The 144,179-nt window shown below is 36.7% G+C and overlaps 3 protein-coding genes and 1 long non-coding RNA gene across 10 annotated transcripts in view; 1 reads left to right on the plus strand and 3 right to left on the minus strand.

Moving 5' to 3' along the window:
• The first annotated feature begins 14,997 nt into the window (after positions 1-14,997).
• Positions 14,998-26,406, plus strand: LOC138320544 (photoreceptor-specific nuclear receptor-like). 2 transcript variants are annotated; one of them, XM_069263576.1, is made up of 7 exons: positions 14,998-15,213; positions 21,250-21,492; positions 23,337-23,451; positions 23,623-23,981; positions 24,111-24,503; positions 24,647-24,817; positions 25,033-26,406. In XM_069263576.1, the coding sequence occupies exons 1-7, from the start codon at positions 15,180-15,182 to the stop codon at positions 25,272-25,274; spliced, it is 1,557 nt and encodes a 518-aa protein (XP_069119677.1). In that variant the 5' UTR covers positions 14,998-15,179; the 3' UTR covers positions 25,275-26,406. The 2 variants fall into 2 exon arrangements, with proteins under 2 accessions (XP_069119677.1, XP_069119678.1); XM_069263577.1 differs by lacking the exon at positions 14,998-15,213 and adding an exon at positions 20,768-21,021.
• A 1,086-nt stretch (positions 26,407-27,492) lies between these two features.
• Positions 27,493-29,870, minus strand: LOC138320545 (uncharacterized). Its single transcript, XR_011208210.1, has 2 exons — positions 29,259-29,870; positions 27,493-29,023 (listed from the first exon to the last, which is right to left on the minus strand). It is a non-coding gene; the product is annotated as an uncharacterized lncRNA (long non-coding RNA).
• A 2,107-nt stretch (positions 29,871-31,977) lies between these two features.
• Positions 31,978-71,914, minus strand: LOC138320546 (sulfhydryl oxidase 2-like). Its single transcript, XM_069263578.1, has 10 exons — positions 71,572-71,914; positions 70,171-70,271; positions 67,506-67,654; positions 65,853-65,943; positions 61,154-61,290; positions 60,657-60,812; positions 39,870-39,999; positions 38,794-38,910; positions 38,368-38,506; positions 31,978-38,032 (listed from the first exon to the last, which is right to left on the minus strand). Exons 1-10 carry the CDS (start codon positions 71,798-71,800, stop codon positions 37,308-37,310), a joined length of 1,974 nt encoding a protein of 657 aa, XP_069119679.1. The 5' UTR covers positions 71,801-71,914; the 3' UTR covers positions 31,978-37,307.
• Positions 71,915-84,514: 12,600 nt separating this feature from the next.
• The window catches only part of LOC138320547 (uncharacterized), a 263,661-nt gene continuing 203,996 nt past the window's right edge, over positions 84,515-144,179 (minus strand). Inside the window, exons 2-7 of one of the 6 annotated variants that reach the window (XM_069263579.1) lie at positions 93,067-93,774; positions 90,051-90,256; positions 89,494-89,645; positions 87,519-87,682; positions 85,241-86,681; positions 84,515-85,174 (exon numbers count right to left, since the gene is read on the minus strand). In XM_069263579.1, coding sequence (XP_069119680.1) covers positions 86,499-86,681; positions 87,519-87,682; positions 89,494-89,645; positions 90,051-90,256; positions 93,067-93,774 — 1,413 coding nt within the window. In that variant the 3' untranslated portion in view covers positions 84,515-85,174; positions 85,241-86,498. Of the gene's footprint in view, positions 85,175-85,196; positions 86,682-87,518; positions 87,683-89,493; positions 89,646-90,050; positions 90,257-93,066; positions 93,775-95,166; positions 95,342-96,645; positions 96,846-105,901; positions 106,071-113,615; positions 115,058-137,818; positions 138,616-144,179 lie in introns of those variants that run through there. The other 5 variants (XM_069263582.1, XM_069263584.1, XM_069263580.1 and 2 more) reach the window with 5 other exon arrangements.

A 144,179-nucleotide genomic window follows, 5' to 3' on the forward strand; every position in this document is an offset into this window, starting at 1 on the left:
ATCGTTCAGAAGGTGATGATAAATATAGTATTAACGGTAAGTTAATAATTCTTAAGACTCTACAAAATTATCGATCTTGTTTTACATTCCCATTTTAAAAATTTAAAGCCGTTTCGGAACGGTAGTGGGCCTTTAAAGGTTTGAACATTACATGCTTGAACATTTTAGGAAACGCGCCGCGCAGCGGAAAATTTTCTAAAATGAAGTACAAAAATGTGCAGGAGGACCCTTTTTCTTTCATAAGTGCATTTTTAGAACATAACACTCGGCAAAAATGGGGGGGGGAGGCAAAAAGACATGTTTGCCCCCCGTACTGAGGAACGGGGGGGGGGCAATTCCCCCCTCCCCGCTTCCTACGCCCCTGCATGGGTTACTATCACTGTCGTTATATCCACCCTGGACTACGTCATAACAAAACTGAAGACTAAGTGTACAGCTACAGAAGACACAGGTAGTTTATTCCTTTGATGAAATAACGGTACACTTTGGTTGACTGTGATGTTGGACGTCTGCAAATTAATTTTAGGTTGACTTATATGATGTACGAAAACTACATGATTAACAAACGATAACGTGGCTTTGGATAGCGACCGGCCGATATGGTTATTTGTCTATCTTCTAAAATGCTGATCCTTCCTTCTACTAGCCGTGGCATAACTTACGGCATTTGCTCCAGGTGTGCTTGTTCGATATCTTCGATAAGTTGCTTTAGTGAGATAGCATAAGATCAATTGTTCCACTATCATAAGGACACGCTACCAATCTACTGCTGTTAATTGGACATTGAACTAATTAACCAATCCACACCGATTCTAGGGAAGACTTTGGGTCTGTATCCTGACCAAGACGTTTCTTCTCCTTGATTAGAACGCGGCATTCCTGCAATTAGACCACTGGAGTGTCGTTATTGGTCTACGTGACCAACAGTATAAAAAAATACAGAAAACAGAAACAAGAGCCTTCCTCACCTAGGCAACATTTGACCGCATACACAAGAAAGAAAGTAATTCAGGACGAACAAAAAGGAAAAGATACTAAATATAGTCTCCTTCTACGATCATGCAATGCGCGCGCGGTAGCAGGCTTTATTGCTGCAGCCTATGAAATAGACACACCCGGAACTCCTGGGATGCAACTGTCGTACATTGACCTCGGATGTGACACAAGGGCACCCATTTTGAAACCAAGGGACTATTTCCATAACAACTGGTTGCTACCACGGGTACAACCCCTCAAAAAGTGTCAGTTCATCAATAATGTGTGTTGTTTGTCTCGAAGGAGATACGACTATAGGAGTTCTTATGCGCAGTTAGGGCGTAATTAGGTTTTCCAGCGACGAAAATGTTTGATTTTCTTACATATTCTTACACCTATCACAGCCGAGGTTTTGTTTTATATCAAGAGAAGTTCCGATTGGAAATAGGCATACATCGTCTCCCAAAATCAAACGCGACGACAGCATGAATTCATTGCCCGCGCTGTTTTGTCCGTTTATACATAAGCCTGCCCGCGCTGTTTTGTCCGTTTATAAGTAAGTCTGCCCGCGCTGTTTTGTCCGTTTATAAGTAAGTCTGCCCGCGCTGTTTTGTCCGTTTATAAGTAAGTCTGCCCGCGCTGTTTTGTCCGTTTATACATAAGCCTGCCCGCGCTGTTTTGTCCGTTTATACATAAGCCTGCCCGCGCTGTTTTGTCCGTTTATAAGTAAGTCTGCCCGCGCTGTTTTGTCCGTTTATACATAAGCCTGCCCGCGCTGTTTTGTCCGTTTATAAGTAAGCCTGCCCGCGCTGTTTTGTCCGTTTATAAGTAAGCCTGCCCGCGCTGTTTTGTCCGTTTATAAGTAAGCCTGCCCGCGCTGTTTTGTCCGTTTATAAGTAAGCCTGCCCGCGCTGTTTTGTCCGTTTATAAGTAAGCCTGCCCGCGCTGTTTTGTCCGTTTATACGTAAGCCTGCCCGCGCTGTTTTGTCCGTTTATAAGTAAGCCTGCCCGCGCTGTTTTGTCCGTTTATAAGTAAGCCTGCCCGCGCTGTTTTGTCCGTTTATAAGTAAGCCTGCCCGCGCTGTTTTGTCGTTTTATCATAATATATAGTGTGCCTAGATTCATTACTGTACAATCATTTACTATATAGCCATATACACAAAATTATCACAGATTATGTTGTACAATGTTTTTCATAAAGACCACCTTAAACAGGATGAAGATTATGTCATATGGCGGTGTGTGCTAAATACCAAGGATTGAGACGGGGGAGAAGTGAATTTAAATGGTAGTTTTGTGAGGGCTGTTTTGTCCGTTTATAAGCAAGTCCGTCCGCGCTGTTTTGTCCGTTTATAAGTAAGTCTGCCCGCGCTGTTTTGTCCGTTTATACATAAGCCTGCCCGCGCTGTTTTGTCCGTTTATAAGTAAGCCTGCCCGCGCTGTTTTGTCCGTTTATAAGTAAGCCTGCCCGCGCTGTTTTGTCCGTTTATACATAAGCCTGCCCGCGCTGTTTTGTCCGTTTATAAGTAAGTCTGCCCGCGCTGTTTTGTCCGTTTATACGTAAGCCTGCCCGCGCTGTTTTGTCCGTTTATAAGTAAGCCTGCCCGCGCTGTTTTGTCCGTTTATAAGTAAGTCTGCCCGCGCTGTTTTGTCCGTTTATACATAAGCCTGCCCGCGCTGTTTTGTCCGTTTATAAGTAAGTCTGCCCGCGCTGTTTTGTCCGTTTATACATAAGCCTGCCCGCGCTGTTTTGTCCGTTTATAAGTAAGTCTGCCCGCGCTGTTTTGTCCGTTTATACATAAGCCTGCCCGCGCTGTTTTGTCCGTTTATAAGTAAGCCTGCCCGCGCTGTTTTGTCCGTTTATAAGTAAGCCTGCCCGCGCTGTTTTGTCCGTTTATAAGTAAGCCTGCCCGCGCTGTTTTGTCCGTTTATAAGTAAGCCTGCCCGCGCTGTTTTGTCCGTTTATAAGTAAGCCTGCCCGCGCTGTTTTGTCCGTTTATAAGTAAGCCTGCCCGCGCTGTTTTGTCCGTTTATAAGTAAGCCTGCCCGCGCTGTTTTGTCGTTTTATCATAATATATAGTGTGCCTAGATTCATTACTGTACAATCATTTACTATATAGCCATATACACAAAATTATCACAGATTATGTTGTACAATGATTTCATAAAGACCACCTTAAACAGGATGAAGATTATGTCATATGGCGGTGTGTGCTAAATACCAAGGATTGAGACGGGGGAGAAGTGAATTTAAATGGTAGTTTTGTGAGGGCTGTTTTGAAAGCTTAGACTCTGATGATTTTACAAATATCTTGAGGTATACTGTTCCAATATGATATGGCTCGTGGGAAAAATGATTGTTTTCTGACTTAGGTTTTACATGAAGAGACCTGGAAGGTGTTATCGTTGGAGTGTCTGGTGAGACGAGTAGGAGCTAAAAGTGCGTCCGTGGATATGGCGATTTGATCATGGACTATCTACAAGAAAGTCCCCGTGTCGCTTCTCAAAGGCTGGCCAACCCAGACTGCTCAGCATTGAGCTGACACAGGACATGTTCCTGTGTCTGCTGGTAACGAAACGAGCTGTCCTATGTTGGACCATCTCTATCCGGTGTATGTCAGTCTTTGTGTATGGGTCCCAAGCACTACAGACATATTCTAAAGATGGTCTCACTAGAGCCTTGTAGGCATTTTCTTTCAAAGATGTTGAGCCAATTTTTAAATTTCTTCTAAGGAAGCCCAGAGTGGAATTGGCTTTATTACAGATTTCTCGAATGTGAGCGTCCCATTTTAGATTTGCTTGGATATTTAGGCCCAGATATTTGGCCTCATCCACATGTTGGAGTGGTTGTCCATGTAGAGTATAGATGTTCTTAATGGGAGATTTATTTTTAGTATGACATTACACGTATTTGGATGAAAGGACATTTTCCAGTTTGATTCCACTTAGCTAAACAGACAAGATCTTTCTGTAGTTTAGCAGTGTTACTATGAGATGTCACTGCTAGATAGGCGAGTATGTCATCCGCAAATAGACGAACTGTGCATCGAAGCCTATTGGTATGTCATTTATATAGAATAAGAACAGGGCGGGCCGATGACCGAGCCCTGGTGAACCCCAGACACTACATTCACATAGTCCGACTTCTCCCCTTCCACAAGAAGTCTTCGATCCAGGTCTTCTGCCGATTCGTTCAGGATCTTAGGTATAAGGTTGTCTCGACCAGCTGCTTTAGCAGGGTTGAGGTTTTTAGGAGTTTGAAGATGCCTTCTTCCGTTACAGTGAAATCAGTCATAACAGGATATTGAGGTTTAGAGGAGATCTTACATCTTTTTCAAACTCTGCCGGACTCTCTTGGAGTTGGAGAATACTGACTGGATTTGGCTATTTAAAGCCTGGGCTTTTAGGAATGGGTCATGTATGAGTTTCCAATTATGTTTGTTTACCCCTTACAGGTGTTGATGAGTGGAGAGGCTTATGCTGTAGGTTGCCTTGGCTGTCAGTAGTTGTTTCACTATCAATGGTGTTAGCTATGTTATGTTATGCTGTAGGTTGCCTTGGCTGTCAGTAGTTGTTACACTATCAATGGTGTTAGCTATGTTATGTTATGCTGTAGGTTGCCTTGGCTGTCAGTAGTTGTTACACTATCAATGGTGTTAGCTATGTTATGTTATGTTATGCTGTAGGTTGCCTTGGCTGTCAGTAGTTGTTACACTATCAATGGTGTTAGCTATGTTATGTTATGCTGTAGGTTGCCTTGGCTGTCGGTAGTTGTTACACTATCAATGGTGTTAGCTATGTTATGTTATGCTGTAGGTTGCCTTGGCTGTCAGTAGTTGTTACACTATCAATGGTGTTAGCTATGTTATGTTATGCTGTAGGTTGCCTTGGCTGTCAGTAGTTGTTACACTATCAATGATGTTAGCTATGTTATGTTATGCTGTAGGTTGCCTTGGCTGTCAGTAGTTGTTACACTATCAATGGTGTTAGCTATGTCGGAGTTAAGACTACAAATGCTGTAGGTTGCCTTGGCTGTCAGTAGTTGTTACACTATCAATGGTGTTAGCTATGTTATGTTATGTTATGCTGTAGGTTGCCTTGGCTGTTAGTAGTTGTTACACTATCAATGGTGTTAGCTATGTTATGTTATGCTGTAGGTTGCCTTGGCTGTCAGTAGTTGTTACACTATCAATGATGTTAGCTATGTTATGTAATGCTGTAGGTTGCCTTGGCTGTCAGTAGTTGTTACACTATCAATAGTGTTAGCTATGTTATGTTATACTGTAGGTTGCCTTGGCTGTCAGTAGTTGTTATACTATCAATGATGTTAGCTATGTTATGTTATGCTGTAGGTTGCCTTGGCTGTTAGTAGTTGTTACACTATCAATGGTGTTAGCTATGTTATGTTATGCTGTAGGTTGCCTTGGCTGTTAGTAGTTGTTACACTATCAATGATGTTAGCTATGTTATGTTATGCTGTAGGTTGCCTTGGCTGTCAGTAGTTGTTACACTATCAATGATGTTAGCTATGTTATGATGTAGTTATGCTGTAGGTTGCCTTGGCTGTCAGTAGTTGTTACACTATCAATGATGTTAGCTATGTTATGTTATGCTGTAGGTTGCCTTGGCTGTCAGTAGTTGTTACACTATCAATGATGTTAGCTATGTTATGTTATGCTGTAGGTTGCCTTGGCTGTCAGTAGTTGTTACACTATCAATGGTGTTAGCTATGTTATGTTATGCTGTAGGTTGCCTTGGCTGTCAGTAGTTGTTACACTATCAATGGTGTTAGCTATGTTATGTTATGCTGTAGGTTGCCTTGGCTGTCAGTAGTTGTTACACTATCAATGATGTTAGCTATGTTATGTTATGCTGTAGGTTGCCTTGGCTGTCAGTAGTTGTTACACTATCAATGGTGTTAGCTATGTTATGCTGTAGGTTGCCTTGGCTGTCAGTAGTTGTTACACTATCAATGATGTTAGCTATGTTATGTTATGCTGTAGGTTGCCTTGGCTGTCAGTAGTTGTTACACTATCAATGATGTTAGCTATGTTATGTAATGCTGTAGGTTGCCTTGGCTGTTAGTAGTTGTTACACTATCAATGGTGTTAGCTATGTTATGTTATGCCTGGCTGTCAGTAGTTGATTGCCTTGGCTGTCAGTAGTTGTTACACTATCAATGATGTTAGCTATGTTATGTAATGCTGTAGGATTGCCTTGGCTGTCAGTAGTTGTTACACTATCAATGATGTTAGCTATGTTATGTAATGCTGTAGGTTGCCTTGGCTGTCAGTAGTTGTTACACTATCAATGATGTTAGCTATGTTATGTAATGCTGTAGGTTGCCTTGGCTGTCAGTAGTTGTTACACTATCAATGATGTCAGCTATGTTATGTTATGCTGTAGGTTGCCTTGGCTGTCAGTAGTTGTTACACTATCAATGGTGTTAGCTATATTATGTTATACTGTAGGTTTGCCTTGGCTGTCAGTAGTTGTTACACTATCAATGGTGTTAGCTATATTATGTTATACTGTAGGTTTCCTTGGCTGTCAGTAGTTGTTACACTATCAATGGTGTTAGCTATATTATGTTATGCTGTAGGTTGCCTTGGCTGTCAGTAGTTGTTACACTATCAATGGTGTTAGCTATGTTATGTAATGCTGTAGGTTGCCTTGGCTGTTAGTAGTTGTTACACTATCAATGATGTTAGCTATGTTATGTTATGCTGTAGGTTGCCTTGGCTGTCAGTAGTTGTTACACTATCAATGATGTAGCTATGTTATGTTATGCTGTAGGTTGCCTTGGCTGTCAGTAGTTGTTACACTATCAATGGTGTTAGCTATGTTATGCTGTAGGTTGCCTTGGCTGTCAGTAGTTGTTACACTATCAATGGTGTTAGCTATGTTATGTTATGCTGTAGGTTGCCTTGGCTGTCAGTAGTTGTTACACTATCAATGGTGTTAGCTATGTTATGCTGTAGGTTGCCTTGGCTGTCAGTAGTTGTTACACTATCAATGATGTTAGCTATGTTATGCTGTAGGTTGCCTTGGCTGTCAGTAGTTGTTACACTATCAATGGTGTTAGCTATGTTATGTTATGCTGTAGGTTGCCTTGGCTGTCAGTAGTTGTTACACTATCAATGGATGTTAGCTATGTTATTGTTATGCTGTAGGTTGCCTTGGCTGTCAGTAGTTGTTACACTATCAATGATGTTAGCTATGTTATGTAATGCTGTAGGTTGCCTTGGCTGTTAGTAGTTGTTACACTATCAATGATGTTAGCTATGTTATGTTATGCTGTAGGTTGCCTTGGCTGTCAGTAGTTGTTACACTATCAATGATGTTAGCTATGTTTATGTTATGCTGTAGGTTGCCTTGGCTGTCAGTAGTTGTTACACTATCAATGGTGTTAGCTATGTTGTGTTATGCTGTAGGTTGCCTTGGCTGTCGGTAGTTGTTACACTATCAATGGTGTTAGCTATGTCGGAGTTAAGACTACAAACTCACACCATGCAAGTCAAAAAGGATGTCGCTGTAGTACATGGTTGGTTTACAAATCAAACAGTTTTAACCTGACCATGGTATCATTTAGGTCTAAAGAGGTTTGACTGTTTGATATTTTACACAATTAATGTGAAACAGGTCACAATCCGTGACTGTCTTGTGACATGACATAAACTTTTGGAGTATTTTAGATACTTCATTTGGTTGTAGTGGACAGGAATAGGGACGGTGACAAGTACATTGTTTAGATAGGGGTTCCTTTGGTGATTGTTACAGGAATAGATGATAACATTGTTGTGCAAAGACAATGCAACCTTTGATACTTTGTTAGTAGGATAGACCTTCATTGTTTAGACTAGGCGGTGTAGTGACAGTGAATAGACCGGTGACATACATTGTTTTAGATACTTCCTTCGGTGTAGTGACAGGAATAGTCCGGTGACATACATTGTTTAGGACTTCCTCGTGTAGTGACAGAATAGAACCGGTGACATTATTGTTTAGATACTTCCTTTGGTGTAGTGACAGGAATAGACGGTGACATACATTGTTTAGGATACACGCCGGTGACATACATTGTTTAGATACTTCCTTGGTGTAGTGACAGGAATAGACCGGTGACATACATTGTTTAGATACTTCCTTTGTTAGTGTAGTGACAGGAATAGACCGGTGACATACATGTATTCAGATACTTCCTTTGGTGTAGTGACAGGAATAGGCCGGTGACATACATTGTTTAGATACTTCCTTTGGTGTAGTGACAGGAATAGACCGGTGACATACATTGTTTAGATACTTCCTTCGGTGTAGTGACAGGAATAGACCGGTGACATACATTGTTTAGATACTTCCTTTGGTGTAGTGACAGGAATAGACCGGTGACATACATTGTTTAGATACTTCCTTCGGTGTAGTGACAGGAATAGACCGGTGACATACATTGTTTAGATACACCGGTGACAAACATTGTTTAGATACTTCCTTTGGTGTAGTGACAGGAATAGACCGGTGACATACATTGTTTAGATACTTCCTTTGGTGTAGTGACAGGAATAGACCGGTGACATACATTGTTTAGATACTTCCTTTGGTGTAGTGACAGGAATAGACCGGTGACATACATTGTTTAGATACTTCCTTTGGTGTAGTGACAGGAATAGACCGGTGACATACATTGTTTAGATACTTCCTTCGGTGTAGTGACAGGAATAGACCGGTAACATACATTGTTTAGATCATTCCTTCGATGTAGTGACAGGAATAGACCGGTGACATACATTGTTTAGATACTTCCTTTGGTGTACAGGAATAGACCGGTGACATACATTGTTTAGATACTTCCTTTGGTGTAGTGACAGGAATAGACCGGTGACATACATCGTTTAGATCATTCCTTTGGTGTAGTGACAGGAATAGACCGGTGACATACATTGTTTAGATACTTCCTTTGGGTGAAGTGACAGGAATAGACCGGTGATATACATTGTTTAGATCATTCCTTTGGTGTAGTGACAGGAATAGACCGGTGACATACATTGTTTAGATACTTCTTTGGTGTAGTGACAGGAATAGACCGGTGACATACATTGTTTAGATACTTTCTTTGGTGTAGTGACAGGAATAGACCGGTGACATACATTGTTTAGATACTTCCTTTGGTGTAGTGACAGGAATAGACCGGTGACATACATTGTTTAGATACTTTCTTTGGTGTAGTGACAGGAATAGACCGGTGACATACATTGTTTAGATACTTCCTTTGGTTAGGTGAATAGAGTGACAGGATATAGACAGGTGACATACATTGTTTAGATACTTCCTTCGGTGTAGTGACAGGAATAGACCGGTGACATACATACTTCTTTGGTGAAGTGACAGGGATAGATCGGCGACATACATTGTTTAGATACCTCCTTCGGTATACAGTAATAGACCGGCGACATACATTGCTTAGATATTTCCTTCGGTGTAGTGACAGGAATAGACCGGTAGAATAGACCGGTGACATACATTGTTTAGATACTTCCTTCGGTGTAGTGACAGGAATAGACCGGTGATATACATTGTTTAGATACTTCCTTCGGTGCAGTGACAGGAATAGACCAGTGACATACATTGTTTAGATACTTCCTTTGGTGAAGTGACAGGAGTAGGCCGGTGACATACATTGTTTCGATACTTTCTTTGGTGTAGTGACAGGAATAGACCGGTGATATACATTGTTTAGATACTTCCTTTGGTGTAGTGACAGGAATAGACCGGTGACATACATTGTTTAGATACTTCCTTTGGTGTAGTGACAGGAATAGACCGGTGACATACATTGTTTAGATACTTCCGTCGGTGTACAGTAATAGACTGGTGACATATATCGTTTAGATACTTCCTTTGGTGTAGTGACAGGAATAGACCAGTGACACACATTGTTCAGATACTTCCGTCGGTGTACAGCAATAGACCGGTGACATACATTGTTTAGATACTTCCTTCGGTGAAGTGACAGGAATAGACCGGCGACATACATTGTTTAGATACTTCCTTCGGCGTAGTGACAGGAATAGACCGGCGACATAACATTGTGATTAGATACTCTCTCTTTGGTGTAGTGACAGGAAATAGACCGTCGACATACAATGTTTATAGATACTTCCGTCGGTGTACAGTAATAGACTGTGTGACATATATCGTTTAGATACTTCCTTTGGGTGTAGAGACAGTAATAAGACCCAGTGACACACATAGTTTTCAGATACTTCCGTCGGTGTACAGTAATATTACCGGTGACAAACAATTGTTTAGATACTTCCTTCGGTGAATTGGACATAGGAATAGACCAGTTGACATAAATCGTTTAGATACTTTCCTTCAGTCGGTAGTGACAGGAATAGACCGGTGGACAAACATTGATTTTAGATACTTCCTTCGGTGAATGTGACAGGAATAGACTGTGTTTTGACATACATCGTTTAGATACTTCCTTCAGTGAGTGACAGAATAGACCGGTGACATACATTGTTTAGTACTTCCTCGGTGAAGTGACAGGAATAGACTGTGACATACATTGTTTTGATACTTCCTTCAGTGTAGTGACAGTAATAGACGGTGACATACATTTTTGATACTTCCTTCGGTGTAGTGACAGGAATAGATCGGTGGCATACATTGTTTAGAAACTTCCTTCGGTGTAGTGACAGGAATAGATCGGTGACATACATTGTTTAGATACTTCCTTCGGTGTAGTGACAGGAATAGACCGGTGACATACATTGTTTAGATACTTCCTTCGGTGTAGTGACAGGAATAGACCGGTGATATACATTGTTTAGATACTTCCTTCGGTGCAGTGACAGAAATAGACCAGTGACATACATTGTTTAGAAACTTCCTTTGGTGTAGTGACAGGAATAGACCGGCGACATACATTGTTTTGATACACCGGTGACAAACATTGTTTATATACTTCCTTCGGTGTAGTGACAGGAATAGAACACAGGACATTCGGTGTTACTTACTGATAAACGGTTATTATCTTCGTCCTTAGTGCGACCCTAAGGCATTAGATGGTACACACACAAATGAAGCAAGGGTTGGTAGATGAATACAATGGCCAGAAAAGTAAGGGTTGCGATTTGTTTACACCGGAAGTAGCACTGACCGCACGAGAAACATATGGCATTTTGGCGGGAGATATAATACCTATCTCTGTTCAGGGTAGAAAGACAGTATATTGGTATTTACATGTGTAAGTGATATATTTACAGTTGATGTTTATCACAAGGGTGGAAAGAAAATATCTATGAAAATGTTAACACACGGCTTTACAGATAACAAATGATGAAACAAATTGCCGAGCTCATGCGGAAGGCGTCCTCCTTTATCGACATGCGCACACAATATTGTTAATACGGATGTAATCTAATATCATGTGGAAGAACGCGCGTGACGTAAAATGCCAACACGTCGACCAGGCCGTCTCTCTTCAAGTCTAAATTCCTGCAAATTAGTATTTACCCAAAGGCGAATACATCGGCACTATAGAATGAAACTCCCACTTATCCATGAACAGAAACTTATTATTTCCCTTTTAGATTATTTAAGTTTTTTGTCGAATCGTGTATGTCGTCTCAGAAGCATGATCTTGTGTATCGTGAGCTTGACTCGAAAGGTCTGCGCCATCAAGGGTCGACAGAACTACCTAGAGGCCAGTCATCGATAAAAAGAGCCCGAGGTCACCACCGGAACAGGAACACAGAACGTGACTGGTAAATGCTGTTTTGGTAGCCACATCACAAGTAACCGCCACTCCAGTTCTGTATTGCTGTGTCGGGACAACGCTTCTATCGCTACCTCGGGGTGTTTTAGACGCTTGTTAAATATAATGAGCACTGATATGTGGCAATTACATTTAATAAATAAAACATGGAATGTGCTTTCTAAACAGTAAATAATTTAAGTAACACACCGAAAAAAGGGGGAAATGCCTGTTATCGTGCCATTATCGTTTCGGTTCGGCATAAATTCTTCGACCTTTCATGATATCGCCTACAAACAAAATACGGCACCAAAAGCCAAGAAATTTGGCTTACAATTAGTCCTGACTTTTGAATGCCCGTGTACAGTCGAGAGAGCGGTTGAGAGTATTGCTGGGTCATTATAGCTCCACCATTGTATCCGCGTCCATCAGAACACATAACTTACACAAACTAAGGCCACTTCAATCGCCGCTTCATTTCCTCCATCAAACGGCAATGTATTGGTCCACCACTTGTCCGCAGATGAACGTACTTCAACCAATCACAAACCAGCACTCGTAATTGAACAAATATTCTGTCGTCACTGGAAGCGTGTCGTCAATGTGTGGAGCGGTTTGTGGGGTTGTTTGGAAACGTTTACAACATAAACAGCTTGTTGTCGCCTGGTTTATGCCCGCTCTCCCCAAACCACTCCGTCACAATAGTGGCCAAGAGGAACCTACTCGTGTTTTATTTGTCATTATTTTCCATTTTTGACAAAAACAGAAGTTCCTGGTCCTTCAATTGATACAGTCTGTTTCCACACGTGCGAAGTCGAAAGAACAAACAGGAACTCAAGAGATGAGCGCCCTCTATGATGGTGGGACTAGATTCGTAAGTGTCCAGATAATCTTTATGTTCAAAGCCCAATTATAAGTTACTTAAAGAGTCAACAGATTAATACAAATTAAAATGTTTCACCAGATTCTTGTTACATGTTTTGTTCTCCAGTCCATAGGCTTGGTAACCGGTATTTTTTCTAGTGGTGACTGCTTTGGTCATTGGCGGGTTTTTTTCAAACTATTTCACTCCATTTTGATAAACGAATGACTTCGCTATACATGTATATTCATATTGATAAACATGCATTGTCCAGTCATTGTCTCACTTTAAGAAGCCCATTGAAAACAATTGATTCTCAAAGATATCATTGTTCAATTCATTGCCATCGGTAAATTAAGGAGTACATAAACTTATTACACAAGTATCCAAGTATATGTCAATATGTATATGTTTCTACATCACAATTCTGGACAATAATTGTTTCGTTGATAATTTTACATTGGTATATAAAAGCAGTGTTCCCAAACTAGTCTACTGAAATGTAAGCCGTTGGTGGGATACATGCATATATAATCAAAGTTCCAGAGGATATAAAAAAAACAGAGCTGTACAATGATATTCATTCGAATTGCAAAACAAATTGATACCGATAAAATCTGAAAGATCTACAGAGTATGTCGCAGATTCACAGAACTGTTTGACCACGGGGTTTTTTTTTTTTACCTGGGTCATCCTTGCAGAGTTGTCTCTCAAATTACATCGTTTGATGAATTTAATCTTGGCGATTAAGAAGTTAATCAATTAAATTTTTTGATGACTTAATTATATCCCAGTGCCCGAAAAGATTATTTTGCGTTTTGGTATCAATTACCTATGAAACTCTGATTCTTTCCGTATTCTTGATAGTGCGCCATCCTCGAAACTCCATGGATTACTATAATTGTCGTTATATCCACAGTGATAGTAACCCCCGGAATATCGAGGATGATAAGTTCTCGTGCTGGTTATTTTAAATATCGTTACATCAACTTAAGTTGGTATGAGGCACGGAATTGTAGCCTCGGCAAAACGATCGGAAGTAAACGCTATTTGACTATTTTACATTCATGTTTGAAAGTATTAAATTTTCAGTGGTGTAAACCAAAGTGGTGACTTATATCCCGCACTTAATACGTTAGATTAGAGAAACATGTATACGTTTTAAATAACCAAAAACACACAATGTGGCTAAATGATCTGACATCTTTTGTTTACATTACATATTTTCAACATTCACATTTACATTATATTGGTTTTTAGGCATTAAAAGAAGTTCAATCATTTCATCATTTTATGTTAGACTGCATAGATATGTATTTTTATATGTATCTTTATCTACAAATCCAAAGATGATTCTTATTTTAGAAAATTTACCTATTGTTGAGAGACCGTAACCTTGTCAGAGAAAACCCTCTTTCATTGTGTAGAATGTTATCGTTTGTTTTGTTCCCATGATTCCGTTCTGTCTATCTTTGTTATGTATGCATATGGTACTTATTATTTCTACTTATTGATTTGGGGCAGTGAGTAGATAATCAATATATAGATCTATACATATGTAAAAGGAGCGGGTCGGTGTGACTTGTACATAGTGTTAAATACGGTCTCTGTCACTCAGCTGACGGAGCATGCTTCTTTGGCTCAGTCGGTAGAGCCGTAGATTTCCACGCCGGAGACCCGGGTTCGATTCCTGGTCGGGGCACTCGACAGGAATGTGTATTTTCCCTGTTCTTCTACACATATATTAAATAACACATTGTTTCTTATATTGATTTTTGAGCATGATTGTTTGTTAAATAATCATTTAAACTAATTGAAATCTTGGTCTGGTTTAAACTTTTCTTTATCGAAAATTCTTGATGACGCGATATAAAACACAATTTATATAATTAAATATAATAAAGGGAATAGAAACACGTGTCTACGGCACTTCTGTAAATTTTTCACCATAATGTTACATTTCGTGTATAGATATAAAAGTCATAAGATCGTAGTCGACTTTATTTTGCTTTCAAAAACCCTAAATTGGAAATCTACAAAATTTTGCTTGTGTTTAATATCGAATTTACAATATAGCCGTAATAATTATCTTAAGCAGATTTGGTTAAATGAAATTTTGAAAATAATGAGACTTTCACAAAAGGCTTGTAGCAAAAATACGGCTATTAATTGACCAGAGTGACCAGCGATCTAAAGTGTTTGTGGTCAATTGACCGTTGGTAGGGTTCCCGGCGTGATGCCCAAATTACACAATACAGATGTATTGTGAATAATATTAACGATAATCCCCGCCCATCTAACGACGCTCATTCAATAATCACAAATTATTAAAATGCTTGCAAAGAGGGTCAGGGGTTAAACTCCGCCCAATGGATTTGTGTTGTAATTCCACCCAGCCAAGTGGTCTGACCAATCAGGGGCGAGCTTTTATCATTGTCATTAGTTGCTCAATACGCACGCGATATCGAAGGTGAGAGTATTTTGACAGGCGTTGACTTTCGGAGTCTAACATCTACAAGGGAGGTCTTATCACGACGGTCAAGGAAATCATCATTATTATCATCCACGTCAACGAAACAAGCGATGAGCGCGACTATCGCACCTCAGATACTCCACGGTAAGTCAACTAATTAATTTTCTTTTAACAATTACAACATTTAATTATTTTCTGTTATACTGTTCAGTGTGCTTTTGTTATTAATGATTATTCAGTTGTTCGTATTTTGTGAAATACCATAAAACGCACTGATTTTTTTCTTAATTTCGTCCGATTTCATTAAAACTTGCACAGATATATCGGATGAAAATAATTCATAAAACTTAAGTTATGGAATAAAAATATGATATAGAGCCTAATGTACGTTAAATATTTTTAACATAAATATTGTATACTTTCCTATTTAAACATAGTCGATAAAAATCAAAGTATGATAAATTTACCAGAAGAATAAAGACAAACCTGACTATTTTACAGCTCTATAATCGGTTATTTATGACAAATCCCAAATTCACTTACTGTGTGTTCATAGAGATCTATAACCCGGGCGTATACTTGTGATGAAATACATATTTGGAACGTGCGCGTGCATTTCAGGGGTATGTGAAAAATGTCATTGAAAATAATGTTTTACGGCGTATATCGCACCCCCCCCCCCCCCCAAAAAAAAAAAAATAATAAAAAAAAATCCCATAATGTCATAGAATTTTAATGTGTTACAAGTCATTAGATGCGTTTGTTCGGTATTTATCTGTTAAAAAGATAGTTCAGTTCATGACAAGTGACTTATGTTATAAGTACCGTCATTTTGTGAAGTTTCCGTGACCCTGTAATGCTATGGGCAACTGGGTCGAGAACTCCCTTACTGACCCGATCTCACTGTGACCATGGGATTAGCAAACAGCACGTGCAAAGATCGAAGATCGCGCTTGTATCAAAACTGCATGTACAGGTATTATATAAGCAGTGAACGCACGTGAATGTCCATATTTGAGTCCACGTGAAGTGACGTGAACTACGAGCCTTGTTTTGAGAAGTGGTCAGATGTTTTGTGTATTTATACCCAACATATACATGATATACAAATTATTGATGATTTTATATTATTCTTCTTTGATAGATAAAGGCCATGGTTTATATATACACAGCGTAGAAATTATAAAACGTGTATAGATATGCCTATATGTAAAATTTATCGCCAGAGAAACGTCTCGAAAATATGACACAGTTTTCATTGTTTATCTCCGAAAGTTCTATAGAATAAGTTGATACATCAATGGCGTCTCTCCTTTAGTTTACTTTAAAACAGAATTTAATTCAGCTTTCTTTCTGCTTTAGGTAGGACTCGATATTACGTCATAATAGGACAAGTACAAATGAGCGATTGGTTTTGTTTATTTTCCATCTCTTTAAGTCTCTCTTTAGGTCATCTTTTTAGTGTTATTTGAAACCTTACGCTTATTAAGAATCAAAACCATTAGTTTCGTTACTTCGGAAAAGAAACCCATTGAAATAGCGATCTAGATGTGCTTGACCGCACTGTTTATTTTACATGTGAAATACAAATGAAATAAAATGTATGCTAAATCAAATAGATTTTTAGCGTTTAAAGCAGTTTTAGGATGCCGAAATTGAAGTCAACTGGGACACCTTAGTATGTATATTTCCTGAATTCTGAGAGGCGTAAATAATAGGTAAATAGTTAATACATACATCTGGTTAACTGAAGAAAAAAAAGTCTGTAGTCCAAAAATCATCAATTTTACCCGGAGTGTCACTTGTTACGTAAACAAATAACACGAAAAACACAAACTAACAAATACAGCGAAATCAGAATTATTTGGTTATGCTACATCTGTTTCCCATTTCCCGCATCTTTCGATAACGATTTAATCACTGAGAGCCATTGTATCATATATAATTTACTTATTTAGATTCAATTCATTTTTGAAATTCTGAATACTTTTCTGATGTCAGAACAACGAACGTCCTTTGTTTTAGATGAATTGATCGGCGCAAGAAATATTGTAATAAACCGATGTATATACTTGTCTAGATAAGCTAGCCTTTTCATTTTATGCATAATAATTAATTGACAAACTTTTTAATATCGTTTTTTCATAAGTTTATATACAGTTAGTATAATGACTGGTATATGGATTACATAGTGGGCAGGTGTACCAACTGGCATCTGGCGACATTTGCTCTACCGCTACTTCAGGTAGCCACAGGTAACCAATTGTTTGTCCCCGCTACCTGGCCCGGATTATCTCCCTTAGGTATGTTCAAAAGGGGCGTGTAGTTGTAGTGATATTTGGCCCCTAAAACGGGATTAGCCGTTGATGAGGATCAGAGAGCTATGACACCTGTATATTACCTGTTAATGCCACAGCTGATTACTAAGATAACACTCGACTCACCTGTGTGACGCTCCACCTACAGAGGGACATGTTTTTACGTTTATGTCATTGTACAAACAATTGTGTGGTGTGACATTTTTTATTGTTGTATCTAACGTAGAGAATGTGACCTGACAGATCTGAAAGTTTTCTCCCAAACTTTTGTTTTCACTTTTTTTTTTATAAGGACACGTTTTATTTTCGCAACGACCTATGTAAAAAAACTTTTTTTTTCTTACAAGTTAACTTTACTACTAATTAGGATAATTAGGAACTTTAAACACAATATGGATTTAATATCGGGGTTATTTGATCATAATATGCATCAGAGACATTTTGAAAAGGGAGCAGTTAAGATGATCGGGTCTTTTTCATTAAACATATTGCGGGTCATTTATGGTTAGAATAACGATTCCATTTGTGAAAAATAAACTAATACGTATATGAATGAAATAAATTTATATATATATATATATATCATGACAAAATATTAGTTTTATATTTTAAAATCTTTATCAATTTGAAGTCATTTTTTTACCAAGGCACAAAATAACTAATATTATACAGTAGTGTTATGTCACTGTATTACGTAAAACTTTTGGAGAGAGAAAACATCTCCAGTAATGAATATACAGGTAAGTCGTGTGGACGTTGCTCTGACTGACGTGATCGTTATCTTGTGGTTATACTCTGTACTAACATGCTGGCTCACATATACACCAAGTAGTAATTCCGTGACATCATAAACTTAGTTTAATCATAAGTATGTGAGAAGTTGATTAAATGCATTTAGACGTGTATTAACCCCCGAAATTTCACTCAACATGTCGATGTAACCTGCCGTAACTTTACACTACTGGATTATCACTGGTAATCCACTTGTAATAATACTATAACAATACTGTCTATTGTTTACATGTTGACCAAACACGGACACGCGGCGTGGACTTATTTGTTTACAAAATCGAATGAATATCAATACGCTTCATTAGTGTAGTAAGTCCAGATCAGAAGAATTATCTCCCCTTTAACCCACTGGCGTCCTTAAGTTAAAATCCGTTGACCTCTCGATGCGGCCACTGTTCTGGTGTGGTCATCTGAGCTTATTGATTCGATGACGTATAGTTATGGTCAAGTTTCTTTGCAATATTACATATTATGGGTAGAATTAGTCCGAGCACCAGTGGACACTTGTACAAACATGTATACTAACTATAAGTCTATAGAGATTATATATGTAACATTAGAACTGAAGACACGTTTTCTTTTATTTATCTGACAATATTATTAGAAACCCATTGTAAGATGGTTTTGGTATGATTGTAAAAATATATTTGAAAAAGACCCGTGAAAGTATTACGCATTGTCTTGATTTCAGTTCAAGTTTTTAAAGTCAGTCATTGTTTCCACAATCATCATCATCATTTCTTTTATTCCTCAAAACTGAGATACAAAGATTAAATAGAAGGTAGATATATGCATTTGAAACTATAGTAATTAATACATGTTCAATTGTATATCTATATTATAATGATTCTGGTATTAAATATCAAGTTTTATCAAGATAATATTATAAATTACTAGTAATATACATATATACTTTGTACTATATACTATAAATCCTACAATTCGGTATTAAAGTAATACGTATATGCAAAAGTACAGATACTGTTCAAAACTATGGCAACCATTTGCATTCTTAACTTTAATATGAATTCAATAATCGCAAGTGCAAGTGAAGTCCATTAAGCTTTTTAGGACGTGATCACGTGTGTGTACCTGTAAGTCGGTTATCCTGTATCAGAGGTTGATAATTCCTCAGACTGACCTCTAACCTTGTCTGGTTCCGTATCAGGTTGATCGCTGATCGCACGTGATAAAATACAGTCCAAAGATCACAATACGTCTAACACCTGTAATATATATAATATAAATAGTTTCGTTATTTTAAAATTGAAACTTTAAATAAAAAAAAAAAAGTAAAATAAGACTTATAATGTTTGATTTTTTTCCCAAGTTTCTGACGAATACATTTTAGAGAGTATTTTAATCATGTGTGTCATAGAAAGTATTTGAATATAGAAACCTACATTTTTTTATAATTTTAATTCATAATATTCTCTACAAACGACAGAGAAAATTATATATATGGCAGTCAAATTACAAGATTAAAAAATATTACCTTGATAAAGTGTCACTGATGTCTGAAGTTTTTATCATTTGCATTATTGAAAAGTTTAGAAAACATAACTACAGTATTTGAACACATACATAAAGCTTATCTCATTAGTAAAAAATAATTAGAACAATGTACTACTTTTCATGAAAGGCTGCAAGGCGTAGTAAATTAATTGTGTAATTTGAAATCTATTTAAAACGTGTCTGGACATACTGTACATGTACCATTTGCTGATATTTATTGTAAATCGCTGGTCACTCAATGGGAAAAACTAATTAATTAAACTTTAATTCTATCAAATCGATTAAATAAAATAAAAAGTATTTTCTTTTGATATCTTTATAACAATAACAATATTATATTATTTTCGCAAATAGCAAGATTTACAGAATTCAAGAAAAACCCTTAAAAGATATCCATAAATTAAAAATATTGAAATATATTGAAGATATACAAAGGACATATTCTTTGTGAAACTGGTTGCAAAGAATGAAAATTACATCTGTCATATTTATTGTATAAACAACAGATGATAAGCGGCACAAGTTCTTGTATCACAGGAAACGACAATATCGATTGTCAGAAACATGAAAAAAAAATCGTATCTAAAATCACATAATATTTACCGCGACTGTTTACATCTATATCGTTTTGTTGATGGATGTATCAAGTATGAAAAATATATTATCATATAATGGTAATGTAATGTGTAAACACACTAGGATTATATAATTATTTTGTTTTCTAAAGATTCTAGCGAGCTTATCTTAATAGGGTCAGCTTAATATTGTTTAAAAACATGATCGCCGTACATTTTAATTCCCCCTGCCACTATTCTTGTTGGCTTAGAAACTCGTCCTAATAATCGTGTTCCAATACTCCAATATAAAACGTTTTCTATCCACCATGTTTAATACATTGCCTGCTAATAGGACGATCAACTAATGAAACCCAAACCCTCTCTGTTGTTGATTGGCGCGAAGAAATACAAATGTATCGGCTTACATATTTGTTTAAGATATTTTTAGGTAAATAACAGATCTTGGAATTACTGACAAATTAGCTTTTTAAATATTGATTTTAAGCATACTGCCCATCCCACATACGAACAAAACATCAACAAATAAACAACAACAATGACACTTGTTATCGGCCGAGATGTGCCCGACTGTCTGGTCACGGTTATCTGTGCGATCAAGGCCAACACAAGTCTGTTCAGTATGCCTCATTGGTCACAAACATGACCTCTATAATCCTAAACATTCACGTGGAGTACAGCAGAATGACAACAAGCCTCTCGTCAAAGGAATCGTAAAATCGTAATCATGATCGACATTATTGTAGAACGATGTGAGTTAGTTCATTCTACCAGATATGATTATTTTAATCATCTGGCCATTTTATTGAAATAATTTGCATTTGGCAGTGAACATAGCCTCACTGAGTCCAATTTGGCGCTGTTTCTTATATTGCAGGATAGTGATCCTTTGCCATGGAAATGCGCTTCTTTGCTTAGAAACTAAAACAAGTCAAGTTTCGCAACGAGTTAAATAACTCCAAATTTTGTACTTTCCACAGACCACAGTCCTCCAAGTCGTAAACCGGAAGTGATATGTTTGGTATGTGGTGACAAAGCTTCCGGTAAGCATTATGGCGTCCAGAGTTGTGATGGCTGTCGGGGGTTCTTCAAGCGGAGTATCCGCCGGAATCTGGAGTACGTATGTAAGGAGAATGGTAACTGTGTGGTGGACGTCGCCAGGCGGAACCAGTGCCAGGCATGCCGCTTTAAAAAATGTTTGGACGTCAAGATGAATAAAGATGGTGAGTGTTCTTGATTGATACCTTGAGGATTCAAAGACAGTTCAAACAAATTGAAAACAAGTTCATAACAAAAAGCAAAAAAAAATCAAAGAAGAGTTACAATGTAAGAAGATTCAGTAAGTTTTTAACGATTTTCTGGGACCTTGAGTGTATAGAATTTCTTGGGTTTTGTTTTCAAAGGTTTCATTTTTCAGTGACAATTAAAGCACAACATCAGAAATAACTGCAAATATCGGACATTGAATAGTTAATGTAATATAACACACCTTCAGCCCTTCCAGGTCGGTCTCTCGTATGACTGTTGACTTCTAGCACAGAAAAATAATGTTTTAATTGAATTCGGAAACAGAGAACAATGACATCTGTGACTGTACGTGCAAAAATCGTCGGAGACCAAATCTGATGCTGATTTCTCAAGTCCAAAGCTAACAATTAACACATACAAATTAACAATAGTTGCACTCGAAGTTAGCGGTATACCTGTATTTAGCACCTGGGACTTCCCAGTCGGCCCGGGGACTAGTACTGTAAAAAGGCCAGTCAGGGAGTCGGTTTACTGTATAAACATATCGTCCCGTACCAGCCTCTAATGAGGAACCAGTGAACAAATTTACAGACTTCTCGAAAATAGTTACGGACGTGGCGCGTGCTGGGTCATCTTACATCGGGTCAATAAAGCGCTCAGGGGATCAGGTATTTTAGAGTCAAAGTCGTATCAGATTTGGCGACATGTTATACTTCTAACATATACGGTAATATTTTGCCAAATTCTGTAGTATATTTATCATCTGAGCCGTTATAGTCCGTATTTGTCACGTGAAGTTGACGACCTACTTTTATGATAACTAGGCGGATTAATTTGGAGGAGCCGGACCACGTGACACCTCCTCCAAACGACGGATAAGTGGTCGCGTTCGATCCCTACCCCTCCGCCCACCGTTTTAGTGGTAAGCGGACCCTAATGAGCTAATCCATCAATCACCCCGGGTACTTCATACCTAGGACGAGTATCGACCGCAGCTCCACCTGCTATTCTACCATATCAATTGTCGTTGTCGCGTGCCTGTCGCGAGCTGTGGCATCCAGTCGATGACGAGAGTACACAGATTAGGATGTGAAGGATGACGGAGATGTTTACACGTTATGGAGTGATCGTGGTCTTAATAACATCATTAATCTTTACGGTCTATATACAACAATACAGTGTCCATCATTGACTTTGTGACTTGACGTTGGCAGGACCAGTTGGTGTTTACTCTGAACTAACTCTCCCCGATATGTAACGGTGCTTAGGTACACACACAATCTGTTTCTACATTTGTTTGTTTTTTCTTTATAAAATTGCTCCGCTAATAAGATTCATTTCGGACAGACTATTGTCTTTTTGCCTCGCGTAAGATGCGAATATTTGAAACCTGTTCATGGTTTGTACGTTGCCTGCAAAATTCGGGCGGCAAATGGTTGACAAAGCCACAAACAGACGATTTTCAGACGATTAGCCTTTTCCGTGGCATAGAAAATTACCTCAGAGATTATGAAATACTTGCACAAAGACTGCAATTTATCCGACCTAACTAGACATTTCATGTCAGACTTCAAGTCTGCATGCATGACAACAATTAAAAAGGTATTTAAGGGTGTTGCCGAAGGTCCTTGACCCCTGCGCAATAAACTGTACGATTAAGTTCCCAACTTGCATTCCTTTTGTACAAGAACATATTTGGTTTGAATCCATACACAATTTAACCACATGGAACATCGTTAAGAGCTTTTTCCTGTAGTTGAGCATTCATTTACGTAATTTCTAGTGTTGGCTAACGCTGTACCTTTATTTTCTACTTCAGCTGTTCAGCACGAGAGGGCACCTCGCTGTTACCAGTACAAAAGGGACACGGACGACGCGGAGGATAACAAACCGCACATGTTCCATCGTCTTGGAGAGTTCTTTGAAAGACCAAAGTACGTACATTAATAGAAATACATTGAACGGAAGGTTTGATAGGGATAAGTTATACGTTAACATTGCACAGTATCATCAGTCGCGCGTCCTTTAAATGAGCGTGATATCTTCATTGTTTATTAGATGCCTGATAGTTCCATTGGTTTACATAATATTGATATCTTTTTCAGACAATTTACACCATTCCATCAGTATTCACACACTCCAGTTACCATGACAGCTGATTATGGTCACCCACACACCCCTAACCACGGTTTTACCCCTGTTCCGCTACACATCACTGACCACAGATTACCAGGAATGTTCATCCCCAGCATGATCCCTAACGCCAATCTAACAGTCCGCTACAGCGGTGGAACCAGTGACGGCGGAAGTAGTGCTTCATCCAGCAATTCACCTCTTTCAAACGAAGACTTCAACCGGAACTGCAGTCGTTCACCGTCCCCATTACATAACGGAAATGACCGAATATCACCGGAAAGTAACGGACGTATAACGCCCCAGAACGACATTATCAAAGGCGAAAAAGGTAAATGACTGAACATTTATTAGAAACCTTATTGTCAATTTGTGCATCCATATCCAATGTGCATGTAGTATTTCCGACAAAAGTTTTATAGTTCCGAGTTATAAATGTTCTCCTCTCTGAATATTGCAGAAGAATCATTGACCAACAAGAGCTGCGATAGTCCCAGAGTTTCCTCGACTGTTATGACGTCACCGCCGCAAACGACTAAAGTACATCCCATTGTTATACCTGGCGTCTACGGAACAAGTTTAGGCTCAGATGGATCCAGATTTCCTGTTACGAACCAATCTCCATTCTTCCCTCGTTTTCCTGATTCAAATGTTTCAACCAACAACATCAACTCCAACACAGAAAATCTGTTCGAGACGGCGGCTAGATTACTGTTTATGTCAGTAAAATGGGCTAGGAACATCCCGTCATTCCTCCAACTTCCTTTTCGAGACCAGGCCATATTATTGGAGGAATCCTGGAGCGAATTATTCGTCCTTAGTGCTGCTCAATGGTCTCTTCCAATTGACGTTGGTAAGCAAACAAATTCTTTCAACGATGAATTTTCAACTCTTCTGGAGAGATTCTGCATAATAATTAGCCCATAATGTCGCTTTAAAGTAGTGATTGTACAGTACATAAACAGTTGTCCTAATTTTGGTAATGTTTATTTGTAGCCACTCTTCTGGCACCCGGCTCACTGCACCTCGACCCACAGATTGGAGAGAAGCATGCTATAATGGCCGCCAACCTTCGGATACTTAATGACGTCATTGCTCGTCTGAATTCACTGAGAGTCGATTCCACAGAGTACGCATGCCTAAAGGCACTTGTTCTCTTCAAATCAGGTACATGTTCAACAAAGTAACTATTCCAATTGTTAAAATTGTTACTGTTTTTGGTGTTCTTCTTTCATTGCCGTTTCCGTTTTTGTCGTTCTTGCTCCTCTTGTCCTTTATTTCAAATGTTTTAGATGACATATTAATACTTTGCACCAAAACCTTTGCTCACTTGAATGTAAGTAATTAAACATTCTATCATCTATACGATTGGTTGTTTTCAGAGTCACGTGGATTGCGAGACTACATGCACGTGGACACTTTGCAGGACCAGGCTCAACTCATGCTTCACGAGTACACCGCTACACACCAACCAAACAACAAAGTTCGATTCGGAAAACTTCTTCTCATGCTTCCGGCCCTGCGCACAGTCAATGCTCGCGCACTCGAAGACGTATTCTTCCGCAGGACAATAGGAAACGTACCAATTGAGAGACTGCTATGCGACATGTTCAAATCAAGTTAATCTAGTATTGGAAAGTATTAATCGGCATCACATGAAATGTGAACTGAGCGTCGGTATGAAATGTCGGCAAAGCTAACGATATATTATCCTATATTTAACTGTGTTTCAGAAACAACTCATTTTCATGTTAGTTTTAAACATAAACATGAATTGAACTGATGATCTCGAATTATTTAAAGATTAATATATTTAGTGGATTTGTTACATAATGTACAGATGTATATATGGACAAGTGTACAGGAAAAGCGTGTGTTGACATTTGTATATACGATTTATTGTGCATTTTAGTAGATTGCTCGAATTTGCTGCGATAATTGTTAAACATAATCGCGTGTGCATGATTTTGAAGAATAGAATCTCGCACGATTGCAGTTTACAGCTCTTTCAGTGGACATAACGTTTTCCGTTCGTTTGTTTTGTAGCTGTAAAAGATTCTTGTTTTTTTTTGGGGGGGGGGGGGAGGCAAAACTGAAGAGTCGGAGTTTGTTTTATGATTGGAATCAAATCGCACAAATGCGGTTTTTTTTTTGGCCAACATATAATTGTAACAACGTTTTCATGCCCAGTCTATCGTTAAACGGAACATATTCTCATAAAGTAGTTCCTTTTTATAAAAAATGCCGATTTCTTCCATGTCATATTTTACGTTCAACATGTACACGTACTTGAGATTATGCTACCAACACCCGTCATTATTCTGTCAGCTGACTTCCAGAGACTGTACGGTATCTGGCTAATCAAAATCGTGTTTTATTTCATCGCCATGTAAATAAATACATGTACAATTTGTTCATCATATTTTTGTAAGTTGATATTTAGTTGATGTTACATCCTATCCAATGTTTTTTTTATGAAATCCTCGATGTCTTTCCTTTATTTCCAATATCTTACTCTTCCTCCCTGTCTTTTATCATAACATGACGTCATTTAATTATTGACCAATCATGTCTGTCCTTACATGACGTCATTTACCTATTGACCAATCATGTCTGGTTTTTTCTTTTCCCTCTCATTTCAGTATGTCAGTGCCAAACAAAATTTACTATATTTAGTATTTTTTATAATTTGTTGAACTATGAATGATTTTTTGTTCAATACGATATACACACGATTCTAGTGCAATAAAAAACATTTACGCTAATATTGCTTTTTTGTTTTGTTTTAAGATGAATGGAAAATAAGGCATTGCATTTAATGTCTTGCTAGTTGAACTGGGAAAATAAACTCGTGTTCCCAACGTTTCAAAAAAGAAATTATTTTCCCCTTTTCCTCGTTCGGACAAAAACCATTGAAACTTTTGTATTTATTTTACCATGTGAAACGATGATAATAGCAGAAAAGCATCGCATACCGTTCAAGGTGATGTAACTACACAATAGTTTAGCCAAGATATCCTGAACAGTTTACAAATAATAACGACATAGAGTTGTAATAGACCTTATATACATGCTTTATTTGAACTGAAGATATTTTTAGAATATTGTCCTTGAGACAGGATATGACCAACAACAATTTACAACCAACCGTATACAACTAAAGTGTTTATTGTTGTTCTTTCTAACCATTTTGCTGTAGTGTGAATTTCCAGTCTTAGGACTAGTTAGCTGCAATATTGTAGCTCAAAAGACTTATAGACAGAAAATGGTGTCGTCTTTAGAGCTATAATTGGTGCCTATTACCGCTAATGGAGCAAATTAGTGATATGCAAACCATTATTAATCATTTGTTTGTGTTTTATCGTACTTGTTTGGTATCGCTTACCTACTAGGCAATAAAACTTAACCACATAAAATATCAAATTCTCATCGAGGCATCGTTTTTTTTACATATTACATATGAAGATCTTTCTGAAGGGAATTTATACGGCGTGTCTTTGACGTCTTGTGAGCTGTACGGTAGATATTAAGAATGGTAGTTATGTTTGTTTTGGACAAAAATAATATGTAAATGCATGTATACGCATAAAATAGTCGGAAACCTACAAAAAAGTATGACAAACTATGCCCGAGTGATTTTCGGAGGCAGTGCTCCACTACGACACATAGGGACCAATTCGTACCCGGCCGAAAGGTATAGTAGGCCGGGTACGTATATTCGGTTTAAGGAATAGTAAGAAATAATGTGAACATTCAAATGCAAAACGTTTTTTCTATAAAAGAAGATTGATATCTACGTCTATCTAAGTCTCGGTCAATAATATAAACAAGAAAGACGTGTATGTAGCTTAGATCAACTTTATTGCTTTTGTTTGAGCTTAAATCCAGAGCCAATAAATAATAGGAATAAAAACGTATTTCTGTCATCAGAAATCTACAAATCATAATTCTTTTGTCAATATAACTCCTAAAGCTACAGCAGTATTTTTATATGTCGTTTTATAACCATCATCTGACCAAGGAGGGTACATTCCCTTGTTCTAACTACCACTGGCATGTCACCACGTGGCAATAGAAGAATTAACACGACAGGTTTGGATTGGTTTGGTGATCGCGTCAAACCAATCACAGGAACCTCTAGCTCTGTGTAGAGTTTGGTAGGTCATAGTTTTACCACTATAATGGTCAGTACACAGCACAGGGATAGAAGTATATAAAACAAAGTCCAGACTTTGACCTATTATATAAACATTTTCGTCCTCCCATCTTGTACTCGAGTAGGACATGTCTGAAAATAAACTTCATGAAATCCACATACACCGGTATCATATTACAGTATGTAGCCGTAAAGGTTTTATGCCCGAACTTTTTTTTCGTGTAAAATCTTTGGTATTCCATTCAATTAATGTCTTTTTAGGGTAATGGTTGATTAGCCTTAGAATAAAGATTAAATATAGGAAACTTAAAGCTTCTAAAATTACAAGTTGTACCGTGGTATTTGCACGAAAGGCATTTTTAAAAGGTTTGTATTGTTTTGGAATTATATTAATATATAATTTTACTTCATCAGAAGTTTGATATTAAACAAACATTTCATAACCAGCAATTTCATTCAAATGATATATAGCCGCTTCTCTGAAACGTACGAAAGCATAGAGGACAATTATTTACGCATTTACCATATTACGGCGGAAAATAATTTTTAAAATGTAAACATGATATACATAAATAACATTGTACATCTGTTTATAACAGGTAATTAAAGGTGAAACTGATGTCACTTGCTCTACAAATAGAATGACATCAATTTGGTGATCATGATTAACAACTATGTATGGAGGACATCAAAAGGTAGTATAATAGCCGGTACCATGAACGTGTAATTTACAATAAATTCAGACAGAACATGTCAATGTGAAGGAATCTAGGCCACATCACAAAGTAAGGATATATAGCCTAGCTCTCTACTATATCAAATATAGATCTTTAGATTACTGGGGTCAGACGTCCAAACCCTACACTGTAAGGATAGAGTAACGATCTGTATAATAATCTGACAGGAGTCAGACCTCCAAAACCTACACTGTAAGGATGGAGTTACGATGTAATAATGTGACTGGAGTCAGACGTCCAAAACCTACACTGTAAGGATGGAGTTACGATGTAATAATCTGACTGGAGTCAGACGTCCAAAACCTACACTATAAGGATGGAGTTACGATGTAATAATCTGACAGGAGACAGACGTCCAAAACCTACACTGTAAGGATGGAGTTACGATGTAATAATCTGACTGGAGTCAGACGTCCAAAACCTACACTATAAGGATGGAGTTACGATGTAATAATCTGACAGGAGACAGACGTCCAAAACCTACACTGTAAGGATGGAGTTACGATGTAATAATCTGAGTCAGACGTCCAAAACCTACACTGTAAGGATGGTGTTACGATGTAATAATCTGACAGGAGTCAGACGTCCAAACCCTACACTGTAAGGATGGTGTTACGATCTGTATAATAATCGGACTGGAGTCAGACCTCCAAAACCTACACTGTAAGGATGGAGTTACGATGTAATAATGTGACTGGAGTCAGACGTCCAAAACCTACACTGTAAGGATGGAGTTACGATGTAATAATCTGACTGGAGTCAGACGTCCAAAACCTACACTATAAGGATGGAGTTACGATGTAATAATCTGACAGGAGTCAGACGTCCAAAACCTACACTGTAAGGATGGAGTTACGATGTAATAATCTGACAGGAGTCAGACGTCCAAAACCTACACTGTAAGGATGGTGTTACGATGTAATAATCTGACAGGAGTCAGACGTCCAAACCCTACACTGTAAGGATGGTGTTACGATCTGTATAATAATCGGACTGGGGCCAGACCTCCAAAACCTACACTGTAAGGATGGTGTTACGATGTAATAATCTGACTGGAGTCAGACGTCCAAAACCTACACTGTAAGGATGGAGTTACGATGTAATAATCTGACAGGAGTCAGACGTCCAAAACCTACACTGTAAGGATGGAGTTACGATGTAATAATCTGACAGGAGTCAGACGTCCAAAACCTACACTGTAAGGATGGTGTTACGATGTAATAATCTGACTGGAGTCAGACGTCCAAAACCTACACTGTAAGGATGGAGTTACGATGTAATAATCTGACAGGAGTCAGACGTCCAAAACCTACACTATAAGGATGGAGTTACGATGTAATAATCTGACGGACAGACGTCCAAAACCTACACTGTAAGGATGGAGTTACGATGTAATAATCTGACTGGAGTCAGACGTCCAAAACCTACACTTAAGGATGGAGTTACGATGTAATAATCTGACAGGAGCAGACGTCCAAAACCTACACTGTAAGGATGGAGTTACGATGTAATAATCTGACAGGAGTCAGACGTCCAAAACCTACACTGTAAGGATGGAGTTACGATGTAATAATCTGACAGGAGTCAGACGTCCAAACCCTACACTGTAAGGATGGTGTTACGATCTGTATAATAATCGGACTGGAGTCAGACCTCCAAAACCTACACTGTAAGGATAGAGTTACGATGTAATAATGTGACTGGAGTCAGACGTCCAAAACCTACACTGTAAGGATGGTGTTACGATGTAATAATCTGACTGGAGTCAGACGTCCAAAACCTACACTATAAGGATGGAGTTACGATGTAATAATCTGACAGGAGACAGACGTCCAAAACCTACACTGTAAGGATGGAGTTACGATGTAATAATCTGACAGGAGTCAGACGTCCAAAACCTACACTGTAAGGATGGTGTTACGATGTAATAATCTGACAGGAGTCAGACGTCCAAACCCTACACTGTAAGGATGGTGTTACGATCTGTATAATAATCGGACTGGAGTCAGACCTCCAAAACCTACACTGTAAGGATGGAGTTACGATGTAATAATGTGACTGGAGTCAGACGTCCAAAACCTACACTGTAAGGATGGAGTTACGATGTAATAATGTGACTGGAGTCGGACCTCCAAAACCTACACTGTAAGAATGGAGTTACGATGTAATAATTCTGATCAGGAGTCAGACGTCCAAAACCTACACTGTAAGGATGGTGTTACGATGTAATAAATCTGACTGGAGTCAGACGTCCAAAACCTACACTATAAGGATGGAGTTACGATGTAATAATCTGACAGGAGACAGACGTCCAAAACCTACACTGTAAGGATGGAGTTACGATGTAATAATCTGACAGGAGTCAGACGTCCAAAACCTACACTGTAAGGATGGTGTTACGATGTAATAATCTGACAGGAGTCAGACGTCCAAACCCTACACTGTAAGGATGGTGTTACGATCTGTATAATAATCGGACTGGAGTCAGACCTCCAAAACCTACACTGTAAGGATGGAGTTACGATGTAATAATGTGACTGGAGTCAGACGTCCAAAACCTACACTGTAAGGATGGAGTTACGATGTAATAATCTGACTGGAGTCAGACGTCCAAAACCTACACTATAAGGATGGAGTTACGATGTAATAATCTGACAGGAGTCAGACGTCCAAAACCTACACTGTAAGGATGGAGTTACGATGTAATAATCTGACAGGAGTCAGACGTCCAAAACCTACACTGTAAGGATGGTGTTACGATGTAATAATCTGACAGGAGTCAGACGTCCAAACCCTACACTGTAAGGATGGTGTTACGATCTGTATAATAATCGGACTGGGGCCAGACCTCCAAAACCTACACTGTAAGGATGGTGTTACGATGTAATAATCTGACTGGAGTCAGACGTCCAAAACCTACACTGTAAGGATGGAGTTACGATGTAATAATCTGACAGGAGTCAGACGTCCAAAACCTACACTGTAAGGATGGAGTTACGATGTAATAATCTGACAGGAGTCAGACGTCCAAAACCTACACTGTAAGGATGGTGTTACGATGTAATAATCTGACAGGAGTCAGACGTCCAAAACCTACACTGTAAGGATGGTGTTACGATCTGTATAATAATCTGACTGGAGTCAGACGTCCAAAACCTACACTGTAAGGATGGTGTTACGATGTAATAATCTGACTGGAGTCAGACGTCCAAAACCTACACTGTAAGGATGGTGTTACGATGTAATAATCTGACTGGAGTCAGACGTCCAAAACCTACACTGTAAGGATGGAGTTACGATGTAATAATCTGACTGGAGTCAGACGTCCAAAACCTACACTGTAAGGATGGAGTTACGATGTAATAATCTGACGGGCAGACTCCAAAACCTACCTGTAAGGATGGAGTTACGATGTAATAATCTGACAGGAGTCAGACGTCCAAAACCTACACTGTAAGGATGGAGTTACGATTTAATAATGTGACTGGAGTCGGACTTCCAAAACCTACACTGTAAGAATGGAGTTACGATGTAATAATCTGACAGGAGTCAGACGTCCAAAACCTACACTGTAAGGATGGTGTTACGATGTAATAATCTGACTGGAGTCAGACGTCCAAAACCTACACTATAAGGATGGAGTTACGATGTAATAATCTGACAGGAGACAGACGTCCAAAACCTACACTGTAAGGATGGAGTTACGATGTAATAATCTGACAGGAGTCAGACGTCCAAAACCTACACTGTAAGGATGGTGTTACGATGTAATAATCTGACAGGAGTCAGACGTCCAAACCCTACACTGTAAGGATGGTGTTACGATCTGTATAATAATCGGACTGGAGTCAGACCTCCAAAACCTACACTGTAAGGATGGAGTTACGATGTAATAATGTGACTGGAGTCAGACGTCCAAAACCTACACTGTAAGGATGGAGTTACGATGTAATAATCTGACTGGAGTCAGACGTCCAAAACCTACACTATAAGGATGGAGTTACGATGTAATAATCTGACAGGAGTCAGACGTCCAAAACCTACACTGTAAGGATGGAGTTACGATGTAATAATCTGACAGGAGTCAGACGTCCAAAACCTACACTGTAAGGATGGTGTTACGATGTAATAATCTGACAGGAGTCAGACGTCCAAACCCTACACTGTAAGGATGGTGTTACGATCTGTATAATAATCGGACTGGGGCCAGACCTCCAAAACCTACACTGTAAGGATGGTGTTACGATGTAATAATCTGACTGGAGTCAGACGTCCAAAACCTACACTGTAAGGATGGAGTTACGATGTAATAATCTGACAGGAGTCAGACGTCCAAAACCTACACTGTAAGGATGGAGTTACGATGTAATAATCTGACAGGAGTCAGACGTCCAAAACCTACACTATAAGGATGGTGTTACGATGTAATAATTTGACAGGAGTCAGACGTCCAAAACCTACACTGTAAGGATGGTGTTACGATGTAATAATCTGACAGGAGTCAGACGTCCAAAACCTACACTGTAAGGATGGTGTTACGATCTGTATAATAATCTGACTGGAGTCAGACGTCCAAAACCTACACTGTAAGGATGGTGTTACGATGTAATAATCTGACAGGAGTCAGACGTCCAAAACCTACACTGTAAGGATGGTGTTACGATGTAATAATCTGACTGGAGTCAGACGTCCAAAACCTACACTGTAAGGATGGAGTTACGATGTAATAATCTGACTGGGGCCAGACCTCCAAAACCTACACTGTAAGGATGGAGTTACGATGTAATAATCTGACAGGAGTCAGACGTCCAAAACCTACACTGTAAGGATGGAGTTACGATGTAATAATCTGACTGGGGCCAGACCTCCAAAACCTACACTGTAAGGATGGAGTTACGATGTAATAATCTGACTGGGGCCAGACCTCCAAAACCTACACTGTAAGGATGGAGTTACGATGTAATAATCTGACTGGGGCCAGACCTCCAAAACCTACACTGTAAGGATGGAGTTACGATGTAATAATCTGACTGGAGTCAGACGTCCAAAACCTACACTGTAAGGATGGAGTTACGATGTAATAATCTGACTGGAGTCAGACGTCCAAAACCTACACTGTAAGGATGGAGTTACGATTTGTATAATAATCGACTGGGGTCATACTTCAAAACCTACACTGTAAGGATGGAGTAACGATTTGTATAATAATCCGACTGGGGTCATACTTCAAAACCTACACTGTAAGGATGGAGTTACGATACAAAAATCTGACAAAGAATGGAAGTAGCATATCATGGACATATATATAAGTACTCCTGGTACAAAATGAAGGCGCCCATAACAAAAATCAGGGTATATTCGGTAATAATACCACCCCCCTCCCCCCCATTAAAATCTTCTATATCTAGGGTAAGTGGGGTTATTGCCAATAGAATATGGAAGATTCTGCTATACATCCTTGATCAAGTATTTGTGGTCCCATGCGTGGTGAAAATATTTCAATATGTTACATATAACAAAAACAATCTAAACATAAGATTTGGAACAACACAGTGACAAACAAATCAAAATCGTTGATATGTCTGAATAGTAACTGATAGACAGCAGTAATAGATGAAGTGAACAAGGTGGGCAGAAGATAAAGTTAAACAACTTGACGACAACTTAATATCACGTTTTCATGCCAGATGATATTTTCATGGAGTGTTAATTTGAAATGATTTTACTATTGACAGATCAAAGGCTCTGTTATAGAATAGAAGAATCTTTTTCAGACAAGTTATTTTTACACTTCTCACTAATTTAACTGCTCTCAATAAATATGCGATATTTAACTGCACACCAAAATAGGCGGGTTTTTAGTAATACACAGTATATAAACCACTTAAAAATTTATAAATCATTGGAACTTTTTTCTAAGTACATGTAATCCCAGTAAAACATCAAACCTGATTCTCTCAGGTTACATTGGGCATAAACAAATGAAATAATGATAATCATATTCAGACAAAAATAGACTTGTTTGTCTTATCACAGACTTGTGGCACTATAGATATACAGACACCTCTATGTATATATGTATAATGCTGACACAGTATTACACATATAGAGGTACTGTATATCAATAGAGCCAAAAGCCTGTGATCTGATCAAAATGATTAAAACATAGTAGGATTTTGATCAAAGCCATTTGTGACCACACAATTAATTAGGACTAGTAACAGCATTCCAGCAAAGTTTGATTTTGATGATGAAATTAAAAATTGTAACATATTTACACAATGCAACAACAGCAGAACAAAGCCTTACATACTATTTTATATCCACAGGAATTTGATATAAACAGGCATGTTCACCTAGTATCATAAAGCATGTGCTTTTTTTGCGTATATTATTTTCTTAATATTGACAGAATATCAGATTCCTGTGGTATATCTTGTGTTTTTCTAAAGATAATGTACAAGCATTTAAATGTAACAAGTGTTCAGACCAAGTGACTTTTCAATCATTGGCAAATCATAAAAAGACAGATTTGGCAGTTGTTTATTTCTATGCAGAAGTGTATGTGTCCTACTAAACATTGACAGCTAGGATAATGAAACAATCTATAGACTTAAGTTTTGGCTCAGCCAATCAAAAATTATGTACCATGGAGGTAAGTGTTTGCATATGTCATCTGTGATTGGCTAAATGTTCAAGTCCTAAGTTAAGAATGTTTTAGTAAAATTGTTTTGTGACCTTGGAGCCACATATTTGGAATGCTATTTATAATTAGTTGTTAAATTTCACGACTTATTGTTTGAAACTTTATTCACAGTGGTTTGTTTCCTCGAATTATCCCTGTAGCTGTTAAAAGCGTCATTCACTTTTTCTGTGAAACTGATGTTAAAACATCATTGAACTTGAATGAATCTAGCTATATATAGACAGTAATGAAGCATCATTGAAATAGTGACCCTTTACCATATGTAACTCGATTTAAGCACATAAATGTATTCACAAACTATCCCTTCTGATATATCAGAGTTACTTCCCTTTGTTTGACAAATAAAGGGAAGTAACTCTGATTGATCTGAGTAGAATGGTGATTCATTATAACGATACATTCACACAACCATAACATCATTATTACAGACATTCACATTAGTAATCATTGTAAAATACACCATTTAAACAGGATACTTTTACTCCTTGATCAGTCAGAGGGCTGTGAAAGAATGGTATATTTATCAGGTATTGTCATATTACGAATTAAACAATTTAAAATAGACTAGTTTATTTTGAAAGCTGAGAAAGTAAGGTGGAGTAAAAATATCACAATTCTCTGAGAATATATCACATACTTAATTAATGGCACAAATAAAAGCAAAGTAACACAACCCCAGAATAGAGGTGCATGTACACAAAATCTCAAACACAGAGTTAAGCAATGAGAATTGGAATGTAACAAAATGTGGTAAATGAAATTGATATTATTTTTAACGAGATTCATCTGCCTTCATTGTGTAGATGTTAGATGACTTGTTAACAGCGACCTCATATTGTCACACCATACGCAGTGTTTGGGGTACAATAAAACAGTTGATGATGGAATGGTCAAACAAAAGGCCCACCTGGTTACCATATGATTGTACTGCAGACTAGTTAGTGGCAAGTTTTATCTAAAAAAATCTTGCAAACAATTAATCCTGAACTTTGACTATGTGATATTTAACTTTAGTAAGATCACTTTTACATATTAGTGATAAAATGCTATCCAGTAAGATATATATTACATATTTAGAAAACAAGGATTCTTTTTAAAACAGCAGCTACATACCTTTGGTTAATGCACTCCTAACATTTAAAATCTAAAACGCCAACATCACCTATTCATCTTTTCTTGACATGTAAACTAGGACTGTAGCCTAAGCAACAGCCATCATACCTTCTTTTACCAATAAAATATCTAAAAATTAAAAGTATGTCATGTAAAGCAAACTTCACTGAAATTGTGCATTTTTTAAAAGTTGATCGTGTGCAGAAAAACACAGAAAAGACATAAAATAAAATAAGTATAAAGCCAACACTTATTAAAGCTTTCAAATAGCACTAAATTTTGTTTCATCAACAATAAATCTTTAAAGCTTCTGGAGCAATCAAATTAATATCTGTATCACTAAGTATGGCACAAAGTATTTTGTTATGAAGCTCAAATCACTGTAAAAACCTATCCCGAGTTTCCCTGTATGTTTAGGTCTGGTGGTCGGAAATAGGAAGCAAAGATAACTATATCTAGCTACTACGTACTGTCAACAAACTCGTTTTTGTGGTGATTTAATTCACATTTTGATGCGTAAAAAGTTTTCGATGACAATTTAATTTTGTGATCTGGATTTTCAATGTTCCATTTCACCTTGTTTTAAATAGCCATGAACTACCCAACTTTAAAAGCACACAGAAACTGGCCTGAGTTGGTTAACAGTATAAATGTATTCTCCTTTCCCAACATGTATTTGCACTGAAAAACATGAAATTTTCATGGGTACGTTCTCTAGTGGTTTGTAACTTCATAATTATTTGGTGGTTAGAAATATTCGTGATACAAATTTGTAACGATGATTCTACTAATGTAATTAATACATTTCACAGCTTTTATACTTGTGGTTCCATAGCTTTTTGTTTTTTAGATTAATAGCCCATCAACTGCCATATCAATTAAATATATAGGGCCAAAATAACGAAATCTCTACACAACGAAGCTTTTATGTTATACAGTGTATTGTTAACGTGGAAGTTTAAATCGGCACTTCTTGACAGCGAAGTGATAGTAGAGTATAAGGACTATCAGTGTACACATAACATAAAACACTACACACATTCCTAAGTCTATGTGACTGAATCCAAACGAAGATTTTATACTTTTCTCATTAACTATGGACTCGTTTATATCATACTTTTTGTTAAGTTTAACTTTCTGTCTATTATCTTGTAAAAAGGCTGATTCTTTATTTTGCTGTTTTGCTTTCTTTTTTGACTCTCGTAAACTCCATATTTTTTCGATATCTTTTTTCCTTTGTTGTCTCTCCCACCAATCCATGTAGTTTCTATTTTTATCAGACGCAGAATCCTCTATATTCTCATTTTCATTATCGTCTTCAATGCTAATAATATTATTCTTTGAATAAAATTCAGTTAAAAATTTTAAAACTTCAGGTCTATTCCAGCTATGTCGAGCAGACGAGCCTTTGTGACATTGCTGACAAGTCTCCTCCGAGGGAAACTGGACCTTCGGATGACGAGGGTCGGTAGAAAAGTCTGATTTTAGTCTCTCGTTCGCACTATTGTGTTTCTCCCACAGCCAAAGCACAGAGTCGCTCGAGTTCTTCACCTCGCTGTCCACGCTCTGGGCCATTTTAAGAAAATGTTTTGTACAATCTGAGCAGCCAAAGAAATGTTCAATGTATCCAGTTATGGCATGAAGTACACTTGTAGAGTTAAAACGTTTATCTGAAATAAGAGTATTAGTAATGATCAGTGTAAAACCACAATACAGCCAAATATACACTACTAATCCTACCATATTACATGTTTATTTATACGTTATTCCTCAGACAAATTTTCAGACAAGACTGCTTTTAGAATCATCTATCATGAAGAATGATTTTTTTTTCCAGAAAAATTAACATGTAATTATACAAATACATATGCAATTGTAAGAACTTGTTCTTGGCAAGAAATAGTGGCCAGACAGTATCTGCAACATTGACACAAACTTTGGATATTTGTAGTTCAAATATTATAGAGATTCAGCACAATGATGCGATAAGGAACTGAATATTTACCAGAACCTTCAATCCTGTAGGCATTGACAGTGAGAGTATGGAACAATGTCCAGAGTCCACAAGGGTAGCCACGGTACTGAGGCTCACTACCAGCACAGCCAATCCACTGGATCTTTTCTGGGAGGTACGTCTCGGGAGTCTGAATCAAAACAACGTCACAAATTAAAGTATGGACCAGACTTACCTGGACTATAGTTAGGCCAATCAATTAAAGATGTATCTGGGATGCATATCAAAACAAAATAAATTACAGTACAGACCAGAAATAAACTGAAAAGTATCTAAATATATCACTGTCATATGATCAAGTATCCATTTTTTCCAGATTGTTCACCATCATAAACAGATGGAAATTCATTTGAATTTTCTATTAAAGAAAAAAGACTCCTTTTATGACACATAGATTTATAATGTTGATATTGTCACCTGGAAGCTATCTATTCGCTGCAGCCAGTCCTGGCCTGAGATCTTGTCTCCAACTGTAACAAGCCAAGTATGTAAACGCCACAGATAACCCTTCACCTGTTCTCTCCCGGGGAAATACTAAAAAGAAAAGTTACATGTATTCATAACTCAACAACTAACAAACTGCGGAACATGCAACCGTTATATCTTTTCATGTTTCAATTTATTTCTTATTCATATATTGGTCTTGACACTAATAACCAATTATGAACTCTGAAAAAATATTCCATTCCTTTAAAACATCTCCTTTATTATTTTTGTCATCTGATTTAACATACAGTTATTTCTGGACCAAGTTCCATAAACATCCTGGACTTGGTAATACCTGAATTAAAATTTCCCATAGCCTTACAGAATTTCAGGAAAGTTTTTAACTTTGATTCTTTCCTTAATCTCTGTACCATAATGCTTTCCTATGGGAAGTTTTAATTCAAGTAATTTCCTTATGGAATCTATGTGAAACTGGGCCAAGATCATCTTTATACCAAATTAGAACAAGAGGCCCAGAGGGCCTGTATTGTTCACCTGGTTTGTAATACCAAGTTATGTTCTGAATACAGGTTCATTATTACAATCCATGTAGAACTCTAGGACAAGTAGTGGTTTATATGATTGACCTCTATTTCCCCTATTGGGCCCCAACCCTACTGCCTCCGGGGGATCAGAGCCAAAATTTATACAAACTCTATTCTCCTTCCTCCAATGATGTTTCTGGCCAAATTTGGTTACAATCCATGCAGAACTCTATGACTAGTAGCAATTTAAAGAACTTATCCTTATTTCCCCTAATGGCTCTGACCCCCCTGCCCCCGGGGGGTCAGAGCCAAAATTTATACAAACTCTGTTCCCCTTCCCTGAAGGATATTACTTGCCAAATTTGGTCACAATCCATGTATAACTCTATGACTAGCAGCGATTTAAAGGAAATGTTGACGGACGGACGGACGACGGACACCACGCCAGTACATAAGCTGAAGACAGACACCGCGCCATGACATAAGCTCACCACAGGCCAGGTAAGCTAAAAATTAACATACCTTTGCTAACACAAGAAGAAAATTTTTCAAAGCAGTGATGCTGTCTAATTTCATAGTACGCTGTATTGCTACTTCCTGCCGGAGAAGATAGGTCAAAGTCGACTCCAAGTCCTGCATATACACACCAAGTCTACAACAAAGCACGGAAAATATACACATCAAGTTTTCAACAAAGTCAAGGAAATATACACACCCATTCTACAACAAAGTCAAGGAAACATACACACCCAGTCCACAACAAAGTCAAGGAAATATACACACCCAGTCTACAACAAAGTCAGGGAAATATACACACCCAGCCTACAACAAAGTCAAGGTCATATACACACCAAGTCTACAACAAAGTCAGGGAAATATACACACCCAGTCTACAACAAAGTCAAGGAAATATACACACCAGTCTACACCAGTCTACCCAGTCTACAACAAAGTCTACACCCAGTCTACACCCAGTCTACAACAAAGTCTAGGAAATATACACACCCAGTCTACAACAAAGTCAGGGAAATATACACACCCAGTCTACAACAAAGTCAGGGAAATATACACACCCAGTCTACAACAAAGTCAGGGAAATATACACACCCAGTCTACACCCAGTCTACAACAAAGTCTAGGCAAATATACACACCCTGTCTACAACAAAGTCAAGGAAATATACACACCATGTCTACAACAAAGTCAAGGAAATATACACACCCAGTCTACAACAAAGTCAAGGAAATATACACACCCAGTCTACAACAAAGTCAAGGAAATATACACACCCAGTCTACAACAAAGTCAAGGAAATATACACACCCAGTCTACAACAAAGTCAAGGAAATATACACACCCAGTCTACAACAAAGTCAAGGAAATATACACACCCAGTCTACAACAAAGTCAAGGAAATGTACACATCCAGTCTACAACAAAGTCAAGGAAACATACACACCCAGTCTACAACAAAGTCAAGGAAATATACACACCCAGTCTACACCAAGTCTACAACAACGTCAAGGAAATATACACACCCAGTCTACAACAAAGTCAAGGAAATATACACACCCAGTCTACAACAAAGTCAAGGAAATATACACACCCAGTCTACAACAAAGTCAAGGAAATATACACACCCAGTCTACAACAAAGTCAAGGAATATACACACCCAGTCTACAACAAAGTCAAGGAAATATACACACCCAGTCTACAACAAAGTCAAGGAAATATACACACCCAGTCTACAACAAAGTCAAGAAATATACACACCAGTCTACAACAAAGTCAAGGAAATATACACACCAAGTCTACAACAAAGTCAAGGAAATATACACACCCAGTCTACAACAAAGTCAAGGAAATATACACACCCAGTCTACAACAAAGTCAAGGAAATATACACACCCAGTCTACAACAAAGTCAAGAAAATATACACACCCAGTCTACAACAAAGTCAAAAAATATACACAACATCAGTTACACCAGTCTACAACAAAGTCAGGAAATATACACACCCAGTCTACAACAAAGTCAGGGAAATATACACACCCAGTCTACAACAAAGTCAAGGGAAATATACACACCCAGTCTACAACAAAGTCAGGAAATATACACACCCAGTCTACAACAAAGTCAGGGAAATATACACACCCAGTCTACAACAAAGTCAGGGAAATATACACACCCAGTCTACAACAAAGTCAAGGAAATATACACACCCAGTCTACAACAACAAGTCAAGGAAATATACACACCCAGTCTACACCCAGTCTACAACAAAGTCAAGGAAATATACACACCCAGTCTACAACAAGTCAGGATATACACACCAGTCTACAACAAAGTCAAGGAAATAACACACACCCAGTCTACAACAAAGTCAAGGAAATATACACACCCAGTCTACAACAAAGTCAGGAAATATACACACCCAGTCTACAACAAAGTCAAGGGAATATACACACCCAGTCTACAACAAAGTCAAGGGAAATATACACCCCAGTCTACAACAAAGTCAGGATATACACACCAGTCTACAACAAAGTCAAGGAAATATACACACCCAGTCTACAACAAAGTCAAGGAAATATACACACCCAGTCTTCAACAAAGTCAAGCAAATATACACACCCAGTCTACAACAAAGTCAGGGAAATATACACACCCAGCCTACAACAAAGTCAAGGAAATATACACACCCAGTCTACAACAAAGTCAAGGAAATATACACACCCAGTCTACAACAAAGTCAAGGAAATATACACACCCAGTCTACAACAAAGTCAAGGAAATATACACACCCAGTCTACAACAAAGTCAAGGAAATATACACACCCAGTCTACAACAAAGTCAGGAAATATACACACCCAGTCTACAACAAAGTCAGGGAAATATACACACCCAGTCTACAACAAAGTCAAGGAAATATACACACCCAGTCTACAACAAAGTCAGGAAATATAGTAACCCAGTCTACAACAAAGTCAAGGAAATATACACACCCAGTCTACAACAAAGTCAAGGAAATATACACACCCAGTCTACAACAAAGTCAAGGGAAATATACACACCCAGTCTACAACAAAGTCAGGAAATATACACACCCAGTCTACAACAAAGTCAAGGAAATATACACACCCAGTCTACAACAAAGTCAAGGGAAATATACACACCCAGTCTACAACAAAGTCAAGGAAATATACACACCCAGTCTACAACAAAGTCAGGGAAATATACACACCCAGTCTACAACAAAGTCAAGGAAATATACACACACCCAGTCTACAACAAAGTCAAGGGAAATATACACACCCAGTCTACAACAAAGTCAAGGAATATACACACCCAGTCTACAACAAAGTCAGGAAATATACACACCCAGCTACAACAAAGTCAAGGAATATACACACCCAGTCTACAACAAAGTCAGGAAATATACACACCCAGTCTACAACAAAGTCAAGGAAATATACACACCCAGTCTACAACAAAGTCAAGGAAATATACACACCCAGTCTACAACAAAGTCAAGGAAATATACACACCCAGTCTACAACAAAGTCAAGGGAAATATACACACCCAGTCTACAACAAAGTCAAGGAAATATACAAAGTCAACACACACCCAGTCTACAACAAAGTCAAGGAAATATACACACCCAGTCTACAACAAAGTCAAGCAAATATACACACCCAGTCTACAACAAAGTCAGGGAAATATACACACCCAGTCTACAACAAAGTCAAGGAAAAATATACACACCCCTGTCTACAACAAAGTAGGGAAATATACACAAGTCTACAACAAAGTCAAGGAAATATACACACCCAGTCTACAACAAAGTCAAGGAAATATACACACCCAGTCTACAACAAACACAGTGTCATCAACAACAAAGTCAAGGAAATATACACACCCACTACAACAAAGTCAAGGAAATATACACACCCAGTCTACAACAAAGTCAGGAGAAATATACACACCCAGTCTAACATACAAAGTCAAGTGAAGATATACACACCCGAGTCTACAACAAAGTCAAGGAAAGTATACACACCAAGAAATATACACACCCTACAACAAGGGAAATATACACAACCAGGTCTACAGCAAAGTCAAGGAAAAATAGTCTACAACAAAGTCAAGGTACCACACCTAGTCTACAACAAGTCAAGTCATATACACACCCAGTCCTACAACAAAGTCCAAGTCATATAAACACCCATTCTAGACAACAAAGTCAAGGACATATACACACCCAGACTACAAGCAAAGTCAAGGTCATATACACACCCAGTCTACAACAAAGTCAGAGGAAATAACACACCCATCTACAGCAAAGTCCAAGGATATATATCACACCCAGGTCTACAACAAAGTCTAGGAAATAGTACAACACACAGTCTACATCAAAATCAAGGAAATATACACACACACTGTATAAACATAACATCATAATAACATACACACCTGTAGTCAACCTGTATATACAACAAAGTCATAAAACTATACATAGTCACACCCAGTCAACCTGTACAACAAAGTCAAGGAAATATACACACCCAACCACTACAACAAAGTCTGTAATATACACACCGTTTATTAAACAGTCTACATCAACAAATCATCATAAAATATACACACCCAGTCATAAAACAAAGTCAAGGACAACCTGTATATAACTCACACAACCATCTATACAATCAGTCTACATCAACAAAGTCATAAAAAATATACAACAGTCTCAAAAGAATCACACCGTCTACAACAAAGTCAATGACAATATACACACCCAGTACATACAACATAAAGTTATCAATAAAATATAACCCAGTCTACACACACAAAGTCATAAAATTACAAAATACAACACAAAACAGTCTACAGTCTACAAAACAAACATAACTCATCATAAAATATACACACAGTTACATCAGAGTATAAACTCATCATAGGGAAATATACAACAGTCTACACAACAGTCAAAATATACACACAGTCTACATCAACCTGTACAATAACTCATATATAAATATATACAACAGTAGTACACAACCTTGTATAGAAACTCATCAAGGAAACTATACAATAGACATTTATAAATAAGGGAAAATAAGTACACAAAAACATAAATATACAAACAGTCACACAGTCAATATTACAAAACCAAAAAACTATACACACACAGGTCTACATCAACAACTGTATATAAATCATCATAAAAGTCTACAACAGTCTAATCAAGGAAATATACACACCCAGTCTACAACAAAGTCAACCTGTATATACACACCCAGTATACTATAACAAAGTCAAGGAAATATACACACCAAGTCTACAAGAAACATCAAGAAAAAACTATACACATAGTCTACAACAAAGTCAAGTACACTCAATATACACACCAGTCATACACACCTGTATACAACAAAGTCAAGGAAATGTATACACACCCTGTCTACAACACAAAGTCAATAAAAATATACACAGTCTACACAAAGTCAATAACTCACATACACACCCAGTCTACAACAAAGTCAAGGAAATATACACACACAGTCTACAACAAAATCAAGGAAATATACCACCCAGTCTACAACAAACTGTAATAAGTCATCATAAAACACCAGTCTACAACAAAGTCAATCACTCATACACACCCAGTCTACAACAAAGTCAAGGAAATATACACACCCAGTCTACAACAAGTCAAGGTATATAACTCACCCAGTCTAAACAAAGTCAAGGTAAAATATCATAACACTATAGACAGTCTACAACAAAGTCAGAGGTAATATAACTCATCATAAAACTATACAACAAAGTCAAGGAAATATATACACACCAAGTCTACAAACAAAGTCAAGGAATAAAATATACACACCCAGTCTAACAACAAAGTCAAGTCATAAAATATACACACCCAGTCTACATCAACAAAGTCAATAAATCATATAAAACACTATAACAGTCTACAACAAAGTCAACACATATAACCCAGTCATAAAACAACAAAGTCACAGGTCAAATATACAACCCATCATAAAACATACAAAGTCAGGGAAATATACACACCCAGTATACATAACAAAGTCAAGGTAATCATATATACACCCAGTCTACAACAAAGTATATAGTTATAATCAGGAAATACACACACAGTCTACATCAAAATCAAGGAACATATATATACCCACCATACAGTATACAACAACAGTCAAGGTCATATACACACCCAGTCTACAACAAAGTCAAGGAAATATACACACCCAGTCTACAACAAAGTCAAGGAAATATACACACCCAGTCTACAACAAAGTCAAGGAAATATACACACCCAGTCTACAACAAAGTCTGGGAAAATATATACACACCCAGTCTACCAAAACTCATCATAAAAGTACAATCAACCTGTATATACACACCCAGTCGTACAACAAAGTCAAGGTCATATACACACCCAGTCTACAACAAAGTCAAGCAAATATACTCACCCCAGTCCCTCAACAAAGTCAACAAATATACACACCCATCTACAACAAAGTCAAGGAATATACACACCCAGCCTACAACACATCAATGTAATATCCACACCCAGCCGACAACAAAGTCAAGGTCATATACTCCACCCAGACTACAACAAAGTCCAGGGAAATAAACCCAACCCAGTCTACAGCAAATTACATGGATATTTAACACACCTAGTCTACAACAAAGTTCTACGGAAATTTACACAACACAGTAGACTTCAAAACAGTCAAGGATAAATACCCAACCTAATTCAACAACAACGTCAAGGTCCCACTATTACACACCAACGTCTACAACAAAGTCATGGAAACATACCACACCCAGTCTACATCAAAGTAAGGAAATTATACACACCAAATCTACAAACAACGTCAAGGAAAATATACAAAGCCAAGTCTTCAAACAACTTCAGGGAAATATACTACACCCAGTGTTTACAAACAAAGTCAAAGGAAATATACAAACCCAGGGTCTTACAAGACAAAGTCAAGGAATTATCCACATCCAAGTCCTTCAACAAAGTACAAGGAAATATACACACCAAGTCTACATACATAATTCAAGGAAATATGTACACACATAGTCTACAATCATAACTCATGGTCATATACTACACCCAGTCTACAAACAAAGTCTCGGCGTCATATACCACACCCAGGTCTTACAACTAAAGTCAAGGTCATATACACACCCAGTTACAACAAAAGTCAAGGTCATATACACCACACAGTACAACAACAAAGATCAGGGAAAAACTATACACACCCAGTCCTTACAGCAATGTTCCATTGGATGATACAAACCCACCCAGTTTACAACAAAGTACTAGGAAACTATACACACACTAGTATACATCAAAATCAAGGCAAATATACCACCAGTCTTACAAAACAAAGTCAAGGGTCAAATACACACCAAAGTCCTACAACAAAATTCAAGGATTTATACCACACCCATCCTAACAACAAATTCAGTTCGAAATATACACACCCCAATCTAAAAACAAGTCACGGGAAATATACCTCACCCAGTATACAACAAAGTCTGGGGATATATACACACCCAGTCTACAACAAAAAGTCTAGGAAATATATCACACCCAGTCTACAACAAAGTCCAAGGTCAATATACAACACCCAGTCTACAACAAAGTCAAGGAATTATACACACCCATGTCATTCAACAAAGGTCAAGGACAAATTTATAGCACCCCAACTAGCACCAACAGTTCAAGGTATTATACACACCCAGCCTACAAACAATAGTCAAGGAAACATGCACACCCCGCCTACATTTCTATGTCCTCAAGGTCATAGTCCCACCCAGTCTACAACAAACACCTAGGTAATATACCCACCACAGTCTACAACAAAGTCAAGGAAACTATAAACACCTAGTCTACCACATCAGTCAAGGGAAAACTTAAATCCACCCAGTCTATACCTAAAGTCTAAGAAACATACACACACAACAGATCTACATTACAAAATCATGGATATACACCCACCCATTCTACAACCAAAGACCAAGGCAAATAGACACTACCCAGTCTCTACACCAAGTTACCGCCAAGTCAAGGTAATATACACTCCCAAGACAACAAACAACGTCAAAGGAAAAATATACCCACCCAGTGCTACAACAAAAGTCAAGGAGGTCATACACACCCAGTCTACAACAAAGTCAAGGAAATATACACACCATGTTAACAACAAAGTAAAGGTCACTTACAAACCAGTCTAAAACAAAGTTGGCGAAATGTTACACACCCAGTCTTACAACAAAGCTGGCGAAATATACACACCAGTCAACAAACAAAGTTCAGGAAAATATACACCACCCAGTCTACAAAACAGTCAGGGAAATCTACACACCCAATCATACATCAAAGTCAAGGAAATATACACACCCGGTCTACAACGAAAGTCAGGTTCATAAACACAACCCAGTTCAACAACAAAGTCAGGAGGGTCCATATACACAACCGCAGTCTAGCAGCAAAGTCAAGGAAATATTTCACAACCCAGTCTACAAACCAAAGTCATGGAGAATAAACACAACAAGGTCTACAAGAATGTTCAAAGGAAATATGTACCACACATAGTCTAACAAACAAATCGTCAAGGTAAGGTCATATACACACCCAGTCTACATCAAAGTCAAGGAAATATACACACCAGTCCAGTCTACCACAAAGTCAAGGAAACATACACAGCCCCCAGGTCTAACAACAAAGTCAAGGAAACATACACACCCAGTTTACAAACAATGTCAAGGAAATATACACACCCAGTTCTACACAATGTCAAGGAACATACAAAGTCAAGGATATAACACACCCAGTCTACAACACAGTCTTACAACAAAATCAAGGTATACATATACCCACAGTATACAACAAAGTTCAAGAGAAATATACACACACCAAGTCTACAACAAAGTCCAAGCTGAGAAAATATACACACCCAGTCTACAACAAAGTCAAGGAAATATACACACACCAGGTCTACAACATGTCAAGTCAAGGAAATATTACACACCCAGATCTACAACAAAGTCAAGGGAAATATACACACCCAGCCTACAACAAAGTCAAGGAAATATACAACCCAGTCTTACAAACAAAGTCAAGGGAAATATACACACCCAGTCTACAACAAAGTTCAAGAAATCATTCACCACTCCAATATACACACCCAGTCTACAACAAAGTCAAGGAAATAGTTACACACCCAGTCTACAACAAAGTCAAGGAAATAAATACACACACCCAGTCTACCAAACAACAATGTCAAGGAAATATACACCACCCAGTCTACAACAAAGTCAAGGATAATATACACACCCAGTCTACAAAACAAAGTCAGGGAAATATACACACCAAGTCTAACAACAAAGTCTAAGGAATAAATACACACCCAGTCTCACCAGTCTACAACAAAGTCAAGGAAATATATACACACCCAGTCTACACACCACCAGTCAATGACACATACAAAGTCAAGGAAATACACACACCCAAAGTGTCGAGTTCATATACACACCAGTCTACAACAAAAGTCAAGGTCATATACACACAAAGTCTACAACAAAGTCAAGGAAATATACACACCCAGTCTACAACAAAGTCAAGAAACATACACACCCAGTCTACAACAAAGTCTAAGCGAAATATACACACCACGAGTCTACAACAAAACGTCAGCTGGCACGAAATATACACACACCAGTCATACAACAAAGTCAAGGTCAATATTACACACCCAGTCTACAACTAAAATGTCAGGTCAAATATACACACCCAGTTCTACAACAAGTCTCAAGGAAATATACACACCCAGTCTACAACAAAGTCAAGGAAATATACACACCCAGTTCTACAACAAAGTCAACGAAAAATATACACACCCGTCCTACAACAAAGTCAAGGAAATATATACACACCCCAGTCTACAACAAAGTCAAGGAAACCCATCTACACACCAGTCATCTACAACAAAGTCATCGCGGAAATATACACACCCAGTCTACAACAAAAGTCCCAAGGAAATATACATTACACCCAGTCTACAACAAATCAAGGAAATCTATACACACCCAGTCTACAACAAAGTCAAGGAAATATATACACCCAGTCTACAACAAAGTCAAGGAAATATACACACCCAGTCTACAACAAAGTCAAGGAAATATACACACACCCAGTCTACAACAAAGTCAAGAAAAATATACACACCCAGTCTACAACAAAGTCAAGGAAATATACACACCCAGTCTACAACAAAGTCAAGGAAATATACACACCCAGTCTACAACAAAGTCAAGGAAATATACACACCCAGTCTACAACAAAAGTCAAGGAAATATACACACCCAGTCTACAACAAAGTCAAGGAAATATACACACCCAGTCTACAACAAAGTCAAGGAAAATATACACACCCAGTCTACAACAAAGTCAAGGAAATATACACACCACAGTCTACAACAAAAGTCAAGGAAATATACACACCCAGTCTACAACAAAGTCAAGGAAATATACACACCCAGTCTACAACAAAGTCAAGGTCTTATACACACACCCAGTCTACAACAAAGTCAGGGAAATATACACACCCAGTCTACTACAACAAAGTCAAGGAAATATACACACCCAGTCTACAACAAAGTCAAGGAAATATACACACCCAGTCTACAAACAAAGTCAAGGAAATATACACACCCAGTCTACAACAAAGTCAAGGAAATATACACACACCCAGTCTACAACAAAGTCAAGGTCATATACACACCCAGTCTACAACAAAGTCAAGGTCATATACACACACCCAGTCTACAACAAAGTCAAGGAAATATACACACCCAGTCTACAACAAAGTCAAGGAAATATACACACCCAGTCTACAACAAAGTCAGGGAAATATACACACCCAGTCTACAACAAAGTCTAGGAAATAACAATACACACATCCAAGTATACACACCCAGTCCTACAACAAAGTCAAGGAAATATACACACACCAAGTCTACCACAAACATCAAGGAAATATACACACCCAGTCTACAACAAAAGGAAATTTACACACAGTCCAAGTGCTACAACGAAAGTCATAGGAAATATACACACCTGTCTACAACAAAGTCAAGGAAATATACACACCCAGTCTACAACAAAGTCAAGGAAATATACACACCCAGTCTACAACAAAGTCAAGGAAATATATACACCCAGTCTACAACAAAGTCAAGGTTCATATACACACCCAGTCTACAACAAAGTCAAGGAAATATACACACCCAGTCTACAACAAAGTCAAGGAAAATATACATACCCAGTCCTACAACAAAGTCAAGGTGCAAATATACACACCCAAGTCCTACAACCAAAGTCAAGGAATATACGACACCCAGTCTACAACAAAGTCAAGGAAATATACACACCCAGTCTCAACAAAGTCAGGTCATATACACACCCAGTCTACAACAAAGTCAGGAAATATACACACCCCAGTCTACAACAAAGTCAAGGAAATATACAGTACCCAGTCACCCAGTCTACAACAAAGTCAGGGAAAGATACACACCCAGTCTACACAACAAAGTCAAGAAATATACACACCCAGTCTACAAACAAAGTCAAGGAAATATACACACCCAAGTCTACAAACAAAGTCAGAGGAAAAATATACACAGTCTACAAACAAGTCGGGAATACACCCAGTCTACAACATAAGTCAAGGAAATATACACACCCAGTCTACAAGTCTACAACAAGTCAAGGAAATATACACACCCAGTCTACAACAAAGTCAAGGAAATATACACACCCAGTCTACAACAAAGTCAAGGAAATATATACACACCCATCAAAAGTCTACAAACAAAGTCAAGGAAATATACACACCCAGTCTACAACAAAGTCCGGGAAGATATACACACCCAGTCTACAACAAAGTCAAGGAAATATACACACCCAGTCTACAACAAAGTCAAGGAAATATACACACCCAGTCTACAACAAAGTCAAGGAAACATACACACCAGTCTACAACAAAGTCAAGGAAATATACACACCCAGTTAACAACAAAGTCAAGGAAAGTCTAACAAAGACAGGGAAAATATACACACCCAGTCTACAACAAAGTCAAGGCGAAAAATACACACCTACCCAGTCTACACAACAAAGTCAAGCGAAATATACACACCCAGTCCTACAACAAAGTCAAGGAAGAAATATACACACCCAGTCTACAACAAAAGTCAAGGAAATATACACACCCAGTCTACAACAAAGTCAAGGAAACATTACACACCCAGTCTACAACAAAGTCAAGGAAATATACACACCCAGTCTACAACAAAGTCAAGGAAATATACACACCCAGTCTACAACAAAGTCAAGGAAATATATACACACCCAGTCTACAACAAAGTCAAGGAAATATATACACACCCAGTCTACAACAAAGTCAAGGAAATCATATACACACCCAGTCTAGTCAAGGTCAAACAAATTCGTCAAGGAAACATACACACCCAGTCATACAACAAAGTCAAGAAATATACACACCCAGTCTACAACAAAGTCAAGGAAATATACACACACCAGTCTACAACAAAGTCAAGGAAATAGTACAACACCCAGTCTACAACAAAGTCAAGGAAATATACCACAACCCAGTCTACAACAAAGTCAGGAAATATACACCCAAGTCTACAACAAAGTCAAGGAAATATACACACCCAGTCTACAACAAAGTCAAGGAAATATACACACCCAGTCTACAACAAAGTCAAGGAAATATACACACCAGTCTACAACAAAGTCAAGGAAATATACACACCCAGTCTACAACAAAGTCAAGGAAATATACACACCCAGTCTACAACAAAGTCAAGGAAATATACACACCCAGTCTACAACAAAGTCAAGGAAATATACACACCCAGTCTACAACAAAGTCAAGGAAATATATACACACCCAGTCTACAACAAAGTCAAGGAAATATACACACCCAGTCTACAACAAAGTCAAGGTCATATACACACCGCAGTCTACAACAAAGTCAAGGTCATATACACACCCAGTCTACAACAAAGTCAAGGAAATATACACCACCCAGTCTACAACAAAGTCAAGGAAATATACACACCCAGTCTACAACAAAGTCAAGGAAATATACACACCCAGTCTACAAACAAAGTCAAGGAAATATACACACCCGTCTAAACAAACTACAACATAAAGTCAACAAGAAATATACACACCCAGTCTACAACAAAGTCAAGGAAATATACACACCCAGTCTACAACAAAGTCTGGCGAAATATACACACCCAGTCTACAACAAAGTCAAGGAAACATACACACCCAGTCTACAACAAAGTCAAGGAAATATACACACCCAGTCTACAACAAAGTCAAGGAAATATACACACCCAGTCTACAACAAAGTCAAGGAAATATACACACCCAGTCTACAACAAAGTCAAGGAAATATACACACCCAGTCTACAACAAAGTCAAGGTCATATACACACCCAGTCTACAACAAAGTCAAGGAAATATACACACCCAGTCTACAACAAAGTCAATATACACACCCAGTCTACAACAAAGTCAAGGAAATATACACACCCAGTCTACAACAAAGTCAAGGAAATATACACACCCAGTCTACAACAAAGTCAAGGAAATATACACACCCAGTCTACAACAAAGTCAAGGAAATATACACACCCAGTCTACAACAAAGTCAAGGAAATATACACACCCAGTCTACAACAAAGTCAAGGAAATATACACACCCAGTCTACAACAAAGTCAAGGAAATATACACACCCAGTCTACAACAAAGTCAAGGAAATATACACACCCAGTCTACAACAAAGTCAAGGAAATATACACACCCAGTCTACAACAAAGTCAAGGAAATATACACACCCAGTCTACAACAAAGTCAAGGAAATATACACACACCCAGTCTACAACAAAGTCAAGGAAATATACACACCCAGTCTACAACAAAGTCAAGGAAATATACACACACAGTCAAGGAAATATACACACCCAGTCTACAACAAAGTCAAGGAAATATACACACCCAGTCTACAACAAAGTCAAGGAAATATACACACCCAGTCTACAACAAAGTCAAGGAAATATACACACCCAGTCTACAACAAAGTCAAGGAAATATACACACCCAGTCTACAACAAAGTCAAGGTCATATACACACCCAGTCTACAACAAAGTCAAGGTCATATACACACCCAGTCTACAACAAAGTCAAGGAAATATACACACCCAGTCTACAACAAAGTCAAGGAAATATACACACCCAGTCTACAACAAAGTCAAGGAAATATACACACCCAGTCTACAACAAAGTCAAGGAAATATACACACCCAGTCTACAACAAAGTCAAGGAAATATACACACCCAGTCTACAACAAAGTCAAGGTCATATACACACCCAGTCTACAACAAAGTCAAGGAAATATACACACCCAGTCTACAACAAAGTCAAGGAAATATACACACCCAGTCTACAACAAAGTCAAGGAAATATACACACCCAGTCTACAACAAAGTCAAGGAAACATACACACCCAGTCTACAACAAAGTCTAAGAAATATACACACACAGTCTACATCAAAATCAAGGAAATATACCCACCCAGTCTACAACAAAGTCAAGGAAATATACACACCCAGTCTACACCAAGTCTACAACAACGTCAAGGAAATATACACACCCAGTCTACAACAACGTCAAGGAAATATACACACCCAGTCTACAACAAAGTCAAGGAAATATACACACCCAGTCTACAACAAAGTCAAGGAAATATACACACCCAGTCTACAACAAAGTCAAGGAAATATACACACCCAGTCTACAACAAAGTCAAGGAAATATACACACCCAGTCTACAACAAAGTCAAGGAAATATACACACCCAGTCTACAACAAAGTCAAGGAAATATACACACCCAGTCTACAACAAAGTCAAGGAAATATACACACCCAGTCTACAACAAAGTCAAGGTCATATACACACCCAGTCTACAACAAAGTCAAGGAAATATACACACCCAGTCTACAACAAAGTCAAGGAAATATACACACCCAGTCTACAACAAAGTCAAGGAAATATACACACCCAGTCTACAACAAAGTCAAGGAAATATACACACCCAGTCTACAACAAAGTCAGGGAAATATACACACCCAGTCTACAACAAAGTCAAGGAAATATACACACCCAGTCTACAACAAAGTCAAGGAAATATACACACCCAGTCTACAACAAAGTCAAGGAAATATACACACCCAGTCTACAACAAAGTCAAGGAAATATACACACACACCCAGTCTACAACAAAGTCAAGGAAATATACACACCCAGTCTACAACAAAGTCAAGGAAATATACACACCCAGTCTACAACAAAGTCAAGGAAATATACACACCCAGTCTACAACAAAGTCAAGGAAATATACACACCCAGTCTACAACAAAGTCAAGGAAATATACACACCCAGTCTACAACAAAGTCAAGGAAATATACACACCCAGTCTACAACAAAGTCAAGGAAATATACACACCCAGTCTACAACAAAGTCAAGGAAATATACACACCCAGTCTACAACAAAGTCTAGGAAATATACACACCCAGTCTACAACAAAGTCAAGGAAATATACACACCCAGTCTACAACAAAGTCAAGGAAATCATATACACACCCAGTCTACAACAAAGTCAAGGAAATATACACACCCAGTCTACAACAAAGTCAAGGAAATATACACACCCAGTCTACAACAAAGTCAAGGAAATATACACACCCAGTCTACAACAAAGTCAAGGAAAATACACACCACTACACAAGTCAGGAATACACACCCAGTCTACAACAAAGTCAAGGAAATATACACACCCAGTCTACAACAAAGTCAAGGAAAATATACACACCCAGTCTACAACAAAGTCAAGGAAATATACACACCCAGTCTACAACAAAGTCAAGGAAATATACACACCCAGTCTACAACAAAGTCAAGGAAATATACACACCCAGTCTACAACAAAGTCAAGGAAATATACACACCCAGTCTACAACAAAGTCAAGGAAATATACACACCCAGTCTACAACAAAGTCAAGGAAATATACACACCCAGTCTACAACAAAGTCAAGGAAATATACACACCCAGTCTACAACAAAGTCAAGGAAATATACACACCCAGTCTACACCCAGTCTACAACAAAGTCAAGGAAATATACACACCCAGTCTACAACAAAGTCAAGGAAATATACACACCCAGTCTACAACAAAGTCAAGGAAATATACACACCCAGTCTACAACAAAGTCAAGGAAATATACACACCCAGTCTACAACAAAGTCAAGGAAATATACACACCCAGTCTACAACAAAGTCAAGGAAATATACACACCCAGTCTACAACAAAGTCAAGGAAATATACACACCCAGTCTACAACAAAGTCAAGGAAATATACACACCCAGTCTACAACAAAGTCAGGGAAATATACACACCCAGTCTACAACAAAGTCAAGGAAATATACACACCCAGTCTACAACAAAGTCAAGGAAATATACACACCCAGTCTACAACAAAGTCAAGGAAATATACACACCCAGTCTACACCCAGTCTACAACAAAGTCAAGGAAATATACACACCCAGTCTACAACAAAGTCAAGGAAATATACACACCCAGTCTACAACAAAGTCAAGGAAATATACACACCCAGTCTACAACAAAGTCAAGGAAATATACACACCCAGTCTACAACAAAGTCAAGGAAATATACACACCCAGTCTACAACAAAGCTGGGAAATATACACACCCAGTCTACAACAAAGTCAAGGAAATATACACACCCAGTCTACAACAAAGTCAAGGAAATATACACACCCAGTCTACAACAAAGTCAAGGAAATATACACACCCAGTCTACAACAAAGTCAAGGAAATATACACACCCAGTCTACAACAAAGTCAAGGAAATATACACACCCAGTCTACAACAAAGTCAAGGAAATATACACACCCAGTCTACAACAAAGTCAAGGAAATATACACACCCAGTCTACAACAAAGTCAAGGAAATATACACACCCAGTCTACAACAAAGTCAAGGAAATATACACACCCAGTCTACAACAAAGTCAAGGTCATATACACACCCAGTCTACAACAAAGTCAAGGAAATATACACACCCAGTCTACAACAAAGTCAAGGAAATATACACACCCAGTCTACAACAAAGTCAAGGAAATATACACACCCAGTCTACAACAAAGTCAAGGAAATATACACACCCAGTCTACAACAAAGTCAAGGAAATATACACACCCAGTCTACAACAAAGTCAAGGAAATATACACACCCAGTCTACAACAAAGTCAAGGAAATATACACACCCAGTCTACAACAAAGTCAAGGAAATATACACACCCAGTCTACAACAAAGTCAAGGAAATATACACACCCAGTCTACAACAAAGTCAAGGAAATATACACACCCAGTCTACACCCAGTCTACAACAAAGTCAAGGAAATATACACACCCAGTCTACACCCAGTCTACAACAAAGTCAAGGAAATATACACACCCAGTCTACAACAAAGTCAAGGAAATATACACACCCAGTCTACAACAAAGTCAAGGAAATATACACACCCAGTCTACAACAAAGTCAAGGAAATATACACACCCAGTCTACAACAAAGTCAAGGAAATATACACACCCAGTCTACAACAAAGTCAAGGAAATATACACACCCAGTCTACAACAAAGTCAAGGAAATATACACACCCAGTCTACAACAAAGTCAAGGAAATATACACACCCAGTCTACAACAAAGTCAAGGAAATATACACACCCAGTCTACACCCAGTCTACAACAAAGTCAAGGAAATATACACACCCAGTCTACAACAAAGTCAAGGAAATATACACACCCAGTCTACAACAAAGTCAAGGAAATATACACACCCAGTCTACAACAAAGTCAAGGAAATATACACACCCAGTCTACAACAAAGTCAAGGAAATATACACACCCAGTCTACAACAAAGTCAAGGAAATATACACACCCAGTCTACAACAAAGTCAAGGAAATATACACACCCAGTCTACAACAAAGTCAAGGAAATATACACACCCAGTCTACAACAAAAGTCAAGGAAATATACACACCCAGTCTACAACAAAGTCAACAAACAAAGTCAAGGAAATATACACACCCAGTCTACAACAAAGTCAAGGAAATATACACACCCAGTCTACAACAAAGTCAAGGAAATATACACACCCAGTCTACAACAAAGTCAAGGAAATATACACACCCAGTCTACAACAAAGTCAAGGAATATATACACACCCAGTCTACAACAAAGTCAAGGAAATATACACACCCAGTCTACAACAAAGTCAAGGAAATATACACACCCAGTCTACAACAAAGTCAAGGAAATATACACACCCAGTCTACAACAAAGTCAAGGAAATATACACACCCAGTCTACAACAAAGTCAAGGAAATATACACACCCAGTCTACAACAAAGTCAAGGAAATATACACACCCAGTCTACAACAAAGTCAAGGAAATATACACACCCAGTCTACAACAAAGTCAAGGAAATATACACACCCAGTCTACAACAAAGTCAAGGAAATATACACACCCAGTCTACAACAAAGTCAAGGAAATATACACACCCAGTCTACAACAAAGTCAAGGAAACAGTCTACACCCAGTCTACAACAAAGTCAAGCAAATATACACACCCAGTCTACAACAAAGTCAAGGAAATATACACACCCAGTCTACACAACAAAGTCAAGGAAATATACACACCCAGTCTACAACAAAGTCAAGGAAACATACACACCCAGTCTACAACAAAGTCAAGGAAATATACACACCCAGTCTACAACAAAAGTCAAGGTCATATACACACCCAGTCTACAACAAAGTCAAGGAAATATACACACCCAGTCTACAACAAAGTCAAGGAAATATACACACCCAGTCTACAACAAAGTCAAGGAAATATACACACCCAGTCTACAACAAAGTCAAGGAAATATACACACCCAGTCTACAACAAAGTCAAGGAAATATACACACCCAGTCTACAACAAAGTCAAGGAAATATACACACCCAGTCTACAACAAAGTCAAGGAAATATACACACCCAGTCTACAACAAAGTCAAGGAAATATACACACCCAGTCTACAACAAAGTCAAGGAAATATACACACCCAGTCTACAACAAAGTCAAGGAAATATACACACCCAGTCTACAACAAAGTCAAGGAAATATACACACCCAGTCTACAACAAAGTCAAGGAAATATACACACCCAGTCTACAACAAAGTCAAGGAAATATACACACCCAGTCTACAACAAAGTCAAGGAAATATACACACCCAGTCTACAACAAAGTCAAGGAAACATACACACCCAGTCTACAACAAAGTCAAGGAAATATACACACCCAGTCTACAACAAAGTCAAGGAAATATACACACCCAGTCTACAACAAAAGTCAAGGAAATATACACACCCAGTCTACAACAAAGTCAAGGAAATATACACACCCAGTCTACAACAAAGTCAAGGAAATATACACACCCAGTCTACAACAAAGTCAAGGAAATATACACACCCAGTCTACAACAAAGTCAAGGAAATATACACACCCAGTCTACAACAAAGTCAAGGAAATATACACACCCAGTCTACAACAAAGTCAAGGAAATATACACACCCAGTCTACACCCAGTCTACAACAAAGTCAAGGAAATATACACACCCAGTCTACAACAAAGTCAAGGAAATATACACACCCAGTCTACAACAAAGTCAAGGAAATATACACACCCAGTCTACAACAAAGTCAAGGAAATATACACACCCAGTCTACAACAAAGTCAAGGTCATATACACACCCAGTCTACAACAAAGTCAAGGAAATATACACACCCAGTCTACAACAAAGTCAAGGAAATATACACACCCAGTCTACAACAAAGTCAAGGAAATATACACACCCAGTCTACAACAAAGTCAAGGAAATATACACACAACCCAGTCACAGGAATATACACACCCAGTCTACAACAAAGTCAGAAATATACACACCCAGTCTACAACAAAGTCAAGGAAATATACACACCCAGTCTACAACAAAGTCAAGGAAATATACACACCCAGTCTACAACAAAGTCAAGGAAATATACACACCCAGTCTACAACAAAGTCAAGGAAATATACACACCCAGTCTACAACAAAGTCAAGGAAATATACACACCCAGTCTACAACAAAGTCAAGGAAATATACACACCCAGTCTACACCCAGTCTACAACAAAGTCAAGGAAATATACACACCCAGTCTACAACAAAGTCAAGGAAATATACACACCCAGTCTACAACAAAGTCAAGGAAATATACACACCCAGTCTACAACAAAGTCAAGGAAATATACACACCCAGCCTACAACAAAGTCAAGGTCATATACACACCCAGTCTACAACAAAGCTGGGGAAATATACACACCCAGTCTACAACAAAGTCAAGGAAATATACACACCCAGTCTACAACAAAGTCAAGGAAATATACACACCCAGTCTACAACAAAGTCAAGGAAATATACACACCCAGCCTACAACAAAGTCAAGGTCATATACACACCCAGTCTACAACAAAGTCTAGGAAATATACACACCCAGTCTACAACAAAGTCAAGGAAATATACACACCCAGTCTACAACAAAGCTGGGGAAATAAGTTGGCAAAACAGACAAATTGTTGTCTTCAAAATCATGTTGCATCAACACAAAGAGGAATATTGACACCATTCTTAATTTTCAAATATTGTCTCCTTGTTATTGATTTTAGTAATATTTCTAAAGAAGTTCCCTTAGTCTGGCAGAATGGTGCATCTATCAAAAAATTTGTGGGTTTTGTAGAAAAAGCATGAAATTTGCAAGAATATAGAACATCATAACCCGAATAATTTTTGATATGGTGCCAAGTAATGTTTTTCCAAGATGGGCGCCATATCCAATATGGCTAACAGGACAATAATACTGATTATGGTCAATTTTAAATATCAGTAAAAGTACGAGTTTAACCCTACACCGTATTTAACCTCATTCAAATAATATGTATCTACTGTGAAAAATAAAATGCCCAACTACCTTGTTGTGACATGCAACTGTTCGCCATCGTCCTTGTCCTGCAGTTCTTCCACTAGATGCTCTGATTGGTCCCCCTTATCAACATATTCCACCGATTCCTGTCCTCCACGAATACTTAGCAATGCATCCCTAAAGTGTTCCCTTGTTGCTCCCTTCCTACACATAGCAAAAACACAAAAAAATAATCTAGAATATAAGCACATTTTTGCGCATGGGGTTTAATTGTGCAAATCTTATGATTGAGGTAAAATCATAAAATGTTATCACCAATATTACCATCTACTTCAATTATCTTACAAGGTATTTCAATAAATTTTCAAATCTGAAAGTCAATCTCTTTGACATGGATTTGATATATCTATTGCAAAATAGTAAGTGCTGTTTACAGTAAATCATTCAAATATTTGTTTTTAAAGATGATTTTTAATGATTGATAATTTGTACAGGTATCAAATTTCTATTGGGATTGTAGAGTTAAACACAAGTTGTATACTCACTCAGCCAGCTGTTTGTACATCCCATTCGCATCCAGAAGGTACAGAGAAGGGAAATAGTTGATTCCAAACTTGATCATGAGTGGTTTCAGGGCCCGTCTCAGAAGTATATCCTTGTAGCCACTCATATCTAGTATCACCTACACAAATATACATTGTGTATATAGAGGATATCCCTGTAGCCACTCATATCTAGTATCACCTACACAAATATCCATTGTTTATATAGAGGATACCTACACAAATATACATTGTTTATATAGAGGATATCCCTGTAGCCACTCATATCTAGTATCACCTACACAAATATACATTGTTTATATAGAGGATATCCCTGTAGCCACTCATATCTAGTATCACCTACACATATATACATTGTTTATATAGAGGATATCCCTGTAGCCACTCATATCTAGTATCACCTACACAAATATACATCATATATATAGAGGATATCCCTGTAGCCACTCATATCTAGTATCACCTACACAAATATACATTGTTTATATAGAGGATATCCCTGTAGCCACCCATATCTAGTATCACCTACACAAATATACATTGTATATATAGAGGATATCCCTGTAGCCACTCATATCTAGTATCACCTACACAAATATACATCATATATATAGAGGATATCCCTGTAGCCACTCATATCTAGTATCACCTACACAAATATACATTGTATATATAGAGGATATCCCTGTAGCCACTAATATCAAGTATCACCTACATAAATATACATTGTGTATATAGAGGATATCCCTGTAGCCACTCATATCTAGTATCACCTACACATATACACATCATTTATATAGAGGATATCCCTGTAGCCACTCATATTTAGTATCACCTACACAAATATACATCATATATATAGAGGATATCCCTGTAGCCACTCATATCTAGTATCACCTACACAAATATACATTGTATATATAGAGGATATCCCTGTAGCCACTCATATCTAGTATCACCTACACAAATATACATTGTATATATAGAGGATATCCCTGTAGCCACTCATAACTAGTATCACCTACACATATACACATTGTATATATAGAGGATATCCCTCTAGCCACTCATATCTAGTATCACCTACACAAATATACAATGTATATATAGAGGATATCCCTGTAGCCACTCATATCTAGTATCACCTACACAAATATACATTGTATATATAGAGGATATCCCTGTAGCCACTCATATCTAGTATCACCTACACAAATATACATTGTATATATAGAGGATATCCCTGTAGCCACTCATATCTAGTATCACCTACACAAATATACATTGTTTATATAGAGGATATCCTTGTAGCCACTCATATCTAGTATCACCTACACAAATATACATTGTGTATATAGAGGATATCCCTGTAGCCACTCATATCTAGTATCACCTACACAAATATACATTGTTTATATAGAGGATATCCCTGTAGCCACTCATATCTAGTATCACCTACACATATATACATTGTTTATATAGAGGATATCCCTGTAGCCACTCATATCTAGTATCTTCTACACAAATATACATTGTATATATAGAGGATATCCCTGTAGCCACTCATATCTTGTATCACCTACACAAATATACATTGTATATATAGAGGATATCCCTGTAGCCACTCATATCTAGTATCACCTACACATATACACATCATATATATAGAGGATATCCCTGTAGCCACTCATATCTAGTATCACCTACACATATATACATTGTATATATAGAGGATATTAGGGCTGCCGCGGTTCACCGGTATATTGGGGTATTGCAATACACCACCAAAAAATATTGTACCGCGATACAGTTTACCTGTACCGGTTTTTTACGATATATTTTCTTAGTATCATAATTTCATTAATTTGATATAATTGTCCTGTCATTAAAACAAAACCAGCAAGTTGTATTTGTTTTCCTTTCCGATAATATGAAGCCATGTGGGTATCCTTTTCGTTTTCATTCGATTCAGATGTCGGTCAAATGTTTGTAACTAACGTGTATAATGTTCAAATGATTCAAACATTTGCATGACGTTGAATATAAACAATATGACATTAGGCTAGTTTCTGAAATATTATCAAGCTGATTCGCTCCATCAATCAACAATACCGGAACATCTAATTCTCTAAACACATTTAAGGCCCGGTGAATACATGGCTGCAGGGATTTTGCCAGCTTTTTCAGGCTTCATCGTCCGCCGCCATTTTCGATTTCCTACACGTGTCAAAACAACACTGCAAGCCGGTCAGCCCTTTGAAGTTTAATCACGATCGTAAGCTTATTTTGCCAGGACAATTGTACGTAAATTTGTTCATCATTTAGGTTCAAAAGTGTAAATATTTGCAGACACTATCATGTTTAGTTATTGCATTATTAGGTTACGATCGTCTGTAACAGTTAGCCTAGCGTTTTCACAAACAGACTCGTATTTTTTTAAAACAAGAACACATTTGAACATTTTTGTTACTCAACAACATGGTTCAAATCGATGTAAAACTACATAACATAGCACTGTATGTTTGTATAATGTAATGGGTGTTTTTATTATGGAATATATACAAAATAGACAACACATATGTTAAGGTCAAAATATTGCAATACATATCACAATACAGTTGTTGTGTATCGCAATATATCGTGGTACGCTTCTGCCTTATCGCGGCAGCCCTAGAGGATATCCCTGTAGCCACCCATATTTAGAATCACCAACACAAATATACATTGTATATATAGAGGATATCCCTGTAGCCACTAATATCTAGTATCACCTACATAAATATACATTGTGTATATAGAGGATATCCCTGTAGCCACTCATATCTAGTATCACCTACACATATACACATCATTTATATAGAGGATATCCCTGTAGCCACTCATATTTAGTATCACCTACACAAATATACATCATATATATAGAGGATATCCCTGTAGCCACTCATATCTAGTATCACCTACACAAATATACATTGTATATATAGAGGATATCCCTGTAGCCACTCATATCTAGTATCACCTACACAAATATACATTGTATATATAGAGGATATCCCTGTAGCCACTCATAACTAGTATCACCTACACATATACACATTGTATATATAGAGGATATCCCTCTAGCCACTCATATCTAGTATCACCTACACAAATATATATATATAGAGGATATCCCTGTAGCCACTCATATCTAGTATCACCTACACAAATATACATTGTTTATATAGAGGATATCCTTGTAGCCACTCATATCTAGTATCACCTACACAAATATACATTGTGTATATAGAGGAGATATCCCTGTAGCCACTCATATCTAGTATCACCTACACAAATATACATTGTTTATATAGAGGATATCCCTGTAGCCACTCATATCTAGTATCACCTACACATATATACATTGTTTATATAGAGGATATCCCTGTAGCCACTCATATCTAGTATCTTCTACACAAATATACATTGTACATATAGAGGATATCCCTGTAGCCACTCATATCTTGTATCACCTACACAAATATACATTGTATATATAGAGGATATCCCTGTAGCCACTCATATCTAGTATCACCTACACATATACACATCATATATATAGAGGATATCCCTGTAGCCACTCATATCTAGTATCACCTACACAAATATACATTATATATATAGAGGATATCCCTGTAGCCACTCATATCTAGTATCATCTACACAAATATACATTGTATATATAGAGGATATCCTTGTAGCCACTCATATCTAGTATCACCTACACATATACACATTGTATATATAGAGGATATCCCTGTAGCCACTCATATCTAGTATCACCTACACAAATATACACTGTATATATAGAGGATATCCTTGTAGCCACTCATATCTAGTATCACCTACACAAATACACATTGTATATATAGAGGATATCCCTGTAGCCACTCATATCTAGTATCACCTACACATATACACATTGTATATATAGAGGATATCCCTGTAGCCACTCATATCTAGTATCACCTACACAAATATACATTGTATATATAGAGGATATCCTTGTAGCCACTCATATCTAGTATCACCTACACATATACACATTGTATATATAGAGGATATCCCTGTAGCCACTCATATCTAGTATCACCTACACAAATATACATTGTATACACAGAAATCTTATATATGGGTCTGTTGGGTCAACAGGGATATCTCTATCAACTCAAGTAAAAAAATTGTCTGGTCAACCCAAAACATGAGAGGGTTGATAGCCAATATCTTTCACGAGAGTAGAGATATCCCTGTCCACCTGACAAACCCACATTTGATCATTTTTTCTTCCATACTTTAACGAAAAATTGTGAAAATCTAGAAGTAAAGAAACATTTTCATAGTGCCGTTTATATCACATGGACATCACAATGTGTCAAAATTATGATGTAATTGACAATGATTCAAGTTGTGCATGTATTGATGTCTAGAGCATATGAGCTGTCTTTTTCCTACCCTGGTAAAAGACAGGGTTTTCTTTTTTTTTCTTAATAACTGTCAAGTAACACTGTCAAGTAAGGGAGAAGTATGTATCACTTCACTACACAAGGGGAGTAAATGTAGGATTGGATTTGATACTTTGATATCAGCCGAGAAAGATGAGACAACGATGCCAAATCCAATGGCAGCAAATAATCCGCCTTACCTCTCTTCCAGTATCGGAATATTCCTCCTCAAAAATAAGGGCCACATGTTTGTGATGGTCTTTGGCTTCACCCCAGATATGCTCAAGTGACCTGTAACAGTGTTAATCACTTATATTTTGTGAGTACATAAGTGTATGTACCGTAATCTGAGTACATTAGTGTATGTACCGTAATCTGAGTACATTAGTGTATGTACCGTAATCTGAGTACATTAGTGTATGTACCGTAATCTGAGTACATTAGTGTATGTACCGTAATCTGAGTACATTAGTGTATGTACCGTAATCTGAGTACATTAGTGTATGTACCGTAATCTGAGTACATTAGTGTATGTACCGTAATCTGAGTACATTAGTGTATGTACCGTAATCTGAGTACATTAGTGTATGTACCGTAATCTGAGTACATTAGTGTATGTACCGTAATCTGAGTACATTAGTGTATGTACCGTAATCTGAGTACATTAGTGTATGTACCGTAATCTGAGTACATTAGTGTATGTACCGTAATCTGAGTACATTAGTGTATGTACCGTAATCTGAGTACATTAGTGTATGTACCGTAATCTGAGTACATTAGTGTATGTACCGTAATCTGAGTACATTAGTGTATGTACCGTAATCTGAGTACATTAGTGTATGTACCGTAATCTGAGTACATTAGTGTATGTACCGTAATCTGAGTACATTAGTGTATGTACCGTAATCTGAGTACATTAGTGTATGTACCGTAATCTGAGTACATTAGTGTATGTACCGTAATCTGAGTACATTAGTGTATGTACCGTAATCTGAGTACATTAGTGTATGTACCGTAATCGTAATCTGAGTACATTAGTGTATGTACCGTAATCTGAGTACATTAGTGTATGTACCGTAATCTGAGTACATTAGTGTATGTACCGTAATCTGAGTACATTAGTGTATGTACCGTAATCTGTAATCTGAGTACATTAGTGTATGTACCGTAATCTGAGTACATTAGTGTATGTACCGTAATCTGAGTACATTAGTGTATGTACTGTAATCTGAGTACATTAGTGTATGTACCGTAATCAACCCAATAAGTACCCAGGACATTTAAAAAATGTGTAGTTTTGATCTTCATTTATGCCCAGCACGGGCAATTGAAATTGAGGCCTCAGAAAGGAAGATGGAGGCTTATAGGCATTTGGTTGCTTATTGGGTCAAATACAGTGCTTCATTTTGAGAACTCATCTATTTCAAAAGACATTTTTTGCGAATAGTTGGGCATAATTTCATGATTCCTGGTCTTAAAATGGTGTCAATTTCGCAAATGACACGAATATTTACATAAAAAATTATTAAAAAATAAACGCTGTGTCATATACATGAACACAGTTAGGTGAACATGCTTTATATATATTGACATATGTTTATAATACCCTGTGTTATGGTGCATAGCCAACAGTGCAGGTACAGCTGTATTATATGAAGCAAAATCATCTGTATACAATGCATTGATTAAACACCAACTATGAATACTATCTAAGATAACCCAGGTTTAAACTTTAGGTCAAATTGTAAAGGTCACATTGGGAAGTCAATTAACAATATATACATGTATGTACATTTTTGTGTGTATTTATAAGAATAAACAATGAAATGTAGTAATAAGAAGAGTGCACTTACTCTAGTGGTTGAAGGTTTGGCCAAAAGTCTATTGCTAAATGTTTGTTGACTTCAGTAACAAACTCCACCATTTGTGCTTTCAACATTTTTGGGTCCTGATCATGGAATTCAACACCAGATTCATTCTTGGAGGAGTGTGGGGGCAGTAGCTATATATATAGAAACAAGAAGTAAATACATTCATTTATGAATAGTGTACAATAATGTCTGGGGAGGTCAATGCAGCCTTATATTGGTCATGGACAATAGTTTAATACAGAATGAATCTGAACTAATACTGCAAATCAAAGTACTCAAAGTACTGCAAATACAACGCAGCAGAAACAGAAAAATAAAATGAAATCAAATAAATTTCCAAAATCAAAATATATAAACCATATTATAAAGACTTTGATATCAATTATTTCAAGAACATTCAACTGATCACAGAAAATACATGTTTTGTTTGACATTTTTCTTAATTAAAGTTCCTACATAAAAATTACAAAGAAAACAAAAGTCTTCATTAAAATGAGTTTGTATCCTTTAACCCTTAGACTGCTACACGCGACTATATACGCGTTGGTTTAAATGGCCCTCAGTGCTACACGCGTAAAAAGACGTTTTTTGACTCCGAGTTTTCAACCGGCGGTCCGATCGTCAAATCTCCCTCCTGTTGCTAAAATTATGACTGAAAATGAAAGTAGAATGCTTCCGATTGGTTCTAGTGTAATTACATTCGATATTCTCGGGATTATACCCTAAAAATAACCACAGGTGTGGAGGAATTCGAATGGTATACTGACTCGTCAAAATGGCCGCTCCGATAGATCGAAGTGATGAAGAACGTGTACAACAGTTCTTTGCTAGCGATGTGTCAGAAGTTGAAAGTAAATTTGAAGGGTCAGATACTTTAGATTGGGATCCAATAGAAGGCAAAATTATTTTAATTTCTCCTATAAATAAGTGTGTGCCCGATGCCAACACAGAACATGAGGCAGCCCCCCACGCGGCCGGCTGCCGTGTTGACAGACGACAAGATTGACTTTCACAGGCGAGTTGAACTTGAAATTAATGCACAACATGAATAAATGTAAACTAGTTGCTTTTAAAAGCATTTTTGGATGATTACAATATAGAAAATATAGTTGTTCACACAAATTTGTTTATATTATCTACACGAAGTTTACCGTCAATGACCGGCATGTTGAAAGAAAACATGAACGAAAAATGACACTGGGATTACGTTTTATGAGATGCAGGTGTTTCTTTTACGTTGATAACGGCTATGGGTTTTATCCAGATTAAGTGATTTACACCACTGTTGGTCAAGTCATGATGCATTTGAAAAACAATTTTTCAGAAATTGTTTAGGATCGTTTTCTAGTTATATTGTCTAATTAACTTTCACCTGACTGAAAATGACTTACCTGGACTCACCTGAGCTATAACAATACTTTTAAGGGTAACTTGGTCTAAGATAGAGATAATATGTGGTGCATAATGCAAATGCATACACTATGTGATGATAGACCAGAAATTAAACAGGAAACTAGCTTCTTTCCTTCATGAACAATTATCAAGATTTTGTTTGTGAATATTAATTAGTTTTAGAAGTTTTTACCTGGATTTTTTCAAAGACTTAATAACCAAATGAAGTCATATGCTTCTTAATACTAAGGTTACTCTATTAAATTGGTTTTATTTCATAATTTTAATTGAGTTTTCTTGTTATTATTTGATACAACCTAATATTTTTACCTTTAGTCACCTGTATTGTTACCTGTATGCTTAACGAGAAGTATATTTGCGGAATAAACAACATCAATATAAACTACAGGCAATAACAAACAATTTTCATATAACTTTTATTCACATAATGCAAATAGTTTTCAAGATATAATCATTTATAATTAAGTTATCATTTCCCTGGATTTTACAAAATTAATGCAGCACTGAGAGCCATTACTATACAAACCATTGCAGCAGCCTAAGGGTTAAATATCATTTTTTTTATGTTGCACATACACTTATTTTGGTAAAACCATGCACATATGAGGACAGCCTTATACATTATTTTGCCTTTACCTCAGATCTGTGTTTAACATTCATTTAAAAACATTATTTTAAAGTACAGAAAAAGGGCATATGATTAGTTTACTTTAAAACTCTTCTGTCTATAAGCCTTAGCTCTATAGTAAGTTATCATTAACAGAGATTATGTAAGTTGGACAGAGGAGTCACCAGTAGGCAACAGTTGACCTAGATGGGCTGTGTATTATATAAAACTCTGTGTATTCTATACACACTCTGTGTATTCTACCAATCAGAAGGCAGTCTTCCCATGACTACCGATTGGTCCAAAGGAATATTATTCAATGAATAGGGAATTTATGAATGGAAGTTTATGAATGAAATGGTTCAAGAGGTCACCACTATATGTCATTGTAGGGCAAGTCCTACTCAGTCTTACACATCAATAGTAAACCGGATAGCATTAATACAACCGCTAGTCGCGTTGTATTAAAAATGTACTCACAAAATTCAAAAATTTGCAATTACATCTTCTGTAGATGTGTATCTACACCCCAAAAATCCTATTTTTAGAGAGTAGAGAACTTTGTTACTTTGTGTACTTCAAGTAAAGTAGTAAGTTTTTTATCAAAAAACATATAAAAGTATTTACCCGCATTGTCGGGTATCCTTTTATGTTGTAGTTCCTACATATCTCCAGGTTTTCTGTTGTAGAACAGTCAATGGCACCTACTCTGATAACAGTCTGCCATCCTGAAATGTAAACATGTACACCACTGATAGTCGGGTTGAGATATTGATCCTTGTCCACTTGACAGATCCATGATGGATTCTTTTCTTCAATACTTAATAGAAAAAACATGAAATTTCCACTGCTTTCCAGCTTTTTTTATCACATCATTAGTTATCATTTCCTTAGCAACCCTTGGATATGGACAGAAAAATCTTCATACAACTATACAAATTGCTTATTCCATCACACCTTAAATACGCTTCACCAGCTTGAATCCTTGAAAAGAGTCCAATGCCACACTACTAAACTAGTCAAAAACATAGCTCACAAGTCATACTACTAACGACTGTTGGATTTAGGAATCTCTCCACTGGAATATAGACGACTCCATGGATATATGGTTGAATGTTTTAGAATAATCCAGGAAATAGATCAATGTGACCGTGAAAATCTTTCTAGCGACAACCAAAGAACGCTGATGTGTGGGAATAGATATAAGTTATTAAAGAATTATTGTAGACAGGCCATTAGGAAATATAACTTTTCCCAATGTGTCATAAACACCTGAAATACGTACATTACAAGATAATGTTGTTGATGCAGAAGATATCAACAAAGTCAAGGGTAGACTGAACAGTTTCTGGAATCATCATGATTTGAAATTTAACCCTAGCTGTTTTCACAACCTAACCAAAGTGAAAGTATCAAATGTGACAGGACATAGAGACTTATGGTCTGTATTATGAAGACAGCTGGTAACAGGTTACATTAATAGACAAGGTAATGATTTCTATTGGTCACCTTATCGTTGCTATTTTCTCATAATATACAAATTGCCTCAAATCTGGACAGATTGCTATAATCAGATAAAGTATTCATTTGTAGAAAAGACCAAAGTAATTGGCCCTTCTCTGGTGTAATTGCTTTGTAAGCAGTCTGAATATATATAGGAAATAACCTGGACCGATACCAATATTATCAGCGAATTCCATGATATCATATAGTAGTATGCTCTGGCCCTACACCAGACATCTATCTGTCATAGTGTCTGAAGTCTTAGTCTAACTAACTTAGGCTAGCATCCGAGATGCTTTTGTTCTTTTTTGGGATATCCTATCTATACAATTTCAATATTCAAATGCATTATCAATAGGCAACTTAGTCAATTTAAGAACAGGATACTATGAAAAAGTATGACATGCTCTTTAACTTGGACAGAAAAAAATAAAATAAAATATGACACATACAGTACAACTCTTACTGTTCAATGTAGTTTTGTAAAAGCTAGATAATCTTATATTACATGATTGTTTCCTTTACCTTTGACATCTGTAGCGATTGACTTCCATACAGGAGCAAATCTCTTACAATGTCCACACCAGCTGTTGTAAAATTCTATTATCCACGCGTTTTGTACAGAAAATACATTTTGTGCGAAATTCTCATCCGTTAGAATCACAACGTCGTCAGATGGGGAATACAAACCACCATTGATTGGAGTGAAAAAAAGAAAAACCAAAAATAAAGTTATGGAACTTTTCAAAAGCATGTCTTCGTTCAGTGTCCTACATATCGTTGAATATTGGGGTCGATGCCGGGACGACAATAAACAATAAGGGAAGCAGGTGCAACTTCTGAAACGTCAACACGTTCACATCATCAATGTCATTCAGGCGCTTAGGCGCTCTCTAAATTTCGACACTATACTGTGTGTCGGTGAGGTGGTTTCCGGATCAGCTTATTGGTTATGAACTGCACGTGTTCATTTTTATTTTGAAGGCTTGGTCAAGACTGTGTATTGATTAAGAAATATATATATGAACCTAACATAGTGTACTTGACGTTACACCATTTTTTTTTATCCTCGATCCAAGGGTAGCTGCAATATTGTAGCTCAAAAGACTTTGACAGAAAACAGTGGTCGAAAGGTATAGTATGCCGAGAACATAAATTCGTTTTACTCCAGGGGTTCCGATCACTTGCAAACGATCTCTACACCCCTGGACTATCTCATATTACATCTGAAATCAAAGATGTCCTCTCAAGGCTCCTTTAAAGCCACAGTCTTTTGGTGTAATAACCAGAAATTTATTATATCCTAGCCATGTACATAATTGATATGTTTTAATATAATTTTGTTAGCATGAACATATTTTTTTCTTCTACATACATGATTAGATTAGTTATAAATAAATAACTAGGATATGGCGGTCTGCAGTGTTAGCAACGTGTTGCGTGCGTGAACGAAGAGCGTGCGTGTGACACTTTGTACTTTTTTGGTGCAAAAATTTTGTTTATAAGCAACTAAAATTTAGTTTTATAACATTTTCCCAAAGTGTATCGATTGTGGACGGTGTTAATCGGATCATTAGGCAAAAAAAGGTCTGTTTAGGGTTACAATGGCAAAAAATAGGGTCGGTCGGTTAATAGGATTTTTTGTCTTTCACTCTAAAATGATGGCCGGAACCGGAGTCTGAGATCGCAATCCAGACTTTTTAATGTGTTTTTATTTTTCTTAAAAAAGTGGGAAAAAATAGGGTCGGGGGTAAAAAAATTAGGGTTGGTCGGGTAACCCTAAACAGACATTTTTTTTGGCCTTCCAATCGCCCGAAATAATATATGACTCACATGTAAAGGCGCTTGTAGGTTATATAGTTGATGTAACATAGGACTACTGGTAAACTCTATATAACCTTGCAGATTATACAGAAGTCGATGTAAATACTCAAATGTGGTAACTTCGCCACATGGACCTATAACCAGATTTATTCCAAATAGCATTTCACAAATAATACACGATTGTATTCAATGTATCACTCATTACCAACACTTTCATCCGGCTACACAGAGTGATCCGAGAAACCATCGTCAAATTCAGTACCAAACTAAGTACTGCGACACTCACAGCTAGATGTATGTACCACGAGTTGTCTTTCTTCCTCTAAGAAATTAAACGGGCACCCTCGGAAACGGTGTTAACGCGATTATCTTACAAGGGAACTTAATTTTAATCCTCCAATACTCAATATATTCCAGTTATCGACAGTGTTATATAACCAAGGATTTATAAGTGTCATATACGTCCTTGATAACTTAGGATAAACCGATTACGTGATGAGAGTTTCGTAAATCGTAATCTAAGATTCAGGCGAAAAACGTATCCGTATTATTACAAAGAGCTTTTATTAATATATTATTCATCATCAAAGGTTACCAACATTTTGAGAATTACAATATACAAGTAAGAGCTGCAAATGGTTTTTTGTTTGTTTGTTTGTTTGTTTGATTAATTAACGTCCTATTAACAGCTATGGTCATGTAAGGACGGCCTCCCATGTATGCGGTGTGTTGCGTGTATGTTGTGCGAGGTGCGTGTTTTGGGAGACTGCGTTATATTCGTGTTGTGTCTTCTTGTATAGTGGAACTGTTGCCCTTTTTATAGTGCTATATTACTGAAGCATGCCGTCGAAGACACCAGGCAACACACCCCACCCGGTCACATTATACTGACAACGGGCAAACCAATATTGCTTAAAATCATTATAAGTGCATACGGTCAGACATTCTCCGTACTCCAGGGGTTCCGATCACATACGATCTCTACATCCCTTGACTATCTCATGATATAGGGCGTCGCTCTCTCAGCAGTTTTCAAAAGAAATCTTTGCGGGCTTGTGATTGGCTCAGACGTTTTTCACTGAACTGTCACCAGAGAGTCTCGGGTTGTAGAGATTGTAGTAATTTAGTTTCAAGTTGTTTTTTTTAAAGTCGATATGTAAATTTCGCATTTTCTAATCTGAAATCCTCTAAATCTTCAGTTGAAAAATCAAATTTTAATTCTATACCCAACAAGTAAATGTATTACACGAATCGAAATCTGATAACTTTTGAAATGTTGACATAAACCATATTTTACAATTATACCAACACACACCAGTATTAATCACCAACATGTATTTCATTATTTTTGTCACAATGTAAAATAAAGGTTACCATAATTAATTATTTACTAATCATCATTAATTTCACGATATTAACAAAATTTCATACGATTTGATATTCGTGAGTTTACACAAACATTCAAAATACAATTTACATAGTTACGATACTGCTGAAACTTTACATAGAGTTTCTGTACAAAGTGCAAACGAATACATTTGGATCTAATTAAACCCATGGATATCATTTGACATGTGGTGCATGATAATTCTTCCAAATTGTATATATATATCCATAAACAGATTTTTCCAGGATGAATGATAAAATACACACAATGCCATGCTCACATTTCGAAAAACAAAAGCATTCAACTGATTTTTCTAAATCTTAATGTCAATTTCTTAAACTATGGCTGATAGGCCTAACATAGCAACTACGTGCTTAAAGGCATCCTCGATACTCCAGGGGTTCCGATCACTTACGACTCTTCCCCCTGGACTATCTTATCGTAAAACTGGAGGCAACAGAACAGAACAGGTAATTTAGTCATTTGATGTTCATCAAAAGAGCCGTATAACGGTACACTGTGCTTGACTGTGTGGCTTTGATGTTAGGCGTCGCTCTCTCTGTAGTCTTCAAAGGAAATCTTTGCTGGCTTGTGATTGGTCAAATGTTTTCCGCTGAGCTGCCTTCAATTTCACTATGAGATAGTCCAGGGGTGTAGAGATCGTAAGTGATTGAAACCCCTGGAATATCGAGGATGATATAAAGGATGCTTTTATATAGGAATTTATTAGTAATTGCATACTTCTCGTAGAAATATTATTTTTATTATCACAAACATTGTTGGACACTATTTGTAACGTTAAACTTCCATTCCTTCATATATGTAAAGTACATTGAAGGTATTTTTTTTCAGAATTTCGCCTAAAATTTAAGTTCAAGTTTTATAGACTCTGAATCTGCTGACTCATCAGCTGAACATTATATCATTATATAAGAAGAAGTGATGGAATTCTATGAATATGTGCTACGATGCCAATCAGTTGTAGAGTTAAATACAGAAAGGAGCTTGAAATGGATATAACGTTAGCGCTAAGAAATATCGTTGGTTATTGTATGTTTTGGTAATTATCGTGATACTTCTAGCCGAATTCGTTTTTTTTTAAACTTTGATGAATGGAAATGATCTATTTAGACAAAGATAGCGATCGGTTCAAATTATGTATATAGACGATGTCCAAGTCTCGTGTCCTTGTGGTTGTGATGTCATTCCCTACCCTTCATGATCGCCTAAGTGTTCAGGAACGCCTTAAGTTCATGAATACTTTATCCTTCGGAATTCCTGTATGCTATTCTATGGTTGTCTCATCGTTTATATTCGTCCACGTTTCCTTCCTTAGTTAAATTATTTCGATAGTGATATTAATATCTTCCAAAGTCATGGATGTGCACAACGTGCTTCCATCCCACACGTAAGCTCCATAGCTTGCTTCTGTGACGCACGTACCTATTTAATCTGAGGATATGACACGATGAAATATACTGGTACAGGCGTGGATGATGATACTGCACTAAAATATGAATCAGAGAGCTAATCCTCGACAGAGACAAATAACAATATTGCATATGTAAATAGTATTATGTCACATCATTTACCTTTAGTGTAAATCTCGACGATATCAATGCCGCCATCTGATCTGATGATTCTTACCTCGATCGGACTGATGCCACTATTATGATTGTCCGTCAAATTTGGAGATGCACAAAGAATGACATTTAACGTGAACACAAACAGCAAATAGATATTGACAAATTATGTACACGTTCAAGTCCTATTAGACTTCAGTTAGGTTACAGTGAGTTGCTAATTCTATGCTGAATACAGTTGAATCTAATAAAACCCCTATCATTTGATCAAAATGAACCTATCATTCTTCAAATTTCTATGTATTCTATCAAACAGGTTTTCGCCGGTATGAATTTAGACATCCTCTCATTTCGAAAAACAAAAATGTATTCAACTGATTTTCTGAATCTGTATAGCAATATACTATTGACAGGAATTTAATTGCTGACAACATTTAGGCATTTTCGATGGGTAAATGGTATGTGTGATGTAAAAAAGTTTTATAGTTCATAAACTTCGGTTGATATGTCTAAAAATAGTAACCACGTGCGTAATGTTCTCCTCGTGTCATGAAATTCGCAGTAAAATGTGGCACTGTGAGTAAAGCCAAATTGCACGTCAGTTATAGTGACATAGAGATTGCTATCGGCTGATGACGACACTGTATGATTATGTCGGATACTTTTAAATAGAATATTATCAATATTTACATACTTCTCGGTGAATTATGATTTTTATTATCGCTAGAATTGTTGGAGACTGCGTGACGTTAACTTTCATTTCTTCATTTATGCAAAGTACATAGAGGGTACAGTGTATTTTTTTCAGAATTTCGCCTAAAATTCAATTTCGAGTTTCATTAAAGGCCCACTACCTTTCCGGAGCAAAATTTAAAGGTTTCTTAAATTCATTAATAACAAAAGAAAATATATATCGATGGCTTAAGATGAGGTCACAACACCAAACATATGCAAGATTTCCTGTCTAATGTACGATAACAGTGGAGATTTATTTCGCTGTTTTGCCGTCTGGCGCAGTGATAGTCAACTACCGCGCGGCATTTAGGACGACGGCGGGAAACATAAAACGACCCGCGTTATGAAAATTAACATTTTATTTATTCTAATTAAACAGTTCTGAAGGTGATGATAAGTGTGCTAGTAAACGTATAGTTAATAACTTCTGCGACTCTACAAAATTATTGATCTCGTTTTACATTCCTATTTCAAAAATTAAAAGCCGTTTCGGAAAGGTAGTGGCCCTTTAACTTTGAGTCTACTGACTCATCAGCTGGACATATACATTGTATCATTACATAACAAGAAATGATAAACTTCTAAAGTAAAACATGAATATGTGCTACAATGCCAGTCAGTTGTAGAGTCAGTACAGAGCGAAGCTGAGAATGAATGTAGAGCAGTATGTTTTGGTAAATTATCGGGACAGTTATAGCCGAATTCATTATTTTTATGACTTTGATGAATGGAAATGACATGTGAGACAAAGATACCGATCGGTTCTAATATATGTAGACGATGCCCAAGTCTCGTGTCCTTGTGGTTGTGATATAATTCCCTACCCTCCAGGTTTGGTAAAGTATTCAGGAACGCCTTTAGTTCATGAATACTTTATCCTTCGGAATTCCTGTATGCTATTCTATAGTTGTCTCATCGTATATATTCGTCCACGGTTCCTTCCTTAGATAACTTTTTCCGATAGTGATGTTTATGTGCACAAAGTGCTACCATCCCACACGTAAGCTCCATAGCTTGTTTCTGTGACGCATGTACCTATTTAAACTGAGGATACGACATGATGATATGATGATATATACCGGTATAGGCGTGGATGATGAAGCTAATCCTTGACAGATATAAATGGTAACATTATATATAAATGATATACTGTATACATACAATGTTATGTCACTTCATTTACGTTCATTGTAAATCTGGACGATGTAAAAATGATGTCATTACGCCACCTGATCTGTTGATTCTTATCTCACGCCGCCTGATCTGTTGATTCTTATCTCACTCGGACTGTTGATATTGGACATAACTATGAAACAAATAAAGTCATCACATTGAATGACGAATTACAGTCGGTAGGTAACCGCGAACCGTCAAATATAATCCTATCACGAATTACAGTCGGTAGGTAACCGCGAACCGTCAAATATAATCCTATCACGAATTACAGTCGGTAGGTAACGCGAACCGCAATAAATCTACACGACCGACGTCAATAAATCCTATCATTACAGTCGGTAGGTAACCGCGAACCGTCAAATATAATCCTATCACGAATTACAGTCGGTAGGTAACCGCGAACCGTCAAATATAATCCTATCACGAATTACAGTCGGTAGGTAACCGCGAACCGTCAAATACAATCCTATCACGAATTACAGTCGGTAGGTAACCGCGAACCGTCAAATATAATCCTATCACGAATTACAGTCGGTAGGTAACCGCGAACCGTCAAATATAATCCTATCACGCATTACAGTCGGTAGGTAACCGCGAACCGTCAAATATAATCCTATCACGAATTACAGTCGGTAGGTAACCGCGAACCGTCAAATATAATCCTATCACGAATTACAGTCGGTAGGTAACCGCGAACCTTCAAATAAATCCTATCACGAATTACAGTCGGTAGGTAACCGCGAACCGTCAAATATAATCCTATCACGAATTACAGTCGGTAGGTAACCGCGAACCGTCAAATATAATCCTATCACGAATTACAGTCGGTAGGTAACCGCGAACCGTCAAATATAATCCTATCACGAATTACAGTCGGTAGGTAACCGCGAACCGTCAAATATAATCCTATCACGCATTACAGTCGGTAGGTAACCGCGAACCGTCAAATATAATCCTATCACGCATTACAGTCGGTAGGTAACCGCGAACCGTCAAATACAATCCTATCACGAATTACAGTCGGTAGGTAACCGCGAACCGTCAAATATAATCCTATCACGAATTACAGTCGGTAGGTAACCGCGAACCGTCAAATATAATCCTATCACGAATTACAGTCGGTAGGTAACCGCGAACCGTCAAATATAATCCTATCACGAATTACAGTCGGTAGGTAACCGCGAACCGTCAAATATAATCCTATCACGAATTACAGTCGGTAGGTAACCGCGAACCGTCAAATATAATCCTATCACGAATTACAGTCGGTAGGTAACCGCGAACCTTCAAATATAATCCTATCACGCATTACAGTCGGTAGGTAACCGCGAACCGTCAAATATAATCCTATCACGAATTACAGTCGGTAGGTAACCGCGAACCGTCAAATATAATCCTATCACGAATTACAGTCGGTAGGTAACCGCGAACCGTCAAATATAATCCTATCACGAATTACAGTCGGTAGGTAACCGCGAACCGTCAAATATAATCCTATCACGAATTACAGTCGGTAGGTAACCGCGAACCGTCAAATATTATCCTATCACGAATTACAGTCGGTAGGTAACCGCGAACCGTCAAGTATAATCCTATCACGCATTACAGTCGGTAGGTAACCGCGAACCGTCAAATATAATCCTATCACGAATTACAGTCGGTAGTTAACCGCGAACCGTCAAATATAATCCTATCACGAATTACAGTCGGTAGGTAACCGCGAACCGTCAAATATAATCCTATCACGAATTACAGGCGGTAGTTAACCGCGAACCGTCAAATATAATCCTATCACGCATTACAGTCGGTAGGTAACCGCGAACCGTCAAATATAATCCTATCACGAATTACAGTCGGTAGGTAACCGTCAAATATAATCCTATCACGAATTACAGTCGGTAGGTAACCGCGAACCGTCAAATATAATCCTATCACGCATTACAGTCGGTAGGTAACCGCGAACCGTCAAATATAATCCTATCACGAATTACAGTCGGTAGGTAACCGCGAACCGTCAAATATAATCCTATCACGAATTACAGTCGGTAGGTAACCGCGAACCGTCAAATATAATCCTATCACGCATTACAGTCGGTAGGTAACCGCGAACCGTCAAATATAATCCTATCACGAATTACATTTGGTAGGCAGCTGCGACACTTTTATATCCTTTCTGATATAATGATATCTGATGAAGCCGCAGCCGGCCAGTTATCATCATAGTTACATATTCGATGTATGTATGTTTCTGTCGTTACATAAAACCAAGAAAATCCTCTACACCTTCTTGTTATTTCGTGTACTGCCTAACGACTTTTTCTTGATTATTTAATCTCACGACTTCTAGCTATATTGTAGTTGTAGACAAAACCTTTTCGCGACAATCAATCTTAGTGAAAACTAATTATGTGCCCCGGCGAAATTTAACCGCACGCGCAATAATATGTTTAACAGTATCTTGTACGATGTTGTATATGGCGTTTTCCAGACAACAGTCAATATAAACCTGTCGGTAGAAAGAAGTTCATGTCTAGATACTATTACGAAATGCCTACTATCTTTATTTAGTACTTTGTTCAATTCTGCAAGTGAAAATTAATTGATATGAAACTAATACTTCCAACTATTGTATAATGTTTCATGAACTAGAAGTTGCTTTTGAGAGTAAACTATTGTCAATTATATCAATACAGATGTCCATTCTTTAAAAAAATTTTTTTGGCCTTTTGACCATCCTCAGACACATGACAAACACAATACAGAGCTTTATGTAAAATCCTCCTTCTTGAACTTCTTGTCATGATGCCGTAATGAGCCGGAGTAAGTACAGCATCATATGAAGAAGTTCAAGATGGAGCAAATTTATGTTTCTACGGGCATAAGCTCTAGGATGGTCAAAAGGCCGAAAATTTGTAAAACAAGAGATGATTTTTACTGTTGTCATTGTATATTTTTTCTCACCGGATAACAATTGTGTGCAACTAATATATTATTGTTGTCATTGCCTGAACATCCTGTTATGTTAGATAACTAATTAAATAAATATTTTTATGATAAATAAAAGAAAAGCGTGATCTCAGGTGTGGTACACTAACAGGTGGTTCTGTATAAAGTTTATCTATCAGATCCAATACAACATCATCTAAACACCAAACCTTAAAACAGCCCCATTATATTACAGGTATAGTCTATTAACACATTGTTCTATCGTGTGAATGACGTCACAATATGTCACGATTGTGTATGTCACGATTGTGAAACGTAAATGTTGATCTGTTGCTACAGGCTAATAGCACAGGTCCATGTGCAATGTTCACATAACCAATTGATTCCATTATAAAATCTTCTTAGTGGATGGAGATTTTCTGGCTAATTCTTAGATTTTATTATATAAACAGTGACACGTTTGAGGTAATGAGAGACGCTGTCCAAACAAGTTCAACTTCATTTGAATATTTGATAAAACCATCTAAATCTGGAAAATAATGTAGCTGTTGAATAAAACCATCTAAATCTGGAAAATAATGTAGCTGTTGAATAAAACCATCTAAATCTGGAAAATAATGTAGCTGTTGAATTCCAATACATATTGGAGGTAGCTGCAAACAAATAAAATAGTCCATAAGTGCTGAATTGAATTGGACTTTAAAAGTTGAAATTTGTAAACAGTGGACCCATAACAATGTCTCTAGCAATAAATGATTGCCAAATATGACTGTATCGTAATTGATTTTGACCTCGTAATTTTTTACTGTGATTATACTTATTTGGACCAGTAGACTTCAGACTGTAACTGTCTTGTATTCACTCTTGACTTTGAACCTTCAGCCTGTGATTGTCTTGTATTCACTCTTGGCTTTGAACCTTCAGACTATGATTTTCTTGTTATCACTCTTAACTTTGAACCTTCAGACTATGGTTGTCTAGTATTCACTTTTGACTTTGAACCTTAAGACTACAATTGTTTGTATTCACTCTTGAATTTGAACCCTCAAACATTGATTGTCTTGTATTTACTCTTGACTTTGAACCTTGAGACTGCGATTGTTTGTATTCACTCTTGAATTTGAACCTTCAGCCTGCGATTGTTTGTATTCACTCTTGAATTTGAACCTTCAGCCTGTGATTGTCTTGTATTTACTCTTGATTTTGAACTTTCAGCAACATATAGCTAACACGGAAGAATTCGTTGTCAAAATACTACTTTTCCACTTAAGCACGTCAGACACATAGCGGGGCCCTTTCTGACGTGTCAGTGTTCTAGTTTTTTACTGTGATTATACTTATTTGGACCAGTAGACTCCAGACTGTGACTGTCTTGTATTTACTCTTGACTTTGAACCTTGAGACTGCGATTGTTTGTATTCACTCTTGAATTTGAACCTTCAGACTGTGATCGTCTTGTATTTACTCTTGATTTTGAACTTTCAGATTAAGATTGTCTGGTATTCACTCTTGTCTTTGAACCTTCAGACTACGATTGTCTTGAATTCACTCTGGACTTTGAACCTTCAGACTATAACTGTCTTGTACTCACTCTTGACTTTGAACATGTAAAATATGATTGTCTGGTATACACTCTTGGCTGTGAACCTTCTGGCTATGATTTTCTTGTATTCACACAGGACTTTGAACCTTCAGACTATAAATTTCTTGTATTCACTCTTGTCTTTGAACCTTCAGACTGTGATTTTCTTGTAATCACTCTTGACTTTGTTCATATAACATATGATTGTCTGGTATACACTCTTGGCTTTGAACCTTCTGACTATGATTTACTTGTATTCACTCTTGACTTTGAACCTTCAGACTATAATTGTCTTGTATTCACTCTTGACTTTGAACCTTCAGACTACGATTTTCTTGTATTCACTCTTGACTTTGAACCTTCAAAATATGAATTTCTGGTATTAAATCTTGACTTTAAACCTTTAAACTGTGATTTTCCTGTATTCACTCTTGACTTTGAACCTTCAGACTATAATTGTGTTGTATTCACTATTTATTTTGAACCTTCAGACTAAGATTTTCTTGTATTCACTCTTGACTTTGAACATATAAAATATGATTGTCTGGTATACACTCCTTCTGACTATGATTTTCTTGTATTCACACTGGACTTTGAACCTTCAGACTATTATTGTCTTGTATCAACTATTGACTTTGAACCTTCAGACTTATTGTCTTGTTATCACTCTTGACTTTGAGCCTTCAGACTGTGTTTGTCTTGTACTTTGAACCTTCAAAATATGAATTCTGGTATTCACTCTTGACTTTGAACATATAAAATATGAATTTCTGGTATTCACCCTTCACTTTGAACATATAAAATATGAATTTCTGGTATACACTCTTGACTTTGAACATATAAAATATGAATTTCTGGTATTCACTCTTGACTTTGAACTTTAAGACTGCAATTGTCTTGTACTCACTCTTGACTTTTAACATATAACATATGATTGTCTGGTATACACTCTTAGCTTTGAACCTTCTGGCTATGATTTTCTTGTATTCACTCTGGACTTTGAACCTTCAGACTATGAATTTCTTGTATTAACTCTTGACTTTGAACCTTCAGACTATAACTGTCATGTAATCACTCTTAACTTTGAACATATAAAATATGAATTTCTGGTATTCACTCTTGGCTTTGAACCTTCTGACTATGTATTACTTGTATTCACTCTTGACTTTGAACCTTCAGACTATAACTGTCATGTAATCACTCTTAACTTTGAACATATAAAATATGAATTTCTGGTATACATTATTGGCTTTGAACCTTCAGACTACGATTTTCTTGTATTCAGTCTTGGCATTAAACTTTCAGACTAAGATTGTCCAGTATTCACTCTTGACTTTGAACCTTTATACTGCGATTGTCTTGTATTCACTTTTAACTTTGAACCTTCAAAATATGATTGTCTAGTTTTCACTCTTGACTTCGAACCTTCAAAATATGATTGTCCAGTATTCACTCTTGACTTTGAAAATTTAGACTGATTTTCTTTTACTCACTCTTGACTTTGAACATATAAAATATGATTGTCTGGTATACTCTCTTAGCTTTGAACCTTCTGACTATGATTTTGTTGTATGCACTCTTGACTTTGAACCCACAATCTGTGATTGTCTGGTATTCACTTTTGACTTTGAACCTTCAAAATATGAATTTCTGGTATTCACTCTTGACTTTGAACCTTTAGACTGTGATTTTCCTATATTCACCTTTGACTTTGAACCTCCAGATTATAATTGTCCAGTATTCACTTATGACTTTGAACCTTCAGACTGTGATTGTCTTGTATTCGTATCATCCTTGAATTGTTATATGTGGAGTGTGTTGTATTAATTCTTATCTTTGGACCAACAGACTATCGTTGTCCTGTATTCATTCTTTATTTTGAACCTCAAGAGAAAATGTTTGCATTTATTCTGAACCATGAAATTGTGAATGTATTTTGTTTTTTCTTGCCTTTGAACCTCCAGACTGTAATTTCATTCCTATCCTTGAATTGTTTAATTGTGCTTGTCCTGCATTTTAAACTTTGTACCTTGAGACTGTGATTGTCTTATATTCACTCCTGACTTTGAGTCTTCATACTGTGTCTGTCCTGTGTTTATTCTTAACCTTTTACAAACAGAACCATTTTGTCTTGTATTAACTCTTGAAGTTGTACCTACAGACCGACCTATGACTGATTAATTAATTCCTGTGCTGCTTTTAATTAAACACCACGAGAGAAAAAAATATACCACATTATTTGTTTTTATCAACATTTTATTTTTTTAAAATTAATTGTCTTATGAAATTGTTGAATAAAGTATGACATTTTGTTGCAAAATGGAATAAAAACATGTACAATATCAAGTTGAATTGATGAAATCTATCACTATCCCATACAACGAACACAAAAAACAAGACGACCATCTAGTTCTGGGAAATATGCGTCTAGTATCACAGGGACTGGATCTAGTCCAAACATTTTATAATAATGTACACATATCATTAGACAGACTTATTCCACAATACGATCGTCACGTAAACAACATGTCCTATGTTTGCAGTGCATACACGGGGGTCATCAGTATATCTAGTGTCATAGCATGACATCAGTAAATACAATTAACTTGGGTGAAAACATTCACTTCTCTTACGAGATTATAATTTTGTAGAAAAGTGTAAAATGATACATGAAGACTTGATTTCCATTTGGAAAACTAAATTGAGACAATTTACAATAGCCGACTTGGAGAGGGGAGGTGCTTCAGTCTGTCTTTCGACAGAAGAGATTCATTTTTGACACAAATTACAATATATTACTCTCGGGACCACCAACCCTCTCCTTCTCCTATGTTACTCTCGGGACCACCAACCCTCTCCTTCTCCAATGTTACTCTTGGGACCACCAACCCTCACCTTCTCCTATATTACTCACCAACCCTCTCCTTCTCCAATGTTACTCTTGGGACCACCAACCCTCACCTTCTCCTATATTACTCTCGGGACCACCAACCCTCTCCTTCTCCTATGTTACTCTCGGGACCACCAACCCTCTCCTTCTCCAATGTTACTCTTGGGACCACCAACCCTCTCCTTCTCCTATATTACTCTCGGGACCACCAACCCTCTCCTTCTCCTATATTACTCTCGGGACCACCAACCCTCTCCTTCTCCTATGTTACTCTCGGGACCACCAACCCTCTCCTTCTCCAATGTTACTCTCGGGACCACCAACCCTCTCCTTCTCCTTTATTACTCTTGGGACCACCAACCCTCACCTTCTCCTATATTACTCTTGGGACCACCAACCCTCTCCTTCTCCTATGTTACTCTCGGGACCACCAACCCTCTCCTTCTCCAATGTTACTCTTGGGACCACCAACCCTCACCTTCTCCTATATTACTCTCGGAACCACCAACCCTCTCCTTCTCCTATATTACTCTCGGAACCACCAACCCTCTCCTTCTCCTATGTTACTCTCGGGACCACCAACCCTCTCCTTCTCCAATGTTACTCTTGGGACCACCAACCCTCTCCTTCTCCTATATTACTCTCGGGACCACCAACCCTCTCTTTCTCCTATATTACTCTCGGGACCACCAACCCTCTCCTTCTCCAATGTTACTCTCGGGACCACCAACCCTCTCCTTCTCCTATGTTACTCTCGGGACCACCAACCCTCTCCTTCTCCTATATTACTCTCGGGACCACCAACCCTCTCCTTTTCCTATATTACTCTCGGGACCACCAACCCTCTCCTTCTCCTATGTTACTCTCGGGACCACCAACCCTCTCCTTTTCCTATGCGTCTATCTTCTGATCAGTTGCTATATGTTACAAAGTTCTCCACATGGGCCGTGTTGCAATTTTTCACTGACAATAAGGGATGATTTGATGCCACAAGACATCTTTCTTAAGATATAAAAATAACAAAAGCTAAATACATTGAGGACATTACAATGTCTGGTAACCTTGGTTACTAACTGTCCTAGAGCTCCTTGTATGTCCACTGTTAAACCCTGTTGTAGTCCTAAGTTAACAAGCAAATTTATCGGTGATCTGCGAACTTGTGGAACATTGTAGAATCTTCGATCTTTAAAAGGGCATCATTAAAAGATGTTACAGTGTTCATGAGAAATGTGCATTCTTTTTCGACATCTGCTTACATGTTTCCATCTGTATGACACCATTTTTTGTAAGTATTAACAGAAATAGCCACTGAGAACCTGACCAATGCATTCAACTTTTAGTATTATCTGCCAGATTTATAAGCTGTAGATAGATGTCAGATTCCAGGAATCTTGGGTAAGAGTCTTTCTCCATTAAAGCCTGGATGCGTTTCTGGGCTTCGACGAAAGTGTCTCGTGAAGGCGTATCCAAATTAGATATAGCCTGCATTCGTGTTTTGGAATCCAAGTTCACCTGAAAAATTAATATAAACATTGATGTTACAAATGAATTCATGACATATATAGATTTTCACGTGGTTGTTAATCAGGTGAAGCTTTTTAACTTGGACCAACAAAACATTAAACAAAATTTTAATAAAGTGGAGCTTCTAAACTTGGACCAATAAAACACTAAACAAATTGTTATTCAGGTGGAGCTTCTTAACTTGGACCAATAAAACAGTAAACAAATTGTTTATAAGGTGGAGCTTCTTAACTTTGACCAATAAAACACACTAAATTTGGTTGAAATCTGACATTTAATATTGAAGTCATATAGCGGAAACCATGTTTTGACGATTTTAAAGTACCGTAGTGGAAACCATGTTTTGACGATTTTAAAGTTCTGTAACTCTTGCAAATATTGCCGTATTCTGACCAGTATCAATCCCCATCTAAGATCTCATTGATATAAAGCAATATACCAAATTTGGTTGAATTCGGACAATAAATACTAAAGTTATTGAGAGGAAACCATGGATTTATCTGTTTTGACGATTTTGAAGTCCCGTAACTCTTGCAAATATTGACGGATTTCGACCATTATTGATCGTCTATATTGATATAAAGCAGTATACCAAATTTGGTTGAAATCGGACAATAAATAATTTTGTTATCGCACGGAAACAGTTTCCCAGACACCAACGCAGACACCGACACCGATGCCTGATACCTAAGTGTCGCCCTTGCGTTGCAGGTGACACAAAAACTCAATTTTATCAATGTCTTAAGTGCTGTGGGCACTGATGAGGGGGTTGGGGGGTTGCTTATAGAATTGAAGAAGGTAAAAAATGTATCAGTAAAAACTTACCTCTTTAGGAGCTTGGAAAGCGACAAAATCGGAGTAAATTTTCTGTGCCTGTACCATCAGCTTACTGTCTTTACATGTTTTGTACTCCTGGCAGGCAATCCAGAACTCGAGATTCTCCTCACTAAACTCTGATCGAAGGAAGCCTTTAAACAATTCTATTCCACCTGAAATCACAATAAGGCTTGCTTATTTCACATGGTTTTTTTTATACAAATTAAAATTATCTTAATATTTTATTGAAATAAAAAAATAAACAAGAGGCCCAGAGGGCCTGTATCGCTCACCTGGTTTGTAATGCCAAGTAATGTTCTGAATACAGGTTCATTGTTTCTTTTCTGAAGGAATTATAATATTATCCTCTAAATCCCCTATTGGGCCCCACCCCTCCTGCCCCCAGGGGGTCAGAGCCAAAATTTATACAAGTTCTGTTCCCCTTCCCCCAAGGATGTTTATGGCCAAGTTTGGTCACAAACCAAGCAAAACTCTAGGACAAGTAGCGATTTATAGGATTTACCTCTATTTCCCCTATTGGACCCCACCTGTTCTGCCCCCGGGGGCCAGAGCCAAAATTTATACAAGTTCTGTTCCCCTTCCAAAAAGGATGTTTGTGGCCAAATTTGGTTACATTCCATGCAGAACTCTATGACTAGTAGCGATTTAAAGGATTTACCTCTATTTCCCCTATTGGGCCCGCCCCTCCTGCCCCCGGGGGACCAGAGCCAAAATTTATACAATTTCTGTTCCCCTTCCCCCAAGGATGTTTGTGGCCAAATTTGGTTACATTCCATTCAGAACTCTATGACTAGTAGCGATTTAAAGGATTTATCTCTATTTCCCCTATTGGGCCCCGCCCCTCCTGCCCCCGGGGGACCAGAGCCAAAATTTATACAATTTCTGTTCCCCTTCCCCCAAGGATGTTTGTGGCCAAATTTGGTTACATTCCATTCAGAACTCTATGACTAGTAGCGATTTAAAGGATTTATCTCTATTTCCCCTATTGGGCCCCGCCCCTCCTGCCCCTGGGGGGTCAGAGCCAAAATTTATACAAGTTCTGTTCCCCTTCCCCCAAGGATGTTTGTGGCCAAATTTGGTTACATTCCATTCAGAACTCTATGACTAGTAGCGATTTAAAGGATTTACCTCTATTTCCCCTATTGGGCCCCGCCCCTCCTGCCCCCGGGGGACCAGAGCCAAAATTTATACAAGTTCTGTTCCCCTTCCCCCAAGGATGTTTGTGGCCAAATTTGGTTACATTCCATGTAGAACTCTATGACTAGTAGCAATAAATTTAAAGGATTTACCTCTATTTCCCCTATTGGGCCCGCCCCTCTTGCCCCTGGGGGATCAGAGCCAAAATTTATACAAGTTCTGTTCCCCTTCCCCCAAGGATGTTTGTGGCCAAATTTGGTTACAATCCATGCAGAACTCTAGGACAAGTAGCGATTTAAAGGATTTACCTCTATTACCCCTATTGGGCCCCGCCCCTCCTGCCCCGGGGGGGGACAGAGCCAAAATTTATACAAGTTCTATTTCCCCTCCCCCAAGGATGTTTGTGGCCAAATTTGGTTACAATCCATGCAGAACTCTATGACTAGTAGCGATTTAAAGGAAATGTTGACGGACGGACGGACGGACGGACGACGGACGGACGGACGGACGGACGGACGGACGGACGACGGACGCCGCGCCATGACATAAGCTCACCGGCCCTTCGGGCCAGGTGAGCTAAAAATCAAAACCCCCCCCCCCCCCCCCCCAAAAAAAAAAAAAAAAAAAACCCAGTAAGAAATGCAAAAGAAAACAAAATTTGAATATAAACAAATGATACCAATACTCTTCAAAACCCATATACAATGTAACTATGGAGAGGCCACATGGGACTAGTTTGAACATCTAGAAAAGTCTTAAAGAATTTGATTTCACTGAAGTAATAGCCATGTGATGTAGCACTTATTGGTGTATGGGGGACACTTACATTTGTCGCCTAGCAACGTGTCGAACGACTGGCTCCACTGTGAGGCTTGGTCTGACGAAGGTCTAGAATGTACAGACATCAGACTTCCCACTAAAGCTGTGTCAGTATTTCGGCGTCGTAAAAACTGGAATTTTCTCTTCATGTTCTTTGCTCTGAAATGACAAAACATTTGTTTGAGTGAAATTTTAGATCAATGCTAAATAAAGATTTTCAATAAATTGGATGATCCATCAAAAACCCCAGTGTTATCATTGTCTTAATCAAACTCTTAATGCAAAATTAACTAAAATGCCATGACTACTTGAATGATATGTTTTTGATACAAAATTCAACTGAGTTAATTTGTCGAACGAGTTTCAGTTTAACCTGTCTATATAGACAACCAGGGGATAGAAAAAAAATAATTTATTGACAGATGATTTTTATATAAAGTATACAGTTTGCATTGTATAAAATTAAACATTTCCAACCCTAGAACAGTGGTCTTGTTAATCAATTTGTTGCTATGACAGGTTCTACTTAACTGTAAGAGAAAGAATGTGAAAATTAAAACTCACATGTTACGAGATTTTGGTCTTGTTTGTGAGTTGTTGTTATTGCTGGCGATGCCGAAGTCCTCTTTTGCCATCATTGCTGCGTCCGCTGAACATGTTTTGTGAACTGGGCGACGTGGAAGGTTGGAATTGGCGCTGTCTGCATCAGCATCTACATCCCCGAACAACTGTCTCTGATACATGGACAGGTCAGCTGCTCGACTTTCAATCTAGATATTAGAAAAAATGATTTGATCGTGAGGAAGCAATGATACCATCACCATATAATGTCGACATGTTTTCTATATACAGGTTCATTTATTTCTAATTATGGGGTGATGAATAGCCTATATGAGTAATAACATCCACATGTGTAATAAGCAACCATGTGCAAATGTTTCCTTATATAGACAGAAACAACCTGTAAATGACGACAGTCTCCAATTTACCTGAAACTTAACAAGATTTCCATGATAACCATTACTAACAGACAGGCGGTATGATTACATTTGAAAGAGTATAAATATGGAGCACCTGATGTTAATTTTAGAATAAGACATTAAATATGGATACAAGATGAAGGTTAATTATGGTACACTTTCAAAAATTATGAAATATTAAGCAATATTTTTTCTTTGGTGTGTGATTCATTTTGAGCTTTATGTCATTGATCCTTTTTGATGTTTTACTTAAATAAGGATATTTTCAATATTTTCCATCCCATTAATTAATGGTCCATGGTCTTATCAAATAAAAAGTGAGAAATATTATCTAACAAAATAATCAGTACAACATGAAAAGTCATGATGATACAATAATCAAGTCCTTTAATGGATTCAATGTTATTAAAGCTTCCGAAGCTTTTCTTAAAACTATTGATGTGCTTTGTCTCACAGTTACCATTAACTGTCCTTCTATGAGCAAACAAAACACATTTTCTAAAGACAAAATGGTACAATTACAAGGACACACCCAAATAAGAATATCTCAATATATACATGTACTGTTTTTTACCCATCCGAATGAGATCAAATGAAAATGTATTCAGTCTAACTATACTGTCAACATGAGACAAAATTGAAAAGGCATTAAAATTCTGACAAATTCTGAAATACTACATTGATCTTAGAAGGGAAAAGTAATCTAATTCTACAGTCTTACGCATCTATTTTTGGCTTTGTAACAAATGGAAACGTGATCTGCCTAGTGACAGGAAGATTTCTATATGCGTTTTACAAAGCCTCCAATTCATTCTTCCGCAGATATCGTAAACAATTTCTTAGAATAATCCAATCTAGTAGAAGACTTTATGTGGAAACGCTATGCTGTCTGTGTTCCCTTTCTATCCCGAGGCCAAGACGTTTATTTTTCTCAGAGATGGTTTCTATTTTTGGTAGCTTGATCAATAAATGAAAATAAACAGAGCCAAATATAGAGGGATATGTCTAAATATAGCTGTATGTAGTCTTATATAGTCACAGATAAACCAGATCAACACAACATCTGTTGATAATGGTAGTCATAGCTACACAACTCACTAAGATTACATCTGTTGATAATGGTAGTCATAGCTACACAACTCACTAAGATTACATCTGTTGATAATGGTAGTCATAGCTACACAACTCACTAAGATTACATCTGTTGATAATGGTAGTCATAGCTACACAACTCACTAAGATTACATCTGTTGATAATGGTAGTCATAGCTACACAACTCACTAAGATTACATCTGTTGATAATGGTAGTCATAGCTACACAACTCACTAAGATTACATCTGTTGATAATGGTAGTCATAGCTACACAACTCACTAAGATTACATCTGTTGATAATGGTAGTCATAGCTACACAACTCACTAAGATTACATCTGTTGATAATGGTAGTCATAGCTACACAACTCACTAAGATTACATCTGTTGATAATGGTAGTCATAGCTACACAACTCACTAAGATTACATCTGTTGATAATGGTAGTCATAGCTACACAACTCACTAAGATTACATCTGTTGATAATGGTAGTCATAGCTACACAACTCACTAAGATTACATCTGTTGATAATGGTAGTCATAGCTACACAACTCACTAAGATTACATCTGTTGATAATGGTAGTCATAGCTACACAACTCACTAAGATTACAACGACAATCACACAAAATACACAATATGACATTTATCTATAGGAAATCTTTTTTTAATGCAATTATCTCTAAAAATTCAATATTTATTCAACAAACATTGAGGGATTAGGGTGGAGTTTTGTTTGGAATAAAATTATGGTCTTTAGTCGTTAAGTAATAACTCAACTAATACTGAGGGATTTGTCTTTGACTATATACAAAGGTATAAGAATGCCAGATCACAAATATAGTAAATCAATGCAGTGATTATTTTGATTAAAACCTGTACAATTTTCTGGTTTGACTGACAATAGCAGAGTGAATGGAAGGTTTCTGTGTATATTTTGTTCAGTTATCATTCTCCACAAAACCTATTGTCTTTAAGTATAATCCTAGGTTCTATACACTATGAGGTTTTTGTAAATATTGAATTCATCAATTAACTTGATGTAAAAGTTATCAAAATATTTCAAACATATTTCAAGCCTTTAATTAAACTATTATGTCAATGAAGTGGTATTAACACAAACTATAAACCAGAAAAAAAGAAAAACTAAAATATGTTTGCTTACAACGAAATTGATCACTTTGTTGGAACCCATCTTTTATGGGCCAATATCAGTTTTGTAATTATCAGAGAGGTTTATGTTGCCAAGCTTTAACTAAATTCTTCATAAATTCAAAATTGACAATGCATCGTGACACATGGAATACCAGTAGATGTTACCTGTTTCACAATATAGATTATTGATTAATGCGGATACTTTAGGTTTCAATATACAAGTATATAAATATCTCATAGCATAAGTATTTTTTACTAGTATTTAAAGGTTTCTTAAATTTAATTAAAATAAAAAATTCAAAGTTCAACTTTTGATAAAATCACAAAAATCTTTAAAAAAGTGAGATACTTACGGTGTCTTTTTCGGGAGATGTTTCCTCTGTACGATGTAGGAATAAAGCATGCACTGGTATATCCTGCTCGCATCCAGCGCTCTGACTCCGTCGTAAAGGGCGTGTTATCATGCGGCGAAACCGACGCCTTTTTGATTCTTTAACGGCTTGTGTGTCTTTGTCTTTTTTGACATATTTTTGTCCATAAAGTGTGGCTGATTTATTTCCCTGTGCAGACTCAGGATCAGAATCCTCCGGGGTAGAATCACCATGATATAAGCCTTTGGAATCCCGAACACCTGATGATGTACTGTCAAAAGAGATTTCTTTGACATCCAACCCCTCGTCATCATTGGAACCAAAGGAAATCTCCACTGCCTCATCAATATCGGTAGAGTTTGTCCCTGATGAAATGCTCTTTCCATTGCGCCTCTGTAGAATATGTTTCCTCCAACTTTTACGAGGATTGTTTACAGCTTCACATTTCTGCTTCTCCTGTTTATCTGTGATTTCTGGAGCAGAGCGCCGAACATTATGTGAAGTTGAATCCTTGCCTGATGAGTGTGACGATTCTAATTTCATTTTTCCTAATTTGTCAAGGGCTGATACGTCAATAGATTGGGAACGATCAACAGTTCCCTTTGGGTGTGTGAGTTGCCGGACAAATTCGTCCAGGTCTTCGTTGAGTTGTTTAGTTATCGGTGATGTCGGTTCTTCCAAATGCACACCCTGTCAACAGAGAAATAAGCCAATCAATAAGACAACTCTGTATATATACTCTGCTGGCAAACTTGGGGGGAGAGCTATCTAATGTCTGTCACATAGGCAAAGCTTAATAAAATCTCCGATACCACTTGTTAAAATTTTTTTGGACTGAATTTCAGAAACGCTTTATAAATAGAGGATCATTTTACAGTAAAACCTGTTAAAAGAGTATGCTCTGATTTTTAATGAAAAAGGAACATGCATCAACATTTCCACACCAGATATATTGTTAACTGAAATGAAATATTTAAAGTAACTTGACACGGTATGGGTCACTGAATGCCTATCTTATCTTTTAAAATTATAAAATGTTGAAATGAAATGTACAGCTCAATAATGTGCTATTGTTAAATTGATAAAAAGTAGGAGCAATTTATCAGCTATTGTGACTACAATAACTGTAATCTGTATACAATAAAAAAGGGTGACTGTTGTCAGCCAGTGTTACAATGATGACTGTTGTCAGCCAGTGTTACCATGGTGACTGTTTTCAGCCAGTGTTACAATGATGACTGTTTTCAGCCAGTGTTACCATGGTGACTGTTGTCAGCCAGTGTTACAAAGGTGACTGTTGTCAGCCAGTGTTACCATGGTGACTGTTGTCAGCCAGTGTTACAATGATGACTGTTGTCAGCCAGTGTTACCATGGTGACTGTTTTCAGCCAGTGTTACAATGATGACTGTTTTCAGCCAGTGTTACCATGGTGACTGTTGTCAGCCAGTGTTACAAAGGTGACTGTTGTCAGCCAGTGTTACAAAGGTGACTGTTGTCAGCCAGTGTTACCATGGTGACTATTGTCAGCCAGTGTTACAAAGGTGACTGATGTCAGCCAGTGTTACATAGGTGACTGTTTTCAGCCAGTGTTACCATGGTGACTGTTTTCAGCCAGTGTTACAAAGATGACTGTTGTCAGCCAGTGTTACCATGGTGACTGTTTTCAGCCAGTGTTACCATGGTGACTGTTTTCAGCCAGTGTTACCATGGTGACTGTTTTCAGCCAGTGTTACCATGGTGACTGTTGTCAGCCAGTGTTACCATGGTTACTGTTTTCAGCCAGTGTTACCATAGTGACTAGTGTTCACTAGCTTTTCATATGTTGGATTAAATGACAATAAATTGCATAACTTTATAAGTTGCATCCTATTTACAAACGTTTTGTGACATAACTTTATCTGAAGCAATTAACATGCAATGAAATACCTGCAGTGTGGAAATGACAAGTTATGATTAAAAGTCCATACTGAGCAGAAAAGTAGGAAACATCTCTACTCCAGGTAACATATTCAATAGCAATGCCTTAACAGATTATCATCAATATCTCTAAAACATTAATTCACATTGAATGTGTAAATTACCTTGCATGAAAGACACATCAAAATATTATTCATCCCTCATTTAAAACTTTGTGTGTTAATAAATCCTAAATCCAAGTTGATAACTGATGGATATCAGAATAAACCAGTTCCTCTGTTGTCTGTTGAGAATGTGACCTGTTTCTGGGTGAGTAGGACTTGTGTTATGTTGATTGTTCTGATTATTATAGAAGAATTTGAAGCTGTGTATAAGTAAAAGTTAAGAGCTTCCTGAGCGCTCCGGATACTTAAATCTGATTTGAGAAGTAGCAAGGGCTTGGGCTAGTGTGTGACTGTACACATGGGAGTGTATGTTTGTAAATATCTACACGTATCATTCAATCTCCATTACAAATCTCATATGTTATTGATAAGTTCATTCATAATTTTTCCATGAAAATGACAGAATGATAGACTAAACATGAATAAGCTTCACTTCAGATTTTGGCAAAAAAAAGTTTTGGTGATCACATTATAATGCTAGCAAAGATAGAATACCGACAACCAAACCAACGAACTGAAATATCGTTTACACAACAAATCTACCATCACCACACAAAACTTTATATAAAATTACTCCAAACCTTTACAAAACAATACCAAATCATCAAATTTACATGAAATTACCCCAAACCTTTACAAAACAACACCATATCATCAAATTTACATAAAATTACCCCAAACCTTTACAAAACAACACCATATCATCAAATTTACATAAAATTACCCCAAACCTTTACAAAACAACATCAAATCATCAAATTTACATAAAATTACCCAAAACTTTAACAAAACAATCCCAAATCATCAAATTTACATAAAATTACCCCAAACCTTTACATAACAACATCAAATCATCAAATTTACATAAAATTACCCAAAACTTTAACAAAACAATCCCAAATCATCAAATTTACATAAATTACCCATAAAACAACCAAAATTACCCCAAACCTTTACAAAACAATCAATCATCAAAATCATTACCCAAATTTACATCAAAAATTTACCCAAAACTTTAACAAAACAATCCCAAATCATCAAATTTACATAAAATTACCCCAAACCTTTACATAACAACATCAAATCATCAAATTTACATAAAATTACCCAAAACTTTAACAAAACAATCCCAAATCATCAAATTTACATAAAATTACCCCAAACCTTTACATAGTGCTTTCATGTTAACAAATTATCAAACGTTCTATTACATCAACAAGGATTCATCAATTGATCAACGGTTTATGTAGACATTATTGAAGCCCTCCATAACTTGCTAAGGAATTCAAAGACTAGATACCTAATTTGTAAGGAGCCTCTCGGTACGACTGCTGGTTGGTGTTTTTGGTTCCAAGAACTTTATCCTAAATAACCATAGCTGTCAATGACAGAAGGTTGATCAAGTCATCCTTAAGTCCCAGATTTGAGTTGTTACCTTCTAATATTCAGTTTTCAAATTACAAATGTATAGTAGCTTACCTTACTGTTAATGCTACTCTTCTACGTTGTAATGTTTTACTCTCCTGTCCAGTATTTTTATTGTTGTGAATGAAAAGCACATGTTGAGAGCCTACATATAGAACAACATCAATGATTGTGATGTCGTCACAAACATAATATTGACAGAAGCAGCACGCTGGCTGTGTCACAGAGAAAACATTGAACTAACCAATGAAATTCCTGGGAAAAGGTCATCATGAATATTTGATAAGGTATCTCATTATCACCTATGTCCTTATATGGAAGTTGATACCTTACATGTTTTTGTCTCGTGTTTTATATGATCGTCATCATCATCACAAGAGAACCATGGAGTATAGAGTAGTTTGCTATGACATAATAGGCTACAGAACCTGTTGACATGTTATTTGTTTGTTTTGGTCTCTAATGCATTACAAATTGATTCATATCCGTCATAAAGTTAAACAGACCAATGGAGCTCCAACACAGACAAACATCAATATAAAGATTAATTTGGTGTCAATGGATTAACGTAAATCACAACAACACTGTTACACATAGATGTCTGGTTAGCTTGATAAAAAGCTTTACAATGTTTGTTTTGGTGTTAATTAGCAAAGTAAACTAATCCCTGTAAACCAAGATCTTTTTATGACAAATACACAGCCGTTTATAAAGCATTTCACATCAAGCTTCAGCATAGCTTACAGATGGTTTATGTTTGGATAAAGCCGTGAGTTAACAGTATGGTAATAGTTTGTCACTGATAATGTTGATGTTTTGAGTAGATATGTATGTATGTAATCTAAAATACAACTGACACACCTATGATGTTACCGGATACTTTTGTAAACACGAGGACTACTGTGTTCCTCATTAAACGGTGATAAAAATCAACATGTTTACCAGATAGAATGTTTTCATTGAAACTACCTGTTCTGTGAACTATAACAACCAAATTCAAAGATACAGTTTCACCTAATTATACAAGTTTTATTTCATTAAAACGGTTGGAAATTTATTGCCAATTTTGAAAGGCTTACTTGTCAATCGAAAACTCTGTTGATTAATCCCAACAGTTATGATATTTTTTTTTTTTTTTTAAGTTTTAGAGATGTTGACTCTATGACTTGACCATTTCATGTTAAATTTTTATATCTAAGTTCCTTGATGAAACCCTGGAACCATTAACAAATAAGGAACAGGCATTAGTGGGATTGAGACAACTAGAGTCAATGGTCACCTGTCTTAAGTGGTCAGTGTGTGGTCATCCCAATGAGGAACTTTCATTAAGTGGTGACCTTATCCCCATTTTGCCTAGAATATAAGGTTCTACATCTAAGAAATAATGACCACTTTCATCAAGTTGAAAATTGTACAAGTTTATCATCTATTTTGCTTCTTTTTAATTGCAGTGATATGATTCCCCCACCCCCACCGATAATATTTGAATCCCATGTTGACTTACATTATACCTACCGTATATGACATTGACAATTGTTACATCATGTACTTATTTTTTTGTCATTGCACATGTATGATAAGTACATTTGATCCTAGCCTGGTACACAAAAAGAAAGTTTTGTATCTCTTTATATAACTGTAATCAGACGATTTTAATGCCTCTGATTTAAGTAGCCACCGGTGTCTGTAACAGCCAGTATATATGTCGGTCCCTTGGGTGACCAGTTAATACTACTGTATATGGCAACTTCCTAACAAGACAATGTCAAGTTCATATTTCCTTTTATATCAATGATACACATGGTATCAATTTACATGTATCACTAGGTGATCAGTTTTAGGAGCACGATAAGACATTGGGAGCCTTCTCCATATCTAGGAATCAGTCTTGGAGAGATTTCAGTTCCTTGGGGGATGAACAATACCTACGTTCACTGTTGGATGAGAAAGAATTATCTTAATCAAGATAAAGGTCTGGGTAAAAAAATGGAATTTCTATGCAGGCACCAGGGAAGTAAACACGCTATTGTTGGATCAAATGCGTAAATCCTAATAAAATAAAAACAAGACGAGAGCCTTGTTGCTATTTCCGTGTTTTTTGACCCACCTCGTATGTGACAAGTACATAAACAGATCAATAACACTTATGGAGGGGTTGTTACGAATGGCAGATCAAACAGCAAGATTAATTAATCTTTTACCACGGATTTGTAAATATTGGAGACTCGTTGAATTCACTCCTCTCACAGATCCTACGTCACAACTATAACTACACAAATAAAATAATACAGCTTCCATCCTCGTATAAATAAAGTGAATGTCTATTAACTGAAGAACCGGCCAGATTTAGCCATGCTGATCCATATAGCTTGGTGCTTGTAAACTCTGAAGAATTTTATCAATGAAAGTATATGGCAGTGACATTGATGTCAGACAAACTGACGTAGGTTGTTTCCCCCTTAATCAGTTATGTATTGAACCAATATGATTTAATGGAACATTCTATTAGGACTACTCAGGGTACCAGGTCATGACGGTGTAGGCGTGGGACAAAATCCACTAAGCATTTTATTGCATCCATCAATGTGGCAGTTTGTTAAGGAAAACTTGTGTCAATTTTAGCAGGGGAGTGACAGAAAATTACATTTAGTTAGTGGTCGAAAAAAGGTGGTTGATGAGAGCTCGTTCCTTTTATAGCCACAAGTGCATTTTGAATCAATGACAATCATTAATGAGTGACTGGAAGAACGTGTTCTGACCTTTCCAGCGATAGACACTTGGGAAATTATATTAATTACTGTCCAATGAATACCTACTTGCATGGATACACATTTTGCCACTAAAGATCCCGGAATATTTCACCCCATTCATTTAGTCTTCGTTTGACCTTTCAGCGATTCATGAATTAGATTGTTGGCACCAATTTGTTTACTATAAAAAACCTTGAGGTGATGTTGGCTGATACATTATGAAACACTTCCAGTGCTTAAGTATATGGCAGCTGTATATTTCTGAATTAATAGAGACTGGGATGTAATAAACTGTAGATTGGGCAGTAGAATCCATAATGACACGGTATGGGCACATGCATTCATCCATGAAAAATTTCGTTATAAAGAATTGTTTTTCATAACAGTATATGGCAGACATTGAGGTCTAATAATGTACTAATTTGTTCTTGACCTTAAAAGCTAGGACAAACATACAGATCAATTTCTTTACTTCTACTTTGAATATTTATGAAGAGAAACATCCAATTCGGAACTTCCAGGTTTGTGAATGGAAGCAGAAAATGCCTTTCCGATTGGACCGAGTAGTGTTTGATCAATGGAGAAGCTAAGGCTTGATAATTATCAGATGACATATATAGATGATTGAGGGAGGATGAGTACAAAGATGAATGAAGCAGAATTCATTAGCTGGCTGATATGACTGGGCTTCTTCACCCAGCTGGTAAATATGTACTCCTGATCACTATGGCAGACTAATGAGACACCTTGGATATGTGTGTAAATGGTTACCATGGTAGCTGATAACACTTACATTGTCTTGTTACCAGGTATATGTTGTACAAATAATAGTGATTCATTCAGGAAATAAACTGTATCTAATCCATTACTATTACGAGTATATCAATAATGTGCCCATGGACTTGGCCATACAGGTCAAAGAGTCAATTATATATTAAATTGAAAATAATCAATTGTGTGATGTATATAGATAATTCAGAAATGGTTTCAGCTTTTATGACAGCTTACATTTCACAAACCGGACATAGCTTATAACATGTATAATCAATACATATTAGAAATGGTGATATTTCTCCTGACAAACAGGTTGATCTATTGGAATTAAATATACCTGTATCTAGATCAGATTTCAACTCTAGCGTTAAACAATGCTCTCATAGTAGATTTGTTGGAATCAGAAAGGTGTTATTATCAGGGAGGTGTCTGTATAGGAGAGGTGTCAGTATCAGGGAGGTGTCTGTATAGGAGAGGTGTCAGTATCAGAAAGGTGTCAGTGTAAGAGAGGTGTCAGTATTAGAAACATGTGTGTATAAGAGAGGTGTCAGTATCAGAAAGGTGTCAATGTAAGAGGTGTCAGTATCAGAAAGGTGTGTGTATAAGAGAGGTGTCAGTATCAGAAAGTTTTATGTAAAAGGGAGGTGTCAGTATCAGAAACGTGTCAATGTAAGAGGTGTCAGTATCAGAAAGGTGTGTGTATAAGAGAGGTGTCAGTATCAGAAAGGTGTGTGTATAAGAGAGGTGTCAGTATCAGAAGGTGTCAGTGTAAGAGGTGTCAGTATCAGAAAGGTGTGTGTATAAGAGAGGTGTCAGTATCAGAAAGGTGTTAATGTAAGAGGTGTCAGTATCAGAAAGGTGTGTGTATAAGAGAGGTGTCAGTATCAGAAAGTTGTGTGTGTAAGAGAGGTGTCAGTATCAGAAAGGTGTCAGTGTAAGAGGTGTCAGTATCAGAAAGGTGTGTGTATAAGAGAGGTGTCAGTATCAGAAAGGTGTCAATGTAAGAGGTGTCAGTATCAGAAAGGTGTGTGTATAAGAGAGGTGTCAGTATCAGAAAGTTGTATGTAAAAGGGAGGTGTCAGTATCAGAAGGTGTGTGTGTAAAGAGGTGTCAGTATCAGAAAGGTGTCAGTGTAAGAGGTGTCATTATCAGAAAGGTGTGTGTATAAGAGAGGTGTCAGTATCAGAAAGTTGTATGTAAAAGGGAGGTGTCAGTATCAGAAAGGCGTCAATGTAAGAGGTGTCAGTATCAGAAACATGTGTGTATAAGAGGTGTCAGTATCAGAAAGGTGTCAGTATCAAAAAGGTGTGTGTATAAGAGAGGTGTCAGTATCAGAAAGGTGTGTGTATAAGAGAGGTGTCAGTATCAGAAACATGTGTGTATAAGAGAGGTGTTAGTATCAGAAAGGTGTATGTAAAAGGAAGGTGTCAGTATCAGAAAAATGTGTGTATAAGAGAGGTGTCAGTATCAGAAAGGTGTATGTAAAAGGGAGGTGTCAGTATCAGAAAGGTGTGTGTATCAGAAAGTTGTGTGTATAAAAGAGGTGTCAGTATCAGAAAGGTGTGTGTATAAGAAAGGTGTCAGTGTCAGAAAGGTGTCTGTATAAGGGAGGTGTGTGAATCAGAAAGGTGTGTGTATATGAGAGGTGTCAGTATCAGAAAGGTGTCTGTATAAGTGAGGTGTTAGTATCAGAAAGGTGTGAGTATTAGAATGGTGTCAGTGTCAGAAAGGTGTCTGTATAAGGGAGGTGTGTGAATCAGAAAGGTGTGTGTATATGAAAGGTGTCAGTATCAGAAAAATGTGTGTATAAGAAAGGTGTCAGTGTCAGAAAGGTGTCTATATAAGGGAGGTGTGTGTATAAGTGAGGTGTTAGTATCAGAAAGGTGTGTATATAAGAGAGGTGTCAGTATCACAAAGGTCTCTGTATAAAAGAGGTGTCAGTATCAGAAAGGTGTGTGTATAAGAGAGGTGTCAGTGTCAGAAAGGTGTGTATATGAGAGGTGTCAGTATCAGAAACAAGAGATCCCAGAGGGATCTTAGCGCCCACCAATGAATGATCTATGTCTGACAATGGAAAGAGGGATCTTTTCTCTGCTTTTCAAACTTTTGCAAACAAACTACATATAAAATTTGTGACAGATCGCTTCAGTACTTTCTGAGAAACAGCAGTAACAAACTTCAACTATCAAAATCCAAGATACCTCCTTGGTGGCCATCTTGTTGATCGATCAGTCCCAAGTCGAAATATGCACAACTAGGGCCCTAGGGGAACCTATACATGAAATTTGAGACAGATTCATTCGACACTTTCTGAGAAATAGCGATAACAATCTTTAACTATCAAAATCCAAGATGGCAGGCTGGCGGCCATTTTGTTGACCGGTCGATCCAGAAACGCATTATGCACAACTAGAGCCCCAAGGAAACCTACATATGAAATTTGAGAAAGATCTCTTCAGCACTTTGTGACAAATAGCGATAACAATCTTTAACTATCAAAATCCAAGATGGCAGGCTGGCGGCCATTTTGTTGACCGGTCGATCCAGAAACGCATTATGCACAACTAGAGCCCTAGGGGAACCTACATATGAAATTTGAGAAAGATCCCTTCAGTACTTTGTGAGAAATAGCGATAACAATCTTTAACTATCAAAATCCAAGATGGCTGCCTGACCGCCATTTTGTTGACTGATCCATCCAAAAATGCATTATGCACAACTAGAGCCCTAGGGGAACCTACATATGAAATTTGAGAAAGATCCCTTCAGTACTTTGTGAGAAATAGCGATAACAATCTTTAACTATCAAAATCCAAGATGGCTGCCTGACCGCCATTTTGTTGACGGATCAATCCAAAAACGCATTATGCACAACTAGAGCCCTAGGGGAACCTACATATGAAATTTGAGAAAGATCCCTTAAGTACTTTGTGAGAAATAGCGATAACAATCTTTAACTATCAAAATCCAAGATGGCTGCCTGACCGCCATTTTGTTGACTGATCCATCCAAAAATGCATTATGCACAACTAGAGCCCTAGGGGAACCTACATATGAAATTTGAGAAAGATCCCTTCAGTACTTTGTGAGATATAGCGATAACAATCTTTAACTATCAAAATTCAAGATGGCTGCCTGGCGGCCATCTTGTTGACCGATCCATCCAAAAATGCATTATGCACAACTAGAGCCCAAGGGGAACCTACATATGAAATTTGAGAAAGAGCCCTTCAGTACTTTCTGAGAAATAGCGATAACAAACTTTAACTATCAAAATCCAAGATGGATGCCTAACAAACTTTTAACTATCAAAATCCAAGATGGCTGCCTGGCGGCCATCTTGTTGACCGATTGGTCCCAAAATGCAATATGCACAACTAGGTCCCTAGGGAAACCTACATATGAAATTTGAGACAGATCCCTTCAGTACTTTCTGAGAAATAGTGATAACAAATTTTAAGTATCAAAATCCAAGATGGCTGCCTGGCGGCCATCTTGTTGACCGATTGGTCCCAAAATGCAATATGCACAACTAGGGCCCTAGGGGAACCTACATATGAAATGTGAGACAGATCCCTTCGATACTTTCTGAGAAATTGCGATAACAAGAATTGTTAACGGACGGACGGACGGAAGGACGGACCTCGGACCACTGACAAAAAGTGATTTGAATAGCCCACCATCATCAGATGGTGGGCTAAAAATGTGTGTATTAAGGAAAGGTGTCTATTGCTCACTGTAGATATCAACCCTTATATTACTTACAATACACACATATTAAATACATGAGGAGAAATCTCACTTGACCTATAAACCTTGACCTCCAGATGACATAGGAAACACAAAGGAAATGGTACATTAATAATTGTTGCATTCACCTCTTTGCACTTTGTAAAGTATCATTGACAGCAAAACAACACAAAATTGAGAGCTTTACAGTGGAGGATATCTCTATACTTAATGTATCTTTATATGTACACTCAATGACCAACACTAACTATAACTACAGTGAAATACCAAATAGTCGAGCAATGAACTGCTGGCAATTATAAGAGTATGAATACCAAATGGACAACAGCAAATCTGATGAAGCGCCCTAGTATTTCATGCTAAATTTGCCACTATCCAATGATGGCATTCATACTCCCATAATTGCCAACTGAATGCAGTTCAATGAATAGACAATTCATTATCATCAATGACGGAACAACCATTTCAACAGCTTTCTTCCTTGATCGCTGACACAACAATGGAGATGTTACAATGAACATGACATCAAAATAAGGAAATGGCAGTTTATGCACTCCATAAACGTCAACTGTTCTTGATAAGGTGACACTGTGAAAATATTAATGTAACGGAATGGTGTCTATAATTCTATTTCAAGCCTTATTTAACCCTTAGTAACTAGCTAATTCTTATATTTTGTATATCTTTTTCTTTCTGAATATCATCTTTTTTAAATTTCTTTTCTAAATATCACACTTACCAGACTGATCCCATTTAATTAATAGAGAATGATAAAGATGATGCCTACCTGTAGCTGATTCCCTTTAATATCCTCACAGCTGTTCCACATGTAGACTGTCCTATATAAACCCCTTCCCCAGTTAACAGATGGTACGCCCCCACTAACATCAATACAATGCCATATGTAACAACTTTTTTAAAATAAAAATGTATTTCCATTCCGCTATATGTTACAAAGCATGTGAGAGATCCTGATTACACTCATATGTAGGACATGTGAGATCCTGATAACACTCCATATGTAGGACATGTGAGATCCTGATAACACTCATATGTAGGACATGTGAGATCCTGATTACACTCATATGTAGGACATGTGAGATCCTGATTACACTCATATGTAGGACATGTGAGATCCTGATTACACTCATATGTAGGACATGTGAGATCCTGATAACACTCATATGTAGGACATGTGAGATCCTGATTACACTCATATGTAGGACATGTGAGATCCTGATTACACTCATATACAAGTTATTTCTCTAATTCAATGGGGTATTCAATCTTACATATGATAATCAGTTGGTATTCAGATATTAAATGAGCTTGGAACATCAAGTATCATCTACAAAAGGCATCTTAAATTAGTTTAGCTAGCTTAAATGAACTAAAACCATAACCATTGCTTCAGAAGTGATTGTCTTCCAAAAAGCCATTGAATATTGGTGAAACAAGCCGCTTACAATCATAATCATAGTTTAGTTCAGAATACGGTTCAGATAGTAATTGCATAGTTTAGTTCAGAATACGGTTCAGATAGTAATTGTAATTTAAATTTTTACCATTGGTTCAAAAAAAGTTAAGTATTAGAATTTAAAACCAAAATTGTTGGTTCAGAAAGCAATTGAAATTAAAACATATAACCATTTGTTTCAGAAAGCAATTGTAAACACAACGTTCAGATAGTACTTCTATTGGTTACAAAACTGCTTAAAGCCATTACCATTCAGAAAGCAATTAAAATCAAAACATTTAACTATTTGTTCAAGAGCAAATGCAATTAAAACTAAAATCATTGGTACAGAAAGGTTAATACCTAATACACTAGCTATTAGCCAAGAAACTGATTGAAACTATTGATAATGTGGGCAAATCATTTGTCTCCATAATTAAATTCATTTGCGATAAAGCATGGGGCTAATAATTGTTCCATGATATAATAATTGATTTACGATTTTTACTAAAACTTGTCAAAACACAAAAGACAGGTAATGTGAACTATACTCCCACATTAATATTGTATGAAAGCCTACCTGTTGAGTTCCTGTCCCCAAAAAGGCTGTAAATGTAAAATAAAACCTGTTCAATAAATACATAAGTTAGGGTTGGTGTGTCCAGTCCTGCTATAGTACACACTCCCCCTCAATGCCAGATGGTGCTGTAACATCCGGCTACTGAGTCTGGCACACAGGGTGTGAAATGATGCAGAGTCTCAACTGTATTTACTCATAATACTTTATATATAGACCTCAAAGCATCTTGGTTAATTAACCTCACATTGACTCAGCAGTAGGGGCCATGTGGGGGAAAACAGAAAATTCACAGGGGCTAGGAACAGTAGGGGCTATATGGGGGAAAACAGAAAATTCACAGGGGCTAGGAACAGTAGTGGCCATATGGGGGAAAACAGAAAATTCACAGGGGCTAGGAACAATACTAGTAGGGGCCATATGAGTGAAAACAGAATTCCAAATGACTAATTTTAACACTATTCAAGCTCGTTGTGTAAAGACCACCTGTCTATAATGACCACTTTTCCCCTGTACATTAGGGTGGTCTGTATAGACAGGTTTTACAGTAGTACATTTAGTCAAATTCACACATTCAGCAATTGCTTACAGAGCAACATGCACAAATATAATCTGTGCAATATTATGCTTACATTTTGAAATTCAATATACAAAGTTTTTTGTTTTATTAGGAAGTTTCTGACACATTAAAATTTACAACACAGACTCCAACTATTGTAAAAGGGATATAGCAGAACAGCCTATCCCATTGTAAGAGGATAGCTAAAGGTAGAGGCCAGTATACTGAGAACAAATGCCATCAATATGACAGAGTATAGGAGGTATTGGTGCTCCCCAGTATACTGAGAACAAATGCCATCAATATGACAGAGTATAGGAGGTATTGGTGCTCCTCAGTATACTGAGAACAAATGCCATCAATATGACAGAGTATAGGAGGTATTGGTGCTCCCTTCGGTAGATAGATCACTGACTGAATCACTCCTGGAAATAGCCTAATGGTGTACCAGGGAAAACAGATTTTATCTCTCCATCTGTCAGCAAGTTTATTAATAGAAACAGCCCCATCCCCCTCCATCTTTAAATAGACTGCCAATGAAGCATGCTGAGATAGGGATGGTTTCATTCATTCTTCATTTTACTATAAACATCACAGCTGATGAGGTAAATGACCTATGTTTCGTGAGGACTGCATTATAAGTTTTTACGATAGCCATTGATAAAACTGAATAAGTAAAATGTAACAGCTGCATCAGTTATGTAGCTATGATTCACAGGATACATTGTATACTACACTACACCAGTCGTCGGAGAAGGTCAGAACAACATCAACAACATTGCCTTCTCTACACATTTCACCTATTAATGAGGGAGCTATACTTATAACCATCATTATCCCTCCCCCCACCCCACCCCCTCCTATACCCCTCCAATAGCAGACTTGCCATTAATGGAGAATTTACAGATCTCTTCTCTAACCTTTCAAAAAGTTTTTCTTCTGTCTCGCAATTACTGAGGAAAAATCACAAAGGAGGTTGATTCCTCCTATAATTGTGGTTAGCAACATGAAATAAACAATACTCATTTCATCTGACAAGGCAAGGGGGATATAAAGTAGGAGTCCATTAGTGACTTGGTGACTATGGGACATATTTTCTGATAAAACATAGTGATTTGTATGAAATTGAAAAATGAACATTTTACTTTTTTATTGGGCATAGAACAAATGTAATTGAATAAATTAGTATTCACATCGGTGAATGGAGTTATTCCTGGTATTACAATGGTACAACAGCTGGGTCTCTAACATTGTCTAACACCAAACTCTAAAGCCAGCTTTGGTTTACAGTATCATACAACACCTCATATGGATGAGTCACATGAACCCAGCAGCCTTAGTCAGGAAAAAGGTGTTGTAGTTTGGCTTTGAATTGAAATTTATGGAGCAGATAAAATTAGCATGTGCAGCCACTTTTGGAGTACAGATATCGCCTTATTGCCCCTATTACTAAATACATGTATATCAGGAATACCTGTCCACCAGAGCATGTGCTCATTGGCAGGTGATCTAATTAAGCACCTTCTGTGATACAGTCATGTGTTTAATTTAAAATTGTCCTTGGTACAGATTTCAATTGATAAACAATTGGTTCACATTAATGGTTCCAACCAATTATATAATTATACATCTGATTAAGTTTAATTGGAAGTTTGACTTTAAATTGTTCTGTTAATGTATGTGTTCTCCTATTAAAGTATAAGGGACGATGGAAGGAGAAAAGAGAATAACAGTAGGGGGATAAATAGAAATGAGAAAGAGATAATAGCACAGCAGATACAGATTATTGACCAGAAAAGGGGGTAATTATTTCAGAACAAAAATGAAAAGGAGGCAACTGCTAAATGAAAACAAGAGTCCCATGGGCCTTAACGGTCATCTGACTATTAGTACAATACAACATAGTCGTTTAAAGATTTTAGCCTATTTGACCTCTGTGACCTTGATTGAAGGTCAAGGTAATTCATTTGAACAAACTTGGTAGCCCTTCATCCAAGCATGCTACATGCCCAATATCAGTAGCCTTGGCCTTCTAGTTCTTGAAAAGAAGTCATTTAAAGATTTTAGCCTATTTGACCCCTGTGACCTTAAATGAAGGTCAAGGTCATTTATTTGAACAAACTTGGTATCCCTTCATCCCAGCATGCTACATGCCCAATATCAGTACCCTGGGCCTTCTGGTTCTTAAGAAGAAGTCATTTAAAGATTTTAGCCTATTTGACCCCTGTGACCTTGAATGAAGATCAAGGTCATTCATTTGAACAAACTTGGTAGCCCTTTATCCTAGCATGCCACAGCCTAATATCAGGTCTCTAGGCCTCTTAGTTATTCACAAGAATTTGTTTAAATGATTTTAGCCTATTTGACCCCTGTGACCTTGAATGAAGGTCAAGGTCATTTATTTGAACAAACTTGGTAGCCCTTCATCCCAGCATCCTACCGGCCAAATATCAGTACCCTGGGCCTTCTGGTTCTTGAGAAGAAGTCGTTTAAAGATTTTAGCCTATTTGACCCCTGTGACCTTGAATGAAGGTCAAGGTCATTCATTTGAACAAACTTGGTAGCCCTTCATCCAAGCATGTCACAGGCCCAATATCAGTACCCTGGGCCTTCTGGTTCTTGAGAAGAAGTTGTTTAAAGATTTTAGCCTATTTGACCCTCGTGACCTTGAATGAAGGTCAAGGTCATTTATTTGAACAAACTTGGTAGCCCTTCATCCCAGCATGCCACAGGCCTAATATCAGGTCTCTAGGCCTCTTAGTTATTCACAAGAAGTTGTTTAAAGGATTTTAGCCTATTTGACCCCTGTGACCTTGAATGAAGGTCAAGGTCATTTATTTGAACAAACTTGGTAGCCCTTCATCCCAGCATCCTACAGGCCAAATATCAGTACCCTGGGCCTTCTGGTTCTTGAGAAGAAGTTGTTTAAAGATTTTAGCCTATTTGACCCTCGTGACCTTGAATGAAGGTCAAGGTCATTTATTTGAACAAACTTGGTAGCCCTTCATCCCAGCATCCTACAGGCCCAATATCAGTACCCTGGGCCTTCTGGTTCTTGAGAAGAAGTTGTTTAAAGATTTTAGCCTATTTGACCCCTGTGACCTTGAATGAAGGTCAAGGTCATTTATTTGAACAAACTTGGTAGCCCTTTATCCCAGCATGCCACAGGCCTAATATCAGGTCTCTAGGCCTCTTAGTTTTTCACAAGAAGTTGTTTAAAGGATTTTAGCCTATTTGACCCCTGTGACCTTGAATGAAGGTCAAGGTCATTTATTTGAACAAACTTGGTAGCCCTTCATCCCAGCATCCTACAGGCCAAATATCAGTACCCTGGGCAATCTGGTTCTTGAGAAGAAGTCATTTAAATATTTTAGCCTTTTTGACCCCCGTGACCTTGAATGAAGGTTAAGGTCATTCATTTGAACAAACTTGGTAGCCCTTCATCCAAGCATGTCACAGGCCCAATATCAGTACCCTGGGCCTTCTGGTTTTTGAGAAGAAGTCGTTTAAAGATTTCAGCCTATTTGACCCTCGTGACCTTGAATGAAGGTCAAGGTCATTTATTTGAACAAACTTGGTAGCCCTTCATCCCAGCATGCCACAGGCTTAATATCAGGTCTCTAGGCCGCTTAGTTATTCACAAGAAGTTGTTTAAAGGATTTTAGCCTATTTGACCCCTGTGACCTTGAATGAAGGTCAAGGTCATTTATTTGAACACAAACTTGGTAGCCCTTCATCCCAGCATCCTACAGGGCAAATATCAGTACCCTGGGCCTTCTGGTTCTTGAGAAGAAGTTGTTAAAGATTTTAGCCTATTTGACCCCTGTGACCTTGAATGAAGGTCAAGGTCATTCATTTGAACAAACTTGGTAGCCCTCCATCCCAGCAACCTACAGGCAAATATGAGTACCCTGGGCCTTCCGGTTATTGAGAAGAAGTCGTTTGAATAAAAAGTTACGCACGGGGCACGGCGGACGGCGGACGGCGGACGGCGGACGGCGCACGGCGCACGACGACGGACGGTGCATGATGACAATAGGTCATCCTGACCCTTCGGGTCAGATGACCTAAAAAGACAGTAACAAGGATAGAAATATGAGGCTAAGTAGAGGTTACAAGTGAGGGTAGGGGTAGAGGAGAAATAGGCTGATTTCCAGGATAGAAATATGAGGCTAAGTAGAGGTTACAAGTGAGGGTAGGGGTGGAGGAGAAATAGGCTGATTTCCAGGATAAAATATCAGCTAAATAGAGGACAGATTATGGCTAAGTAAGGTTACAAGTGAGGGTAGGGGTGGAGGAGAAATAGGCTGATTCCAGGATAGAAATATGAGGCTAAGTAGAGGTTACAAGTGAGGGTAGGGGTGGAGGAGAAATAGGCTGATTTCCAGGATAGAAATAGGAGGCTAAGTAGAGGTTACAAGTGAGGGTAGGGGTGGAGGAGAAATAGGCTGATTTCCAGGATAGAAATATCAGGCTAAGTAGAGGTTACAAGTGAGGGTAGGGGTGGAGGAGAAATAGGCTGATTTCCAGGATAGAAATATCAGGCTAAGTAGAGGTTACAAGTGAGGGAAGGGTTGGAGCAGAAAAAGGCTAAGTAGAGGTTACAAGTGAGGGTAGGGGTGGAGGAGAAATAGGCTGATTTCCAGGATAGAAATATGAGGCTAAGTAGAGGTTACAAGTGAGGGTAGGGGTGGAGGAGAAATAGGCTGATTTCCAGGATAGAAATATGAGGCTAAGTAGAGGTTACAAGTGAGGGTAGGGGTGGAGGAGAAATAGGCTGATTTCCAGGATAGAAATATCAGGCTAAGTAGAGGTTACAAGTGAGGGTAGGGGTGGAGGAGAAATAGGCTGATTCCCAGGATAGAAATATGAGGCTAAGTAGAGGTTACAAGTGAGGGTAGGGGTGGAGGAGAAATAGGCTGATTCCCAGGATAGAAATATGAGGCTAAGTAGAGGTTACAAGTGAGGGTAGGGGTGGAGGAGAAATAGGCTGATTCCCAGGATAGAAATATGAGGCTAAGTAGAGGTTACAAGTGAGGGTAGGGGTGGAGGAGAAATAGGCTGATTTCCAGGATAGAAATATCAGGCTAAGTAGAGGTTACAAGTGAGGGAAGGGTTGGAGCAGAAAAAGGCTAAGTAGAAGTTACTAGTGAGGGTAGGGTTGGAGGAGAAATAGGCTGATTTCCAGGATAGAAATATCAGGCTAAGTAGAGGTTACAAGTGAGGGTAGGGGTGGAGGAGAAATAGGCTGATTTCCAGGATAGAAATATGAGGCTAAGTAGAGGTTACAAGTGAGGGTAGGGGTGGAGGAGAAATAGGCTGATTCCCAGGATAGAAATATCAGGCTAACTAGAGGTTACAAGTGAGGGAGGGTTGGGGTGGAGGAGAAATAAGCTGATTATGTTTTTATTAAAGCTTTGTCCTTTTATCTGTAAATTCACTGAAATATGACTATGATTCATACATTTATCATGTTTTATAAGCTTTGTTCAATGAAGAATGGGCTAAGGCCTCTCTCCACAAATCATGTATCTTATTTAAAAAGGAAACGAGACAAAAAAATCTGCCTGAAATGTAATATTATCTGTACAAGCTGTGCTTTATGGAAGTCATATTCCTTTGTAAATAAATCTCGTCATCTTTATATAGTCAGATCAAAGCCAAACTAAAACCCAGTGTGACAGTTATTGTCTCCAACGTGTGTGAATTGGTATTATAGTTATAGCAGATAGATTGTAGACAAGCGTGTTCAACTGTATTTGTGAGCAGACTGCAAACTGCCTAATAGCCAAAACATGCCAGCAATACAAAACCATAATGACTGTATATGTTCTTACTAATTTCATATAACCTGCTTAAAACTAACTAAACATGCCTTGGTTCTTGTTGGGTTTTGTAATGAATATATCGTATCCACAAAATTTTAAACATGTTTTACACATTACATTTGTCAATTCGCTTCAGTTCGATGAGTTTAACATCCTATTAAAATCAGGGTCATTTAAGCATAAATCAGGTTTATAGGTGTTAGACAGCCAGAGTACCTGGAGAAAAACCAGCGATCGTGGTCCAGTACCTACAGGCAACTGCCCCAAATGGGATTCAAACTTGCGACCTAGAGGTAACATGCTGAAATATCTTTTGTAACCACTCGGTCACGATTGCCCAAAATTTGCCAAACTTTTACAGCTGTCTCCAGGAGTAGCATATCTTGACAGGGTGGGTTTGGGTAAGGGTAACACTAATGCCTCCGGCCTCCCCTTCCCCAATATCATGTCAAGGACATCAAAATTTCATTCAAAAATAAGTATTGTGTGAATGAGACATTGGTGGCACATTGCTTGAACTTACATTAGTGACATTTAAGGAAATGTTACTGTTTGGAGAGAAAGCACTGAGTACATGCATATTTATGGATTTTTGTCTAAGATTTCTTTGTACTTCTCTTTATCAGAAAAAAAAAAAATCATTGGACCAAGTTATCCATCAATACATTGACTAGTTACATCCAGGGTAATTATGGTACAGAGATCATATGTATAGATCTTTTAAAACATTCATACTGTCACGTCATCAGGACTGAAATCTCCACTATTAACAATGTATCAGAATTAAAGTATGGATTTTGATATATTGTTGATACTTGATTATATCAGGTCACCAAGTACAAATCAACATACGAGAGTGGGTTGTTTACCTGTATCCATTGTGATCAACCTCCAAGGCTAATTAACAGACTATACCTGTATTGGGTACTGAATTGATGGTAATTCTTTAATCACTGTAAAATCCTATAGGATACAGTTTGTCTATAGAATAAAATGGAGGATTAAAGGATTAAAATAATGAAAAGTAATTCACTTAAAATGAAATGTTAATGAAATAAAGCAACTATATCAAATATTTTTATTGATTATGGAATGTATGGTGTACTCTTTAATTTATATTGATGGTCCTCGCCAACTGTCAATCAAACCGCATGTGACTTTGAATTTTGTATTGTTTATGCTTCAATGTTTGCTTGATATTGAATAGATACAAGTGCGTTTGCAAGCACGAGGCAAGGCTACATACTGCTTGGCAGTCGGCCAATTTAGCAAAGAATTACCATAGCTTTAGTATGATATATACCTGTTATAGCTTTAGTATGATATATACCTGTTATGATGTACAATCTATCACTTCAGTAAAATGTTCCATAGCTTCAGTTTGTACCTATACAAATCTACATTTTCCAGTCCATTCATGATTGATATCTAAAACATCAGTCAGTGATCAAAGCTTTGAGCGTTCTATAGGCATGCCATGATGTATTGATTAGAGGACTAGCTGTGGTAAAGTACACATCATCGTCACGGTGTCCTGTATCCAGGATAGGACTCTCACAGTTCTTTCCCAATGTAGGGATTGTTGACAATAAAAGTTATACTCAGTGTCCATCCCTGGTGATGTATAGCCATATCAGAGGCTTGTCCTTCCTCTATTGTAGTCAGATTATCTCCCTTTATTAGATTATATAACAGGCTTGTAACACAAGCCGTCCTCCCTCTATTGTTGTCAGATTATCTCCCTTTATTAGATTATATAACAGACTTGTAACACAAGCCGTCCTCCCTCTAGTGTCGTCAGATTATCTCCCTTTATTAGATTATATAACAGACTTGTAACACAAGCCGTCCTCCTTCTAGTGTCGTCAGATTATCTCCCTTTATTAGATTGTATAACAGACTTGTAACACAAGCCGTCCTCCCTCTATTGTAGTCAGATTATCTCCCTTTATTAGATTATATAACAGACTTGTAACACAAGCCGTCCTCCCTCTATTGTCGTCAGATTATCTCCCTTTATTAGATTATATAACAGACTTGTAACACAAGCCGTCCTCCCTCTAGTGTCGTCAGATTATCTCCCTTTATTAGATTATATAACAGACTTGTAACACAAGCCGTCCTCCCTCTAGTGTCGTCAGATTATCTCCCTTTATTAGATTATATAACAGACTTGTAACACAAGCCGTCCTCCCTCTAGTGTCGTCAGATTATCTCCCTTTATTAGATTATACAAGGACATAGTCATTCAGATCCCCCGCCATTGGAGATGTCAAAGCTGAAGTAAGTTTGATTGTGAAGACTTATGTGTATGAAAAAAAACAGGAAAAAGGAAGTTGAGCTAAAGAAAGATGGAGTATAATTCAAGTAGAGCGGGGCTGCAATTGTTGAATCAGGTATACAGCCTTGACATTTATATTAGACTATTTACACAAAGATGGGTGGAGTTTTGCAAAGTAACATTTACCATTTACCATAATATTTTCAGCAATGTTTCCATGGTAACGGAAAAAGTGCAAAAAATGAAAACCTAAAAAAAGCAAAAGGTACTACTAGACCATAAAAAGAATGTGTCTATGAAGTTTCGTGGAAATATCTCTGCTGGTTTTAGATTTATGCTCCGGAAATGAACCTGCTACAAAAATATGATATTTTCAGCAATGTTTCTATGGTTACAGAAAAAAGCACAAAAAGTGAAAACCTAAAAATAGCAAAAGGCACTACTAGACCATAAGAACAATGTGTCTATGAAGTTTCATGGAGATATCTCAGCTGGTTTTAGAGTTGTGCTCCGGAAACGATTCTTCCACAAAAATCTGTCATTTTCAGCAATGTTTCCATGGTAACAGAAAAAGTACAAAAAGTGAAAACATTAAAATAGCAAAAGGCACTACTAGACCATAAGACTAATGTGCCTATGGAGTTCCATGCATATTCCAGTTATGCTGCGGAAACGAACCTGGTACAAAAATATGATATTTTCAGCAATGTTTCCATGGTTACGGAAAAAGTGCAAAAAATGAAAACCTAAAAATAGCAAAAGGCACTACTAGACCATAAGAACAATGTGTCTATGAAGTTTCATGGAAATATCTCAGCTGGTTTTAGAGTTGTGCTCCGGAAACGATTCTTACACAAAAATCTGCCATTTTCAGCAATGTTAAATTCCATGGTTACAGAAAAAAGTGCAAAAAGTGAAAACCTTAAAATAGCAAAAGGCACTACTAGACCATAAGACCAATGTGTCAATGAAGTTTCGTGGCAATATCTCTTCTGGTTTTAGAGTTATGCTCCGGAAACGAACATGGTACAAAAATATGATATTTTCAGCAATGTTTCCATGGTTACAGAAAAATGCAAAAAATGAAAACCTAAAAATAGCAAAAGGCACTACTTGACCATAAGACCAATGTGTGTATGAAGTTTCGTGGAAATATCTATACTGGTTTTAGAGTTATGCTCCGGAAACCATTCGAACGGACGGACAGATGACATTATTACGGACGGACGGACGGACGGAACCCATTTGTATATCCCCCGCCAACTTCGTTGGGCGGGGGATAATAACAGGCTTGTAACACAAGCTGTCCTCCTTCTAGTGTCGTCAGATTATCTCCCTTTATTAGATTATATAGCAGACTTGTAACACAAGCCGTCCTCCCTCTAGTGTCGTCAGATTATCTCCCTTTATTAGATTTTATAACAGGCTTGTAACACAAGCCGTCCTCCCTCTGTTGTTGTCAGATTATCTCCCTTTATTAGATTATATAACAGACTTGTAACACAAGCCGTCCTCCCTCTAGTGTTGTCAGATTATCTCCCTTTATTAGATTATATAACAGACTTGTAACACAAGCTGTCCTCCCTCTGTTGTTGTCAGATTATCTCCCTTTATTAGATTATATAACAGACTGATAGATTCTTGTGTCCATTTGTCACTTGTCAGAGCTCTGATGGCGACATCGTTGTGTCCACTTGTCCCCATCAGTATCCATTCAGAACCCATCCTCTTCGTCAGTCACCGTAAACAACAATCCCATGTAAATGGGATTAATTTGTCAACAATACCACACTTCAATTAGCCCTTGTAATCAAAAACATTGCCTTGGATAACAAACTTGTCAACAACAGGAACAAATGGCCACTAGAGTCCTACTGGAGTTGTACGTAATAACATCCATCAAACAGACAGCATCCTTATATTGGAACACAAGGTACTCCCTGCAAACATAATCAATGGAAACACTGAACAATTAGAATGACCTAGACAATATGTTTACATTGGCGTAAGACATGACATATTACCATATCATGATTATTCTTCATTTTCCTGATTTTTATATTTGATTAAGAAAGATTCTGTTGTTAGAAAATTGTGTTAATTTTTTTTTCATTTGATTAAGTTATAAAAAGTCCAATATTCGAAATATGTTTAACTTCTACCTGTGTTTTTAACTGTATTATCAACTGAGAAGTAGCTTCATTTAATGGCCTGACACCTGACATAATTACATTTCAGGACGTATATACAAGAAATTGAACTGATTTCTTCTTTTGACAGTTATTCTTTCATTAGCTATTTGTAAAGGCAAAAACGATTTTGAGTGTTTTGCCAAAATAACATACTAAAAGTTCGTGAAATTCCTTAGACTACTGTGTCAGTCCATCACTAGTCTGGTTAGATCTGTTCCAGTTTTCAGGACACTCATCATTAACAGTATCAGTAAATTCAATTATCATTTAATGCCAATATCAACATATGAATGTCCCCATGATATCTGTGTAACTCTGCTGCAGACAATTAAACAGTGAGGCCAGTAACAAGTGTATGATGAAGCTGAGGAGACTTGCAGCACAACAAGTGATTATCTCCCCTGTATTGCTATAGGCAGTGTTCCTATTTACAGAGCCGTTCTCAAAATATTGTGACAGGGATATACAAACACAAGCCTCCCAGAATAGCCCACCTGAACGTATCCATGGCAACATACCTGATAGGTTGTGAACAAAATGCCTGCCAAGTCCTGTGCATCTACTAGATACCAAAAACTTTGTGACCCCATAATCACTATATATAAAGGTTGGAGTACCAAAATATCCGACAGTGGACACTTAACGCCATCTTCAGGACAACTGATACCATCTCAAGGTCATGCAAGGTCAAGTGTTACTACCTCAAGGTCAAGGATAACAATCCTGTTTATAATGTATACGTAAGTTTTTGTGTTTAAATTTCTTTGGGAGCTCTACTAATTTTAATTAATACACAATCATACACAGTGATAAAAGAGTCTTTAAACCAATCGTCAATATCATTTACAGCATTTATATACCCCAAACCAATGTACATTTGTATGATTCCAGATTGTAAAGAAATAGAGTGACCACTAAGTTGGTATTTCCTTTGATATTGTGTAAGAGTGTTATGTATGTGTATAATAACAGTGTTGGCTCCAGGCCTATACACTAAGTACATGCCTGAGGTACCACTGTAGCATCTCCTACAACCACTGCCAGCAGTAGTCTACACCTCTGATCTACATACAAGTGTAGGTGTTGATACCAGGGTAAAAATATACATGTCATTCTCCCTTACTTCCTATAAACCTCCTCCCTAGACCCCCTCCTGTATGTATCTACCTATACACAAGTGCCCGCACTCTATAACATTTACAACTGTAATTCTTCTATCCCTGAATATCCTTACCCTTGTAGGTTATCTGTGTTCTCACACAAATAATTTTTACCAATTACAAAATTCATTTAATTATGCCCTCATTCCTCGGTTTATCCTGGCCCATATAGTCCAGTAAAGATAGGGTGTTACCCCAAAATAATTGCAACAGAATTTTTTCTTTGTTTTTCATTCAGATCTGACTTTGTTTTTATACAAGAAAAAAAGACGCCACAAAAAAAATTGGGAAAGTGTTTTTCTTGACCCCCAAAAAAATCAGAACAAGAGATCCCAGAGGGATCTTGGCGCCCACCAAAGAATGATATATATCTGACAAAGGAAAGATGGATCTTTTCTCTACTTTTTAAACTTTTTCAAACATACTACATATAAAATTTGAGACAGATCGTTTCAGTACCTTTTGAGAAATAGCGGTAAGAAACTTCAACTATCAAAATCCAAGATGACTACTTGGCGGCCATCTTGTTGATCAATCGGTCCCAAATCACAATATGCTTAACTAGGGCCCTAGGGGAACCTGCATGTGAAAGGAGTAGATATGATAGGACCAGTATTTGGCCTTAATTTTTCAGGCCGAAAAAAAATTAACTCTGATCCCCAATTTCATATCAATAAATACTCTCATACTTGCCATTCATCAAAACATAATTTTTTATAACCATGTACACGATGTGTCCCACCTATGACGTCATCAAATTGATGATTTTCCTCTTCTCGCCAAATTTTGCTAGAAATTCATCATCTTTAGGTTAGAAAAGGCTTGAAATGGATTTGGCCGCCACCTTGGAGCAACTTTACATTTTGCATGGATATGCGTAAATACACGATACACAACATGTGAAAATTTCTTTCTGCTCCATGAAGGCGGCCACATTCATTTTTAGAGAAAACCACTCAAAAAGTATGATTTTTCAAGGATTTTTGTGAAAAATGGCGGGAAACTGCATGTTGATGACGTCATAGTGAACATAATTGGCACATGCGGGATATTTTCGAGATGTAATGTGTTAGCAAATGTATTCAGCTGTTATATGACAAATATGTTGTTCTTTACTGGAGAATTAATTTTGAGTCTTAACTTACCTTCTCCTTTGAGAAAGATCCATTCAATACTTTCTGAGAAATAGCGATAACAAACTTTGAATATCAAAATCCAAGATGGCTGCCTGGCAGCAATCTTGTTGGCCGATCGATCCCAAATCACAATATGCACAACTAGGGCCCTCGGGGAACCTACTTATAAAATTTGAGACGGATCCCTTCAGTACTATCTGAGAAATAGCGATAACAAACTTTAACTATCAAAATCCAAGATGGCTGCCTGGTGGCCATTTTGTTCACCGATTGGTCCAAAAATACAATATGCACAACTAGGGCCCTAGGGGAACCTACATATTAAATTTGAGAAAGATCCCTTCAGCACTTTTGAGAAAATAGGGATGTCAAACCTTAACTATCAAAATCCAAAGATGGCTGCCTGGCGTCCATCTTGTTTTTCCTATCAGCCTCAAAATCTGTATGGCACAACTAGGGACCAAGGGTAGCCTCCATGTGAAGTTTGAACAAAATCCCTTCAGTAGTTTCAAGATGTCTGCCTGGTGGCCATATTGTTTTTCCGATCAGCCTCAAAATATGTATGGCACAACTAGGGACCAAGGGTAACCTCCATGTGAAGTTTGAACAAAATCCCTTCAGTAGTTCTCAAGAAATATTGATAACAAACTTTAACTGCCAAAATCAAGAATGGCTGTCTGGTGGCCATCTTGTTTTTACGATCAGCCACAAAATCTGTATGGCACAAATATGGACCGAGGGGACCCTCCATGTGAAGTTTGAACAAAATCCCTGCAGCAGTTTTTAAGAAATAGTGATAACAAGCATTGTTTACGGATGGGCGACGGACAACGGACGACGGACCACGGACGCAGGGTGATTTGAATAGCCCACCATCTGATGATGGTGGGCTAAAAATAGGGATATTTGCATAATTTGCCAACTTTGAAGCCAAATACAAACTTACATAGTTATCATGAGATACTAGAAAATTAATGTATGACAAGAACATTATAAGGACAGCACAGATTGCTAAAAACATAAGTTGAAATCAACACAGGGAAAAAGTATGACAGCATGAAAATTGCATAATTATTTCCTTGCAAAAGCCAAATATGCTTTTGTTGGATTGTTAAGATAAAAATTGTTATTATCAACAATACCATTGATACTCATTTTGGTGGAATCTTTTTAAATAAAACTTGTTGATCAAAGGCTTTAAAAGTAAAACATTTTACTTTCACTACCTGAGATAATATGGTTGCTCAAAGTTGGTCTTTTGGCCTTTTCCAAGGACATTTTGAAGTCCAAATTGAATAATATGTCTTTTTCATTCAAAAATTATTCAGTAAGTACCGTCTCAAGTGTTTAGATAGTTATTAATTCAGATTCTATGAAGGCTATACTCACCTAAAAGAGACTATTATATCAAGATATCCCCAAATATAAAAGACGTGAGATTGATCAAATTTAGTGCCAATTTGACTAAACTTCTCTAATTGGCCTAAAAGTCCTTAAGTTGAAATGTCAAAAATGTGAATATCTATTTTGTGACTAATCAGATTGCAAAATCCTTTGGCAGATATTACCACCATAATTTTGGTATTCAGTCAAATTAACGTGATAGGAAGTTTTTACTACTAAATAAGATGTGCATATTTATATTGCTTTTACAACAAATGATAAAAATAACAAGTTCAAAATATACAAAAAAGGATATAACATATTTGGAAGCATTTGCTTTTTTATTTTCCAAAATACTAACTACCAAAATGGATGTTTTGCCAAAAATCTAAGTATAAAAACACTTCAAATTGGCACGATCAGTCAACTTCACATGTTAATATTTAGGTTTTTTCTAGCTATTGTATTATCGATCATGCATTAATATCAAAGAATATGTTTTTTCTTTCAGGCATCAAACATAAACTGATATAGTTCAGGGTAGGATTTTATAAATGTTTGCATCTTAAAAGAACAAAAACGGTAATGCTAGCTAAATTCAAAAGGTTTTGAGCCGTTTTCATCCTTCTTTATTTCTCTTGGATTGACTGAAATTATTTTATCATTTCAACTTATTTGTACTAACCTAAAGTTTGTCTTACTATATACCCGATTTCATATTTCAAGTATTGCAAAAATAGCAGATATTGTACTTTAAAAGTGGTCAAAAGTGTAATTTCTATATATTTTCTTATTTTTCAGGTGTTGAAAAAACGACTTTCCAAACATATGATTTTTGGCGACTTTTTTCATGGTAAAATACTAAGATCCTCCAACCCAAAAAGCAAAAAACAAATTCTGTTGCAATTATTTGGAGGTTAGGCCTCTATTTTTCGTACTGGACTAATACAGCCACCTTTCTTACCAATTACAAAATTCATCTAATTGTGTCCTCAGGCATACTCAAGTTTACTTTTGCCCTCACGCTGATCTTGCTTATCAATCCCAGTATTTATCTGGCTGTGCCATCCCCTTCCAAGTAACCTAGCTGTGCCTTCATTTCAAAACTTTATATTATCACCTAACTATCGAAGTGTAACCACACCTTCTAAGTGTACCTGTCCCTTTATATAAGTCCTTTTAAACACTACCCAATCATCTAATTGTGTCCACACCTTCTAAGTTTGCCTTCATACTTTACCCAATCATCTAGATTAGCCCCATGCTTCAGTTTAACTTTCTAAAATGACTTCTTTTTCTGACTGCAGACAACCTTTCATATAAATTATAAGTATTCAGTTATTCCAATCTATTAAAATGCCAAATAGTTAACAAGACTTACTATAAGGTATACTGCTTGTCGTTGATAGATAGAGGAGGGTCTACCTGATTATCCCTCTAGACTACAACACTTTACTGTCTAGCTGTACTTTAACACCCCATTAACTTACTCTCCATACCAACAGTTGAAAGAAATATTGCTAAAATTTTACATTGTCAAAAGAATCATTCATGAAACTTTATTTCAAAATTCTTTTCATAATCTTGAAAACTATGCTCTTGGAATAATTGTCCTTTGTTTTCTGCGGGTTAAAAATGGAAAGCAACGGATGAAGTATTGTCAGATAAGAATTCCTTTCCCATATTGGTTATAGTTGATCATGATTTTCAGGTCTCAGCAGTCCCTGTTCGTGTCTCGGTGGTAACTGTACTATACTGGTACACAGATACTGTCCCAATCACAGGCACTTTAAACAACTATCACATCTTCTTTTGTTACAGGCAAAAGCTAATCCTGGCTGTTCTACTAGTAATTAGATCAATCTTACTGCTCTTATATGAGGCGAAATTTGGAACAAAAACCCCTTTACATTACTGAGAGAGCGTGAGCACAATCTTATAAAATTTTCTTTATGAGATTTCAAATTGTTTCTCTTCCCATTAGAATGTGTTTTTTTTCTTTTAGCACATTCATTAATTAGGACAAAATTTGAGAGTTTGTTCAGGTACAACTAAAGAATAGCAATTGTCTTATCAATGAAATAAAAAATGATGGCAGCAGTTTCACATTAGTAACCAAAGATCAACATGAGTACCATGTATGCCTCTAGGAGTATTCAAAAACCATAATGCTTCCCTTGTTATTCCACATCATCCTCTATAAGTGTAAAGATTGCAAAACTATACAGCTTATTGTCTACAAAAGAACAGTGGAAACTACCGTATCTCATTTATAAATCATATTTCTCTAAACTGTCACCATGGTAAGTTATAGAAACTATAACCGAGAAAATGCCACCGTGGTAGGGAAGCAGTGGAACTCTCCTTTCATCAAGATGGCCAGAGTATTCTATAATCAAACATATTCCTGCTCATGTGGGTTTCCCCCTGTACTCTCCCAAATTTACCATCAGGAACTTTTATTTTGGGCAGCAAGAGTGTTTAATAGAAGTTGATATATAACTGGTTTTACCATTTTTGTCAAATGAATACATTCTCAAATAAAGCAGCCCAACTTAGATTTGTACCTAGAATCTCTAATCAATGGACACATATAAATATATAAAGCTATACCAATGCACTCCCAGCCAAAAACATTTGGTATTTGTCAGTAAGATGAGTTTGATAAGGTGTTATATCATTTCTTGGACTGTGAACATGACTTTAGGCATGAGTATATTTTCCTCTTCAATATCGGCCTGTATGACCTAAATCTCTACTTTGAATCTGTACCACCTCTACACACTGGCCAATACTGATCAATTATATATATATATATATACTTCAATGATCTCACCATCCTATAAATAGTCCCAAGGGCAAAATATGAAGGTTATAATTCAATAACAGAATCCAATGACCATTGGTCAGTACCCAACTCTAGCCTATTGTGAATAGGAATCAGTGGCATCTTGCTGATTGACATCCCTATCATAACTTATGAGCCATCTAGTTTCTATTTTTGTTTGGTAGTTCCCAGTTTGATAATAAAGGGAGCAGTAGATTGACCATTAAAACAAAAGATTATCCTTCCTCGCTGGCCCAAACTGCCATAACGGGAGAGATTAGACCAGAAGGAGACATAAGAGGTGTTTTATTGTTCTCTAGAGACGAGTCTATGTGGAATAGACCAATAGTTCTGGCCAGTCTGAACCAAGATAATGCAGTTCATATATCATATGTTCTTGAAGCCTTCGACTTTGCCTGATTTTGGGAAATCAAAATATGGCTTGGATTTTTTTTTTCTTTTATTTTCTCTGAAGACCACAAAATAGTCTGGTGATTTTATTTCCCCTGATAAACTTAGGACAAACAAGGTCACCTCCAGGTTGACTTTTAAACTCTGCCAATGTTAAGCCTTGTATCTAGGCCAGTAACTTTCTATAGGAGGTAAAGGGTGCAGTCCCCTATGACAAGCCGTTTGGGTTTTTACCTATTGAAATGAAGATATCTGTATTTGAAATAAAGATATCTGTATTTGAATTAGAGATATCTGAATTTGAATTACAGATATCTCAATTTAAAAAAGAGATATCTCTAATTAAACACGAAATAGAGATATCTCTAATTCAAATACAGATATCTCTAAATCAATTAAAAATATCTTTATTTCAAAAAGTGATATCTGCATTTCATTGTTAATAAAGATATCTGCATTTAAAATAAAGATATCTTTAATTCAAATACAGATATCTCTAATTCAATTAAAGATACCTCTATTTCAGATGCAAACATCTCTAATTGTTGTAGAAATACAGATATCTTTATTTCAAATACAGATATCTCTATTTGAATTAAAGACATCTTTATCTGACATGAAACAGAGATATCTGTATTTACCTATCAAATAGGAAAAACGGCTGCTCCCTTGACTCTCCGTTATGCGCATGACGGAAGTAAAGCAGTAGTAGCGCAAAATGGTGGGGAATGCAGACCATGTTACAATATATCCGCTTTCAATATTATTTAATCATAGCTGCAACATTTCGCTCTGTTTTCCGGAGAGCAGTTGCCATGTCCTGTTCTTAAGAAATCCCCTCCAAATAGCAAGTTTATCAGTGTGATAGACCTACAGTTATCATACATGCATATGGATTCTAAAAATCCAATTTAATTACAAGCGTTTCATTAACATTTATCAGGATTAGGGAGTAATCATTATTTTCTTTGTGTTTCAAAATTTATCTTTGTACTGAGCAAACATGTATAAATATAGATATCTTTAATTCAAATAGAGATATCTCTATTTTAAATAGAGATATCTTTAATTCAAATAGAGATATCTCTATTTTAAATAGAGATATCTGTATTGCAAAGTAATTGCAGATATATCTAATTCAACTAAAGACATCTCTTTTTTCTCTATTTTAAATAGAGATATCTGTATTTGAAATAGAGATATCCGTATTTGAATTAGAGATATCTGTATTTAAAATGAAGACCTCTCTATATAAAAAAAATTAAATATATTTTTATTTTAAATAGGGATATCTTTAATTGAAATAGAGATATATCTATTTTAAATAAAGATAATAATTAAAGATATCTCTTATAAATATTAAGATATCTCATTTACGATTAAAGATATATGTAATTCAATTATCTGAATTTGAAATAGAGATATCTGTAATTTAAAAGAAGATATTTCTTTTTTCAATAGAAATAGAGGTATCTGTATTTAAATATGACATATCGTTATTTAAATTCCAGATATCTTTAATTAAATTGAGATATCTTCATTTTAAATAGGGATATATCATTAATTAAATACAGATATCTTTATTTCAATAGGTAAAACCCGAACGGCTTGCCATAGCCCCCAGGGGAGCAGAGGTATTATGGATAGAGTAAACTATTAATGCTACCAAAAATCTCTGTGCCCAACACATTTTAGCAGGTGCATAACACATATCGGTAATTTTGATTGTGCAAAAAAATTAACAGCTGATGCCTTACAGGTGTAATATCCTCTTCTTGACTAATATCATGAAATGATAACAGTATTTGAATTTTTATAGTACCAACTCTTTAAATATGCTTTATTCATGTTTTAGATTTTTCAAAAAGGTCTCGTATCAAAGCATCACTTGTTCTTGATATTCTCCTATTAAAACCTTGGGCACCATTTTGTTTAATGTGCCTTCCCTGAAGTCACTTCTGATTTATTGCAAAATATTAGCAGTGAATATGATAACTTAAATTGATATCCCAGATACAGAAATAGCAATATTTTACAATATTTCTGATTTTAACAGTTGTGTTTTACATTTCCTAACAGCATTCTCTTAGGCAGCAAAGCCTATTGATTTGATTTGTTAAAAGTTTGAATTCCGTTCTCGTACAACACTGGGAGATATATTGATCTAACAGCTTAAATGGCAACTTCCATAAATTAGAAACAACTAAAAGTATTTACGGCCCTAGGACTAGCTTCCTACTACACTTCTAGGAAATACTGTATTCCTGCCTTAAAATTGGTTCATCTGTCTCCAAACATTCAAAATCATTAATCTAAATTTTAAAATTTAAAGGTAAAATATTTTTCCTTTCATTTCATTAGTTTTCCTGATCGATAGATAAAGCTGAGGTATCACATGCAGTACTTTGTAAGCTGGTGAAACTGGGACTATATCACACACCAATCAATACTAAAACAGTGACGAGTTTGTCACGGCTGTGGAACTCTTCTACTTAATGTTTTTTGTCTCGGATAGATTGATCTAGGCAACAAATGTATAAATTACTGCTGTCTTAAACTAAAATGAAATCCAAGTAGGAGTATGTGTGTATATGTGTTCCTGGCTTTCAGAATTACCCCATCCCTATAACACAGAGAAGCACCAAATTGTCACAACTCGTGATCGTCAAACAGATTTGTTGATACAGCTGAAAGCTACAGTAGCAATCATTAATAATTTGTATGAAGATTGGTTTGGTACGGAGCCTGAATTGGAACAAATAGAGTGCCATCAAGTCTATATTATACTGTGTGTTTAGTGTCTATAATCATGGCAGGACAAGGGAGCTAACTCAGCCAATCAGAATTTATCACCCATTCCGACGTCCATTACAAGGTAATGCATCATAATCGAGGACTAATTTCCATCGATCATTCTGGCGACACGAAGATGAAGATGTAGTGAAAAACTAAGGAAATGAAGCAAACTCTACATATGTACATTTCCTGCTAGATTTCTGCTCACTTGGTCAATAATTCCTGATAAATGTCATGATCATGGAGAAAGGGCTACACATAAAGCTTAGAGTCGAAACATAATATCATATTTCTGTTACAATATTTGGTATATAGCTGTAATTACACAGGCATTTCACAGCGCTTTATAACATACAAAATTACCTCTCAAGACTTGTAAAGATCTAAGTACCTCCACCCTAGTTCTGATAAATCTGGCCGGGCCTTGGCCTTTGATAGAAAACATCATTTTTAAGTGGCTATTACAGTTCTAGTTACTATGTTTATTGCAAAATAAAGTTCTGATCAAGTTTCATCCAAATCTGTTTGTATGTCAACAGCCTGATCAACTGACAGCAAAACAGTTTGAAGAATTAAAAGGTAACAAAAGTTAATGTTGAACTGTTTTTAAGTTATTCAAAATAATTTTTTTTTTATATAGACCACATTATCAACATCATTAATGATAATGTTTTCCTAAAATCAGATCATGTTTTGGAAAGAAAATTTTCTGAATTATGTTGATTCCTATTCAAGTCACGTAAAGGCATGTCGTTAAGTGTTTGATTCTGATGCCCACAAAGACTTATCATACTGAGTAGTTAGACTAAAACAGAGATCCAGGCTAGTGAAAACCGCATAAACAGATTTACTTATCATGTACAAAAACAATGAATTCAAATGCAATGTGCTTCCATGTTTACTCAAGATTGACTTTCAAATAATTTACCAAAAAAAAATAATTTCATATTTAAAAAGAATTTATTTTTTAAATATTTGAACTCACACTTTATCTAAAATTTATAACCAATTTTATATGTTTGCTTTGAAAGGTGATTAAAAAATAAATCAGCTGATTATGCATTTTATTTATGCTCAATACATGATTGTGAAAGGTAAAAATGAATTTTTGTAATGAAATATTCATAAAAGTATTAACTGTATCAATAACATACAAGTTTTAATGTCCCATTTCACATAAAGTAAGTACTGTCCAACCACAAGATACGCTGACGATATTTGTACGATGTCCGGTGAATAAGCCGATCATTGCCCTGACATCATATGAAATTACCCGATAAGCATTATATGTTCGGTCGATATTCACTGCCTCACCGGTCCTCAAAAAAATCTCTTTCGAAACAGACATAGTATGATTACCTCACGGCCTCCTTTTTATGTAAATGATGTGTGACAAAATTTTTGACTGGTGCTGTCTGATGTCGGAAAAATGGCAAAACCACTGGTGTTTTCCATAATACCCTTTATCCCGGATGATCGTTGTGACCAAAGCATTACACACAACAATATCAGTATTGTTCTGATCACACATAATAATTTCAGTGTACTAAGTACTACACAAAGTATTGTCCCTGTGTTCCACACAAGTAAACCTCCTAACTACAAAATTGTCAAAAAGATAAGCCCTATTATATCATAAATTTGCAAATCAATTACAAATGTAATTTTCATAAGCACACATATCCTCCTAAATATCTGAAATTTTGTCCCAATTTTACAAGTCAATTACACAAACATACTCCAAATTAAAACAGGAGTATTGTCCCAGTTTTGAGTGCTATCCTAACCACATCCCAAATACCAGACAGTTATATGTATCATATACTACACACAAGTTAATGATACCGTATAAAGACAGTTATATGTATCATATACTACACACAAGATAATGATATTGTAAATACCAGACAGTTATATGTATCATATACTACACACAAGTTAATGATACTGTATACCAGACAGTTATAGGTATCATATACTACATACAAGTTAATGATACTGTATACCAGACAGTTATATGTATCATATACTACACACAAGTTAATGATACTGTATACCAGACAGTTATATGTATCATATACTACACACAAGTTAATGATACTGTATACCAGACAGTTATATGTATCATATACTACACACAAGTTAATGATATTGTATACCAGACAGTTATATGTATCATATACTACACACAAGTTAATGATACTGTATACCAGACAGTTATATGTATCATATACTACACACAAGTTAATGATATTGTATACCAGACAGTTATATGTATCATATACTACACACAAGTTAATGATACTGTATACCAGACAGTTATAGGTATCATATACTATACACACAAGTTAATGATACGTAAGACAGTTATATGTATCATATACTACACACAAGTTAATGATATTGTATACCAGACAGTTATATGTATCATATACTACACACAAGTTAATGATACTGTATACCAGACAGTTATATGTATCATATACTACACACAAGTTAATGATACTGTATACCAGACAGTTATATGTATCATATACTACACACAAGTTAATGATACTGTATACCAGACAGTTATATGTATCATATACTACACACAAGTTAATGATACTGTATACCAGACAGTTATATGTATCATATACTACACACAAGTTAATGATATTGTATACCAGACAGTTATATGTATCATATACTACACACAAGTTAATGATACTGTATACCAGACAGTTATATGTATCATATACTACACACAAGTTAATGATACTGTATACCAGACAGTTATATGTATCATATACTACACACAAGTTAATGATACCGTATACCAGACAGTTATATGTATCATATACTACACACAAGTTAATGATATTGTATACCAGACAGTTATATGTATCATATACTACACACAAGTTAATGATACCGTATACCAGACAGTTATATGTATCATATACTACACACAAGTTAATGATACTGTATACCAGACAGTTATATGTATCATATACTACACACAAGTTAATGATACCGTATACCAGACAGTTATATGTATCATATACTACACACAAGTTAATGATACCGTATACCAGACAGTTATATGTATCATATACTACACACAAGTTAATGATACTGTATACCAGACAGTTATATGTATCATATATACTACACACAAGTTAATGATACTGTATACCAGACAGTTATATGTATCATATACTACACACAAGTTAATGATATGTATACCAGACAGTTATATGTATCATATACTACACACAAGTTAATGATACTGTATACCAGACAGTTATATGTATCATATACTACACACAAGTTAATGATACTGTATACCAGACAGTTATATGTATCATATACTACACACAAGTTAATGATACTGTATACCAGACAGTTATATGTATCATATACTACACACAAGTTAATGATACTGTATACCAGACAGTTATATGTATCATATACTACACACAAGTTAATGATACTGTATACCAGACAGTTATATGTATCATATACTACACACAAGTTAATGATACTGTATACCAGACTTTTATATACAACAAGTTGATATGTATCATGTATCATATACTACACACAAGTTAATGATACTGTATACCAGACAGTTATATGTATCATATACTACACACAAGTTAATGATACTGTATACCAGACAGTTATATGTATCATATACTACACACAAGTTAATGATACTGTATACCAGACAGTTATATGTATCATATACTACACACAAGTTAATGATACTGTATACCAGACAGTTATATGTATCATATACTACACACAAGTTAATGATACCGTATACCAGACAGTTATATGTATCATATACTACACACAAGTTAATGATACCGTATACCAGACAGTTATATGTATCATCATATACTACACACAAGTTAATGATACTGTATACCAGACAGTTATATGTATCATATACTACACACAAGTTAATGATACTGTATACCAGACAGTTATATGTATCATATACTACACACAAGTTAATGATATGTATACCAGACAGTTATATGTATCATATACTACACACAAGTTAATGATACTGTATACCAGACAGTTATATGTATCATATACTACACACAAGTTAATGATACCGTATACCAGACAGTTATATGTATCATATACTACACACAAGTTAATGATACTGTATACCAGACAGTTATATGTATCATATACTACACACAAGTTAATGATACCGTATACCAGACAGTTATATGTATCATATACTACACACAAGTTAATGATACCGTATACCAGACAGTTATATGTATCATATACTACACACAAGTTAATGATACTGTATAACCAGACAGTTATATGTATCATATACTACACACAAGTTAATGATACCGTATACCAGACAGAGATATGTATCATATACTACACACAAGTTAATGTACCGTATATACCAGACAGTTATATGATCATATACTACACACAAGTTAATGATACTGTATACCAGACAGTTATATGTATCATATACTACACACAAGTTAATGATACCGTATACCAGACAGTTATATGTATCATATACTACACACAAGTTAATGATACCGTATACCAGACAGTTATATGTATCATATACTACACACAAGTTAATGATACCGTATACCAGACAGTTATATGTATCATGTACTACACACAAGTTAATGATACCGTATACCAGACAGTTATATGTATCATATACTACACACAAGTTAATGATACCGTATACCAGACAGTTATATGTATCATATACTACACACAAGTTAATGATACTGTATACCAGACAGTTATATGTATCATATACTACACACAAGTTAATGATACTGTATACCAGACAGTTATATGTATCATATACTACACACAAGTTAATGACACTGTATACCAGACAGTTATATGTATCATATACTACACACAAGTTAATGATATTGTATACCAGACAGTTATATGTATCATATACTACACACAAGTTAATGATACTGTATACCAGACAGTTATATGTATCATATACTACACACAAGTTAATGATACCGTATACCAGACAGTTATATGTATCATATATACTACACACAAGTTAATGATACTGTATACCAGACAGTTATATGTATCATATACTACACACAAGTTAATGATACCGTATAAAGACAGAGATATGTATCATATACTACACACAAGTTAATGATACCGTATACCAGACAGAGATATGTATCATATACTACACACAAGTTAATGATACCGTATAAAGACAGAGATATGTATCATATACTACACACAAGTTAATGATACCGTATACCAGACAGAGATATGTATCATATACTACACACAAGTTAATGATACCGTATACCAGACAGTTATATGTATCATATAATACACAAAAGTTAATGATACCGTATACCAGACAGTTATATGTATCATATACTACACACAAGTTAATGATACCCGTATACCAGACAGTTATATGTATCATATACTACACACAAGTTAATGATACCGTATACCAGACGGTTATATGTATCATATACTACACACAAGTTAATGATATTGTATACCAGACAGTTATATGTATCATATACTACACACAAGTTAATGATACTGTATACCAGACAGTTATATGTATCATATACTACACACAAGTTAATGATACCGTATACCAGACAGTTATATGTATCATATACTACACACAAGTTAATGATACTGTATACCAGACAGTTATATGTATCATATACTACACACAAGTTAATGATACCGTATAAAGACAGAGATATGTATCATATACTACACACAAGTTAATGATACCGTATACCAGACAGAGATATGTATCATATACTACACACAAGTTAATGATACCGTATAAAGACAGAGATATGTATCATATACTACACACAAGTTAATGATACCGTATACCAGACAGAGATATGTATCATATACTACACACAAGTTAATGATACCGTATACCAGACAGTTATATGCATCATATACTACACACAAGTTAATGATACTGTATACCAGACAGTTATATGTATCATATACTACACACAAGTTAATGATACCGTATACCAGACAGTTATATGTATCATATACTACACACAAGTTAATGATACCGTATACCAGACAGTTATATGTATCATATACTACATACAAGTTAATGATACCGTATACCAGACAGTTATATGTATCATGTACTACACACAAGTTAATGATACCGTATACCAGACAGTTATATGTATCATATACTACACACAAGTTAATGATACCGTATACCAGACAGTTATATGTATCATATACTACACACAAGTTAATGATACTGTATACCAGACAGTTATATGTATCATATACTACACACAAGTTAATGATACTGTATACCAGACAGTTATATGTATCATATACTACACACAAGTTAATGACACTGTATACCAGACAGTTATATGTATCATATACTACACACAAGTTAATGATACTGTATACCAGACAGTTATATGTATCATATACTACACACAAGTTAATGATACCGTATACCAGACAGTTTATATGTATCATATACTACACACAAGTTAATGATACTGTATACCAGACAGTTATATGTATCATATACTACACACAAGTTAATGATACTGTATACCAGACGGTTATAGGTATCATATACTACACACAAGTTAATGATACCGTATACCAGACAGTTATATGTATCATATACTACACACAAGTTAATGATACCGTATACCAGACAGTTATATGTATCATATACTACACACAAGTTAATGATACTGTATACCAGACAGTTATATGTATCATATACTACATACAAGTTAATGATACTGTATGCCAGACAGTTATAGGTATCATATACTACATACAAGTTAATGATACCGTATACCAGACAGTTATATGTATCATATACTACACACAAGTTAATGATACCAGGCAGTTATATGTATCATATACTACACACAAGTTAACTTAATGATACCGTATACCAGACAGTTATATGTATCATTTACTACACACAAGTTAATGATACTGTATACCAGACAGTTATATGTATCATATACTACACACAAGTTAATGATACCGTATACCAGACAGTTATATGTATCATATACTACACACAAGTTAATGATACTGTATACCAGACAGTTATATGTATCATATACTACACACAAGTTAATGATACCGTATACCAGACAGTTATATGTATCATATACTACACACAAGTTAATGATACCAGACAGTTATATGTATCATATACTACACACAAGTTAATGATACCGTATACCAGACAGTTATATGTATCATATACTACACACAAGTTAATGATACCGTATACCAGACAGTTATATGTATCATATACTACACACAAGTTAATGATACCGTATACCAGACAGTTATATGTATCATATACTACACACAAGTTAATGATACCGTATACCAGACAGTTATATGTATCATATACTACACACAAGTTAATGATACCGTATACCAGACAGTTATATGTATCATTTTTGGTTTATTTATTTTTACGTCCTATTAACAGCCAGGGTCATGTAAGGACGTGCCAGGTTTGTTGGTGGAGGAAAGCCGGAGTACCCGGAGAAAAACCACCGACCAGCGGTCAGTACCTGGCAACTGCCCCACATGGGATTCGAACCCGCATCCCAGAGGTGGAGGGCTTGTGGTAATATGTCGGGACATCTTAACCACTCGGTTATGTATCATATAGTACACACAAGTTAATGATACCGTATAAAGACAGTTATATGTATCATATACTACACACAAGTTAATGATACTGTATACCAGACAGTTATATGTATCATATACTACACACAAGTTAATGATACCGTATACCAGACAGTTATATGTATCATATACTACACACAAGTTAATGATACCGTATAAAGACAGTTATATGTATCATATACTACACACAAGTTAATGATACCGTATACCAGACAGTTATATGTATCATATACTACATACAAGTTTATGATACTGTAACACTTCTGATATCCGCATCAAAACCACTAAGTGTTGTTCCTCCTCAATCTCATTACAGAGGCTCGGATATGTTTAGCTTTGGAGGTATATATACATATATTCATCAATAAAGTTTTAATCAGAAACACTTAGACCTTGAGATTTATTCTGTTTTAAAGTGAATGTATATCATTGTTTAGTTGTGAATGAGTAGGATGCGGGTCATTCTCTCAGAGTCTATAGTATTACAAGTATAGTAGGATGTGGGTCATTCTCTCAGAGTCTATAGTATTACAAGTATAGTAGGATGTGGGTTATTCTCTTGGAGTCTATAGTATTACAAGTATAGTAGGATGTGGGTCATTCTCTCAGAGTATATAGTATTACAAGTATAGTAGGATGTGGGTTATTCTCTCAGAGTCTATAGTATTACAAGTATAGTAGGATGTGGGTTATTCTCTTGGAGTCTATAGTATTACAAGTATAGTAGGATGTGGGTCATTCTCTTGGAGTCTATAGTATTACAAGTATAGTAGGATGTGGGTTATTCTCTTGGAGTCTATAGTATTACAAGTATAGTAGGATGTGGGTTATTCTCTTGGAGTCTATAGTATTACAAGTATAGTAGGATGTGGGTCATTCTCTGAGTCTATAGTATTACAAGTATAGTAGGATGTGGGTCATTCTCTCAGAATCTATAGTATTACAAGTATAGTAGGATGTGGGTTATTCTCTTGGAGTCTATAGTATTACAAGTATAGTAGGATGTGGGTTATTCTCTTGGAGTCTATAGTATTACAAGTATAGTAGGATGTGGGTCATTCTCTCAGAGTCTATAGTATTACAAGTATAGTAGGATGTGGGTTATTCTCTCAGAGTCTATAGTATTACAAGTATAGTAGGATGTGGGTCATTCTCTCAGAATCTATAGTATTACAAGTATAGTAGGATGTGGGTTATTCTCTTGGAGTCTATAGTATTACAAGTATAGTAGGATGTGGGTTATTCTCTTGGAGTCTATAGTATTACAAGTATAGTAGGATGTGGGTTATTCTCTTGGAGTCTTTAGTGTTACAAGTATAGTAGGATGTGGGTCATTCTCTCAGAGTCTATAGTATTACAAGTATAGTAGGATGTGGGTTATTCTCTTGGAGTCTTTAGTATTACAAGTATAGTAGGATGTGGGTTATTCTCTTGGAGTCTATAGTATTACAAGTATAGTAGGATGTGGGTTATTCTCTTGGAGTCTTTAGTGTTACAAGTATAGTAGGATGTGGGTTATTCTCTTGGAGTCTTTAGTGTTACAAGTATAGTAGGATGTGGGTTATTCTCTTGGAGTCTTTAGTATTACAAGTATAGTAGGATGTGGGTTATTCTCTTGGAGTCTATAGTATTACAAGTATAGTAGGATGTGGGTTATTCTCTTGGAGTCTATAGTATTACAAGTATAGTAGGGTGTGGGTCATTCTCTCAGAGTATATAGTATTACAAGTATAGTAGGATGTGGGTTATTCTCTTGGAGTCTTTAGTGTTACAAGTATAGTAGGATGTGGGTCATTCTCTCAGAATCTGTAGTATTACAAGTATAGTAGGATGTGGGTTATTCTCTTGGAGTCTATAGTATTACAAGTATAGTAGGATGTGGGTCATTCTCTTGGAGTCTATAGTATTACAAGTATAGTAGGATGTGGGTTATTCTCTCAGAGTCTTTAGTGTTACAAGTATAGTAGGATGTGGGTTATTCTCTTGGAGTCTATAGTATTACAAGTATAGTAGGATGTGGGTTATTCTCTCAGAGTCTATAGTATTACAAGTATAGTAGGATGTGGGTTATTCTCTCAGAGTCTATAGTATTACAAGTATAGTAGGATGTGGGTTATTCTCTTGGAGTCTATAGTATTACAAGTATAGTAGGATGTGGGTCATTCTCTCAGAGTATATAGTATTACAAGTATAGTAGGATGTGGGTTATTCTCTTGGAGTCTATAGTATTACAAGTATAGTAGGATGTGGGTTATTCTCTTGGAGTCTATAGTATTACAAGTATAGTAGGATGTGGGTCATTCTCTGAGTCTATAGTATTACAAGTATAGTAGGGTGTGGGTCATTCTCTCTGAGTTTATAGTATTATGAGCTTATCACAATGTTAATAGCAAAAACTCTTATATTTCTTCTTTAAATGGAAAACAAAATGCTAAGATAGGTATTGAGTTTTAATATCAATATCAATTAAAGGGACAATTCAGTCTTAGAGAACATTAAAATTTGTACATATATAGGAAAAAACCCCAGTTCCAATGAAAATTAGATCAGTCGGTTTTACTGTGATATGCCAGAAAAGCCCATAGTGGTGAAATGCGTGTGAAACGTTCAAACTCGCTCGCTGTCCGCCATTACACATTGTGGTCGAACATCTTGTATGCCGAACCCTGTCCGTTGCTCGTAATGCTACTTTTGTCTAGAACTGCTCTGATCACTCTGACAGTAGTGTGTTTACCTTATTAGGTGAATGTCTTGCCTAAAAAATCTTTTTATCACCTTCTCAGTGGTTATGTAGTTCATTTGTTTCACCTGCATGACTTTGTCTCTGGTATGGGTACAGGGTACATATTAATTGTACCTGCTTAATCGTATTGATCAACGATTTGTAATTACAACGGTATCAATTAAAATACTAAACAATAATGTGGAATTTGTCAATATTTTATGTTATATGTTTCATAAGAAATGTAGAACAATACATTCATGCCATATTTTGCTTCTTGGTTATATAAAAGAATTAGCCTGAGCGAATTGTCCCTTTAAGTAAATGTTAAGTTAGCCTGAGCGAATTGTCCCTTTAAGTAAATGTTAAGTATTTTTATTTAGGAAAATAACAAATTTTTATATACATACAATTATTTTTTCAACTTTGATCAAAGATGACCTAACTCGTTAATCTTAAGTATACCTGTAAGGAATTATCTACATATGTTCATAAGATGAATTTAATTAAATAGTATTGGACCCTAAGAACATGGAAGCAATTGAGATTGAGATGCATAGAACTTTACTTATATTACCTGAGCTCTTTTGAAATTTAAAATTAAAGTTTTAGAAATCAGTTTTGATATTAAGATAACTTCTACAGTAAATTAAACCATGTAATACCTATGAAGCCGAGCTTGGACACAAAATTAATATCACACGATCTCAAATAAAACATTCAGCTTTTTGCTTTAAAAAAAAAAAAGATTTTAAGAGATGCTTTAGATATCAAACCCAGAAAGGATTGCAAAAAAGGTAATACCACAGAAGTACATACAGTACAGAGGTTAAAATAATAGTAAAAGTTAAGATGGGTGAAGTATGGACAGGGCAATACCTTACTTACCCTCATTGTCGTCTTCGGAGGATCCACCGTTGGTAGATAATGTTTGGCCTACGTGAGAACCAGCCCTGTATATATTTATTCCAAATCTGTTATAGGGATTCTTTTGTTCTTAACTTGCCAAGCGGCCACCTTCATCAACCTATAGGATCATTCAAAGGTATTCACAAGCTTCAAATCTACTCCCAAATATCCTCCAAACTACTGACATCAAAATAAAAGTCAGAAAGAGCTATTCTATTGCATCACACAATTGTTTAACTTTGTTTCTTGGTTGGCTGACGTTGTTTCCCGCGGGACACGAGGCAGTGACACAGGTACGGGTGTTAGTAGATGACTCTGATCACTGTCAGCATTGTCAGTGGTGCAACTTAGGACCCACCGTGTGTCTCCCGCGTCCTGGTACCACCACACGACCAATCGCCAAACAGCATGCGACAAACTTCAGTGTCCAATAAACTCCCACTAGTAACTAAAATCAAACTGAAAATTGGGACTTGTAGTGTTTGTACTGAGTAGTACTGTGTTGTGCCAGTAGGGCTGCTTGAGGCACCAGAGTTAGTGCTGTCTATCTTCTCCCAGAGAAATCCATACACAGGAGCCAATTTCTGAGTCAGCCTGTTACTAAAACCAGGATACAGATAACGCTTTTTTCTATGTACTACAGGGTACTCGCCCTACTAAGATTGTTTTAAGTACGTCAGTGTTACTATAAGAACCGTATATGTTTTAGCAGCAACAAATACACATATGTGTTTTAACAGTAGTTACAATGGCACAATGAAATTAGTTCATTACAAAGTTTTGTTTCAAATTTTAGAAAATACTTCAACAGTGACCTTTGTATGTTTTTGTTAATTGGAATGTTTAGAAAATAAATTTGATCAGCCATCTTTTCACTCCTTCAATAAGGCGAGGTATATCTTAAATCTTACAGATATGTTGGTAAAGGTCACGGCTCACGTATCGATGTGAAGTTTTATGGTAGCTGTCAATTTACTTCCTTCTACCCATCCACCTACAGACACCTACATGGGCTTCCCAAACTTACCATTTCATTATGTCAGATTTTTGGGATTGTTAAAGGTCATATGTTAAGACAAATGGTTTCTTAGTTACAAAGAAAAATGCGAAGAAACCTTTTGTCAAATGTGAGCTGATCCTTCCTTGATAAGAGTATGATATTTAATATGCCTCATCTCACATGAAATGTCATTGAAACCAGAGACTGCATACAATCCTATTCCATGTGCAATTATATTTTGCATATTTTGCGAGCAATCAATATTTACAAAAAAATCTTACCATTGATATATTCCAAGTCATTCTCAAATCAGAGTGGAATATATTCATTCTTTATATCTTTTTTGTTTTATTTTATTTGATAATTTTTTTTTATTAATTTTATCAATCTTTTTTGTTTTTAGTAGTCTAATACTGAGTGGAATATATCATTTCTTAAAATTTTATAAGTTTAGCATTAACAGTCTAATAAAGATTGGAATACATTAATTCTATAAATATTTCCTGTTTTTAATTATTATCAAAGTCTAATACAGTTTGGTATATTAAGTGAAAAATTTGGTAAAGATCGACTTACAAAATACTTGGAAGTAAATAATGCCTTTGATTATATGAGTTTAATTAACTAAGTACTGTATTCGATTCAATAGCCCAGTTGCTCAAAAGGTGATTAAGTTAATCACAGTTTAATGACAATTTTCAAATCAAGATAAAATAATTTCTGTTAATACAAATTTTACAAACTTTTACAAGATTCTTAAGAACTCCATTCTTTACTTACTTGCCAATTTTAGTGAAGTGTTCATGTAATCATAACTGTTGCAGCAAATGAGAAATAGAAATTTCACTAATGTGATTAAGCTAATCGTGCTTTGAAATCAAAACAAGTAATATAAGGGATCGCTTAATAGAACCAAATTTCGACTAGCTTTTTTATAATTGCACAAAGTTAGTAATAAATCAATTTGCAAAAACAATCAATAAAGACACCTACACAATTTTCATATTTTTATTTAAAATTGCGGTAAGTGAAATCAAGGCCTCAAAAAGGGACACTTATAATTAAGGATTAGAGGACTTATTGGGTCAAATATGGAACATTAATTCTGTCACCAATCTTTTATCGATAAACATCTGAACAAATTAAAATCTTTTCAAGATCAAGGATGTCCCCTCGACAAATTATAAATACATTCTCCGAGCAAAAAAGACTACAAAATATAATTGCTAAAAAGAAAACATAAAAAAAATCTTACTACTAATTTTACATAACATCATCCAACAGAGATTAAGAAGGGAATTAATGACAGCACTTCTGTATAACCATCACTGGATGATACAACTAAATCTATAAAAACCAAAATGAAATACCTCTTGAATTTCTTGATGCCAAAAAGCATCAGTAGAGATGATAAATGGTCCCACCAGCACTGTGTCAAGTACTTCTCTGCATTGATGATGGTAAATATTTGTGGCGTTTTAACAGGACTATTGGCTACAATGTGATAAGCTGTTAGGTAGCACTGGTCAATATAATGTCCAGTCTAACTAACAATAGGTGGTCAGCATGACTGTGGTCATCCCTGTATCTCTGTAACTATTGACCGCTCACCTGACAAATCAACATCAACACCTTAATTCGATCAGTCTGGTTATCTTCCTGCTTAAAGTCACCAAATTGTTTGACTATGAATATCATTACGTAACATATTTTGGAAATCAGATTTAAGGGTGCATGTACTTTGTTTAATTTTGTTATATTTGTAAGTGCACTATAGCCATTGTCCAGCAGTGGTCAGCATTATCGGTATATGTATATGCTTTATTGACCATCTGGACTACTGACCTGTGGCTATTACAATGTAATGAATGCCAGAGTCCATTACTCCCGAGGATTTTTAACCAGTATTGACTGATGATCTCTTAACAAGGTGACAAGTACACCAGACCCATTCCTTAATTATACCATTACCAGAGCCCTTACACCATGTCCAGCATCCGAAGCCTCAATTTCATTGGCAAACATCACAATTGTCTACAACCTCCCGCCATTTCTATACAAAGACTCATCGGATGCTAACAATTCTTCATGTAATTCTCTTTTTAATGCCTCATTGGATTATGTTTTTCTTATTCAGGAGAAGATAAAAACATCGTTTATATATATATTGTTTACGTGAAGCTGACGATACTCTATAAACACACATTGTCCTTATAGCCCAAATTTCTCTGTTCTAATACAATGAAACCTGAATGAACTTGTGTGTCTATTGTTGCTGTACAAAAGCTGCTAATATGGAGTGTGCTCGTGTATGGACAGCTATATTGATTGTGAGCAGGCCGATATTTAGATCTGTAGAAGCAAGTGATTACTTTTATGTAACTTGTCAATGAATCCCAATACTTCAAACTAAGTGTTCCAGCTGACTTTTATGTGGTTAACAAGACAGGATAATGGCAGCTATTGTTTGGGGATTTCTATTGATAGGAATACATAGATGTTTCATTATACTGTCCATGTCACCATTAACATTACGGAGCAATTAAAACCACAATCAAACATACTGCAACACCATCTTCCTTTTTACTCCTGTCAAAGTTAGTTCACATTAAACCCCTTAAATTTCAAACACCCTTTAAATATAGATTTTAGCCGTCATCCTAAGTGTAATTGGTATAATTGGTATAATGTTTATGAAACAAGAGGCCCAGAGGGCCTGTATCGCTCACCTGGTTTGTAATGCCAAGTAATGTTCCGAATACAAGTTCATTATTAATTTTCTGAAGGAATTTGAATATTAACCTCTAATTCCCCTATTGGGCCCCACTTTTTCTGCTCCAGGGGGTCAAAGCCAAAATTTATACGAATTCTGTTAACCCCAAGGATGTTTCTGGCCAAATTTGGGTGGTACAATCCATGCAGAACTCAGGACAAGTAGCGATTTTTAGGATTTACCTCTATTTCCCTTATCGGGCCCCGCCCCTCCTGCCCCCCGGGGGTCAGAGCCAAAATTTATACAAGTTCTGTTCCCCTTCCCCCAAGGATGTTTCTGGCCAAATTTGGTTACAATCCATGCAGAACTCTAGGACAAGTAGCGATTTATAGGATTTACCTCTATTTCCCCTATTGGGCCCCGCCCCTCCTGCCCCCGTGGGGTCAGAGCCAAAATTTATACAAGTTCTGTTCCCCTTCCCCCAAGGATGTTTCTGGCCAAATTTGGTTACAATCCATGCAGAACTCTAGGACAAGTAGTGATTTATAGAATTTACCTCTATTTCCCCTATTGGGCCCCGCCCCTCCTGCCCCCGTGGGGTCAGAGCCAAAATTTATACAAGTTCTGTTCCCCTTCCCCCAAGGATGTTTGTGGCCAAATTTGGTTACAATCCATGCAGAACTCTATGACTAGTAGCAATTTAAAGGAAATGTTGACGGACGGACGACGGACAACGGACGGACGGACGGACGGACGACAGACGCCGCGCCATGACATAAGCTCACCGGCCCTTTGGGCCAGGTGAGCTAAAAATGATTTAATAGTACAATCAAACCTGCCTTAGCGACCACCTCTGTAAAAAGACCACCTGTTTAATGTGACCACTTTTTAGGGTCCACAATAATCCATTTCAACTCAATTTGACCTGTTTATAAAGACCATCTGGCTATATTGACATTTTTTCCTGTTAGGTTATATTTATAGACAGGTAAAACTGTATCGTTATTTCATGGTTTTTTAATCCCAAATATCCATCAGTTATTGTCAAGAAATTGTGATGACAGAATTTGGACCAAAAGTTCCAATATGACTGCCTATTTTAACAGTTAAAGACAATGTGGAACATGGATACAACTACATTTCAATTTTATTCAGCTTTAATTTGCATGTTAAAATAAATATGATATAAAATGATCAAACTGTCGGTTGCAGTGTCTTGCCTTTTCAAACCAAGCAAATTATAACCATTATTAGAATTAGACTCATTGTGGCAAGATTACTTTTAGCAGATTTCTAAAAGTATGTTGCAGATTTTTCATTGACAATCTCAAAAATATTATTGTTGGGATTTTTCCCCCCATGGCTGAAAAATCCAAATGGGAAACGATAAATATCATGAATGTGTAGACATTCAAGGTTACAGAATTTTAGTTTGTTTCATGAATGTCATTCTATCATGACTGGGTATCAGTGTCAAGTCAAATAAGTAATTCTGACTTCTGTCAAGACCTTGGGGAACCAGTCAAACAAAACACATTCTATATGTCACGGGAACACAATTATAATCTAATACTTATTCTGGAAATTTGTTATGTCTTAACTGATGAGATTAAGATGTCAGCTTGAAAGGTCATAATATCAAAGTTTTGTTCTAAAATAGCATCATATTGTTGTAATGTAAAGGAACAGCAGCTTGGTTTACAAAACCATATTAAAAAAGAGGTCCATGGGCCTTACCGATCATCTGACTATAGGTACAATACAACATATTTGTTAAAAGATTTTAGCCTATTTGAACCCTGTGACCTTGAATGAAGGCCAAGGTCATTCATTTGAACAAACTTGATAGCCCTTCATCCCAGCATGTTACAGGCTCAATATCGGGTCTCTAGGCCTCTAAGTTATTTACAAGAAGTTGTTTAAAGAATTTTAGCCTATTTGACCCCTGTGACCATAAATGAAGGTCAAGGTCATTCATTTGAAAAATCTTGATAGCCCTTCATCTAAGCATATCACGAACACAATATTAGGTCTCCAGGCCTCTTAGTTATTCATAAGAAGTTGTTTAAAGGATTTTAGCCTATTTGACCCCTGTGACCTTAAATGAAGGTCAAGGTCATTCATCTGAACAAACTTGGTAGCCCTTCATCCCAGCATGCTACAGGCCCAACATCAGTATCCTAGGCCTTCAGGTTCTTGAGAAGATGTCGTTGGAATAAAAAGTTTACAGACGGTGGATGGCGCACGACAACGGACGGTGCACGATGACAATAGGTCATCCTGACCCTTCGGGTCAGATGACCTAACAAGAGGCCCACGGGCCTTAATAGTCATCTGACTATTAGCACAACACAATGTAGTCGTTTAAAGATTTTAGCATATTTGACCTCTGTGACCTTGAATGAAGATCAAGGTCATTCATTTGAACAAACTTGGTAGCCCTTAAGCTTCATCCCAGCATGTCACAGGCCCAATATCAGGTCTCTAGGCCTCCTAGTTATTCTCAAGAAGTCGTTTTAAGATTTTAACCTTTTTGACCCCTGTGTCCTTGAATGAAGGTCAAGGTAATTCATTTGAACAAACTTGGTAGCCCTTCATCCCAGCATGCTGCAGGCCCAATATGAGTA

This window comes from Argopecten irradians, chromosome 4 (genome assembly GCF_041381155.1).
Source record: "Argopecten irradians isolate NY chromosome 4, Ai_NY, whole genome shotgun sequence".
NCBI lineage: Eukaryota > Metazoa > Mollusca > Bivalvia > Pectinida > Pectinidae > Argopecten > Argopecten irradians.

Bases quoted from the DNA above. Each gene is read 5' to 3' on its own strand.
- LOC138320546 (XM_069263578.1), bottom strand. From the start codon at position 71,800: ATGCTTTTGAAAAGTTCCATAACTTTATTTTTGGTTTTTCTTTTTTTC. The intron at 70,272-71,571 runs GTAAAGGAAACA...TTTACATTTCAG, and splicing joins AATCGCTACAGATGTCAAAG to GATGGCAGACTGTTATCAGA. The intron at 38,911-39,869 runs GTATGTTAATTT...TTTTCTTTTTAG, and splicing joins TTCTTCTTGTGTTAGCAAAG to TATTTCCCCGGGAGAGAACA.
- LOC138320544 (XM_069263576.1), top strand. From the start codon at position 15,180: ATGAGCGCGACTATCGCACCTCAGATACTCCACG. The intron at 15,214-21,249 runs GTAAGTCAACTA...TACTTTCCACAG, and splicing joins CGCACCTCAGATACTCCACG to ACCACAGTCCTCCAAGTCGT. The intron at 24,818-25,032 runs GTACATGTTCAA...GGTTGTTTTCAG, and splicing joins ACTTGTTCTCTTCAAATCAG to AGTCACGTGGATTGCGAGAC.